Source organism: Panthera tigris, chromosome C1 (assembly GCF_018350195.1).
Source record: "Panthera tigris isolate Pti1 chromosome C1, P.tigris_Pti1_mat1.1, whole genome shotgun sequence".
NCBI classification, from domain to species: Eukaryota; Metazoa; Chordata; class Mammalia; order Carnivora; family Felidae; genus Panthera; species Panthera tigris.
In genome coordinates, this window is record NC_056667.1 from 166,371,429 (window position 1) to 166,515,607 (window position 144,179).

At 36.5% G+C, this 144,179-nt stretch overlaps 2 protein-coding genes and 1 pseudogene across 2 annotated transcripts in view; all 3 read right to left on the reverse strand.

Moving 5' to 3' along the window:
• Positions 1-6,883, reverse strand: part of ZNF385B (zinc finger protein 385B) — a 445,637-nt gene extending 438,754 nt beyond the window's left edge. Inside the window, exon 1 of the mRNA XM_042994813.1 lies at positions 6,865-6,883. The gene's annotated coding sequence lies outside the window, so the exon portion shown is untranslated. The remainder of the gene's footprint in view (positions 1-6,864) is intronic.
• A 24,454-nt stretch (positions 6,884-31,337) lies between these two features.
• Positions 31,338-89,067, reverse strand: CWC22 (CWC22 spliceosome associated protein homolog). Its single transcript, XM_007083885.3, has 20 exons — positions 88,825-89,067; positions 73,181-73,319; positions 68,536-68,603; positions 66,490-66,600; positions 63,569-63,814; positions 60,102-60,230; positions 58,411-58,579; positions 57,980-58,033; positions 55,815-55,950; positions 55,515-55,721; positions 55,359-55,421; positions 51,114-51,218; positions 49,649-49,730; positions 45,858-45,918; positions 42,020-42,097; positions 41,197-41,349; positions 39,394-39,521; positions 37,771-37,872; positions 37,455-37,675; positions 31,338-33,298 (listed from the first exon to the last, which is right to left on the reverse strand). Exons 2-20 carry the CDS (start codon positions 73,205-73,207, stop codon positions 32,712-32,714), a joined length of 2,727 nt encoding a protein of 908 aa, XP_007083947.2. The 5' UTR covers positions 73,208-73,319; positions 88,825-89,067; the 3' UTR covers positions 31,338-32,711.
• Positions 89,068-132,879: 43,812 nt separating this feature from the next.
• On the reverse strand, positions 132,880-133,325 carry LOC102954549 (annotated as a pseudogene).
• Positions 133,326-144,179: the final 10,854 nt, after the last annotated feature.

Genomic DNA, 144,179 nt, shown 5'->3' on the forward strand with positions numbered 1-144,179 from the left:
TAATGAATCTATAAACAACTATCAGGGTTTGTCAAAAATATTCTGAGGCCAAATCTAAGAGGCTCCTAGGGTGCACAAATGGGGGCGATTTGAGTATCAATAAGGATACTAACTATAATGTATTGAACACATTGAGTATATTTAAACCCATGAGTTCATATTATTTTTAAAAGCATTCATTTTTGAAGATACTGTAGAATTTACTTATTATTTTTGAAAACTGTTAAAGAGAAAGAATCAAACATTTATTCTGTCTTTCCTAAAAACCATAACAGTAACTAAAAATTGATGAGGAAGTATTCCAGCTGATAAATAAAGAAGCAAGGATAGAATTAGAATGTCACCATTTTGCAATCCCTAATGAATTAATGTAACTAGAGAAGGAGCATCAATGGCTACTAACAACTTGAAAAGAGAGACAACCAGACATCATGTTCTCCTTGATGGAGAAACATACCATCATGTCTGAATTAATCTCGCCAAAAAATTTAAACCTGATTCTAATCAAGCTTTTAGATCCAAATATCAGTTTGGGGGAAATACAAAAGAAGAAAACTGTGTTAAACAAAATCACAGAAGTTCAATCAGGAATACTCAGACTGCGGGAAACTCTACAAGACAAACTGGTTTCTTTGAAAATAAATTGCAAGGGGGACAAAAGATGGAGAGAGAATGTTTAGACTAGAAGGGATGTAAAAGACACAGCAAAACCAAACAAAACAAAAAAACAAGACAAAACACACACACACACACACACACACACACACACACACGCAGGAAAAAGACATAGCAATGTCAAACCAAAAGAAATTGCAATGTGTAGATCCTTTTTGGAAACTAATTCAAACTTACAACATTTATGAGATAATTAGAACTTTGAATACTATGGATATTAAGGGATTATTATCAGTTGTTTTTAGGTGTCATATGGGTCTTGTGATTATATTTCTTCACAAGGAGTCCTTGTCTTAGAGATATACTCTCAAATATTACAGATAAAACAGTATCCAGGATTTGCTTCAAAATAATACAGAACTTGGAGCGCCTGGGTGGCTCACTTGGTTGGTGAGTTCAAACTCCTCATTGGGCTCTGTGCTGACAGCTCAGAGCCTGGAGCCTGCTTCAGATTCTGTGTCTCCCTCTCTCTATGCCCTTCTCCCACTTGTTCGGTTTCTCTCTCTTAAAAATGAATAAACATTAAAAAAATAATACAGAACTAGGTAAGCATATAGCAGTACAGATGAACAAGATTGCTTAATTCTTGAAGCTATTGATGTATGCAAAGTCTATTTTACTATGGGATCTACTTTTTTATACATTTAAAATTTTCCATCACAAAAATATTTTTAAAAACCATCTCTTGATCTTGCATATTTTTTTATGTACAGACTCAGTCCTCTGCTTCCCATTGGAGCGCAATTCCACATGTGACTAGTTTCTACTTCACCTCCCATTATCACTGTCTTCAGTTAGGCTTTGGCTTTCCCTACTCTACTGAGATTCTGTCATCCAGATGCCCTACGATCTCTACTTGCCAAACCCAGCTTTCAATCTCTGCTTTCATCCCACTCAACCTTTTAGCAACACTTGACCATTCTTGGTTTCTGGTGCTCTCCCTGTGTTACAAGCTTCTTCTATTTTTACTGGTTTCTCTGTCTTCAATGCTCCTCAAACTGTTGGATGGCCACTAGGCTCCCTGTTGACACATCCTGGTAGGGTGACCCATCCAGTTCCAGAGCTCTAAATCCAATCTAAATGCTGATGACACTCCACTTGGCCCCAACTTACATGTCTGACTCCATGACAATGTCTAGCAGGTGGAGATCTTAAAATTAATGAGCGTACAATGAAACTCCTGATTTTGTCTCTTCCCCTTCAAGAACTCCCCCACCCACTCCATCTTCCCATCATATTTAATGAATCTCCATTCCTTTGGTCACTCAGGCAAAAAGCCTCAATTTTACCTTTGATCTTGTTTTCCCTCTCTGCACTTTCAATCTGTCAGGAAGTCTTATAAGCTCTAACTTAAATATACCCTAAACCTGATGTCTTAGTCATCTTGGGCTGCAATAGCAAAATGACAGAAATTTATTTTTTGATAGTTCTGGAGGCTGGGAAATCCCAGATCAAGGTGCTGGTCAATTTCACTTCTGGTGAGGGCTCTCTTCCTGGCTTACAGAAGACCACCTTCTCACTGTGTTCTCACATAGCTGGGAGAGAAAGCTTTTATAAGGACACTATTCTTAGTGTATTAGGGCCCTATGACTTAATTTCCTCCTTATGGGCTTGATCTCCAAATACAGTTACTGAAAGTAACTGAAAGTTAGGGGCTTAATATATGAGTTTGGAGGACCACACTGACCACAACATCTGAGCACAACCATTTCAGGACTTTTTTTTTTTTTTTTTTTTTTTTTTTTTTTCAGTTTTTCTTCTGCCAAGAATATCATTCTCTCCAATCTTCTCAAGGCTACCACCTTTTCAATGTTCAGATCTCAGGGCAAACATCCCTTCCTGGAAAGTCCTCTCTGATCATTCTTTCAAAAGTAGTCACATAAATCCAGTTAACCACAGTCACTCCTGTCATTATCCTTGCTTTATTTTCTTCGTAACTCTTATCGCTACCTGAAGTACCAAGTTTATTCACTCATCAGATACTCCCACCAACTTTCCCAGGAGCAGCAGCCTTACCCATTCTCACCAGCACGCACAAGGTCAAGAGTAGGAGGTGCTCAGAAGGAATGAAAGGAACCTATCTCTTCCACAGCTCTTAGCAGCCAGACTCTTCCAGCTCTGGTCATCACTACGCCCCAGGAGAACAGTTCTAAGAACACTAGATACTGAATTTAAAACTGCTTCCTGATTGAATCAGTGAATGCATCTTTGAATTGTAATGTATTATCAGCCCCTCCATCTCAGCCCTAATTTTCTCCACATTCTTCATAATCTGTACAGCTCCTCCTAAAACATTCAGTTTTCTTCCCTTTCTTAATGACTGCATAACTTCCATACGCTGAATCTCCTCAGTGATTTTATATATGATTTAAAGAATAAGTGACTAAAACCATATTAAAAGTATAAGAAAATATATGATTTACTAATAGTCACTCTATCTAATTAGCTGTGTGCTCTGAGTTATTTCTATTTCCCTAACATTGAAATTGAAAGGTGGGAAATACAGTATTTCTAATAAAACAAAGTTTGAAAGGAGTTATACTAGGCCAATCTTTCACTACTTTTCTTATTTATACCTATATACACACACTTACACATATATAAGCACTCACTTTTTTCCTAATGAAAAACAGAATTGTTCTCTCTCTCTCTCTCTCTCTCTCTCTCTCTCTCTCTCTCTCTCTTCTATATGGCCATAACGCATGTAACAAAATACCCTGGTCATTTTTCTGGGCCATGTATATCAACCTTGTTCTGTATAAAGGTTGTGTTACATTCTATTGTGTGAACCCGTTTCTTTATTCCTGCTTCAAGAGATGGCACTGATCTCGTTTCATATGATTTGTTTTCACAAAGTCCTTTGTATGTGTGTGTTTACAGACTTGTGCAATTCTTTCTGTAGGCTAGATTCCTAATACTGAGATGGCTGTCTTAAGTGAAATGAACATTTTCGTTCCTGAACTCATGCACCTATTCACTTCTCAGCAACAATATGTAGCATTGCTCCCATCAGCTCAAAATGATCAAAATGTTATCAAACTTTTACATTTGTGTCAAACTGATAGATGTTATCTTGCAGTTTTAGTTTGCATGTATTTAATTATTAATCAGATAGAACATATTTACATATATCAGTTGGCTACTTTCACACTACAACTTTTATATATGATGTTGTATACACTAATTTCTGTATATATTAATATTTGAGAAGGCTTGTCATAGAACACGTGTAGAACTATTAAACATGGATAAAATGACATGTTGGGGGAGATTAAGCTTCTGTGTTGTATATAAGGCACGTGCCCACTTCACATATATATGCATTTCAATAAACAGCTATGGGATGCTTACTATGAACCAAGCACTCCTCTAAGCCTTTGGAGACAAAGATTAATATGATCCTGTCCCTAAACTTGCAGTATTTCCACATAATTAATTAAGCATACTAATAGGAGAAATTAAAATATAAAAATAACCAGCTCAATATTTCCATATAAAAAGTTGTAAATTTACAAAAACATCAGGATACAGACCAACAAATTACATCACCAATGGATATGCTAAGGCAAAATTTTTCTTGAGCAAAAAACATAGGACTAAGTTTACACCATAATAGGTAAATTGACTGCAGGTTAGCATTAAACACTTATTATGTTTATATAATAAAAATGTGTTGAAGTTTCAGTAGGTGAAAACAAATTTAATGTCCTTGGCAGTCAGGAGAATATGCATGAAGAGTTGGTGAATTGCCTCTTTCACTTCTTAAAACCTCTGCCTATAGATTCTCTGAAGGTTTTACAAATGGCTAAATCCACTGGGACACTGCATTTGGTTTTCTCAGATGTATTCACTCCTTAAGGAGTCATAGTTTGTAATAAAATCATTCCAAATATTTTTTAAAAATGAGAGTGAGGACCACGTGCAATTCTCTGTAAAGCTGAGAAAAAAAAATGCTCTCACTTTAGATAACTTATCAAACATTCTAAAACTGAAAATAATTTAGTTCAGGATTTTACACCCAACATCCCAGATGCCTGCACAGTTGGAAAAGTGGGGCTGGTCTGATTCTGGCACACAGTGGAGTTATTTATGAGACAAAATGCAATTTCCTTTCCCCTAAACTGCCCACAGATTGTACAGGGTCTGGAGAGACTGCCCATTAGGGATGGGCCTTTGTCATCCAAACAGGACAGTAAAATTAGGTGAGGAGGGAGATAGTCTGGTCGGAGCCTTCCCATCTCTCCACAGGGCAGGCAGTCCTAGCCTTTTCCATGAGAAGGTTTATTTTGTTGTTGTTTCCTTTCCAAGAAGACTTGAAATCATTGGGAGGCCGAGTGGATACCAAAGACTTCACGGGATGAGTTTGAACAAGGAGACAGGGAAAGAGGACACTGTGGAAGTGGAAGCATGTTCAGATCGGGGCTCAACCAGAGAGTCATTAAATGCTATTAGTGGGGTTTCTTCCCATGATTGGAGCTTTTTTGTTGCAGATACTTCCACCTTGGAGCAGCCTCAACATCCAGTACTCTAGCAGATCCGTTTAAGATGGGAGAAAAAGCAGGGTACGTGCTTTAGTCTGGGTATTTCTGTGGCATTTTGAGTTAGGGTCTTGGCACCACCTCACTGGCTCCAAGGGAGTCTCAAACTGTCTTAGGGACAAGACTCTGCTCCAGAGCCCCTTAGAAGAGGGCGAGAAAGTCAGACAGCCTCCCTGTGATGAGGCAAAGATTTATGCATCCTGGTTGGTATTCTGATTCCAGTGCAAGTGCTTTTGAAGGCTTGCTTCTAACAAATCAAGCTTTGGTGAATGCTGAACTCTTGACTCATAATGGAACTGATTACAGGTTGGAAGACCAATGGAAAACTCCCTGCAGTGGGTTGTATGTGTTTCCTGCCAAGAACGTCCAAGTCGTAACCTTAGGTACTTGTGAATGTGATTTTATTTGGAAAAAAAAAAAGTTCTTTGAAGATACAATAAATTTAAGGATCTCGAGATGACGTCATCTTAGATTCAGGGTAGGCCCTAAATTGAATGACTAGTGTCCTTATAAGAAACAGACAATGACAAAACACAAAGACACAGGGGGAAAGGCCATGTGAAGATGGAGGCAGAGATTGGAATGGTGCATCTACAAGCCAAGGAACACCAAGGGTTGCTTGGCATCTGCCATCAGAAGCAAAGAGAGGCATGGAAGGGATTCTCAGAGCCTCCAGTTAGGGACCAACCCTGCAAATGCCTTGATTTCCGATATCTCAACTCTGGAAATGTGAAAGACTAAATTTCTATTGTTTGAAGCCATCCAGTGTATGGTGATTTGTTTTATCAGTCCTAGGAAAATAACTCACATCACAATACAGATCCAAGGTGTAAGCGTGCTGTGTTGGGAGACTGCATTGGAACCCTATGGAAAGAGCCCTTTAGGAGCAAATTTGGGGAACGGCAGAGAGAACACAGGTTGGAGTCAGACAGAACTTGTTAGTTACTGCTGTGTGGACTTGGCGAGTCCTTCTAGGCTTTTGCCTCTTTGTGTGAGACCAGGAAGGCAGCCTAGGAATACAGGATAGTCAGATAGCATAAGCCAGGAATATATTAGAGTTTACCAACACTGGCTGCATGTTAATATCACCTGGAAGGTTTTCAAAATATTGTTGACAAGGCCTCACCTACAAATAATTAAATCAGAGTCTCTGGGACTAAGCCATGGGCACTGATAATCTTTTAAACTCCCTAGGCACCACCTCCTACCCACTGGCATAGCTATCATCAAAAACCAGAAAGTAACAAGTGTTGGCAAGGATGTGGAAAAATTGGAACCCTTGTGAATTGCTGGTGCAAAATAGTATGCCACTTCTTAAAGCAACAAAACAACATAGAATTACCATATGATCCAATGATCCCACTTCTAAGTATATACCCAAAAGAACTGAAAGCAAGAACTCAAACAGGTATCTGTACTCATGCTCATAGAATCATTATTCACAATAGCCGAAAAGTGGAAACAACCTTAATGTCCATCGTTGGATGAGTGGATAAACAAAATATGGTATATACACAGAATAAAATATTATTCAGCTTCAAAGAGGAAGGACATTGTGACACATGCCACAGCACGGATGAACCTTGAAGACACAATACTAAGTAAAATAATACCAGCCATAAGAGGACAAATATTGTATGATTCTACTTACGTGAGGCACCTGCAATAATCAAATTTGTAGAAACAGTGGTGGTTTCCAAGGACTAAGGAAGAGAGGGAAGGAAAAAAGGGTTAGCTTCTAATGGGTATAAAATTTTAGTTTTAGAACATGAAAAAGTTCTGGAGATAGGTAGTGGTGATGGTTAAATACAACCATGTATTTAATGCCATTGAATTGTACACTTGGAAGTGGTTAAATGTTAAATTTTTTGTTATGTATATTTTGACACAAATAAAAAAACAAAAAATGGATGTTAACACCTGTTGTGGTAATTATTTCACAACATATATAAATCAACCCATCATGCTGTATACCTTAAACTTACACAGTGATGTATATCAATAATTTCTTAATAAAACTAGGAGAAACACGCACACACGCACACACACACATGCACACACACGCACAAACCCTTTTTGGGCAATGCTGATAGGCAACATAATTGAGAAATAGGGATTAAACAGTGCCCAAGGTCTGAAGCAAAGGCAGGTCAGGCAAATTATGGAAGAGACCACCTTGGCAATGACCAGAGAGGATACTCTGGGAGACCCAGGACAGGGACTCGTGCCTGGGGCTGGGATGCTCAGAGTCAGTGGCAGGAACATAGTCACTGCAAGGGTGGGTCACCAAAGTCAAAGAAGGACGTCGTGCTAAATCAGAGTTCCTTCTCAGCACTCTGTATAGGGTAAAACTGGTCCCAACCAGGGGGCAAAACTGAGCTTGCAGGAGGGTGAAGGGGAAGGCACCAGACAGGTGACTCAGGAAATGGAGAGCCCAAAACCTGTCACAGTCTCAAGTCTGCTTTGTTTTGTTACCATCTCAACTCCATAGATGTTCTTCGCATACAGAGAAACCCTGTGACATCTCAACTCTTAACCTCGTGGGTAGACTCTCACTCTGAACATCAGGCTGAGAGAGGTCTGGGAGCCTGTAAGCCTTGCATAAGTCTGACAGCTCAGTCTATCGATCTATTTCCAGCACAGAGTGGGTTGCAGGGAAGAGTTGAGCAAGGGTGCGTGGGTGCCGGGTGGGGGCGTACATGAATAGATGCTGATTCTGTTCACTTCAGTTTCAGAGGAAGCTGGTTCTGACCTTGTCCCCGGGTTTGGGCATGCACTCTCCTTGCAATATGTGTACTCCCGGCACTGTGTTTGGACTTTCTTCTTTTAAAAAGTGATAACAATACTGCCAAAAGCAAATGTCAGCCCTTTTGTGTGAAAAGATTTCATCAATTTTGTTAACAATGAAAGAAAATTTAGAATCTTCATTTTAGCTATTGTGCATATTTACTCTAACCTGGACCCATTTCTTCCCAGCATAACAGCTGCAGTCATGTTCGCTCTGGCCTTGCCTCTGCTCAGTTATGCTGTATCTGAGAAAGGATATAGCTCCTTAGCACACCTCATGAGGGAAACATGAGTGGGAAGCGGGGTGTCACCTGTCACATGCCATCCCTGTCACCTTCCCAATAGCATTTCATGCATAGAAGGAAAGTATTTCACCTCCCCTGTTTTAATGCAGTTATCAAGAACAACTCTTACCACTTTCTTCAAATAAATGAAAATGGAGGTGGGGCAGGGGGAAGGATGATACATAGCCTTCTTTGTTTCTGGGAACTTTACAGTTCCGTTTGTACATAGATGGGGTTTAATTTAGTTAGTTCTGTCCTCAGGGGTAGAACAAGAACAGACCAAGGCTGGTCCAGGTTTGAGGGCTGGGCAAGTGCTGACTCAGGTCCTGTGAGGGCTACCTTCTCCTTGTTTCAGTGTGGAACCAGACACCAGGATGTGCCAGATGAAGGGAACACAATGGTATAAGTAGATTTGGCTCCCAGGCCCCTTTGTTCTTCAGGAAGCATTCCCCAAATTTGGGGAATCTGTCCCCAGGTTTGGGCATGCACTCTCCTTGCAATATGTGCACTCCCAGCATTGCGTTTGGACTTTCTTCTTTTAAAAAGTGATAACAGGGGCGCCTGGGTGGCGCAGTCGGTTAAGCGTCCAACTTCAGCCAGGTCACGATCTCGCGGTCCGTGAGTTCGAGCCCCGCGTCAGGCTCTGGGCTGATGGCTCGGAGCCTGGAGCCTGTTTCCGATTCTGTGTCTCCCTCTCTCTCTGCCCCTCCCCCGTTCATGCTCTGTCTCTCTCTGTCCCAAAAATAAATAAAAAACGTTGAAAAAAAAAAAAAAAAAAAAAAAAGTGATAACAATACTGCCAAAAGCAAATGTCAGCCTTTGGTATGAAAAGATTTCATCAATTTTGTTAGCAATGAAAGACAATTTAGAGTCTTGCGGCCATGCAGAGAGAGGAATCCACCAGGTCAGAAGATCCCATATGTATGCGCACAGCCTTATACTTATACTTATAAAAGGGGATGGGTTGGGTGTGGGCTGCTGGGGTCTAGCAGCCTACATCACTCAGGCCTAATGTCCAGGTTCTAGATTTAGGATTTCTTGATGCATTGCAGCTATATTAAGGCCCGTGCTCCCCTTTGCTTCTTGTTGAGCCACAGGGTTTCCTTAGGACTTCAGTACTACTGGCTTGGCCATTGTCTATTGTGGTTGCAAAGAACAAATAATTCAACAAATAACTGACTCCAAATTCTTTGCCATTTCCACCAAAGGAATTTTTAGGTGAAGAGTAGCAATCTGTTACAGTAAACATCTCTGTGCAATGACCCCTGTGACAACATTTAGAGGCAAGGCTTGTTTGATGGTTAATTCAGAGTGATTCACATGTGATTCAGAGATCTGTCTTGATAAACCCTTGCTTCTTATGAGGACTATTTCACCCAGCAAGTCTGCCTATACCCCATAACACAGACTTTTTGAGTGACTGAAATAATCATGTCTGCCAGATGAAGCCTTGGCTTATGCTAGACAACACCTACAATTCTTTCTATCCACTTTGTCTTCTTTTCTAGATTCCATGCAGACCTTGGCCCATTTATGTAGCTTCTCACATTCTCCTGAATCAAGACTTCACCCTGTGGTTTTGATATTTTTTACCTCTTGGGTCATACTCATTCATATATTTATTAATTCACTTCTTCAAGAAACATGTATAAAGTATCTATTATTTATCAAGGAATGTTCTGGGCACTGAGAAAACAACAGAGATAAACGACACCATTTTTACTTCAAGGTGTTCACATTCTGGTTGGGAGAGTAGACAGAGAAACCTCTGACAGAGGTCTCCAGATATTTTCAAAACCAATTATGTCATATATCATTTTTAAATCACCTTCACTTTGAATGATGTTGTATCCAAGCTCTGAGATGACCTCCAATGTCCTCACCTCCTGATCTTTATCCTCTTATAAAGCCCCTCCCCATATTAAATCAGTGCAGGCTTGTGTGACCAGAATATAGCAGAAATGGCTTCTGAGGAGACTTAAAAGGTGTCATAGCTTCTACCTCAGTCTCTTGGATTGCTCATCAGCCAGCCACACACTGTGAGGACACTAACACGGCCCATGAAGAGCTTCCTTGAAGAGGAATTGAGATCTCTGGCCATAGCTAGCATCAACTTATCACTCGTATTAGATGGCCACTTTGGAAACCAATGCTCTAGCCCTAGTCAGATCTTTAGATGAGTGCAGTCCTGGCCAGCATGTGACTATGACCTCCTAATAGATCTCAAGCCAGAACCAGCCAGCCAAGCCTATCCCAAATTCTCACCCACAGACACCATGAGAGAGAACAAATTATTATTGTAATTTTAAGTAAGTAAGTTTAGGGACAATTTGTTACACAGCATTAGATGACTAATACAGATAGGCTATGCTTTGTCTTCTGCATTTCCTGTGTGGAATCTTTCTGTATATGTTCTCCCATTACAGCTTCTTCATATTTTAAGGCACAACATAAATACCACCTATTCTAACAATGCTTTTCTTTGTTATAACAATCCCATATTTGTACCAGTTAACTTGGCACATTGCACATATTATAATTACTTGTCTATTTGTCACACCTATTTCTAGATCATGAGTAATTTAAGGGCAGTTTATAACATCATAGCACTAACCTAAGGTATTACACATCATATGTATACAACAAATATTTGCTAAATGAATGCTGTGCATTATCAGTTATAGATTAGTACATACACAAAATGTGCTATGTTAGCTTTTACATGTTTATCTGTTATTTCAAGGGCTCTTCTGTCTTTATTTTTCCCATGTCAAAATTAGAATGGGGCATGAACCTCATCTATTATATCTTTTATGCCTGCCTACAGCATCTAATATAGTGCTGTATACTCAATGTGTGCTCAATAAAGGTTGACTGACTAAGCATTTAATACCTTAAAACAGAAATTCAATAAATGTAGTCCCAGTGACCTGAAAGAGTAATGTTTCTCCTTGTGTGTCTAATGGATTACCAAAGAGTGTCTTAGAGCCAGGATTTTAGAAAAAATTGTCAATGCCAAACTCAAGGACACAGCTTCACTGGATAGGGCCTGCCTCAGAGAAAGAGAATTCCTGAAGGATGATAATGAGCTGAAGAAATTCATTTGTACCTAGTCCATAGGAATCTAGGCTCCTTAGATGAAAAGGACTCCCTCTGACCCCTCCACCTACCCCAAAATCGAAGATTTCCTTTTAGGGGAGTGACTATCCCATCTTAAGTCAGAGAACAGTCAGAGCCTAAAAGTCAATATTAGTGACGAGGCTACCTGAGGAAAACTGCCACAGTGAACGGTACATTCCGCTGCTAATTCCTGTCAGAGCACTACCTACAATGTCCGGCTGCTTTCTGCTCAGTAGCCAGTGTGGACTCTGCCTGCGTAGAAAGTCGTGCATCCTGCTTGTGATGCTGGCCTCTGCACACGGTCCTGAAGAGTCACCTGTACCCTCAAGGATACAAAGCTCTTAGCTCCAGTCCTGTGCGTGACTGGCTTCTCTTCATTTTCCTTTATCCATGCTGGGTCTCAATCTCAACCCCTTGGTTTATGTCTCTTGGGTGAATTTCCTTTCATCTACTCAACTACCACTTAGGAACTTGTGATTAATTAATTCCTTCTCAGTTTTCAAACTACGAGATTAATTTGGGGAGTAATTGCTGACATTACCCAAACTTTTAAAACAGGAATTAACTGATTTTTTTAAAAGAAAGCAGCCCGGGTTCTGATGATGAAATTACTCTTAAAAATACTTCTTTATGATATTTGGTATACTTAGTGTTATGGAAATGATGATAATACTTTGTCAAAGGACAGAAATACACAAAAGTGGAAGGAACAGAATGAACATGAAGCTTTATAATATATTAACATTTACCATTCAGATTTTCAATAATTTAATAGAGTACCAAAGCAAGTTTTATTATTCAACATATTTGCCTCTGGATTATCCATCACAGATATAAATGCTTCTAATTCAATCATGTTTATCTTGAAGGTATATTAATAACTTCACTGTTGATTGCTTTTGTGTTTTGTTTTCAGCTGTATGTTTGTTATTATGAGAGCAATAAATATAACTTTATGAAAGAAAGAGACAAAATTATATAAAGTGAAATTATATCTAAAGGGAATGGAATAAAGTAAAAATTATTAATAGAAACAGAGCTTTAGGAAATAAATTGATTTTAAAATTAACACTATGGTATGGAAGGTTTTAAAAAATTTGTATACCCTACAAAGAATTAAAATGATTCATGGATGTGTTTTGACTCTGAAACTTACTTAAATTTAATAATTTAGCCTGAAAAATCCTTGGTATTTTATTAAAAAGTTCAATAAGGAATAGCAAATAAACCCTGATAATCACAACCTTCAAGTGGTATTAAGCCAGTAGGTTTATGTCTAATATGTGTCATACTACTATCAAAAAAATAAAAGATAGCAAGTATGGGTAAGGATGGGGAGAAAAGAGAGTTTTGTTCACTGTTGGTGGGAATGTAAATGGGGACAGCTATTAAGGAAAACAGTATGATGATTCCTCAAAAAGCTAAAAATAGAACTGCCATATGATCCAACAATCCCTCTGAGTATATACCCAAAGAACTGAAATGAATGCCTTAAAGTGATATCTGCACTCCCATGTTGATTGCAGCATAGTCAAGATATGGAAACATTAAGCGTCCATTGATGGATGAATGGATAAAGAAACTATGATATATATACATACACACTTCACATATACGTACACACATATCCATATATACATGACATGTCATATATTTCATATATAGGTATGACTCATTTCATATCTATATGATGGAATATCATTCAGCCTTAAAAAAAGGAAGAGATCTTGCCATTTGAAGTGAACTGGAAGACATCATACTAATTGAAATAAGCCAGACACTCACTAATATGTAGAATCTACAGGGTGCCTGTGTGACTCAGTTGGTTAAGCCTCTGACTCTTGATTTCCATTCAGGTCATGATCTCATGGTTAGACTGAACGCCCTGTTGGTCTGTGCTGGATGGATCCTGCTTGAGATTCCTGCTCATGCTCTCCTTCTGCCCCTTCCCCACCTGAAAAAAATATTTTAAAAAATTTAGAATCTAAAAACGTTGAATACTTAGAAGCAGAGAGTAAGATAATAGTTACCAGGGGCAGGGAGGTGGGGGAAATGGGGAAATGCTGGTCCAAGGGTATAAAGTTGCAGTTACATAGGATAAGTAAATCTAGAGATCTAATGTACAGCATGATGACTATAATTAAAAATATTGTATTAAATAATGGAAATTTTCTAAGTAGATTTCAGGGGCTCTCATCTCACACACACACAAAAGGTAGTTATATGAGGAGATATGTTAATTAGCTTAATTGTAGTAATCATTTCACTATGTTATATACATTAAATCCTCATGTTGTATACCTTAAATATATACTTTTATTAAAAATAAATACATACAAAAATATGTGCCATGTAATCTTCCAACTTTCTCACATATAAGTACTCAATAAATACTAGATGAATTGAGTGTGACCATGTAAAATAGATGTTGATGGTTAATCAGATATGTGTCACATTTGGGGCACCTGGGTGGCTCAGTTGGTTAAGCATCCGACTTCAGCTCAGGTCACGATCTCACTGTTATTGAGTTTGATCCTTACATCAGGCTCTGGGCTGACAGCTCAGAGCCTGGAGCCTGCTTCGGATTCTGTGTCTCCTTCTCTCTCTGCCCCTACCCCACTCGTGCTCTGTCTCTCTCTCTCTCTCTCTTAAAATAGTAAACATTAAAAAAAAAAAAAGATATGTAGCTCATTTAGTATAATCCTAATAGTGTACTAAGTAATTCACATGTATTATCCTTATTTAATCCTCATTTATTTCTTGTGAAGTAGGCTTCATCATGCCCATTTTACAGTGAAGAAATGGAAGAAATATCAAATAATTTGGCCAAGGTCACAAGGATAACTAGTGGCAGTCTGGGATTCAAATTTAAATCATCTAAAAAAATCTATATTCTTATCATCTACTACACTGTTATATTACGACTTGGCTAGAGCAAGTGATAGTAACAAAATTGTTTTTGCTTCTGGGTAAAGGGTGAATAAGAATTCACCAAATAGAAAATATGTATCACAGTTACATACTATATATCTGAGTACCTGGAACTGACTATCAAGGATATGACTGACTAGTAATTTAATATTTTGGGGTAGGGGAGAAGGAGGAGAGTAGAAGAGAGTCTTCTAGATACTCACCCGAAGAAGAGAAAATTGAATTCAGTCAAAAATATTATCTATAATCCTTTTAGAAAAAGCCTCATATTTAAAAAGCCTCTGATTTCATTGGAAATTGCCAATCATTTCTTTTAGAGAAGTGAAGTTACTTTCATTTTATTTCTGCAACTGGACTTTTTGATTTGAATTAGCTTTAACATCAGAGATATTCCATAGTCCATTGTTATTGCATTATTAAAAATAACAATCTCAAATGTTCTGTTTTTGATCACAAATCTCTAGGGAAACATCACCTATTCTTCCTACCTCAAGCTTGTATTATATTAAAGATTTTATTCTTTCCCCGGGGTCAACCTGGAATCATTCCGTCACCTTCTCTTGCTTTGTCCTTTCTTGATAGATGATTCACCCCAAAAGAGATTCAATCAAAACAAGTCACAGGGCAGCAGGACAGATGAGAAGTGTTCACTGAGCAAGGACTGACCTCCATTGTAATTTCTCATAAACTGATGACTCACTTCTGTTGCAAATACTGGCTTTACTGAGTGTTTCTGCTCTGCTGTCTCTATAGCTTTGCTAAAGATGGCCACAATGGACTGGCAATATCTTTATTTGCTGGGAAGCAATACTTTTGATTGTTTACAAATTGGTCATATCAATAGTTAATAGAGTCATCGATATCTAGGAGCAAAATTGATTTCAGTGAATACAGAACTGGAGAAAGGACTTAGCAGATGTTCCTTTGGCCTTTTAAAAAACTGCATTTAACTATATATCCCTAAAAAATGGTACCATTTTTTAAATGGTTAATATGTTTGGCTGACAAAGGAAAAATAGAGATCTATAAAGGATTATTAATGATGAGGAATTTAAGAAACAGTAGGAAAAAGTGAGTTGCTGCAGAATGAGATACAGCTGAGCAAGGCAGAAACAAGAGAAAAATGGTCTAACACCATGGAGGAAGATTGTTTCAATTCCAAACTGAAAGAAAAAAATTCATTGCCCCAGGGAACTGACCAGAAACACACCTTTTATGTTCATTTCAGCAGTATTTGTAATGGTTATGACTTAAAAACAATATAAACAATCAGTCATTATGGTTCACTCATGTGAGATAACATCATGCAGACATAAAAATAGTCTGTAGAGGAATATTTGATGACATGAGAAAAATTCATTCAATATTATAAATAAATTAAAAAGCAGATTACAAAATGGTAGATGCAACATGATGAAAATCAGGTAAAACACAGAGATACTCACATGCACATACCTAATATAAAGATGGGAAAAAAACCCACCAAAATGTTATTGGTAATTAGCTTCGGGTTATGAGCTTATGGATGACCTTTAAGATTCCTCTCTATATGTTTGAATATTTCTCAAATTTTCTATAATCAGCGTGTAATATCTTTATAATCACAAAATAAAAACAATCTGCTGCATTTTTAAAAAGGACGAAGAAAACAAAGAGAGCTTCTATTTTTGACCAAAAGGCTGACTAGGGAACCTCAAGAGCCCTTTCACTAAAAAGAAATTCTGGGCTAAAATATAAATAAAACAAACATATAAAACTCTCTCTTTTAAAAAATATTGCCAAGCTGGTAGAGGTAGAGCCTTGAACAAAATCAAAGAGGAAATCCAAGGAGATAAGGAATAACTCAACTGTCTTTCACTCGGAGGGATATGGCAAACTCGTGAATCAAGCTTTCATTTTCTGAGCCATGTGGAGTGTGAGCAGAGGAGTGTGGAGTTGCCTTCCACCGGTCTGGAGCACTGACCTTGCATATTTCATCCCAACTTCGTGTTCAACGTCTCAAACTAATAGTTTGAAACTGGCCACGTGAGTATTCACAACACAGAAACTGGCAAGTGGTACAGATCAGGACATTTTTTTCCCCAAGAGAGCCAGTCTTTAAGCATTTACCAACACACTTCTGAACACAAAGTTTAGGAAGCAAACCCTAGCATCTATGAAAGATAGAGGGTCTAATTGTAGACCATATGAAACTGAGACCCTAAAGAGCTCCATAGTTAGTAGAAGAGAGAAGTAAAAATAAGCCTATTCCATAGAAGGAATCATCAAAGAAACAAACTTGATGTTAGCTGGGGAGGGGGGGCAAAATATCTTTCCTGAAAATTTCAATGTCGTGAAAGTTTTAGGACCTGAAACTCACACTACTTATGTGGCCCACAATATTTTAAGCCAAAATTCAAACATGGTCCCAGTTGGTAGAATCCCCAGGCTTGTAGCTGATTCAAATGCAAATCCTTTCTGTGGAAACATGCTTATAACTCAGCCTCAGAAATTAGCACAAGTGAAAAATATTAGCTCACATTAAAAAATGAAAATAACACCCAAGAAAATAAGATGGTAAGAAACAAGACAGTAAAATCAGACCTCCAAAAGTTTAATACATTTAAGCTGCACACAAATTAGAAACAAGTTTAATATAAACAAACAAAAGAGAGAACTACAAATATGAGACCAGAGAGTTATTAAAATAGAAAAAAAAATAGACTCTAAGGAAACAAATAACACTTCCAGAAATAAAAAAAAATCAAGTAATGAAAATTAAAAACAGTGGACAATTTAAACAGAATGTTAGACACAGCCGAAGGCATCATTCATTAGGAGAATCAGAAGGCAGATCTAAAGAAAGTATCCAGGATGCAGCAAAAAGTGTCAAAGAAGCGGCAAATATGTAGAAGGGGTTAGGAGATGTGACAGAATGATTAGGGGGACACCTGTGGGGTAAATCCATAAACAAAAGCATGGGGGGTGTGTGATTAGTATTACACTTAGGACAATAGTTACCTGTGGGATCAAGTGAAGCATTGGATCGTTTGCATATAGGGCTTTAAACACTGGTAATATATTCTATGTTGTAAGATTGGCCACGGGGACAGTGGTGTGGGTACTGGGGAGGCAGTGGCCTGGCCTGCCAGTGTGTGGGCAGCAGTAGCAGAGGCAAACAACAATCAAATAAACAAACAAAAAAACCCCCAAACAACAAAAAAGATGGGCAGTGGGTATATAGGTGTTCTTCTTTATTTTTACTCTTAAAATGTATAATAAATACTTTTTTATGTTGTCAGTATTTAACATTTACAAAGTAGCCTGAGAGGAAATACTCCATAGTGTTAATTGTATCTGCATTTGAGTCATGAGACTATGGGTATTTTTATTTTTCCATATTTTCTGGGACTTGCAAATTTTTCTATGAAACTGTATTAAATTTACAATAAAGATATAATGATAAACACACTTTTTAAAAAAGAAACATGTGGTTTCCCAACATGATAAATGTCTTTGCATAAAATAGCAAACTCAGGTGATCCAATTACCTAGGACTTTGTCTTTTATTTACAGATAAATAAAATTTTAAATGCTGCGTACAGAAGAGGGAAAGCTCCTTTGGGCTGTTTTTTCTCTGGTGAGTAAAAACATAATATCAAGTTTTCCAGTGAATTAGGAACCCTTTGGAGTAAATTTCTCTTTGGAACTTATGCAGATCCTTAAACTGAATTACTTCAGTTTCTTAATTATATTTAGTGACAAATTAATTAGAGATCTGAGATCGGTAAAATTATAATAAGACTACTGAGATTTAAACTTGTTTCAAACAGAGTCGATGGCAAAGATAACATTGATTTAATTTTTGACATAATGTGTTTACAGAAAGAAAGAGTTAGAATGAGGTGCATTAGTAAGAGACACACTGACTCTGGTAGGTTTTTAGACAAAGAATTTGCTTAAGCTTCAAAGCATTTTTAATAACTAGCCAAATAATCAAATCCTAAAGAGAAAAGAAAAAAAAAGACTGTTTTGAAGCGCTGAATTCAACTTACTATAAAATTACAGTTTGGAAAATCATATAAGGGAAATAATGAGATAAAACATTTCTTAAAATGTCATTGGAAGTTGCTTCAGTTTTTCTAACGTAAAAAAAAATAAGCTATATTGTTATATGCTCAAGGGTGAATACTGTTCCCCGTTAGAAAAGTATAGCTTAGCTTGCAATTTTTATTTTAAGTGACCTAAATTAAGTTGTCTTAAATATTCTTTTGGTTTCCAGCCACATTTATTGAGGTATAATCATAGACAGTGAAATGTACATATAGTATACACAGAGTTCAATCGAATTTAACAAGTACATATACCTGTGTGTAACCCCAGCACCTATAAAGACCACTGCCATCACCTCAGAACTTGCCCTGGTACCCTGTCAACTCATAATCCCATGCAACCAGTGTCCTGATTTTTATTATCAGTGATTGCATTTGAGTTTTCAAGAACCATGGAGTAATTCACTCTTCTGTGTCTGGCTTCTTTCCTGCAGCATGTTTTAGAAATTGTTTCATGCTTTTTTTCCTACTGTATCCCCTGATTTGTTTATTCATTTTCCTGTTGATGGCCACCTGGGCTGATTCCAATCTTGAGCAATTACAAATAAAACTGCTATGAATGTTTTTGTACAAGGCATTAGTGAACACTATGTTTTAATTTGTTTTAAATACTTAGGTGTGGAATTGCTGAATTATAGAGTAAATAAATATGTTTTTTAAAACAAACTGCCAAAGTGTTCTCCAAAGTGGTTGTACCATTTTACACTCCCACCGTGAACGTATGAGAGGTTTGATTGATTCACTCCGTGACAACATTGTTATTGCTAGTTGTTTTCATTTTAGTCATTTTAGTGGGTGTATAGTGTGGTGTAATTATCTCTTCTTGAATATTCTTGTCTGGTCTTGATATCAGGGAAATCTGGCCTCATAAAACAGACTGGGCACTATTTCCTCTTCGTGTATTTTCTGAAACTGTGGGAAGTTTTATATTCGTGTTTCACATGAAGGGTTTTAGATCTTTGACAGATATAAACCTATCAAAGCTGTCTGTATATCCTCCTGTTAGTTTTTGTAATTTCTAATTGTTGTCTACCTTGAATTTGTTCTGTTTCATCCATATTGTTTAACTTACTGGCATAAAATTGTTCATAATATCCCTTTTTGCCCTATAACATCTGCAGAATTTATAATGATGTCCCCTGCCTTCTAAAATTCCTAATATTGGCTATTTGTGTTTTATCTTTTATTTATTTTTTTTGAGAGAGAGAGAGAGAGAGAGAGAGAACGTACATACAAGAGCACGAGCAGGGAGGGGTAGAGGGAGAGAGAATCTTAAGCAGGCTCCATGCCCAGCAATGAGGAGCCTGGCAGTGAGATCATGACCTAAGCCAAAATCAAGGGTCGGAGGCTTAAGCCACTGAGCCACCCAGGCTCCCTTTATCTCTTTTATTGATCAGTCCTGTTTTATACTTATCAATTTTATTAATCTTTTTTAAAAACGAATTTTTGTTATATTGTTCATTTTTCTGTTTTTGTCAATATTCTATTTCACTGATTTCAACTCCTATCTTATTAGATCGTTTCTTTTACTTATGTTGAGTTTAACTTACTCTAATTTTTCCAGCATCTTAAATTGGAAGCATAGGGTCATTTCATCTGCATCTTTCTAATATATTGAAGCTTATAAAAATAAAAACAAAAATATAGATAGCAAATAAATAATAAAAGCTCATAATATAACCTTCAACAATAATGAGTATATACATCCTAATACAGAAATTTATATTTGAAGTATAAGCCTACTTCTAAGCACAGCTTTTAACTGCATGCCAAAAATTTTGAAATGTTGTTTTTCAATTGTTATTCCATTCTAAATATTTTTAATTTCTCTTGTGATTTCTTCTTTGGTCCATGAGTTACTTATAACTATGTGTTTAGGGGCACCTGTGTGGCTTAGTCAGTTAAGCGTCCAACTTCTGCTCAGGTCATGATCTCACGGCTTGTGGGTTAGAGCCCTGCATTGAACTCTATGCTGACAGCTCATAGCCTGGAGCCTGCTTCAAATTCTGTGCCTCCTTCTCTCTATGCCACACCTCCCCCCGCCCCCCACCCCCATGCTCTGTCTCTCTCTCCCTCTCAAAAATAAACAAACTTAAAAAAAAAATAAAATAAAGACATATGTTGTTTATTTTCCAAATATTTGGAGATTTTTAAAGCTATCTTCATGTTATTCATTTCTAACTTAGTACTGTTGTGGTCAGAAAACATATTCCAAAGATTCCAACCTTATTGAGACTTGTTTTATGGTCCAATGCAAGGACTATCTTGATAAATTTTCTATGTGCAATTGAGAAGAACTTGTATATTCTTATTTTGGGCTATAGTGTTCTACAAATGACAATTAGATCAAGTTAGTTGATAGAATTTCTCCAGTCTTCTATATCTTTACTAGGTTTTTTTGTCTGCTCGCTCTATCACTTACTGAGGTGCTAAAATCTCTCACTAGCTTTGTCTCACTAGCTTTGTCTCACTAGCTTTGTCTATTTCATACTAATTACTTCAAGCATTTAGGAGCTTTGTTATTAGGTGTATACATATTGTCTTTTGTTGTATTATTATGAGATGTCTCTCTCTTATCTAGGAATACTCTTTGAAGCGTTTGATATATCTGTGTTTAATTCTATCATGTTTGTGGTTTTTTTTATTCTTTTTTCTATTTGTCCTGTTTGTTCTTTTTATCTGTTTCTCCCTTATCACCTTTTGGGTGAATCAAATATTTCTTTTTTAATATTATATTTTAGCTTCTCTGTTGACTTTTTAGCTGAGTCTTTGTGGTTTCTTAGTGGTTGCTCTGGGGGTTACAATATGCATCATTAACTTTCATAGTATGTATCCCCCAAATATCTATTATTTCATCAATAATGTAAGCACTTTACAACAGTGGACTTGCTTCTCTTCCCTCCCATTGTGCTATTCTTATATGCCTAACTTTACACATGCTGTAAATCACACAATATATTGTTTTTTTAATTTAAGGAATCAGTAGTTTCTAAAATAAAATTTGAATATATATATTCGAATATATAATTTTATATCTGGTAACTTTTCTATCTGGCATATTTTTCCTTCAGTCTTAAGAAATTGTCTTAGCATGCCTTTTATTGCAGATCTGATGAAGAAGAATCTTTTCCTCACTTTTCTTCATGTACGATGTCTTCACTACACCTTCATTTTGAAGACAGTTTTTGCTAGATATAGCATATTAGACGGCAGTTTTTTCTTTCAGCCCCTGAAATTGTTCTATACTCTTCCAGCCTCCATTTTTCTTTAATGAGGAGTTAGTCGACTTTCTTATTGCTGCTCACCTGTATGCCATGTTTTTTATTCTCTAGATGCTTTCAAGTCTTTTAGCAGTTTGCTTATGATGTGCCTTCCTGTAGTTTACTTTACATTTATCCTCCTTAGGGTTTGCTGAATTTCTCAGTATGCGGATTAATGATTTTCATCAGTTTAGGATTTTTTGGCCCCGTTTTCTCTCTGCCCTTTTTGTACAACTCCAATTACATGTATTATTGACCATTTTATACTGTCCCACTTATCTCAGATATGTGTTCCACTTTACTTTTTTCTTTCTCAGTTTTCTCTTTGTGTTTAAGTTTAGATAATTTCTATTGACTTACCCTTAAGTTCATTAGTTTGTTCCTATGGTATGTCCTCTGGGCATATAAGCCCATTAATAACTTTTCATCTTGGTCATCATAATTCTCATTTCTAGAACTACCGTGTGGCTCTTATTTATAGTTTGCATATAATATATGCCCCATTTTTTTCTGATATTCCCCATTTTTTCACATGTATTGTTCATTTTTTTCTCATGAGTTCTTTTAACACTTCCTATTGTGGCCACATAGTTGTGTTAATCATTCACCAGAGTCTCCCTCATCCTGCATCTCTGATTGGCAATATACTTCAGAAGGGCAGAGGTCAAGAGATAGGGGTATGACCTATAATGGTACAGCCAACAGAATTGGTTACATAGCATTCTCCTAAAACTTAAAGTATTCTCCTAAACTCACAATCCCAAGTCTCTTAGCGTTAAGAACATTATAAAAATTACTGGCAGCCCTACTACATTGCAAAGGTGCATGCCAATGCGAATTTATGTTGCATTTGAGGCAGAAGCTGAAATCATTGGATCGGTAGGGATCAAAATATTACCTTTAGATGTGTCCAAAGAGGAGAGAAATCTTTCTTCCAAAGTAGATTCCACAACCTTCCACAGTAAACTTGTTCAATTTCTCTGACAGGAATATGTTTCTTCAAAAAAAAAAATCATGAAGTGCTGAAGAACAGTTTTGACTATTGTTTTCCAAATAGTTAACTAATCAGCATGGCTTGTGGGAGTAAAGCTGTAACTAACATATCTGAAGGTTATTCCTGAAGATTTCAAAGAAGCCGGTTTAGGAAAACAAAACAAAACAAACTCAACAGTGATAAAAATAATGTAACAAACATTGAAAATATTTTAATAATTACGTTTATGTTGTGAAACTATTTAGGGGGAAAGGAAGAATGAGAAGAAATCTCCATCATTATTAAGAACATCTGTTAAGTGCATATTAGTTTTATGTGGTAGGTATTATATTAATTGCTGTGCAAAAAGTTCAGGGGTCATTACTGTGCATATCAGTTAGCTTTTGTTGTGTAGCAAACTACTCTAAATCCAATGACTTAAGGAGGAAACATTTATTAATTCTTAAAGCTCTGAGGGTTGCCTCCTGGTCTGTACCAGCCAGGTCAGGGCCCACTCCCATTTGGTGCTTGGCAACCAGTTTGGTCTGGAGGGGTGCGGGTGTTTTTTTTTTAATATGTGGCAATTGGCTCGGTGTCAGCTAATGGCATGGCCACAGCCACTCATGATCCAGCAAGCTTAGCATGGGCTCATGCACTTGGTAAAGGAAAGATTTCTAGCATCAGAGAGGACAAGCCCCAATGCATAAGACTATTCAAGCGTCCCTGTGCGTTATGTGTGCTAATGATCTGTTGGCCAAAGCAAGTCATACACCCACATGCAAACCTCTCACAGAGGTGTAAAAATAGATTCCTATTGTGAGTAGGCCAAAATTTGAACTAGGATTCAGATTAAAAACTCAGCTTCAGTGTTGGGTATCTCATTGGTTTCAACAGTGCAGTAATAAGAATATACCTCTTAATGATAAGTGGCACCAGGAAAGGGATTAGAGAAATGGCCATGGTGCAGTCTCCCACATCACACACCTTTGGTTACTGTTTACATGAGGCAATAACTCCAACTGCATTTGAATTGGAAAGAAGGTCAAAAGCACAGTTTACTATAGGAGATTTTACACATCTGTATCTTTTTTCTTTTAACTTGCTTTTGCTACTGAAAAGAAAATATGCAAATCCTAAGCATTTATCAGTCAATGCACTGGCACAAAATAAAGACATTGTGTAACTAACACCTATGTTTGGGATTAGAACAATACCAGAATCCCCATAGTCCCATTTATCCTTTCTCTCAACATATTCCACTCTCCTCCCCCAGAGTAACCACTATCCTCACTAGATTGTTTTGCCTGCTTTCCTACTTCATACTGTCCAGAACATACAACATGTGCTCCTTTGAATTGGACTTATTTTGTTCAACATATGTGCCTTTTTTTTTTTTTTTAAAGTAGGCTCTATGCTCAGCACAGAGCTTAACATGGGGCTTGAACTCATGACCCTGAGATCAAGACCTGAGCTGAGATCAAGAGTAGGTATTTAACCAACTGAGCCTCCCAGACATCCCAAAGTATATGCTCTCTTGTTTTCTCTATGATATTGGACATACCTATGGTTTTATTTTCATTTCTGTACAGTATCCCATTGCATGAATAAACTACTAATTTATTATCCATTCTACAGTTGTTGGACATTTGAGTTGTTTCCAATTTTTTGCATTAAGAATAATGCTATTCTGAACATTCTTTTGCACATCTTTTGGTGCACATATGTACATATTTCTGTTGGGAAGAAAAAAGATTTAAAAAGTTCACTGTTCTTACTGTTTGTGTAAGTAGGTACCCAACATGCAGTGTTTTTTTTTTTCCCAGCTTAATTGAAGTGTAATTGACAAATAAAATTGTAAGATATTTAAAGTACACAAAATGATGATTTGATGTATATACACATTGTGAGTTTTCTCCCATCTATCACTTCACTTCTCACTTTTTTGTGTGAGAACATTTATGTTCTGCTTTTTACAAATTTCAATGATAGAATAGTGTTATCAACTATAGTCACCATGTTATATATTAGATCTTCCCCTTATTCATCTTATAATGGAAAGGTTGTACCCTTTTACCAACCTCCCCTCATTTAATGTACCCTCATACCAACCTCCCTATGCACTATTGAATGCCTAGTAGTGGAATTGCCGGCTGATAGGAAGCATGTACGTTCAAGTTTAGCGGATGCTGTCAAACAGTTTTCTAAAGTAATTTTTACTCATTTATACTCCCTCTGCCTCTGTGCATTTTTCCTTTAATTTGATGTTATGCATAAATTTTACCTTCATTTTGGTGTCCTAGGTTTTAAGCTAATATGTTCTTGTCTCCTACTTTCTCTTGCTCTACTCTAAAATAGTTATATTTGGACTCCAATTGGGCTAATAGTAGTTGATTCTTCATTTAAAACTTCACAAAATCGCAGGAATCCTAAAGTTTATCAAATTACTCTGCCTAGCAAATAAACCAAAATATTCTGTTTCCCTGTTTGTTAATCATTGAGCATCTGCAAGAGATTTTTAGATTTGAACCTGGGGCTACAAAGGAACGTATAATTGAACTTCTGACCTCTGAGAAGTATGTACAGTAGAGGACTTTTTTATCGGCAACTCCCGGCTCCTCCCCGGTGCCTCTCACCTCTCTTACCACTTCTCCAATACTTGCCGCTAGCCTAGGTGAGCAATGCGGGATCTTTCATGAGCCACAAATACAATTTATCCTCTTCTCTTTTCTCTCTTCGGAAAACTACCCATAAGAATTTCATTTTCTCCCTTTTTAGACAAAAAATACTGTTAAGGACACAAACAAAATTATTCTCAAAACTTGAGGAATGGTGGCAATATTTACTTTCGCATTTTGTATTTGAAGGAAGAGTCTGCAGGTATTTGTATATAATGGGATTTTCAGACTGCCTTTATATTGTGTAAGAGGATTGCAAGTGTTTGCAGTGTCCTTACTGTTCAGTATTTCATACTGTAAATGATCAGGAGAATACATTAGTTGTTAAGGTAAAGTATCTTTGTGGCTTAAAGGAGGTATTATAGCTCTCAAAATAGATGCAGTTAGTCCTTTTCATTGGTAATATGAAACCAATTTTTGTTTGTGAATTGAATTGTTACATCTGTACAATACATTTCAGAGCCCACAAAGAGTGCTATGGGAAAAGTGAGGTTCTGTTATCGACAAAAATAGATCATCAGTAATAAAATTAACCTCATTTAAAATTAACCTCATTTAAAATCACTAGTAATAAAATTAACCTAATTTAAATCGCTCACTTAGATGTTTCTATAAAGTACTAAGAGCCACCCAAAGGCACTTTGTTGTATTTTTTCCACAGGACATCTTTATTGGGTATATATTTATTTCCTTCTATCTTTCTTCGAGTAAAAGTAGGTAAGCACAAATATGGTGAGGTGGGAATAGCTGCCTTTACCATCCAAATGATTCCATCCTGTTCATCAACAGGAATCACCCTGAATTAATACAGATGTTTTTAGTGCAAGTGGTATAAATCCAGATCAAGTAGCTTAAATAGAAAAAGGATTCATTCATTGGCTCATAAAACTGAGAGTTTAGCTTCAGCCACATTTCAATTAATTAGGGACTCAAACAGAATTGTCTCCTCCTCCATCTGGGGGCTGCTTGCTTTTGAGATGCACTGCTCCTTTCTACTGCAGATTGGCTGTTTCCCCAGGACCATGGATGCTCCAGCTTCAATCAACAGCCTTCTTGCTCTGTGTGCCTTTAGACATGGCCCTGTGTTTCACGCCCCAAACTGCAGAACTACTGGGGAAGGATTCTGGGTAGATCAGCTCAGGTCACATGCTCATTCCTGAAACCATTACACTGCTCAGGGGATTGGGTCCTCTGTATGGCCAGGCAAAGGAGTGCTTTTATTGGCAGGTTCTCAGAATTATCTGATCAGAGAGAAGGAATAATCCTCAGACAAAAATTGCAAATGCTGAGTACAGCCTTCAAAGGGACTTCACATGTATTCGTCATAAAAACTGTTGGGGAAGGGACAATCTCTGGTTAAACAAAACAAGGTGTTATATAAAGTATGGGACTCATAAGGACTCTTAATTCATACCAGATACTTGTTTCAGGATCTTTTCCCGGAGGGACTCTAACTCGTAGGAGATTAAATCCCATTTTCCCAATCTTTTAGGTCTTATGATGCATGAAATTACTGATTAAATGACTAGTTAATTCACTTTAGCAACCATTTGATGGTCACTGAAGTGTTTGATCAAAAATTGAGGTGTTTGGTTATTGGATAATCTAATTCTCTATTATAGGATTAAAAATAATACAATGGTCACAGCTGGTTATTTTCCATTCCTAAAATGTATTGGTTATAAAAAACAGCTACAGTGAGAAACCAGAACCTATAGGAGACAATCTTATTAACAGGCTATGAATCATGCATCCATTTGCAAAAAAACCATCCCTCTTAAAATGTCAACAAGAATGTCTTCCCTAAAATGATATGGTATTTTGCTCAAACAAAAACAATTGGAACATTGCTGTCCATTACTGTATTAAATGAGTATTAAATACTCATTTAAAACAAATCTTACCCTTACAAAAAGCAGAGGACAGAATAGTAAGACACAGCTTTATATGACTGGGCACAGTGATGTTCCCAGAACAAGCACTACTATTGTGATCCACTGAAGGGTAGTTCCTAAGTGCTAGGTCTATGGCTGTGGTGGTCAGCTAGGGACGACATTACCTTGGAGGGCATTTTGGCAGTGTCTGGAAACATTTTTGATTGTTATTGACTGGGAGATTGGTGTTACTGGCATCTAGCAGCTGAGGCCAGGGATACTGCTAAACATTGTACAATGTGCAGGACAGCCCCCACAATAATTAAGTGACCCCAAATGTCAATACTACTGAGGTTAAGAAGCTCTGGTCTATACAAGGTGCAGACAGAAAGGCAATATTTAACACAAAACTCATGGCTGATTAATGTATTATCTACCTAAGGGGGTAAGATAAAAAATAAAAGTGATCTCGCAGTACAATATACAGGTGCTAATCACACGCTCTTTACTGCATGTGCCTTGAGTTGCATCAAACGATATAGAAGGAAAAACCATTGTTGGGTTCTACATCAGAGCAACTTTCACGTCAATAGCAAGGTGGATGTGTGTTGAATCTTGGGTAGGTGAATAGAAGAAGGATAAATTTCAGGTGGAGGGTAGGAAGGAGGCAAAAATTCAGAAATGAGAGAAACAGCAGTGTCTTTTCAGGACAGTAAATAAGCAGCCCAGCTATTGCAGGGTTTGTGTGGTAGGGTAGCCTTAAGAAAAAAATCTTTCACCAGTCATGTGAGATAAAGTGATGGGTGGAGTCCTGGCCTTGCCACACCTTAGCTGGGTAGACACCAGTGTGCAAGCTGTAAAACTGGGATATCTTCTTACCTTACAGTTGTTGATGTGAAACTTAGGAATTCTAAACTGCCTGCCCCAAAGTAGTGCTCAAAGGATGGCAGCTTCTAGAACAAACATTAAGAAAGACAGGTTGAACTTGAACTTTAAGGAAACCAGACAGAGTAACAGGCTGGGAATTTACTTTTATCCTCTAGGCTAGAGGAGTCATTGAAATTCAAAGCACAAAGAAGTGACAGGATGGAAATAATACTTTAGATTATTGAATTCAGAATTGAGGTAGATAGCACATAGGTGGTCACTGCACTATTCTTTTGGCATTTCTGAATAGCTAACATTTTTCAAAGTGTGAGTTTTTACTTTTTAAACTTTATTTTGTTTTCCCCTGCAAGGACTTAGCCTCAATTGAAAACAGGTCCTGTTTGCTATCTCCTCGGAGCAGTACTTGGAGCACAGTAGGATGATGAATAAACTAAGTCAGGCCACAACATACAAAGGGCCAGAACTATGGTGGTGGTGGCATTCTGGGTGGGAAGACAGTGACATATGCCAAAGATTTCCAAAAGCAATACTGATAGAATTTGGTGATCTGGGGAGAGGGGACCAGCTTTGAAAATTCAAAAATGATGGGAAATCTGTGGAATTGACTTCAGCTAAGTGAGAAAAGATGTGGCTCTGAGGAAAAATGAATTGTATTTTGGATCCATGAAACATGAGGAGTAGGCCAATGAAGTGCAGAACTAAAACTCGGCTAAAGTTTTAGAGCAAGACGGGACTGCTGAGGTTAGCAAAGTAAATGAGTTTTCTCACGAAAGATGACAGAAGACTTCTCCCACTATTATGAGCAGAAAGTAAAAGAGTGATGAGGTTGGTGTAACAAATAGTGTCATTTCAAGATTAAATAATAGCTTTTGAGCGTCTAGAGTTACAAACTAGCTACTCAAAAGCTAATTCACCCAAAGGGATCATAATGTGTGGAGTTTTAATAAAATAACTTTGGGCTGTTTTAAACTTAAAAATAAATCATTTTCAACATTTAAAAATCAGAAGCTATGTAAAAATCTTAATTCTTTAATTCTCTTGAGAATCTGGCAGATTTGTCAGTCTTTGGACTTCTTAAACAAATTTTTTTTAATGTTTATTTTTGAGAGAGAGACAGAGACAGTGCAAGTGGGAGAGGGGCAGAGAGATAAGGAGACACAGAATCTAAAGCTGGCTCCAGGCTGAGCTATCAGCACAGAGCTCGACAGGGGGCTTGAACTCACCAACTGTGAGATCATGACCTGAGTCGAAGTCCAACGCTTAACCAACTGAGCCACCCAGGCGCCCTGGACTTCTTTTTAAAAGATTTTTTTTTTCTTTCTACATTTATTTATTTTTGAAAGACAGAGAGAGACAGAGCACTAGTCAGGGAGGGATAGAGAGAGAGGGAGACATAGAATTCGAAGCAGGCTCCAGGCTCTGAGCTGTTAGCATAGAGCCCGACATGGAGCTCGAACTCACAAACCATGAGATCACGACCTGAGCCGAAGTCAGACGCTTAACTGACTGAGCCACCCAGGTGTCCCTGGACTTCTTTTTTAAAGCACAACTGGAACAGAGTAACCGTTGCTGCCTTTAAGGGGCTCCACTCCCCAATCTGACTGGTCTTGTTTGTGTTGAGTTGGCAATTCCTGGTCTAGTGGTACTATGTCAGCATTAGTGACAAAAATAATAAAGATAGTAACACCGAGCACTTAGGTCTATGCCCTGTTCATGTCACAGAGATCTTCATTACTTAAGGGAGGCACTATTATACTGTTGTACAAATGAGAAAATGGAGACACAAAGGTCAAAGGACCTGCACAAAAGTCAACAGCCAGCAGGTGGCATAGGTCAGATAAAAGCCTAGTGAGACTGAAATGTGCAGTTAGCCAGTTTTCAAGTGAAATGGTAATAAGTTACTCGATATGAACCTGAATCTTTTCCTACAAGCAAGTGAAAAACTGGAAGGGCAATGAGAAATTTTCACAAAGTCAATACATCTGAAGTTTTGATGAAATGAAAAGATTCCTAGAAGAGCACTAGGAAAGCAGGTGAGCGGGATGGGCAGTGGTCAAAGTGTGATGCTTGAAGAAGAGATTGAGAGATGGTATGGATTCTGAAGTAACATAAAGGGGATGACCATGGGCGTAGGTCGTTAGGGACATACTAGCGACAGAGAAACCCTGGATGCAACAAGTTGAGAAACAGAAAAACAGTGAGTAATGCATGCAAAATATATAGGTCATAGCTGATCCTTAAAAAAAAAAAAAAGCTAATCCTAAGAAGTAAAAAGTCAGAAACGGCAAACATAGTCAACATGTTTCTTGTCCACATATTAAAAGGACAAGAGTGAATGGCAGAGTTTGCATGTAAGCATACCGTATTTGATGCTGTAGAAATGCACTGTGCAGACAACAGTACCGTTCTGTCCCCTTGACTCCCATTCACTGTGCCCTGATGGGACTCAGTTACACTCAAATACATCTGCTTAAAGATAGTTAGGTATTCTGTTCACTGCTTTTGTTAAAAGTAAATAAAATAGGGGTGCCTGGGTGGCTCAGTTAAGTGACCAACTTTGGCTCAGGTTATGATCTTGTGGTTCATGGGTTCAAGCCCTGCATTGGGCCCTGCCCTGAGATCCTGTCTCCCTCTCTCTCTGTCCCTCCCTTGCTTGCGCACTCTCCCCCTCAAAAATAAATATTGAAAAAAAAAAAAAAAGTAAATAAAATAGTGAGGAGGAAAAAAAAAAATCCAACTAGTTGAATAGGAAATGTTAACATAAATTTCCAGACAATATTTGTTATAAAGAAACATCTATACCCAAGCAGTTCTTTTTGCTTACGTTCCTCCCCATAGCAATCTACACATACCTTCTTCCTTTAACAATCTGGGCAAAGTCACCGTATCAGAGGTCTATGACTTTCCTATGGAAAATTACCAACTACCCGCTAGTATCATGACCTCTTCTCCCTACCAACTATAGTCCGAACCTCAGTGAGAACTGAGACTTTGTTTTCCTCATGGCTTTATTTCTAGTTCCTAGAACAGGGCTGGGCACATAATAGAAGCCCAATAAATATTCATTATGTTTAAAAAATTATCTACTTTAATAACTCTTTAAGGTCCTTACTACTCAATAAAAAGAATGGTTTCCTATTTTTACATTTAGAAATTTTAAACTGAAAGTGAAGAAAAAAAAGCTAAAATTTTTAGTCCATTTTTTTTTTCCCTTTTTACCATCCCCCAAGTTTAGCGTTCAGTTACAAAAATAAACCCTCATTTATTTCCTTTAGGGCTCACAGCGCTATGTGTTCCTTAAATCCAATTTGCTGAGCTTCATAGTTCTGTAAAATGCACGGTGTCCATGACAGTACCTTCTAATGACAACTCAGCATCTTCTAACCACCACAGGAGGAGAAAGTGCTAAAAAGAATTTTTCCAGGCTGCCATAGTCAATTAATACTTTTTTTGTTTTGTTTTGTTTTTGCGGGGCAGGAGGATAGGAGGAGGAGAGGATAATATTTATTTATTTACATGGACTTTATTGTTACTTATACTCCAGTTTTTGAACAAAATAGAAAACATTTTGAATCAGAAAATGCCTGAAAGTCAAACATTAAAGATGGTGGTCCCATTACTCTTGAAACCAAACATCAGCTAAAATGGATTTTATGTACTTTAAAAGTGAACAAGCACAAGTTGTCTATTTGGTAAGTAGGGTTAAATGCAGGTAAATCTAAAATTTCAGAGGCAGTATTTTATTCCAAAAGTAATAAATAATATGGCCACATATTAATTGGTGAGAGTTACAATGATGGAAACCTTTAAAATTCTTATAAAAAAGTGGAATTATTTCAGTTAAGCTGTTCACATTTCTCATGACTATGTTTTCCAACACCCTGTTAATCTAAATTAAAAGTTAAATACACGTTAACTCACCAACAACAATATAATGTCAAGGCTCAGAAAATGCACTAATCACAAAGAATTTCAATTAAATGTTAATCTAGCAGTCCAGAGAGAAGAAATGTTATTAAACAGAGAAGTCCTAATTATAAATAATATAACTGTGTATCTGTTTAAAAGACTAACATACCCATAGCTTCATGAAAACACCTGTAAAAAAAAATTACACATACCTATCTTGTTCAAGATGTAATATGAGACTTGAAATAATTCGTTTTTAAAAAAGGGTGACTCCTAAAAGAGGTTCATAGCATCTCATAACAAAGCAAAAATGTTACATGGAAATGGTTCACCTATTTTGGTCTCTAGTTATATCTATTAAAAAAAGCCACTACTAATTCATATAATAGTTCTGTAAACAATTGGAAACATCAGGAAAAAAAAATTTTGTCAATGAAAAAAAATCACTGATTCAATGAGCATTTGATCATTTTATTAACAAAATATAAGCAAGATTACATCCCTCTCTGGTGAAACTTTTCAAATAATTTTATGTGGAGGGCCTTGAGATGTATCAATTATAAAACATGTTTAAAATGAAAAAATTTTAAATGTACAAATACAAACCAGTACTTTATACAAGAATTCTCTATAAAGTTCGTTAATGTAAAAAATAATTTGTTTCAACTGAATATAAGGCGAGTTCAGTTTCTGTAATTTTGTAGCATTACTTTTTTTGCTTTGTTGGAGACTTTTCTCTTCGCCGGTCCGGATGTTTCCTGGATTCTCTGGAGGGTTCAGAGCGTCTGCTCGATTTTTCCCATCGCTTCTCAGCACCATTCTGACATCTATCCTCATCACTTCTAGAACCCGAATGTTTTCTGTTCTTTTCTCTTGACTTTGACCTATCTTTTCTTGTAAAATGTTCACTGTCCTTATTTCGGTGCCTGTGCTCATTTTCGGAAAAAGAATTTCTTCTCTCTCCTCTCTTCTTTTTGGGATCACCATGCTTATTTTCCAAATCTGTGTGCATTTCTTGGTCTCTGTCATTCATGATTCTACTGTAACTATTTCGTTCAGCAGGGACACCTCTGTCTGCACTGTATTTTGTTACGGGATTTCTCCAGTTTGGCTCTCTTGAATTTTTATCTTTATGTTTTTCTGACCTCCTTTCTCTTTCAGTCCTTATTTCCTGATGCCTTTGCTCCAGTCTTCTTTCTTCTTGTTTCCTATCATGTGTGTGTTGTTTCCTGATCAATTTATCTACTTCTTTACTTCTGGTGTTCCCTTGTCCCTTTTTTCTTTTATCTTTAGCTGCACATGTAAAATGAAATAGTTAGCTTTTATTTTAATCTTTAATTTCATAATTTAACAATGACATTTATTGGTCCATTGCAGGCTTACTAAATCAGATAAACTGGATGCAAAAGTAAATTGAACGGAAAGTCTAATGACAATATTTCACAAGATGCATAATTTTAAGAATATACGATATATCACCATTAGTTACCAAAGTACTGTTTTGATCCTTAGACTGAAAGCAGTAAACAGAAACTTTAAATGAACTACAGCAAATGTAAATTTTTTTTATAAAGTGACTAGCATGGTATATTTCCATTACAAATTTTATTCAAAAACAGAAATTTCAGCCCATGTGCATTATGTCATATAAAGTAAAGTACTGTGTCAGATCTGGTTATGTTAATAATCAAAATACATGCCAGCAATATCCCCCTTAAAGGGGAGAGGGATGACTAGTTTGCTTAACAGCATGAATATATATTTTTCAAATAAAAACCTCTTCCTACAAAAAACAACAGTTCTGCTATCAGAGAAGCACTACCTGCACCAGAAAGAGAAGTGATGTTATGACATAATCACAGGCTTTATGAGAGCCATGAAGGCTTGATTTCTGAGAAAACTCTTCTGAAAAGGCCTAGAACAATTTAATCTGATAGAATCATAAATATAAATGTTAAATAATCACAGTGAAATTTTAAGGTATAAAACAAATTTAATCACTTTATCTGTGTGATTTCTTTTGGGTACATAAATCAAAGGTGCTGAGATGACCAAAATTTCTGTCAAATTCATATACATACAGAAAGAAGAAAATATGGAAGAAAAGTGTCCACCTTCGTCCTATCTCCACCCAAATCTCACCGTACCAACCTGTATTTCTTCTGCCAAATGCCTACCCTTCGCACAGTCCATTGGTTTGCCACTAAGGATTTATTTCTCTGGCTCCTATCAAGCAGCTCAGCTGAGCAGCAGCTCGCCAAGCAGAAACCATCTGGCTGTGTGCTCCATCAGTGTCTTTCTGACCCTACTCTATGCTACTCTCAGGGCTTTGCTGACATGAGAACCCGAGCCCCACCACAACGTGCAATCTCCCGTCTTTGGCGTTTGCTTTACAATTTTCTAATTTGGGGATAGTTCATACCGCTTTTGTGCTGTTTAATATTTTACTAATAAAACTGAAAATTCTCTACTGAAATTGTATGATGAGGCAAATTAATTTTGAATCAGCAAGATCCCTTATTGCAGCAATTCATGCTGTGTTCTCATCTGTTCTCAAAACAGATAACCATGAAATAACAAATTCTTTAGAATTAAAAGAGGTGAATATTAAATGAACAATGTTAATATATTTTAATTCAAGAGTAAGACTTCCTGTGGACAAATGGAATCTTACTCTGATAATTTAAAACACCAAGAGTCCCACAATTCTGGCTGCCACACATTACGTGACACACTTTCAAGTGCAACAAGCCAGAGAACCAGAGTGTAAAGATCAACCTTCCAACCTACTAAGACTACGGGGAAAAGTGCTGCTTCTCTGAAATATGCATTAAGAAGTTAAGAAGAGATGACATGCATTTTGGACAATCAGACTACGTCTTATTCAGACTAAGATGCTACAATGGAAGAAAGCAGAGTTGACCCTGGGGAAAACAACAGAGACCTCCTCAGAAAATGGCACATTTGAAAATCCTTTACTACAGCATTTCCACTTCCAGGGAGAATGGAGAAAGCTGTGGAAGACCAGGGCTCCTGCTGAAAACAACTAGAAGTGCCAGATAAAAATGTAAAATCTTCTGTTTAGAGGCAATAAAGATCTTAAACAACTTGAGATGTTCTAAAGATGGGTGGTGCTCAAAAAAAAGGATGGGGGTATGTTGAAAGAACACAGGGGTTAACTTGAAGGAGCTCTTAACTGCCAAAGCTGAAATGATCTGAACAAAATAAATGATAGTACTGGATTTTAACTCATAGAATAAGATAAATATCCATGAGTCCAGACTGATGAAATATATACAGTTAATAGATAAATGGGGATTGAGGGACAACTCTTACTTACAGAAGAAATTCAATTACTAAGCGTAGAAGAAAAAAGACAAACATAAACATCACATTCGGCAAACACCACGGCAGTTAAGTATTGCAGACAAGGTCTAAAGATAGATGCTAAAATTGAACAAATTATCTCTCTACAACACATTAATTTACAGAGAAAAGGAGTTTCCAGAAAGAAATCCAGCAGATATCAACTTAACCAAGTGATCAGTTAATGTCATGCCAGTATTATGAATTCCAAGATAACATGCATAAGAACATAGCATTTCTATGACATTCTGTCCAAAAATGCATAACCTCAATCTAATCATGTAAAAACATCAGACAGATCTCCATATTGAAGGGCACTCTAAAAAATAAGTGACCAGAGGACTTCAAAAGTACCAAAGCCTTTAAAAACAAGGAAAGCCTGCGAAGAACTATCACAGGTTATAGAGGACTTAGGAGAAATACAGTTAAATGCATGTAGGATCCTGGAACAAGAAAAAGGACATTAATGGAAAAACTGGTGAAATTCAAATAAGATCTGTTGTTTGTTTAATGTGTTGTTTCAATGTTAATTACCTGGCTTTGATCATTGAACTATGATTATGTAAAATGCTAACACCAGGCGAAGTTGGGTGAAGGCTATATGGGAATTTTCTGTACTATTTTTTCAACTTTCTTTACTTGGTCGAATAAGGACCAAGATTCAAGAGAAGGCAGAACCATAGAGAGGTAAGCTGACATAATATAGCCACTTGCTCCCTGCAGGTTGTCTGCTGATTCAGGGCTGCTGCTGCGGGACAGAGAGACCAGCAGAGCTCTGGCAGCTGCACAGGGCTGGACATACAAGAATGGAACGGAACTAATTGCAATATATATGTGCAACCAAAGATACATGTCCAGAAAACCTAAAGAACTCCTACAAATCTATACAAAAAGATAACAATAAAACAAACAAAAAGAGTGGGTAGCAAAGGACTTGAATAGCCATTTAACAAAAGGAAACTACCCAAATGGCCAATAATAATATAAAATAGTGCTCAATTTCATTAGCGATCAAGAAAATGCAAATTAAAACCACAATGCAATACCATGACATATGTACCAGAATGGTTAAAATGAAAAAGATAGCCAAGTGAAGTGTTGCAAGGTTGGGGTCAACTAGAGCTCTCATACACGGCTGATAGGGGCATAAACTGAAATAACCACTTGCAAAACTGGCCGTATCTAATTAAGCTAAATGTACACACAACCTACAACCCAGGAATTCGCAGTGAATCTCTAAGTACACACCCAACTGAAATGCATATGTGTATATATACATATGTATATGTATATATACACATACCAAATGTAAATAAGAGTATTCACGGGAATATTTCTAAATCTAAATTGTTACTGAGTAAAAGAGATGTTAAACTGTAGCATACTCATATAGTGGAAAACTATACAGCAAAAAGAATGAACTATAATTAAATGCAATATTACAGATGAAGCTCACAAAAGTGATTGTGAAAGATAAGCCAGACAAAGGAGTTCACAAAACATAGTGATAAAGTTAAAAATAGGCACAACTAATTTATGGAATCACAAATGAGAGTAGTGGCTAACATGAGGCAGTGGACAGGGGAGTGGCAGTAGCTATTAACTCTTGTTATGGGTAGCTAGCCCATGGATATGTTCTTCTCATGAAAATTTCTAGAGCTGTACACTTGCGAAGTATGTATGCATTCGATGCATGGCACGTGCCAGTAACTAACACAAACCCTCTAATTAAAGTAAAAAACTATAATTTATTTAAAATATAAACACCAGGAAAGCTGTAAGCTGGACTGCAGGCATTATGAATGTATGGTATTTCAGTCATCATTCAAATAAACATTTACCAATGAAATATCTTCATTTCTATGAAAAAGATTCCAACAGCCAATCTTAGCATTATAAATGATGTAATTCACTACAGACTCCAGCAGTGACAGATGATCATTTATATTATTAATCGTGGCTTTTAAACAACTGAACTCTAAAATAATTAAGCAATCAACTTATTTTCTTCCCTCACTGTAAACATCACCAGCAATATACTTGTTAGAAAAGAGCCCAATCAATTATAAATGAGTTTCAGTACCTGAGGCAGAGCTCTGACTACTGCTGGATGAAGAATCGCTTTCCTCACTGGAAGACTCCGAACTGCTATCACTGCTGTCCGATTCAGAGGCAGAGGAGTCAGACTCTGAAGATGAGGATGCGGAAGAGGAAGAGGAAGGAGAGGATTTATTTGGCTCAACATCTGGTTTCTGTGCCACAATGACCTTTGGTGTATTTTTGAGATGCTCACGCAATTCATCCCTAATTAAAGATACAACCTCTGTTAGTTTTTGCTCCAAAGGCAACTGTGGGATAACTTTATAAGATGAAAAAAAAATCCTGAAAATTATCCTTACGTTAAACCTCCAAGTCCTATAGAAGTAAAGAAGTTGATGGCAAACCGAGTGTTTCTTGGATTATCTCGGGGTAATAACCCTTCAAAAAATGGCTGTAGGGTTCTAAAAGAAGAAAAAAATGAACAAAAGAGAACACATTGCTTGAAGATTAAAAGGCAAAGTTCATATACAGTCATTTTTCAGATTTTCTATGTATTAGGAAATTAATAAATGAAATACAATCAAGGAGGTGATTTATATCATTTATTAGGTTAGACTACATGCTATCTAAATGAAATGAATAGGGTCAAGTCATAATTTACTATACTTGATTTCTATAAATGTACAACAGAGGATTTAAAAACATTTTTATACACCACACACATATTGTGCAACATATACAAACACACGTGCACACACACACAGTATGTGAATGTATATAATGCAAAGTAAAAACAAATCTCTGTTGTATACATATATCCACATGGATGCATGCACAGCACTATGCATGGCATTGGGGGTTGGGGAAAAATCGTCAACAAAAGGAAGAAGTGATGGATGAAGACTGCATGTAATTACTATTTCTATGGAGGGGAACAAACAGAAAACATTAATAGTACAAGGTGGTTTGGATGTGTCCTTTGGAGTGCTACACCGAATGACTAACCAGCAGAGTCAGGACAAACTGTTTCATAGAAAAAACTGACAAATAAGAATGAGGAAGAGTCTGATGGATAGACCAAGAGTGTATATTTCTAGCTCTGGAGGTTAGGAAGTATGAACGAGTGGAGCAATGTTGGTGCAGGCTGTGGAGAGGGGGGAGATAAACCTGGTGAAATAGATGGAGAACAATAAGTAAGTCTCTGAAGCCAAGGGGAGTAGACAGAATAGCACAGAGAGGGCATGTTGAGCCCAGAATAGAAACTGTGGCGAAGAGGAGAGGGAGGCTGAAGAGCAGAGACCATGAAGAGTAAGGCAGAATGACAAGAAAGTGAGGAGCCACAGTGAGGAAGTGGTCAACTGTCCAAGGGAGGCTGGGAAGTGAGGGCTGTGAGGGCTGAGAAAAAGTACTTGATTTGGCAGATAGTCACTAAGAAATCTGAAAGGATGATTTCAGTAGTGTGAATGCAGTAGAAGCCGATGTGAGTGGCAGGAGGCAATGTGAATATACAGGAAATAAGAAAACTGGGATAGGGATTACACGATAGTCCTGGAATAAGGCCCTAATTCAGTGTAATAATGTGAACAATTACATGACTGAATCATCTGTATATATTCACAATTGTTCACTGATAACACAAAAATTAATATTCTAAGGTTCAAAATTAGCATTAAAAATGAAAATAAAACTGTAAGCACTCATTATTGGAAAACTCCAGGGGGCATGCAAAATAATCCTGTGTGTTATAACTAAATTCAAAGAGGCATTAATTCTGTGCTGTCTCTACTGGGACTAAAATCCATCACTAAAATTACATGTTGTCCTGTGCCACAGAACATGAGATTCAGAGTAGTAACTAACGGATGAAGAAAGTCCTAGGGGCTTACCTCTTGTTTTTACGACTAAGGGTGGACTTAGGTTGCTAAAATGGAGGAAAATTCCTGAGTACAGTAAGAATAAAAAGTGCATAACGATAAACTTACTCATCCTTTAATCTTGCATTAAGTTTAGGAAGACCCATATATTCACACAATTCTTGGAAAAATATTTTAACAAAAATTCTACTGGATGATGTAGTGGTTTCCTCACTCAGCTTTATACATTCAAGAACCTGAAAATTAAAATTAAAAAAGACAAGTTTATTTTGTTCAAAAGATAAAATGACCAACACTGATAACTTGAAGTGTCTCTGAAGAATTATCTGTGAATATCTTTCTTTGTCCTAGTAAGTATTACTTCTTGGCAAAGTTTAAGACTACCTCTCTATGCTAATTTTCATAATGCTAAGATGCTACAGAAATAGAGTTCTTTCTTTCTTGAGTAATGTGCTTTTTATAGCAGAGATATATTCTGCCATGAGTATATAATGCTGAAGCAAAGATTACTAGCTCCTAAAACCCACTCATCAAAACATGGATGTATAAGGGTTTGGGGCAAACTTCCACTTAGAGCATTAGGCTATAGTTTTGTATAGGACATATACGACAAGAGTAAAGACAGAAAGAGTGATGGCTTGTTCTGAATATTAAGATCGAGGCTTAAAAATGGAAGTTCATGGAGAGAGGTTTTAGGGCAAAAAAAAATAAAAGTAACCTCCAGTTTTTATGAGTTCTGTGTTCCAGAAACCCATTTGCTTCAATTGTTTAAAAACTTGATTTCATTTTCATTCCCAGAGGGAAAAGAAAGAAGTAAAAAAATTATTATGATCAGGCTCCTAGGTCTGCTCACAAAATGCCTATTAGTACAGCTAGAAATGTTTAGTACCTACAGTATTACAACAGTCCATCCAATGTTTATGAGCTCACTTTGTTGCTTCATTCTATCATCAGGTTGTGGTATTCCACAGTGTGATCCTTTTCTTTCTTTCCTCTTGGATGTAATTTCCTTCTTTCAATTTCACTTTTCTCATAACCTATCACTTTTTATTTTATATTAGCACTATGGGCATACCTTACCTTATATATTTCTTATGAAAGCAGAGACCATAAATAATTCACTCTGGATGCCCACTATCTCTCTCAAGTGACTAGGCTCTTATCTAGTAACTAAATGAATGGTTGTTGGATGAACAGAGGTTGTACAATAAATGCCAGTTTCATGAATGCATTTCAAATTCCAATCCAGTGTACATTTCTGCATCAAGAATATCTTATCTTGTTCTAAATAACTATGGCTACATGATACATGACCACCAAAGTAAGATGTATGTGGTATATGAGTGTGCATGCATTTGTACACACAGAGAGAAGACAAAAATCTATTGTTTTCCCTGAAAACACCACTAGCTATCACTTTTAAAAAGCACTGTGATGTTTGGACTGTTAATATCACCCCGGGTTGTATTTCTTAACACTCATGTTATTTACTTAGCTTCTCGATCTCATGTTATCTGAATATAGCCTCAAAGACTGCCATTACAGTAAAAGTTTGGTATATATTTCATTTTAAATCTTTTTTTTTTAATGTTTATTTACTCTTGAGAGAGAGACAGAGCATGAGCGGGGGGAGGGGCAGAAAGAGAGAGGGAGACACAGAATCCGAAGCAGGCTCCAGGCTCCGAGCTGTCAGCACAGAGCCCGACGCAGGGCTTGAACTCACTAACCGTGAGATCACGATCTGAGCTGAAGTCGGATGCCTATCCGACTAAGCCACCCAGGCACCCCAACTATACATTTCATTTTAAAGTACATTTCCTACATAGGAAAAGTACGGCTATACTATACTTAATACCTACTTGAGAATAACAGGATTAGGAAGGAAGTATAAATATCGATCCATCTACTTACACTCCATGGAAGTGAATCAGTGTATAAAAGGTGAGCAAACATCTTAGCAACATTTCTCAATTTGTTTGTTTCCAAGCGATGGATGGTATCATATTGTTCTTTGAATATACTTTCAAAGGATTCCATGTATTCTTTTTTTAGCATGCAAAATCGCTAATAAATAAAAAAAATTGAATGTCAGTACTACTAAAAGTTGACTGTCGATACCATTATGAGTATATCAGATCCTCCTAAATTTATTGAATCCAAAATTAGTAAATCTTTTATACATCACATTACTCAATCTTTTTGTGCTGTATGACAGAATGCTCAAAAAAAAAAAAAAGATAATATGTATCATCCCTATTTACTTGGGATTTATATGCTAAAACAAAATTATACAAGTATCTTATCACAGACACATACATTTGCATAGTACACAAATATATTTCTCTGTGGGTAGAGTTTAGATTTAAAAACTTATTTTAACTCATGATCTATTTGTGCTGCCTGAACATGCACTTGACTTCAAAAACAGCTTTGAGATTTTGAAAAGGCAACATTTAATTGTCCTCTTTGGGAAATTGTTACAAAGCATATAGAATCTCAAAAAGTTCTGGAAAAGACCCATGCAATGTTAAGGCACCACAAAATGAAGTAGGAAAGGAGGAAACTACACAGGGTAGGAAACCTGAGGAAGGGAAGAGCAACGAGCTTTTATCAGAGATATGCTATTGTATTAGACCAGACCACAAAGAAGACACAGTAATTCACAATATTCATGTTAAGGATTCCCTTAGTGATGCTATTAAATTCCAACAAGAAAAATGAGGCTGGAACTCACCCCAGCTAATAAGCCAAAAAATTTTTCATAGGTCCTTTGTTGGGCACAACAATCAAGTATCATGTTGCAGAGTTCTTTCTATTTGGAAAAAAAAATTCATTAATGATTCAAAATACAATGAATCCATGCTATAATTTATCAATATGATAGAGACAGCCTGAATTTTTAAATAAGATTTTAAACACACAAAATTTCCTAAGCTTTGTGAACTTAAGTTATTAAGACAAAATAAAAAACTCAATCTATGTCAGGCCTATAGTTTTTCAAAGCCTTCAGTCTGGCTGACAGTTTCCAAGGTCATCTATGCTAATTAGATTATAAAATTCTCAATTCAAATTAAGTATGAACCACCTCAATAAAATCTACTATATGAAAAAGATACACCAAGAAAAGATTGAATAGATTATATTCTAAAAAGATTCTACACAAAATTTTTTAAAATATAGATCATCAATATACCACCTGACAGTTTAGTTACATACCTTTAAACTCAATTCTTAAGAATATATTTAATTAGTATGGAAAAGGTAGAAGATGAGTCTTTATTTAGGCATAAATAAGTACAGCTACAACATTAACTTAAATGACATTCTGGTTAATAAAGAAAAAATGTATTTAATTTTTTTTTATGTTTATTTTTTTGAGAGAGAGGGAGAGACAGAGTGTGAGCAGAGGAGGGGCAACGAGAGAGGGAGACACAGAATCTGAAGCAGGCTCCAGGCTCTGAGCTGTCAGCACAGAGCCCGACGTGGGGCTCGAACTTGCAAGCTGTGAGATCATGACCTGAGCCGAAGTCGGACGCTTAACTGGCTGAGTCACCCAGGCGCCCCAACAAGAAATGTATTTAAAAGAATAAAGAAAAAAACACCTCTGTGGTTGGATTTGCTAGCCTCAAAATAAATGTTATACATATAGATCTATTGATAAATCTATACAAATAGATCAAATCATTCCATAACTGCTGGAATAATATATTGCCAATCAGCTATTTTTGTGCTTTGAAAATTCCTGTATACAAATTCTGTTGAACTATGGGTGCCTGGGTGGCTCAGACAGTTAAGCGTCCAACTTTGGCTCAGGTCATGATCTCTTGGTTCGTGGGTTCGGGATTTGCGTTGGGCTCTGTGCTGACAGCTCAGAGCCTGAAGCCTGCTTCAGATTCTGTGTCTCCCTCTCTCTCTGTCCCTCCCTCACTAGCACTCTTTCTCTCTCTAGCTCTCAAAAAATGAATAAACGTTAAAAAAAATTATTTGGGGGAAAAAAAAATTCTCTTGAACTAATAAATGCAAGAGTAAATCCAGGACAGGAAATACCATCATCACAAATGATTTATAATTTTAAAATACTCAAATGAAATATCTAAATATTCAAACTGTATCAATTTCACTGATGATGAAACTCAGACAACATGGACACATCACTGGAGACAAAATGAAAATAGGCATATATTCATTCTCTGACCACTGCTGTAGTAGTGATTATCTTTTTCTACAAGACATTTATCAAAAAGTTAAAAATTATTTTTTCCAAATATAGTAACCGTAACATATCTGCTTTCTATAAATGGAAAGCCAGCCTACAAAATATAACATATACCCATTCAGTTCATTTTTACTTCTATTTAATTTTACCTTTATATTTTCAACTAGCATGGTAGCCCCTAGCTATATGTAGCTAATTAGTTACATTACTTAACATTACATAAAATTTCCATTCTTCGGTCACACTAGTCACATTTTCAAGTACTCAAAATCCGTATGTGACTAGTGGCTACTGTACTAGACAGTGTAGAATATAAATATTTTCATCATTGCAGAAAGTTCTATTGGACCATGCTGCTCTAGAAGTTGATAGTCTATTTATAAAACACTCTACTCAAAGTCCTTAATTCACAATATGAGGATATTTTTAGATGTCATTACATTGCTAAATTATTATTTTTTATGATTACTCAGAAGTTACCTCAATTAAATAAAATGCTTCTCAATGTGTAAGTTCTGAAAAGATGTACTTTGTCAAAATTTTAATATAGTAGTAAAAAATTAAAATAAGGCTTTTCTGAGTTCTGCCATATTATGTTAATTTGATATTAAAATGCATTTTCAACTCTTTCTACCAACATTGTATTTTACAATAACATAACAGTTAATCAGGTTTTAAACAATATAACATAGTAATATACTGATAGCATTGCTAATAAAGCCAGTGCTACTTGCAAAACAAATTACTTTCTTCCCTAGACTAAATGCAATTATAAGAGTTATTCCCTGTGGCTTAGAATAATTAAATATTTTAACATTTTAATTAAATATTATAGCAATTTCAGGAGCGTCTTCAGAGTGCATGAAAATAGATGTACTAAGACATTCTTCCAAATGCTATCAAAATATGTTGAGGTTAGTTCTAGAACAACTATCCTCTGAATTAGTATTAATAAAACGTATAAAGACTTAATTATACTCCTCAAATAATGTGACAAGATCATATAGTAATTTCAGTTTCAATTATAATTTTAAAGGTTAATTCCCTAATTTATTTCCTTTCAATGGTGACACATCAGGTACACCCAGGGTACAAATAGGTATACTGTTATTAATATACCAAAAAATAAACTTTAAGAGGGAAAAAAGAACTTTTTAAATTTGAAAAAATTATTTCATCTCAAAATTACGTACCATGGCATTTCAAGAAGAAATCTATAATCTAGAACAAAGGTTGGTAAACTTTTTCTATCATAGGCCAAATAGTAAATATTTTAGGCTTTAGAGGCCATACGGTCTCTGTTGCAACTAGTGAATTCTGCTGCTATAGGGTGAAAACAACTATACACGATCCACCAACCAATGGGCATGGATGTATTCCACTAAAATTTTATTTACAAAAATGGGCAGTGGGCCTGGGCTACAGTCTGCCAATTCCCATAACAGATCATATTTAAAGCCTTAAGACAAAGCACTCACACCTAATGGTAACAGCTCAGATAGACAAGATCTTTTAGAACTAGAAACGAAACTGCCTACAGTTGATATATTCACTCTGGAATCTCTGCTGGGTCTACTACATGTAAAGCAAGATGTGAAGAACAAAACCCTAAAAGCCTTGGCTCAGGTTCCAAGGATTTAAAATGCAGATGGGCAGGGAGCAACATACACAAGAATGCAACTAGCAAAAAAAACCAAGATAATCTACTCAATCCAGTCTTTACTATCTTTGGCATTAGGGTTCCATGATACTTTGAACACTGAAGTATAGGGAGTTATAAGACTATGAGTCCCATGGATTAAGAGGGGGCTAATATGTACTTTATGGACCACTGAATCCCTGACACCTTGTAGAGTGTCTGACATGTAGTATATGGTAAACATAGACTGCTGAATTAATGAATGAAAAAAAATGACACAGATTCTTCCATATACAATTAAAGTAATGTAATAACATGTATGGTGACCTTTATAATTTCTACCACAAAAGAATGCTTGAGCACATTAAGTAGATGGGCTAAGCAATTCACTAAGGAACAAATTTCTTATTGTATTTAGGCCACCTATTTGATTTACAGGCAACCACTCAGAAACTCATGTAATGTGTAGTGGTTCTGACAGACTTCTTCCTTTTTCCCCCACATCCCATTTAAGGAGCCCATTTAATTCATTGCAATGAGTAACACTTATGAAACACCCTAGGACTAAGTTTCAAGTTACTTTAAAATTTTAGAATAACTACATTAAAAACAGAATATCCAATACTGAGTTATTTCAATTCATAAAACCTATGAACTCCTTTAAACATTTTTATAAACTATATTATTTCCTAATAGAAGAAAAAAACATCAACTTACTGTTTGGCTTTCAGGAAACTCCATTTTCAGCAATTTGTGAGCACATTCTTCAAAATCTAAGCTGTAGAGATAAAACAGACACAATAGGTTAAAAACTTGCAGCATAGTTGAACTATGTTTTATAAAAAAGGATCTTACTTTAATAATTGTTTTAAACAAGTTTTTTACAGTAACTTCACAGTACTCTATTGTGTATAAACAAAAGACATAGCTCTTAATTCTACAAAGAATGAAGTATTGAGACATACTACAACATGGATGAACTCTGAATTATGCTAAGTGGAAAAAGTCAGATATAAAAGACCACATACAGTATGATTCCATTTATATAAAATGCCCAGAACAGGCAAACATATAGATACAAAGTGGACAAATTTTATTACACTGCTAACTACTTGCACTTATCTCTGACCCAAGTCAGGAAGAGATAAAGATGCTCCAGAGCCCATCATGACATCTAGGGCTTAATCACCACATTTACAAGTTATCTTGATTCATATTCAAACACAGTGCTTTTGTGTTACATTTTCAAAAACTAAGTATAAAAATAGTAAATAACCAAAATCACTTACAAGGAAAAAAACTGCTTTTATGCCATATAAGTTGCAGTAAAAATAATTCTAATATGCTTAAGAGAATTATCAAATTCAGTGTGAATTCAATTTAGGAATAATGCTAATATATTTGTACTTTTTGCAGAATGTTCAACCTTTATTCTTTTGATAACATCAGGATAAAATAATCGGAATGATTATGAATTTAGTTTTATAGTTCCTTTGTATTCCTTAGTTTCTGATACTTATTGAGCTTCATAAGCACAACAGAGTAATAACTGTGGATGGTACAATGTAATGGGATTAAGAAAAAAACTATAAAGAAAAAAGAAATATATCAAAAAGAGCTTTTGCAATGGGAAATATTAAATATCTAGCACTAAGATTAAAATATTAAACTACAGTTGATAAACTTCAAGAATATAGCAGTATTACCAAAAAGTATTTTGAAAGACACAGTGTTTTCTTTTCTAGTTTTAATTTTCCTCAAGAAAGAGCATTAGTATGCAGGAATAAACCTATGAAATTTCTGAAAAATAAGTAGTCAAGGAAAATATTTTACAACTGTCCTTTTATCTAGTAAGTACCAGGGAGAAAATTAACTGTATGATAGTCTCTTTTCCTTCTTGCTTTATTTTAAAAGTATTTGGTGACTCCCCATATCAAGATTGTTTTGAAGTTACACTAAATGTGAATATTAAATGAACTAAGTTTGATATTTCAGTTATCTTAGGTTGCTAAGTCAAATGAATTTCAGGTTTAACACAAATAAGTATTGAGGGAAGGGTACAGAAAAAAAGATTTTACATGATACTAGTTTTCAAGCTGTGTTTACAAATGGTTTTGTTGATGTTTCCAACCTAAGAAACTCTGATGGGCAACGACAGTCCCACCTCCTTCTGATGCTACAGCTTCAAAAATGCAAAATCAGAGTGGAACATCATTTGAAAGCAAGAATAAACAGGAATGTCTACTTTTCAATAATAAAACCAACGGTGTTGTTTTATGTTTTGTGTCAATGAGAGAGGGTCATTTAGGAACCAGGATAGTAACAAGATGATAAAAAGAGTGCTGGTGAGATCAGTCAACAAGTCTAAAAGGAAAGAAATAAAAACAATAAAATCACCACACAGTTCAGCTGTCCGACCTTAGTTTTGTTTACAAGATTTCCGAAAGCAAACTGTATGATGCCCTCACTGCCATCTGACTTGATGAGTTATATTCCATTCTTGATTTATATTGTATTTCGTATAGATTGGTTTACTATCAATGTAAGACTAAAAAAAACTGGAAAAAGTAGACACAAAAAGTCTATAATCCAATTTCCTCTCAAGACAACCACCGTTGAGACGTTATATACTACTTCTAGAATCTGCCTACCTATTGAAACAGTGAAGAAAATACTACTGGTACAGTACTATACAGTCTATACAGTTTTTTCCCCACTGAACATTAAGTCAGACCACTTGCCCAAATCAGTAATAATTCCCCCCTAGCCTGATTTTCAATGGTGGCATAAACTGAACATTTTGTTATTTGTATTGGACAAGATGGTCTCTTTTTTTTCCATATTGAACAATTCTCTCTGTAATTCTCTGTCAGTATGTATTTCTTTAAGAAATATAATGAAAAAGGATTGTCTAACGGCATGGACACTAAGCCCTTGATTCATGTTACCAAAAGGCTTTCCGCAGACAGTGTATCCCTTTAAATTCCCACCGATGTTTATATGTATCTCACTAAAATCATTAGTACTGAGTACTGTTGCTTTGGGAAAAAAACCAAAGTAAATCACTTTGCTGTTTTACTGACCAACAATAGCATTTATTGTTCTAGAGTGGTATTTATTTGATAACTTTATGTTTCAGGATCCCATTACATGAATCCCTCAACCATGTCCTTTAAACACCTTTCTGCTGAAGTCTGTGGGGTTCTTTCCTAAAATTTGTATGAGCTTTTAATTAAGTACAGCAAATTTTGTTATAAATAAATTATTTTTACTTGGCATTTGGGGGCTCAAAACTCTTAAAAAATACTAACATATAATAGAGTATTGCTGTTACTAGAGTTCTTACCACTCTGTAATTGTGACTGTGACCTAATGCTTTCTTGTTCAAATACTTCATGTGATTCAAGGATTATCAAGGTTTGGTAAGCTAAAAAAAGTTTTATTTAAATACTTATTCAAAGAGCTCCACTGTAACTCTTTCAAAATTAATGTTAACAGCAATATTAAAGCAGTGAATCTACTGTTTACAAGTGATTACTGTTGAATTTGTAAAAAAGGATAAATGAAAGGTCAAACTCTAAGAATTTTTATCTGTAACAAAAACTCATTTTCCATTTTAAGTTTGTATGAAAAAATATTTAATAGTTTTTCTTTCATTTGAGAGGCAAAGAAATAGGTAAGGATAAACCAAAAATATTTCTAGCCAATGTTTTGCTTTTTAACATTTTTCTTTCTGAAGATGAATCTAAGCCAAAAAGTTTTCAGACAGAATAAAAACAGGATGACTCCTACGTATGAATCATTTTTGCTATTACATCATATGAAATGGAAATATACAAAACCTAGTAAGAAAACAAAACTGAGAAAACATTCATCCTCCAGTGTAAAATGTAAACACTGTGCCCATTAAATCAATAGGTTGCTTCGCATAAAAAACAACAGATGTACTAAGCATTTCATATTTCATTTATTTCTCTTCAAAACCAAACTCAGCCTTCAAAGGGAATAGGATATGCGTATGACATCATAGTAGTTCTTACTTAACATTACTTCAAAGGGTCCTCAAAACCTCCTAATTCCTATTTCCATTTATATTCATTTCTATCCGCACGGCAAATCAGTATCCAAAAGTTATCATAACAGTGTTTCTCTGCTTAGAATCAGAATTAGAAACCAAATTAAAAAAATGCTAAATTTCTACTACACAATTATATACTGTGCCAGCTCTATAATATAGAGTTGTTTTCAGGTTTTTATTAGTTATATTTAACTATGAGGAATGACAGTTAAAAGAACTCTGTTTAATTATGTAACATGAATAGACCTTCCAAATAAGAAAAGATAATTTTCTTTTGAATCAAAGAACCAACAGTAGGGATCTATGAAGTTGGGCAGGTAGTTTGAGAATCCCTGAAATGGTCTAGTTTTCTGTTATCAGATACTAAAAATTTCATTTTCTTTTCCATCTCCTGTGAAAAGCAAGGATCAACAGAGCTACAGTATCTTACCTTGACTGAATAGCAAGATAAATTGTACGACGAAATGAGACTAGATTGATTTCTGTTTTGTCATGAATAGTCACTTTTTGTCCTGAAAGAAATTAAACATAACCAATTACAAAACTACAAAAATAAATGTGAAGAAATGTACATGTATCTCTACATAATAATTTTTCATAAGTATTTAGAATCTAGTTTAATAATAATACTACTCTTTTCTGCGCAGTTCAAAGTAACCATTTCTAGTCTCTTGTCATATCTTAGAGTATTTTAATAACTGTGTCAGTTCAAAGAAGTCCAGAATCAAGCCAGAAATATTATTTTTGTTTCTGCGCCACTTGCTCACTTAGACACTATAAAAGGCAGCGCTCATGGTATTGTTTGCTAAGATATTATTTCTAGAGTTATAAACATGACAATTTGGAAGAACTGTAATTTACAGGTAGAAATTCAGTTTCAGAGAACACTGGATTATCATGACAGACTGGATGGGTCCATTTTAAATATGTGTATTTATCAAAATTTTCTCTTATCTAATTCATGGAAACTTCTCTTAGAAATATTTAATAGTTTTTATTTGAACAGTATTTCCACATGAAACAAAAATTCTGAAGTAAATGTAGTACACAGGTAGTTAGGAAACATTTTAAATAAGAAAGACACTGGAAAAACTGAATTTACTTTTATAAAATATGTTTCAGAAAACTAATTACACTTCAAGACAGAACTAAAATGCATTGTGTCTTAGAAGGAAAAGATATACTTTTAATATTTTCAAGTATGTAATATAAGTAAATAATGACCAGTGTAGGTACGTTCTGATGTTTTAACTGAGACTTAACCAAACTAAAGTTCTGAGCTTACTTTTCTGTGAAATAAAGCAATCAAAGCTAAAGAAGATCATGCCTGCTCTGTGCAAACACAGCTTCTGGCCTCCCCACTCTATTTTGCCAAAATGAATAGAAAATACCCCATCACTTTCATGTATCACATTCATGCCAGGGTTGCAGAAATCACATGCACTCAACATGAATGCATCTTTTTCACAGTTTATAGTCACATGCATAAAATGTCAAATTAAAATTATGCTGATATTAAAAAAATGATTTCCTTGTTTAATACTTTTAGAGCAGAGTTTTCAACCTTAGTAATACTGACTTTACTGGCTAGATAATAATCTGTCCTGGGGGGCAGTCTTGTGACTTGTAGTATGTTTAACAGCATCCCTAGCCTCCAGCTACCAGATGCCAGTAGCAATTCCCAGGCCTCCACAGATTTTATTTTAGAGGATTACATTAGAATTAATTTATTAATTAATTTTAGAGGATAATGTTAGTTTAATAAATTAAATAATATAATACATAAATAATAAATAAATTTAATGAACAATCCTAATTTATTTTAGAGGATTACATTAAAATTAATTTAATTTCAGAATATTTTACAGTATTATTTGAACGAGCTACACTTTTACCTTCTTCATCTTCTTCTCCCTCTTCCTCCTCTTCTTCCTCTTCCTCTTCACTACTTCCAGCATCTTGGTCTGTGTTTGAGTCACTATCTCCTTCATCAAGAATTTCTACCAGAACAAAGTATAGGAAAGTATCAGTGAGCAAGTGATACACATGAATCTCATTCTGAGAAGATAATTCTCAGTTGGCCGAAATCCATAGTGTTGTTCCAGTTTACCACCCAAAAAAGATGATCACCCCGGCCTATGTTATTGCCTAGGTGGTCAGAGAGCCGTATGTATCATTCTTCTGCCAGCTAGAAAATGGTCATACAATAAGGAAGGGATGAAAAGAACAAAGAAATAGTAGATGAAGGTTTTCCAAAAGAGCAAGACCACTGGAAAAATAAATTATGAATGGAAACAGGTACACTGGAGTCAAAATAATAGTTCAGCATCAAAAAAGAGATCGTCTACTATAAAACGCTAAGGCTAGATCTAGAAAAAAAGAATTTAGGGTAAGAATGTTTTGTGAAAGATTAAGAACGAAGAAAAAATAATTGCATAATTTAGTGTTTACTTTAAATAAACAGTGATGAGATTTTTATTCTTATGTATACTTAAATAGAACATTACAATTAATCTAAAGACTTTCCATATGTAAACAGAAACAGAAGTTTAAAAGCCTTAAAAAAAACTAGTAAGATAAGCGCTTCACTGCAAAATTGCTTCTTAAAATACAACTCACCTTCAGAAGGAGATGAAAACAGTGATGTAAATCAGACACTACGTGGGTCCAGTCACCATATTAACAGTTAACAAATGACAAAAACTAAAACTGTATTTTGCCCAATGGTGTCCTCTGTTAATCAGATAAAAGATTTTACAAACCTGGCTAATACTTCACTTCTGCATTTCTATTACAATCAGAGATTTTAATATAAAGTTTTGGGGTGAACTTATTTTTAGGAAAATTCTACTTTCTTATATTTAACTGAGCACTATAAATCAGGAGCTACATATAACATTTAATGTCAGCAGAAAACTTCCTATCTTAAAAAATAAATCATTTTATTAAAATGAAGAGGTGTCATTCAATCCTTAGCTGATACACAAATCCCAAGAATACTTCTAACAAATGTGACTTCAAGTAATAATCTAATGTGTCTAGTTTCCCATTATATAATGTGGCTTAGACAGACTTTTAAGAGAGGAAACTATTTAGCATTCAATAGTAGGAAGACAGGCACTCCTGCTGTTTTCCCAAATGCTGTAAGACCTAAAACACAAGTGCACCTGGGTCACTCTAAGGTGCTAATTACTAAAGCTGTGCCCACTTCCTGCTGTGGCCATTTTTTTTATGCCAGTTCTAGAACATTTTATGAAAGAATGAAGGTCAAATGAATTGTCTAGTCGTTTACATCATCCTCTCCTCATCTCTCCACTTTAGAATCTACTTACTGAAATCACTTAGGCAATGACAATTGGATTTCATTAACTGAATGAAGCAGTGGTTTCAAAGTATGCTCTGTGAGTCCCTCAGGGGTCAGTGAGGCCTGTCAGGTGGTCTGCGAGGTCAAAATTGTTTTCATAACAATACAAAGACATTATCTGCCTTTTCACTGTGCTGACATCTACAGTGGCCCAAAAGCAATGGGGGTTGAAACCACTGCAACCTGAGCACAAATCAAGGCACCAGACTGCACCAGTCACTGTGCTCTTTACTGCCATGCTCTTGCAGGAGGTTTTAAAAAGCCAGTCTGACTTAAGAATGCCCTTGAAGAGGAAGGGCATTTCATTTCATTAAATCTCAGTCCTTATGTGTAGGCATACATAGGCATGAACAACAAAACATGAAGTTCATGTATGGCCCTTCTGTTAAAGACAGATGCACAATGGTGATGGTTATCTTAGAGAAAAGCACATATGTGACTGCTTGACCTGCCACAGGAATTTGCTACATTTTTCATTTTTACTTGACAGAATGGCTGACGTTAGTTGTTAGGCATTTTGTCAGACATTTTCTCAAATATAAACAAAGTGAGACTGTCACTTCAAGGAAAACAATTAAAAATATTTACCCCCATGATAAAATCAGAATTCTCAAGAGAAAATTAGAGTTTTAGAAAACTCGTATCCATTCTTGTGAGCTTGACAGTTTCCCAATACTCAGACTTCTCTGGTAAGACAGGTGGCAATATTAATAAATGTGATTTCTTGATACTGTGCTAATTTAATTTTGATAATGTTAACATGTTAACACTTGGAAGATATGTATAACTGCGTGAACTGCTATTTCCCAAATGATCAGTGGAGCATGTTACGAAATCATGCATGGGTAAAAGATCCATTCAAAGTGATATGCCAGGGGATTTTAATGTAATAGAGTATGAAAATTCATGAATACTGTTTCAGGTTTCACATTTCAATTAATCTTTAAGAAACTATCAGCTTTTGGGGGCACCTGGGTAACTTAGTCAATTAAGTGTCCGATTCTTGATTTCGGGTCAGGTCATGATCTTATGGTTCATGTGACTGAGCCCCACTTTGGGTTCTGTGCCCACAGCATGGAGCCTGCTTGGAATTCTCTCCTTCTATTTCTCCTTCTCTCTCTGCTCCTCCCCATCTTGCATTCTCTCTCTCAAAATAAATAAACATTAAAAAAAAAAACAAAAAAACAAAACACCCAAAACTATTAGCTTTTAAATACAGGCATACTCTTAAGGAAGAATATACACATTATCTGAAAAGGCTATTAAAATGCTTCTCTCTTTTCCAACCACATATTATCTGTGAGGCGAAATTTTTTTCCTATACATCCAAACAACCTACTGCAATAGACTGAACACAAACAATATGAAAATCCATTTCCTATTAAGTCAGATATTAAATTGTACAAAATATATGAAACATGCCATTTTTCTTAAATTTCTTTTGTCTCATAAAGTAGTCATTAAGAGTAGAAAGGGATCTTGAGTTCAAAGAGTTTAAGAAAGTGCTACAATTAAAGAAAGTACCACTTTCCTGGCACTGCCCAACTGCTGATATCGTAAAGAAACGGATGGAGAGTTCCCAAGTTAAAAAAAACAAACAACAACAACAAAAACAACAGGTATGGTAAAAATTCCATAAATCCATTTAGCATCTTTGAGGGATACTGTAGAAAAGGAAGTTCATAAGAAAAGAAGGCAAAATGGGTCCAAGGAATTCTCCATGTTTAGAAATTAAATTATAATAGCAAAAGGAATCTGGCCGTTGCAGTGAAATGCCCCTAGGAACCTGGTACCTAAGAAGAGAAATCTATTTATTGAACCAGATTTGTAGAATAATGTATAGAAATGTGAAGCTGCTTACACTTTACTTGCTATTTCATTCTACTTCCAAATGACTAAAATAGGAAATGCAGGCAGTGACAGAGCTCTAGGCTGCCTGCTTGCTTCCTGAGAGATTTCAGAACAGTAAGTACTTCTCACACAAAATCACAGCTTGAGGGAAATGGAACTCATAAAATTGTAATTATAATATAATTATATAGGTAATTCTGAATATTAGCTTTAGAAGAAAAATGATACAAATGTGAAAAAAAAACATTGCCTAAATACTGGCTCTACACTTTATTTATCCTTAAACAAGTAACATTTACATCAAACAAGTTTTGTAACTTGTTCTAGGTCACTTAGCTTGTAAAGGCAGACAAAATACAAACCAAAGTCTGTCCAAAGTTAGTGTTTACAATACATTGGCAACATACAAATGATAATAATAACCAATTTATTGACCATTGATACCCTGTCTGGAATTGATTGATTTTATCAGGATATCAATCTGCTCTCAAGAAATAATAAAGTACAGCACTTTATAATAAAAGAATAGCATTCAGTTGATCATTAAATCAGGGGTAAACTTAAGTACTAATTCTTAGGTGGCAGTGAAGTTAAAATGAAAGCCACCAGTAATTCTTAAGTGGTAGTAAATAAAATAAAGGCCATTAGTAATATATGGATATTTCTTAAGAGGAATAAGACTTAAGGGCTGTATAATTTAAACACAGGGAAAGAGGAGAGGGACAAAGAGGTACATAATTTAGAATGAAGTAATACCACCAACAAGCACTAGGCAGAATACTAATGCATGGGGAAAAAAGTGAAGAAAATGGCTTCATAAGAGCAGAGATTTCATCAGGTCAGTGATCTAAACCTTTCTATTAGTATTATAGAGCTACATGAATTGCTTCTACTAATCCAAAATAGACTATAAAATTCTACCTACCTTTCTTAATAGCTTTGTACTTCTCTTCATTCTCCATGAAATTAGGATCCATCTTGAAAACATCTTTAAAAAAAGAAATTAAAAAATAGTGTTTATTTTCTATACTTACATTTGTTGGTGTCCCATGTCCCAAATCTCCCCCAACCCCTGACTCACTAAGAACATCTTCTGGATTATAGTCATCCTCCAGAGGAAGCATATGAGTGAACTGATCATCTTCTTCTACTAAATCAAGTCCTTCTAGGATAACAGGGTGGTCCTTAAATCCATCCTTCCGTACAGCAAACATCACTTCAATCATATACTGAACTCTTTTATCAATTTCAGACTCATGGAGAATATTTCGGAGGCGCTCAAATATAGCTAAAGTTAAAATCAAAGAAAAAAACAGGAAAATAAGCAAAAAATATAATACTCAAGCCAAAGCTCGATATCAAACTGAGAGCATATACTTGCCATTGATTCCTCTTGGTGACACCTGTGTTAATTTAAGGCCACATTCCTTGAGAAAACCAATAGCTACTTCAACACTATCGTCAGTTGGTCTTTCCAGGAGCAAAGTGAGCATCTCTAGGCATAAAACTTCATGTGCCTTAAACAGAATGAAGACATATGGAATAGAGAAAATATTTTTAAATACATTAACCTACTATTAATAGTAATTTAAAAAATTAGCAAATCTTGTTTTTGCAGTAATAATATTATACATTTGATGAGCAAAGTTTTATAATGCATATAGAAATACTCCAAATATGGGATACAATTTTTTTTACTTTCATTATGCATCTGTTAAAAATTTCCAGATGATTGTTCCAAAAATCTAAATTATACTGAATACAACTATTTGATTTATCTCCAGAAGAAATAATTCTTCTTACACACTACATGTATCAAACAATATGTTTATAGGAAATGCCATAATTAACTTCCAAATATAAGTTAAAAATTATGTACTAATTTTTTACAATCACTATGTGAAGAATAGTAATACTATATTTTTTCTAATACCCTTCTTCACAACCACAAGTCTTTACAGCCATTTCCCAGGTCATTCTATTAGCCACTCTGTTATTTAGCAAATAGTTCATAAATTATATGAATGATTTTATCCAAAAATATCTTAACTGTTTCTGGTACTCAAGGACACTTTTGAAATACTTCCCTCTATTTTTTTTTTTTTTTTTTTTAACTAAATCAAGTTATTTACACTGGTCACGTTTGAAACTTAGTACTTCTAAATAATGCCAGCAAGGGTGGGAATAAAATTCTCCTGAGAAGCTTTGCTGTGAAAAGAAAATGTACCGGGAGGCACTTTTAAGACACTCTCTATATGCCTTTCTAAGGTTGAATCCTTCTTTGAGATGGGGAGGGAAACAGTCTAACTCTTAGGAAAATATTCTTTCCATTGAGCACAATATCAAAAACACGTCTTAACAGTCTTATATCAGTGATTAGAAAATATTGCCTTGTACCAAAATTGAGAAGATCTAAAATATTTAACATTTTAACTGTTTTGTAGCAATGCCAAAAATATCTTCAAAATGAGTGTAGTTAATATACATTCAAAACTAAAACTTACTATCTGTTCTGTTATAGGCACGTGAAATTAAGTCTCCATGGTCTTTTTTTTCAACGTTTTTTTTTTTTTTTTATTTATTTTGGGGACAGAGAGAGACAGAGCATGAACAGGGGAGGGGCAGAGAGAGAGGGAGACACAGAATCAGAAACAGGCTCCAGGCTCCGAGCCATCAGCCCAGAGCCTGACGCGGGGCTCGAACTCACGGACCGCGAGATCGTGACCTGGCTGAAGTCAGACGCTTAACCGACTGCGCCACCCAGGCGCCCCAAGTCTCCATGGTCTTAAGAAGCAGGTTAGCATTGTAGTAATTTAACTTATTAGGTTAAAATCTAATAGATTTCTAAGAGTGAACACTGGAAAGAATTTCATGTAGGAAAGAATTAAAATATTAATGGTAGATAAATAAGATTAAGTGTGACTTCAAAATTCTTCATCTTATATGTAGAAAGAAACCTTTGAGTGCTAATAAGAGCAACTTTATTATTTTCAAGTTTAAACAGAAATTAAATTAAAAAAAAACCCTCTCAAATAGATCAATGGATGAATACAAAATAATCATAAAACCTGAACAATAAAAAGACAAAACTATTTACATTTAAAACAGATTAAAATTACTTAGAATTACTTAAAATTTGTATTTTATAAACTGATTCTAAGAATATATGACTTTGCAGAGAAAAGAATTTCTTATAGAATAGAATATCAGCACGAGGTTCTCAAAACAACAGGTACAGGAGAAAAGAGTAGAAGAAATATCAACTTTATTGTCTTATAAGTATGATTAAATTACATTCTTTGAAGGAATAATTTATAGTTGAATAACCACCTATAGTATTATCAATGTGATAAAATACTGTTCTGTGTTCCTCTTTTTATTTAAGAATGTTAAACACGTTTATTATAGTTTTAAAACTAAAATATCATCCAAGATACTTTTCTGAAAGACTACAAGGAGAAACAAAAATAGAGATGTATCAATGAAGTGGCATCAAGCATGTGGTCTAATGCCACTGAACGGGATCAAGTATTAAAAATTACTTACCACGTTTTGGTTAATAAGATGTGCCACAAATTTTGAAGCAGTAAGACAAAGTTGCTGAAAAGTGAACAGAGACAAAGTTAATCTATAAACTAAAACCAATTTTCAGTTAACTACTGAATCTCCAGCTCACTTACACACTACTTAAAATATGTAGCACACAAATGTAATTTTTATAGTACAGAAAGTTATAAGATAAAAACTATTACATGTGAAATAGTGCCGTTTCTGGCTAAATAATTACAATTCTGCAGTTACAGCCATTGTGTCTGTGGCTCATCATTAGTCGCCAGGGATATTTAATAAAACAAAAAAATGTTCTCATGAAAGGAATGCAAGGAATTCCTATGTAGCAATCAATATTGCTTACCACTGTTGATAATAGATTAGTCTGTCCCTATGTGGCAGGCAATTTACAAGCCCATAATATATACCTTATCATTTCTTCGATAGCCTTTTCGAAAATTAAGAATTAACCTCTTGAGGATTAATTCTCCGATTTGTGGAAATTTTGAGTTGATAATTGCCACTAATGCTGCATAAACATGGGTGAAGATCGGAGAAGCACTCTGTGCTTGCAAAACAGATCTGGACAGCAGGCCTCTGTTTAAAAAAGAAAAAAAAGAGTCAATAATCACCAAATTAATTAAAAGAAAAAAAAAACATTTAAAATCCAGCAATATGACTCATCTGTAAATAAACACAATAGCTAAAACTGGACTAAATCTTCCTCACCTTATCTAGTCTTACTGATAAACAAAAACTTTTGAAAAACAAAACTTCGAATCTGTGTTTTTAAAACAGCTTTGTCTACAATTATTTTCTTCAAAAATTTTTTTTCTCTAAATTCCTCTTTTCCTTACTTATGTCTCTTCGATCTAATCATGAATTTGAGTTTTTAAAGCATTTTATACTAATATGTTTTACATCTTCAAAAAAGTGAAGGAAAAAAAGATCTGCATCAAAAACTAAAATTAGAAGTTGAATTTCCACTGTGAGCCCATCATTTATATAAAATTAATTCTGTGATTAAAGACAAATTTGGATGGTTTCCATCTTTAAGCCTATGTTAGTAAAATGAAGATTTGGAATACTGCTATGAGACAGACATAGTTAAAGCATTGCAAGAATAATAATGCTAAAACAATGACAGGAAAATATAACGTTCCACTTCTAATTCATTCTGAAGTAAGCATGGTTGTATATGCATTTGATAAGGGGAGAAATGCAAAGTGAGCTAACTGAAGAGTTATTTTTAGCAATGTAATGACAAATAATTACCAGATTGCCAAAAGGCAGGAAAACAATATCTTAACAGTTATTAGGTTTAACTTTGACAACTGAATCACCAGAGTAGAAAATGAGAAAAGAACACCCAGCTTATAAACTGTGAGATCTTAAGCAACCCATAAAGCTTCTGCTGCTTTCTGACTAAAACGGGAGAGCTCTACCTACCTTTTAAGGACAGTGGGTGCCTCTTGGTCAACTTTTTATATCCCCACAACATGCTACACCTTACTTTATATGACCTCCCCATAATGTTTTTGAGATGATAAATCAAGGTCATGTGAAATGACATAGGAAAGCATCCCTCAGATTTTAAAATAAAAAATAGCATATGAAATATTTCTATTTCCTGACCCTTTTAAAATCATGACCATTTAAAACCACAGAGAAAATGACGGTCACTCCCTTCTGCTTTTCTAAAATTTACCACTGATTTTTCTCATTTCTTTCCCATTCTCACTTTGCTTTCATTAGAAATGAACGTTATATAATAACATTTTAATAATAAATAAATATAATATAAATATAATAAAAATATAATAAAATATTCATTATTCCTCATGAGTTTAAATTAGAAGTATTCAGTAAACAAATATCTGCCCCAAAATCAGTATGTGACATCAAACCTTTTCAAAAAGCAAAAACTCCATGCAATTTCTAACAGTGAAGCACAAGTTATTTGTTAGTAGTTTACATTTTTACAAGAACTGCATTTTAAATAATTATTCTCAACTACTATTAAAGCAGCACAATGAATCAGTGATTACTGTCCATGTGGATATTATGTTCCTTTGAAAAATTGCTATGAAATACTATAAATAAAATAGTTGATGCTTACCTTCCTCTAACTATATTTTCTTGAAGAAGTTCTTGAATAATAATACCTATATTAGAAATGTTGACTTTGTTGATAAGACCATTGATTGACTTCTTTAGGGCCTCCCAACTCATCCTCTGGTATGCTAAGCTAAAAAGAATTGATTTTAATAAAATGAAAACTTACACAATGATTACAATAACAAGAGGTTATAATAAGAACTTAAAAAATACTTAGTGTTCCTTTGTTTTTAACATTATATTCACAATGACCTTAAAGTGCAGTAAAATATATGACTATATGACTACAAATACATAGATTATATCCTAAACCATATTTGATGTTCTATACATATGATGCTCATCTATAGATCACTTCTCTTTAATAATATAATAAAATTATGTAAGGATAATGTTTTATTCTTATATCCATGTACATTACAAATCATAACATCCATTTATTAGATTCAATGCATATTTATTTTACATTATAACATTCACTTACTTTAAATTATCTTTAAAAAATATTTAAAAATGACAGTTTTAAAAAATTTAAATTATAATATGAAGTATCCAAATATAAGCCATAAAAAGGAGATTTTTATTATGACCTTTCTCATAAAAGCATGAAAAAGAAAACAAATATTTTAAACTATAAAGAAATGGTAAAATTTACAGGAAAAGGGAAGGTCACATGAAATCATAGGGCTGAAAGACTGTTGTATTTTAAAGAACATCTCTACATTTAGGCAGTAATCCCACAGCTATATTGGCTGTTTTTTAACTTAGATCTCAGGCAAATAATTTAGCCTAATTGGGTTTATTTTCTTTTAAAGTTCTAAAATTTTATGGTTTTTACATTTATTTCTCTGTGAAATATGATTTCACCTGCAGAAAGTCATATCTTTTTTTTCTTCCTTATACTTCTCTGGCAGTCTGGTGAAGCTGATGGACTTCTTGGAATAATATATATAAATATATAGGACTACAAAGGATAGCAATCATATTTAAATAGTTTTCAAAGCATGAAAAGAAAAAAAGTTTGATACAATATTCTATGTGTGTGTGTTTTTTAAAAATATTTATTTTTGGGAGAGGGAGAGAGACAGAGGGCGAGTAGGGGAGGGGCAGAGAGAAAGAATCTGAAGCAGGCACCAGGCTCTGAGGTGTCAGCACAGGGTCCGATGCCGGGCTCAAACTCATGAACTGCAAGACCATGACCTGAGCTGAAGTCGGAAGCTTAACCGACTGAGACATTCAGGAGCCCCTCTATGGGCTTAACACATTAAACAATACAAGGTGGTGGTGGGCCTAATCACTTCTTTAATTTCCAAATTAGCATGGCCATAAACAATATTTTGAGATATTTGCAACAAATAGTCTGTTAATACTATGATCTATTGCCTACATTCCTAATATAAAGAAATGCCAAATTTTAGTGAGAGATTAGTAATAATAAAGATGCAATTTTTTTCTTTCCACTTACATTCACAGATTGCCTAAATTCTACCCATGGGTAGAAGGTCTGTAGGTTACGAGTCCCTGTTCTGCAGTGGCTTACCAAGGCAGAGGTGGTGAGAGCAGTCTGCCCTGGTGCAGAAGAGTTATTTCATCACTGGTATTGTCCTCAGAAGATACTGAGGACAAAAAGCGGACTCACCTGCAGCTAATTATATTGTTTTAAATTCCGTATAGATCATGTATCCCCTAAATGCCTGCATCTGAGGTGGGCAGAACACTCCCAATGGCCCCCAACCTCATCCCTTTAGTATGCTATTATTTGAGAAAGAAGATCAATGGCTTAAAAACTAGCCTAATTAATAAGATTGTTGATACACAACCAATCTCTCTATATAAAGCTTGGAAAAAAACTAATCAAGTACAATTGTACTTCCTAATTAAGAAGCCTAATTAAGAATACAATTCACCTGACTTAATATCTACTAAAAGCAAAGTCTGTAGGCTTCTTTTAGAGACTTCTACTTCTCTTTGTTCCTTGTCCCCTATGAACAGACTTAAAATGTATATAAAATTATCTTCCAGGAATCTGTGTAAAATTACATACACTGTGGACTCTTCTCCACTCACTTTATTTACAAGGAAGTAAGACTTGGCTTAATAACAATGTCTCTGGTCTTTTACAATTAGGATTGCTTTGGACAGAATTGGGGACCATGACTCTTTCTCACCAATGCTGCTACTACTGCCTCGGAGAGCAGAGAGCAAAATGCTTACATGTTCATGAAGCTCCTACTGACCACAGAAGCCCTTTCCAAATCCCTTCCCAACATAACACTGCAGGCATTGCCAGCAAGTACTGGAATATGACACATACAGAGAAACTTACTAATTAGTTTTAAATTTAATGTCATCTAATGTCCCTTTCTAGATCATAAATTTTACAAATTTTATCTCAAATATTTATACTTGATATAAATGGCATTTCTACTTCCAGCCAATTCATGAAGTAACTTTAGATTTCATTTATAAAAAGGTTCTCAAGTACTTTCAAGTTGCCATTAAAATACCTATGAAAGATGTGGGAACACTACTGGCTCACCTGGAAATCTGTTTTTCTTAAAGTGTAGCTACCCTCTATCCCATCTTTTTATTACCTAACTGGCAACTGAGTGATCATTTCAATCTTGGATTGTATTACCTCATTCTGCTAGAGAATAACATCTTGAAAACTTAGCTGTATTTTCATACATAGTTCTTCTTGTCTCAATTATTTTGAAAAGGGAAGTGAAGATATGTATTTTCAGGGTGTATGTTCACATATGAATTTCGACTGTTTGCCTTAGCAAAAAATTATAGTCTAACATGGTATGGTCTAAGAAAAGTATGGGTAGAGAAAACTGTCAACTTGATGTCATAGATTAGTATAGGAGTTGGCAAACTACATCCATGACCCAAATGCATCCTATAGTCCATTTTTATAAATAAAGCTTAACTAGAACAAAGCCATATTCATTTGTTTACATATCACCTATGGCTGTATTCACAGCATTCAAGAGCAGAGTCGAGCAGCGGCAACAGACAGAACAACGCATAAAACCTAAAATATTTACTACCTGGCCTTTCACAGAAAAAGTTTGCCACTCTTGGTTTGGTATAACTGGAAAGATCCATTTTAGCTCTAAAATATCAATAATGCTCTTGACCATCTATGAAAAATGGATACTACTAATAGGCATGCATACAACTATAAAAGGAATAGTTTGAAAATAGTAAAAATAAAAGATCTTTCCTTAAACTCTTTGATTTACTCATGCAAAAAAAAAAAAAAAATGTTGAGCTAATGTCAGGGCAAATAGTAAGCAGAGCTCCAAGGGAGCTTACGGAATAAAGAAGAGAAGTCTAATTTGAGGTCTCTACCATTTTGGACTGGTAAAAGTAAACTCTCAATAGCCAAGGTTAATTAGACCACAGTTGATTTTTTTTCAGAAAGGGTATCTTCGCTTTGTACACTTAGTGATATTAACATGCCTGTTTTTATCTGTAATCTGCTCTTGCATCATCCTGAGCTTCGCAGGAGGAATATATGCTCCACCAGTACGAGTAAGAAGAGGATCCAGTTCATCTTTCTTCTTCTTTGCAGTAGGTTCATCCTGAGCAGGGGAATTCTGGGTTACTGACGGTTCTGGGCTTCTTCTCCCAGGAGACGGGGATTTCCGAGACCTTTTACGATCAGCATCTCTTTCTCTTTCTCTGCGTTTTTCTCGGTCCCTACTTCTGTAATATTTAAAAAAAAAATTTTTTTTTTTTTGGAGAAAAGACCATATAAATTACATTCTTAAATGAGCTACATACCAAATGAGCAATACCATTTGCAGGTCACAAATTCAGATAAGGAAAAGTGGTTTGGAATGGTGAGGAAGTGCTTCACAGAGAAGATAGAACTTAAAAGAGGTCTTCAAAGCTTGACAGAATTTACACTGGGGCAAGTAGAGGAAAGTGGAGGAGGAAGGAGGGCATTCTGCAACTAGTGGAAGACAGAGTAACTAGTAGAAAAGTGAGCAGGGATGTTCAAGCTAATTAGCAGAATAGTCAGGAAACAATAAGGAATCATGTACAATCGCAGTTGGAAAGATGAATTTGAGTCAGACTATGAAATCTTTAAAGACAAGGAACAGACTTCAAGTGTTTTATACTGGAGTTGATGGGGAATCATTAGTAGCTTTTGAGTGTGATAATGACGTGAAAATTGTGTTTTAAGAAGACAATTTAGCCTCTGACATACATGATAAACTGTATAAAAAAGAAACCAGAATTTATCTCCAAATGGCAATTTAGAAGTAAAATTATCTTAAAAAACTGTAACATTTGAAATTATTCCTCCACAGAAGTGGCATTTAAAACCTCAGAATATCAGAAACATCTGGTTATTTGAGACAGTGTAAAAAAAATCAACTATTTTCTACCTATAATAAGTGCCCATTCTTAAGCTATCATTTTTGTAGCTGAGTATCCATTCTGAAGCTAACATTTTAAAACAGTCAAGGTATTATTCTCTGAAATGATCAAGAACTAATGGGAAACAGTGAGTGAGTATCCATTCTTAGGCTAACATCTTTAAAACAATCAAGGTATTATTCTCTGAAATTATCAAGAACTAATGGGAAATAGTATATACCTGCTTTTTGCTATTTTTTCTGAGAAGAATTTGTCCACTTAGTTATTTTTTACCTATACTACCTGGGAAACTCAGATCATTCTGCTCACACTTTGGGCACCATGAGTTAAATGAATACAGTAAATAAAAACAAGTTTCATTTATCACTATTACCAGGAAACTGCTGGCTAGATTTTAGCTAGATCTAGGAAGGGTGTATTTGAGATGGTCTGTCTTAACAAACAGTAATACAACTTACACAAAGAGAAAGCAGTCACCTAGCCAGGTAGATGCAGAGAAGCTGCTTTGAAACTTAAGTATATACCACTATCCACGGAGACACAGTGAACAGAAGGGAAGAAAAGTGGTTCCAAATAGACATGTTAATTAGTCACAAAGCCAGGTGCACTGAAATCTAGGCAGTGATTTGCAACTGAGTTGCTTCTTATTGTGAGTGTGATATGTTCCAAGAGAGCAGCTACAGCAGGAATTTACTGGCATCGGTTATGATTCTTCTGAGAAACACTAGGTAACACTGCTAGCTGGCTGATCAACTTGCATCTTTATAATTTTAATATTTGGACCTTCGGAGTGCAGAGGTAATAGAGTCAGTCTTCTTTGAGACTAAATAGCATCTCTTCCAATGCTTTCATACTGTTAGCTTTTATTTCTACATAATACACAGTCTGCTTACTTCATAGTATTGTTGTACGGGTCAAATGAGACTTATGTACATACAATGGACCAAAAACAGTTACAATGAGGCAACAGTCAGAGATTTTGGAAAAAAACACGGGCATTGGAGTCAAAATTGAATTCAAATCCCAGTTTCATTGTCAACCAGATAGGCAACTGCAACCTCAGGTAAATCACTTAATCCCTTCAAACTCACTTTTTAAAATTTGTAAATTGTGAAAAATAGTATCTAGTTTTAAGTGTTTTAACCATATTTGACAAAGTATGCAGAATGCCCAGCTCACCAATTATGATTGCAGTCGTTGTTCTTAATGGGTGTCATTAAGGTGATAGCAGATGAGCCTGGCTTTTGGAGGTTAATTTAATCTGACATTTTGGTTTTAGATATAGTATATTAGAAAGTAAGTAGTGAGAAGGAAATTTTGGCTGCAGATATCACATAACGTGATTAGCTCCAAACTGCAGAGGAATTTAATCAAAATTTTAATGGGGGTATAGTCTTGGTAGTCATGGAGTGGGTAATATGAGGGAGATATCAAAAGGATACAGACCTCAGTGAACAATAAAATATGGTAGACAAGTTTTTGAACACGGATGACCAATAATAAGGTGGGTATTCAAATTCTCCAAAGGCTCAGGAAAGAATATATTTAGATAAAAACTAGACGGGCAGCTTCACTCTCACTGTCCTAGTGCCATCATGCAGCAAAGTAAACTGAGATCACTCTATCCATATGGTATCAATGACTTTCACTCAGTAAGGGACCTCAAAAACTCATCCTCATGCACTACAGTATCATATCATGAATAAGAGCTTAGGCTCAGGGTCAGACAGACCTGGCCTTGCCACAGACTTGCTTCTAAAACAAAAACAAATGACTTAATTCTCTATGCCTCAGTTTCTTCATCTATAAAATACACAATAGTATCTACCTCATATATTTACTGCAGTAAGGAGTTAATCCACATGAAGTCTTTATTAGAAACCTGGCACCTAAGAACATCCGTTTAAAATTAGCTATTATTGTTTTCATTATGAAGCGTAAAAAAAAATTTAAACGAGTGTGATTTTTCTATAGTTAAAATTTCCAGTACTAACCGCGACTCCATGCTACCATCATGAGATCGTCCTCTTCTTGAACGCTCATAGTCCGACCTGCTGTAATCAATGCAATCTCTATCCCGAGGGGATCTGTCTTGTTCTGCATATCTAACACATAAAATAAGAAAACCAAAGTTATAAGATGAAAACAACTATGTTATAAATACTTAGCAAAGTCATATACTGGTAATGCTAAAGTAACTCTACGACTGAATAATGTATTATCAAACTATTTTTAACAAACAGCTTATTTGGTTTGACATTCATTTAGTCTCGACTATAGAAGCTTTCAGCTTGTGTACAAAATAACTACTAGAGTTCACGTAACCAAACCTGTCATCCTGATTCACACTGTCTCAAGTAAAGGATTATATATCTGGATATCATATGTAGTTAGCATGAAAAAGGCCACCCTGCAAATGACTCGTTTGCCTAGTTGACTCATTTTATCAAAGCAATAACCACAAATGAGACCAAAGTCATGGGTTGCCCTCCATAAAGAACAGTTTAACTCATTCCAACAGACATCCAAAAAACATCAGCTGTTATTCTTGAATCTGCTTTACTGAATAGCAGTGCAAACAGATTTAAATTATTAGCAAACAAGGATGACAGTATAAGATCTGCCTTAAACCTAAAACAATAAAATCAGAGAACCTTAAGAGAAGTTAAACATGTACACACATAATAAACATACATAGTAACATACACAGTAATTATAGTGATTCATATTTCATGTATAGTTAACCCTTGAACAACTGCAGGTTTGAATTGTGAGGGTTCACCTATACATGATTTTTTTCCAATAAATACAACATAGTACTATAAATATGTTTCTCTTCCTTATGATTTTATTAATAACATTTTTTCTCCAGCTTACTTTATTGTAAAAATACAGTATGTAACACAGATAACACATGCAAAATATTAGTTGACTGTTTATGTTGCTGGTAAGGCTTCTGGTCAACAGTAAAGTATCAGTAGTCACTTTTTGGGGAGTTAAAAGTTATAAGCAGATTTTTGACTGCAGAGGGCACCACTGCCTCTAACTCCCAGGCTGTTTAGGGGTCAACTGTATACATCTACAAGTAATTTATATACATACAGATATAGGTGTGCATCAGTACATGCAGAGAGTTTTTTTTTTCTTTTAGACAGAGTAGATGATTGATGAAAAGTACTAAGTAGTTGCAAACCATCACAATTAACTTGATGTCAATGAAACAAAAGTTTTTAGAGACAGCAGAGTGGCATAAGAAGAAAGAAAGTACATACGGGGTAAGGCAGAGATCAGACAACTGAAAGAAGGTTTAGAGGATGCTTTTCCCTTCATAAATTATTTTCAATGGTCATAGTTCACTAAGTAAAATAATCAAAGTACTACTATGAATGCCTGATGAACATTAATAGTAATATTTGTCGGGGTGCCTAGGTGGTTCAGTTAAGCATGTGACTCCTGATTTCAGCTCAGGTCATGCTCTCACGTTTCGTGGATTCCAGCCCCCCATGGGGCTCTTCACTGACAGGGCGGAACCTGCATGGGGTTCTCTATCTCTCCCTCTCTCTCTGTGTCTCTCCCACTCATGTGCTTTCTCTCAAAATAAATACTTAACTTAAAACAATAGTAATATTTCTAGATCTTTGATCTTAACACAATTATAAGATATGATACACATAAAAGCACTCTGAAATCTATTAAGAGCCATGTATAGGACAGTGGTAACAAAAGCAACACTTCAAAATAATTTCAACTCCGTTTTCCATTTTATAAACTTTCATTTAGTATTCATTTCAATTTATAACTTTAATTTTTTGATATGCTGAAATTATTCTTTCTCACCTCCAAAATTAGATAAAATCTAGAATTTACTAGAAACTACCAGAACAGTCATTCAAAAATGATTTGTCCTCAAGCTTATTCAAATAATACTGAAAACCATCAAAAATAAATTGTTCACCCTAAAATTAGGAACCTAACAGCTAAATAATTTCTTAAACTTATTACAAAAAATTTAAATTGCAGAAGCACATAAAATTATTTACCTGTCTTCTGGAGAGGAGGTCCTCTGATATGAATTATAGTTTTCCCTTCTGTCATGACCAGAAGAATGCTTTCAAAGGGAAAAAAAAGGGGGGGGGAGACATTTAAAAAATTATGATAAAAACACACAGAAAATGAAATATGTCTTTCAGAAAAACAGAAGTGCCGTACAAATTATTTCAAAACATTTTTTTAAATCATAAGAATAATACATGTTATCTAAATAGTACATAAGATAAAAGAAAATTTTCAGGGCCTCCAAGGTAAGTATCTGTGGCAGATCTCTGGTTTCACTATGGACCAACCACTTTTTTGAAACAAGAAAAATTCAAGGTAGAAGAAAATAATTCTCAAATTTGTGATGCTAAGTTACTTAGTTGATATTTTATTCCTATATAATAAATTATAAATGTATAGAGTATCATTTTTATAAAGACCTTCTCTTGGTGAAAAACAAGACCAAAGTTTTTTCTTGGTGAAAAATATGACTAAGGGCCAGAGGTCTTCTGGCACAAAGAGCTCACTTCTGTGGTTATATCGAAGTCTTATAATACTGCACTTACCTCCTTGGATCTACTTTGGCTTATAAAACCACTTTAATCCAGGTTAGTAAATCTGAATAAACAGCTAGAAGAAACCAACTCTAGTATATTTATGAAAATTCTTTTTTATTTTCAGAAAACATTTGAAAGTCTGATATGTATAGCACTATGTTAAAGATTTGAAAAACACGATTTGTGAGAGATAGCTCCTATGCCAAATCCTTTGGAAAAAAAAAAAGACATACAAATAAGTAACTGCACTGTAACATGAAACTGAAGAGACAGGTCACAGGAGTGAGAGATATGAACTATCCAGTGAGAACACATCCTAATTTAAAAATCCAAATATAGTTAAAAAGCCAAAATATTTATCTCTGTAAATAGGTAAGTTTTTTACATTACTGGTGAAAATTCATGTTGACCAGTTTTTTGTTTTTTTTTTTAGAATTAAAATAATTTTAACTACCTAATTATAAGAAAAGAAAAATTGTATGTTTTTTTAAAGTACCTTCACCTAGAAATCTAAGAAAATGTAAATCAAATAATGAGCAACTTGTTCTGCATATTTATATGCTTGTCTCCTTAATAAGAAAAAGAAACATTTCAAAATAGAAAGTTATGGGGTGCCTGGGTGGCTCAGTTGGTTGTGCATCTGACTTTGGCTCAGGTCATGATCTCGCGGTTTGTGAGTTCGAGCCCCATGTCGGGCGCTGTGCTGATAGCTGGGAGCCTGGAGCCTGATTCAGATTCTGTGTCTCCCTCTCTCTGCCCCTCCCCTGCTTGTGCTCTGTCTCTGTCTGTCTCTCAAAAATGAATAAATGTAAAAAAAAAAATTAAAAATAAATAGAAAGTTATACTGCACAGAAATACAAACTTCAACTTCTTGTTTTATGAACATCTAATTAACAGCAGTTTGAGTCTAACATTCTCATAAATATATTGCCAAACAATCTCATTAACTATTGAATTTTTCTCCCCCCACAACTATTGAATTTTTCTAATAGTATATACAAACTATTGTATGTAGGTGAATTAGCATGTGATCAAAATTTATAATTTACAGTAGCCATAGTTTGGCTACTATTTTATACTGAATACAACTATCTTAAAATCCTGTTTCTATGTTTCTAATGCATATAAGAAAGTTTTAAAAATTATTTCCCTTAGGAACACAATGAAGTAGGACATTTGTTCAGTATGTAGGACATAGATTTCTACAAAACCTGACACCAAGATCCTAAACCTAAAATGGAGCACAAGATTCATTAGATTCATGGCAACATCAAACATAGTATTCACTGATCATTTATTACAGGACACAGCTCTTCCTGTGTAGATACTCTGGAGGATACACAAGATAGGAAAAACCCTCAGTGAACTTAGGATCTTATGGGAGAGAGACGATTGTAAAGATTTCCATAATTAAACATATCAGATTGTATGTTCCTGAGAGAACAACAGAGATAAAAAGGAGAAGAAAAAGAGGAGGATGAAGAGGAGGAAGAAGAGGAGGAAGAGGAGGACAGGAGGAGGAGAGAGAGAACTCAACAAAACTGCATGGTCTACTTTTTCTTTTATAAGGCACAGCAATTATTTTGATTACATTAGGGAAAAGGCCTCAGTTCTTTGCTAATGATTTTTAACACATCTCCGCAACATCTGTTGTAGGCATGGGGGGAAACCAAAAATATTGAAGTCGTGAATCAGAATTTCGTAAATATGATCAAGTTAACGTGACTGGCACACACAGAAGTGCTAACAGGACATCTTGAGTAGGGAACAGTACTGAATACTGAGGGATGACAGTGGGTAGAGGAGGATTTGAACTCGGATTTGGTAGATAAACAAGATTTCACTCATTTTTGACATGTGATCCAAATAATAACCTGAATTTTCCTATTTCCTTTATCATAAAGTTCAGATTGTAAGTCAGAGTAGCAGTTGAAAATAATATATTGTCAAAATTACCTTAAAAAATTCTCTAAATTGTTCATTAAGCAAAACAAATGTTTATATCATGCAGTTACCTACAGTCTCTAACAATATAAACAGAGCAGTATATGAAGGTGAGTGGAGCAGAAACCCTGAATCCAGACCTCTGAGCATCCATTAGCCGCAGGGAACAAGTCTTTAAGAGCAAGGAGAGGAAGGGCTGGCAATAGGTGGGTAACTTCCTTCTAGATAGCTAAGGAGGCTGCAGTAAGACTCAATGGAAAAACAAGGAATCCTCAGCTAAAGCCTCCTGAACCTAGCAGGTAAGTCCTCAGAACATTAAAGGAAGATGTGAGCTTCACCGGAGGTAAAAACGGGCCCCACCCAGCTTTTGGACCTGCCTGTAGCTAAAAGGATGGAAAAAGGGAGGCAGACTAGATTGAGTACTAGCAGAGAGAGCTGAGCCATCAAGCCTGAAGGGCATGTGACTGAAGATAGCCACTCTCAGCCTAGGGGGATGCCACAGAGGACTCAGCAGGACCACAGGAGGCAAAGGTGGAGAAGCACAGTATAAGAGGAGCAGGAAGAGGATCCTGAGAAAGACTAAACACGTCTCCCTCTGTGAAAAAAGTATCTGACTAAACCTGAGTGCTCTTGTCAGTCAAGAGCCAGTTACACAGCAGGTCTCCTTTTTCTTTATGTCCCCGGCTCCTAGTACAGTCTGCAACCTACTAGGCTCACAATTAATCAACTGCTTAAGTGCCACTGGACCAACGAGTACAAGTCCCAAGGAAGCAGATTCCAGAACAATATATGAAGGTATCTACTGACAGATGGGTCTGCTTGAGACAGTGAGTTCCCACCAAAATAGATGCAAGGATGGGCTGGGTGTCTACCTAGCCTTCTGCTCGACAGTACAACAGTCAACAGGATTTAGAAAAGATTGCAGCAGAGCCTGCCTCAGTGCCTGGTGTCCACTGTTAAGCTCGGTCTACTGGTTCTCTTTAAAGAAGAAAGTTTAGGGGTGCAGGGGTGGTGGGGGAGAGAGGAAGGGAGCAGTGCCTAGATCTATAATTAAAAATATACCCTCCCCTTTACTGACTCTATGCCCCAAGAAATGACGCGCCTGTTTATAGATCTGTGAAACTGAAAAAAAGTGGAATGGTTTGTTCTCCTCCTGCTAAGTCCAGTAACAGGCAGAGGAGCAGCTCTGAAAGTAGATGGAGTTACTGGTTCTGTTACTGCTCTGACTGTATCTACCACTCTACCTTTCTTACAGCCTGCTTCAGCCACACTAGACTCCGTCTTCATACTTGTTGTTTACTCTGCCTGGCACATGATTCTCCTGGTCATCTGCATGGCTGACTTCCTCATATCCTTCAAGTTTCTGCTCAGATAGCTACTTTTTCAGTGGGTCCCTATTAAAAATTGCAACTTCCAATGCTACCGATCAACCTTATCCTATTTCTTTTGTCTACAGCCCGAATCTAGCACTTAACACTGTACCATACCATAGAAATGACTTATGTATTAATTTTATAACTTATTTTGTCTTCCCCTACTAGAATGCAAACTCCACAAAACCAAGGATTTCTGTTTTGTTTACCATTTTACCTAAAGTACTTAGAACAGTCACTGGGACATAATTAAGAATTCAGTGACTATCTGTTAAATAAATAAATTTATAATGTCTAAGTAAAGGATGACACAGAATAAAGAACTCATTTATGCATATGAAATATTCAATAAAAGGCTCACTTGTAGACAGACATGCAGGAACTATGATCAACTGAGGAAGCAGACACCGGTCCTCCATTTCATGCTCATTCAGGAAAGTATGCTCTTTAAGAATGGTGGATTCTCTTGCCCTTTATTTACTTTTCTTCTGCATGTGCTCACTCACATGCACTTTCTTGATTTGTGCAGGCATTGATATACACACACATGTACATGGACACATACATGCACACACGTCCCGCATGTTCTCTTCTCACTTGTCCTCTTGCACACTATTGCTTCTATCTGACCAAGGATCTACATTTGAAATTGTTCTAAGTTAGATATGCGTACAATGTCTGTTTCTAATGTCCTATTTATGTAAATGCATGTTTGATTAAAGGACAGATAATGGACTACAAGCTTATGTTCTTCATTATAAATTTCAAACACTTACTTTTATCTGTGCCACACTACTTTTCATTTTTTGTTGACAGTGGTCTGATAAATCAAAGACTCCTTAAGTTGGTCCAAATAACTGGTACCAAACAGTATGAATTCCTTGACAGTTTACTTTTTCTGTCTGCAAACGTTACCTGTGAAATAGACCAAAGAAAGTTTTGTTAACATCGATAAAATGTATGTGAAATAACAACATATTATTTCCACACAATGAACACTTGACCATCTTATTTTTCTTAATCACTAGGCACAGATATATAATCAATAATTATATAAAAATTAAAAAAGTCTTTAAATGGTTCCACATAACAATGTATAAAGAACACATATGTAGAACAGACCCTGAATAAGAGAGCAAATAATAACATTATTAAACACCATAAGGTATTTTAGTGACGGAAAGGAACAAAAATTAATTTAATAACTGATGTCAGATAACTTTATTCAAATCATTTTCATTGAGGGAAACCTATACCTACATCATAAAACAGTGCTGTGGTATTACACTAAACAAGTAAACAAAGGAAATGATATAAGATAAAGCCTATATAAACCGAGTACAAAATATCCCATGTTTCTATATAGACTAAGAATGAAATACCCAATTATCATTATCTTGTAATAATGATCACTCAGAAATAAATATGCTCTGCATAAAAATATAAGTAATTAAGTTTTAATGTAATCTATCAAAGGTACATGACTTCAGATATATTCAGGCATGAGAACTAAGTATTTGGCTCAGAATAAACCTAGTCACCAATGTTAAATGCTAAAATAAAAGTTTTCCAGTATCTATCTGTTAATTACATTTTAGGAATTTTTGAAAAATGCTGAATTGCTAGTTATGTTAACACAGAACTGTCATTTAAGTATTTTATTTTAATTATGTATCTAGGGGCGCCTGGGTGGCTCAGTCGGTTAAGCGTCCGACTTCAGCTCAGGTCATGATCTCACGGTCCGTGGGTTCGAGCCCCGCGTCAGGCTCTGTGCTGACAGCTCAGAGCCTGGAGCCTGTTTCAGATTCTGTGTCTCCTTCTCTCTGTGACCCTCCCCCATTCATGCTCTGTCTCTGTCTCAAAAATAAATAAACGTTAAAAAAAAATTATGTATCTAAATGGTTTATGGTTTGGTGTAAGGTAATGAAATCAACAAAAATCAAATGAAAGAGTAGAAAATAAGAGATTTAAAAGAGGTAGAAAATACAGAGAAAGAACTGTGCCAGTACCAAAATAATTGAATACAACTAGGAAAATTTTTAAGCTTGAATGCCAGAAAGGTTTATAGATTATCTAGTCCAATTCCTTCTTTTTATAGATAAAAATAATGAAGGTCAGATAAGTTATTTCAATGTCTTAAGCAATACTACCAGTTAATGGCAGACCTATAACTGGAAACTTAGCCTAAGGACACCCAATTAAATTTTCTTTCCACTAGACCACATACACAAAAATAACACTAACACTATAAAGTGACACAGAGCTGCTATCATTTAATGCAGATAGGGATATACACAGATCACTAAATCAAGAAAAGTTTCTATTACAGTGGTTAGCATGGTATCAAGGTTATTAAGAGCAATATATATGAGATTCTTTACAAACTTAACGTATAAAGTATAATTGCAGCCTAAAGCACACCACCAATTAAGTATTTGTAGCTGCAGTTAGATTAGCATGCTGCTAGGGGACTCTCAGAAGGGAGAGAGCCCGAGAAGAGGAGCCGCATGTGCCCAAATCTCTGACCACCTCTGAACCAACACATGAACAAAACAGTACTCAGGATCAAAGAACCGAACTGTGATATGAATAGCTGCCTAAGAGACAGAATTTGCAATTTAAGTCTAATCAAGTTAATTGTCTAAAAAGTCACCACTCCTCAGAGGAAAGTAACAGAATGTACAGTCCTAACATAACAGTTATAATGACCAGAATACAATTAAAAAAGTTATCAGAAAACTGTGGTCCAATCTTTTAAAAAAAAGATAATCAAAGACCAACATTAAGATGGCCCAGATGTTGGAATTGGCATACAAGGTTTTTAAAGCATATTCCAAAGCACAAAGGAAAACACACTTGCAAGGAATAGACAGGAAATTTCAGCAAAAATGAAACAAACAAAAGCAAACAAAAACAACAATGAAAAGAATAGAACCAAAATGAAATTCTAGAACTGAAAAATATATGAAGTGAAAAACTCACTGGTTAGCCAAACCTAAGGCAAAATGGAGATAATAGAAAGTCAATGAAATTATATAATCTAAAAGATAAAAAGTATCCAATCTAGAAACAGACAAAAAAATTAATGAACAGGGACATGTAGGACAATTATCAAAAGGCCTAACCTACATGTAATCAAAGTTCATGAAGGAAAAAAATGGAATAGGAAAAAAATATTTTAAGAAATAGCCAAATTTCCCCCCAAATTTGGCAAAAGGCATAAATTTACAGATTCATGAAGCACAGATAATCCTAGATAGGATAAATATAAAGAAAACCATGCCTATACACACAGTCATACAGGGATATAACTGTTCAAATTATTTCTGACTTCTCATCAGAAACTAAGGAGACTAGAAGACAATCTTTAAAGTGCTGAAAGATTAAAAAAAATCTGCTACCCTAAGATTACAACAAAAATAATATTAAGAATGAAGATAAAGACATTTACTAATTAAAACAAACAAAAGAAAACTAAGAGAAACAGAATGCAGCACCAGCAGACCCATTCTCCAAGAAATGCTGCAGTTCTCAGGCTTTAGGGAAATGACACCAATGGAGACTTCAGAAAGTAATGAAGAACACTGGAAATGGTGACTTTTTCAGGAAGTATAAAAGACTACTTTTTCCTTCACTTAAAATACATAGGTCTGTTTAAAGTAAAAATAACATCTTGAGGGTCACCTGGGTGGCTCAGTCAGTTAAGCATCTGACTGTTGGTTTTGGGTCAGGTCATGATTTCACGGTTCATGAGTTTGAGCCCCATGTCAGGCTCCATGCTGCTGGTGCAGAGCCTGCTTGGGATTCTCTCCCTCTCTCAAAATAAATAAATGCACTTATTAAAAAAAACATCTTGAGGGGTTATAGTGTATGTAGATGAAATAGACACATTAGGTAGCATATATAGGAGGAGGTAAGATAGACCTACATGATCCAAGATTTCTAAGTTTTTTGTGAAGTGGTATTAATTAATATCAAATCTAAGAAACTTATGGAAAGTTAAGGATACATATTGTTTCCCCTAGAACAATGACTGTAAAAGTAATGTTAAAAAAATATAGCTAAAAAGCCTGTAGATAACTTAAAATAGAATTTAAAAATATTTAAATTTAAAATTTAAAATTAAAATTAATTTAAAAGGGCAAGATAGAGCAAAGGAACAAAAAAACAGAAGGAGGAAAAAAAACCAAGATGGCAGACCTAAATCTAACTCTGTTATTATATTAAATATTAATGAACAAACAAACAAAACAATGAACAAACAAATCTAACTCTGTTATTATATTAAATATTAATGAACAAACAAAGAAGCTACTTCTCTCTCACCTCAGGTGGATCTGACCCTGAAGGCATGATCTTGTCTCCACTGGGTTTTAGGTCCCATGTGCCTTCTCAGACAAGATGACTGTGCCGTATTACACAAATTTCATGACTTTTTTTGACATGACTCATTCCTGTATTTATGGCTATAAACGTATAGAGCCATGAAACTCAAAATTTCACTCAATTAACTTTTGCTTACAGGTGATGGTTTTTACCCCCACTAGCCCAATCATTATATCATTTCTAACAAATACTTATCACCTTTATCACCCAGCATCATTTATCTATACACTCATTCAACAACAAATAATATTTACTACTTCTGTTATTTTGCCAGGCACCTTTCTAGGCACTGGCTAGACAGCAATGAACAACCATATCAAAATCCCCTGCCCACATTGAGCTTATATTCTAGTTCTAAAAAGTAAATCTATAATGATGAGCACAGCACTAAGCTGCTCAAGCAAAGTGGCTGGTTAAGTTTTTTTTTTTTTTTTTTTTTTTTTTTGCAAATGCGTTTCATTCAAATCATTACTTATTGTAAAACTGGTTCCCGAGTTCATTATGTTAAAAGTAATTAAATTATGAACACTTGTGTATAGAATTACTAGTACATATATTGGGGCCTACCTGACTTACTACATCAGATGTGTAGGGGAAAAGGGATGCCTAGGCATGCTGGTTTCATGAAAGTATCCCCGATGTATTTCCAATATACAACTCATCACCAGGTTGGCTCAGCTTTCCAATTTTGGATGAGAAATCTTGGTTCTCAATTTGCCATAAATTGAGAGTAAAATTGTACTTTACTTTAGGTAAAATACAGAGACTTCATAGCCTACCTCCTTTATAGTGTTTAGTCAAAAATCATTTGGAAAGGAACACATACATTCCAAATGTATTAATCCTTACTAACTCAATGGTAAGAAGCATATATATGCGTGCAAAAGAATATCAATAGCAGTGATTTTTAAATGAGAAATTTTGGGGGCGCCTGGGTGGCGCAGTCGGTTAAACGTCCGACTTCAGCCAGGTCACGATCTCGCGGTCTGTGAGTTCGAGCCCCGCGTCAGGCTCTGGGCTGATGGCTCAGAGCCTGGAGCCTGTTTCCGATTCTGTGTCTCCCTCTCTCTCTGTCCCTCCCCCGTTCATGCTCTGTCTCTCTCTGTCCCAAAAATAAATAAACGTTGAAAAAAAAAAAATAAAAAAAAAAAAAAAAAAAAAAAATAAATGAGAAATTTTGGGCACAATTCATAGGGAGAAAATTCTCAGTGGTAATGCACTGATTGCCGTAGCACAGGTTCTGTGGGAGTTTAAGATATATGCCATGATAATTAAAGTAACATTACCTACTGCAACATGGCCACAAACAAACATAAGCACTAAAATGGAGTCATCCAGATGATAAAATATGTTTATAAAATGCTTTTATTATTCTTAAAATTAATATAAGACATGAAAAATTGAGATAGGAATAGAAAAAACCTACATCAACAGAGAAGTTCAGCCTTCCTAGGTAAACTAGACACAAATTTCATATACATTCATATATAAAGACTAAAATAACTTCTGTAAAAATATTTGCCTGTAAGTTTAAATAAGCTTATTAATTAGTGAGATCTGGAATATATTTTATGGAAAAATTAAAAGCCTAGAAAACTATGAATGTCCTTAATTTGTTCTTATTTCCAGGATAACCAGTGACTAAGTCCCTATAAAATTGAGACTATAGTATACTTCAGTGGAGGATTCCATTCTCTTTGGGTTCTATTATTATTATATAAATTAATCAGAGTTACTTATTGTACACAGGAGTTTTTGCTTCCCTACATTCATCTAAACACTCCTTCTATAAACTAACATTAGGAAGTGAATTGTCCAGAAGGAACATCAAAAGAATCTGTGAAAGACTCCACCTAGTTCTGTTTACTATTTACAGGAAATAACCTGATGGATGCTGCTGCCATCATCACCACCACACATCACCTGCGACTGATTTCAAGGACTTTTTTGGTCCAGAAGCAGAAAACACTGAAAACTACTTCTGACCAAGGCTACAGAATAAGGCCCTCCTTCCCCTGATGATAGAAACCACTGATGATAATGCACTTCTTTGTGTATTTTTGTTTTTTATCCTCTTGGTTATTTATTTTTTCTCTCCTTGCTGGTTGATGCTTCTAAATCTGTATAATGGAACTTTCTACATTAATGGAAAGGTTCATATTCTGCACTGTCAGTAGCCACTTCATTAACACAATGGCCACTGGCCACATGTGGCTATTGAGCACTTCAAATGTGCCCAATGGATTTGAGAAAATTAATATTATAATTTTATAATTTTATTAATTTTATAATTAAGTTTACTTTTAATTTGAATAGCCATATGTGGCTGGCTAGTGATTACCATATTGGGCAACATAATTCCAAATGATTAGTAGACACTTAGGTCTTTTAATCATGGTACTTCAAAATCCTTGTCCTTGACAATCTCCAGATATGGTATTAATTCTTTAGATACTGACAAAGTAAAATAACTCATATCCAACTTGTGAGAAAAGTCACTTGGTTATTTCCTACGAAAGGTTCAGATTATGGGAAATAAGGGATAATATAATAATCCTGGTCCTAGAGTCTGTCTATGTTTCAATCACCAAGGTGTGATCTCTACAGTCTTAAATGCAGTGCATCCACCATGATGCCAAACAATCGTTTAACATAAACATCAAGAAAACATGGCACTAGACATACTAGGACAATCACAAACTTGATACATGATCATGACCCACTGAAAGACAGTGTAGCTATTGATTGATCGTATCTCCAGAAGATAATGGCCTGTTCTGCAGCTGAGGCTGAGTAAGCAGAGGTACTAATAAAGTTAAAAAATAACCCTGATGGCAGCTATGAAGGGAGAATTGACAACTGAAACAGAAACTACTACTTATAAAATGGATTCTGCTAACTTGAAAAACATAAATATTATGCCAGTTTAAGTCACAATATACTTATCATGGATTAGCTAAGGTCATACTCTTGTTTCTAGTTACTTTAGACCCATCTGTTCCAAAGTAAGACCACAAAATGATGTCTGCAAGAACCCATAAGTTTTAAAGATATGACCGTTTACTGTCCCAGCAACTCGCTAGTTTACAAATTCAAATTCTGCCCAATCACTGCCAAGATGATCTGAGAACTAACCTCTAGTCTCACAAAGATAGTGTGTAAGTACCCGTTCTTAAACCACCTTTTTGAGATGCTCCATGGTCCTCCAAAGTATACTGTCTCCTTTGCTGCATATTAATACTAAACTTTGACAGCTAATGAGGTATGTCATGGTGATTATTCACTAGTGAGCTTTCACATACAAGCCTAATGATCCAGTTTCTCAAATAATTCAATGCCGTGGGGGACAAAAAAAGAAAAAAGAAAAAAGAAAAAAAGGAGGATAGCTATTATAGAACAAAAGAGACAACAGATTTAGTGTGTGGCCCTTGTTTAGATCCTGAGTTGAACACTTTCCCTTCTCTAAAATGGGATGTATTTATATAGTAGAACCCACTTTACCAACTTGAATTCAGTACTAACTCAACTGACTAATAAACTCTACCCAACTTTCCTTCTAAAATGGAGGTAGGCTGAAGTTCTTATTTCTGAATAAGGGATGAAATAATGGAAGAGAACTTTTCTAATCCAGTTCAATTATCAACTTGCTAAAATTATTAGCATGTTTACATCATGGTTTTTGGACGGGGAGGGGGAGAAGAATGAAAATACGGTGGGACACAGACTCTCAGAATTACTTAAATCCTTATTACATATTTTCCATCCAAGAGAACTTATCTTAGTATGTACCTGAAATAAGACTCATTTCAAAATCACCTGTTACCTAAATACTGTGCCCAAGTTGATAATGGAGATACTTTAAGCTCTAATGCTAGTAATATATGAACTTTAATATTTTCCTCAACTTATAAACATGTATTCCATTGATACAAAAGTCATTTTAGAATAATATAATGATGAATGTCCTGAAGCTGATGTGCAGTGGTGAATGTAGACTAACCATCACCGTTCAAAACCAGCCAATGGGAGAACTGCCAATGTACACAGTAGCTCTTCAACAAACAAATCTACCCTTGACACTAATAGAGTCTATATAGTACATTACAATGATATTCCTGAGATATCCCAGAGATTAACAATTAACTACATATACTTTAGAAGTCTGAAATGTGTAATTTAGATTAAGATAACAATAGCAATAAATAATGATAAATTACTGCAGCCGCAAAAATACAACACTAGGCATTTCATTTATATATTCTTATTCAATCCTCACAATTACCTTGCTTTGTTAATTTTTTAGCCATATTTTCAATGGAAGAACTGAGGTTCAAAGAGTTGAAACAATGTGTCCAAGTAAATTATAGCTAGTAAATGGCAGAGCTAAAATCTAGATGGTTTATCTGATGCCAAAACCATCTGATATTGCATCCCAATGAAAATGACAACATTAATATATGGATACAATATTGGTAAACTATAAACTGTAAACAGATATAGTCTCTACTATACAGAAAATCTTCCTATCCTAAACTGACCCATTTTTCCGAAGTTTCAGATAGCAAAGGTTTTGATATTAATATAAAGCCCTACCCACTTCTTTTTAAAGATGCAAAATAATACTTTAAAGGTTCCCTTTGTTTAGTTAGCATAGCCGGAATTCACTCTGACCAGGTACAGTATAAGCAAATAAGTCACTTGACTCCACTGCGCAAGATTCACCATTTTCCTTGGCTATCCTTGGTTCTGAAACCTGGTTTCTCTTTTCAACTTACCTACACATACATATACACAGCAATTTTCTGTGTATTTTATTTCAAATTACCTTACTTATCTAAATGTAATGAGTTTTCTTTCTCATCGGTGTGTGTCATCTTTTCCTTTCTACCCTCAACCATCATCACCAAATAATTTTCTGGCAATCAAGCACACTCTGTTAGATTTCCATGTCCCAAAATGTAACTGTGAAATTGACAATATTACAAAGTAGACTGCTACTACAATTCTAACAAAAAATGCATAAAGTCCTATCATCGTCCAGATTTATACAGAATACGCCCATAAGGAAATTCTGGGAGTTTAACATGTGCATGCTTGATACTTAGACTAATTGGAAATTCCTGCAATGAGAGCGATTTATCTAGAGTTTATAGCTCTCGCTGCTCTTCTTAGTATCACTATGTGGATTTTATGATGAATTATTAAATTTCTCTCTCCTTGTCACAAGTAAGCAACTCAGCAAAACCACACCTGCTCTCCTGAACAACGAGGGCATTTTATGATAAGAAGATGGTAGTTTAAAAATTATTTTCCCATCAGTGTCAGCAAGCATCAGAAGGCAAAATATTTAATAACATTTGTAGGATGCACTTTAGATTGTTAACTGGAAACTATGAAATTGTAAATTCTGTAATTATCTTAAAAGTTCAGATGATGAAAACGTCAACTAATGGCTGTAATGCACTGCTTTCTCAATGATTTCTGTTGAGCACTCCTACCGTTGTCCCCAAGGCATCCTCAACCAACGTGACTTGCTGTAACTGTCATAAATTAAAAGGAAGTCAACAAAGGCCATTCCCTTTCCTTCAGGTTGCTCTACTGCATTCTACACAGTAACAGCACACTTGACAAATGTCAAACATGATAACAGAGTTAAAAAAAAAAAAACAATCTTAGTTGCTCAATAAGGGAAAATGGTAATATTACACAGTATTCAAAAGAAAAACTAGTTTAAATATGTTTTAAATACAAAACTGAAATGGGAAGGAGATAGTAGTAGGATCCTCAAGAAAATCCCCAAAGAGGACCCAAGCCCCTGGCCCTTCCACAAGGCAATTTTCCTTCCCAGGGAAAAGATACGAAAAACAGATTGGCCACATTTCTTAATATATGATAAGATGTCTATGGCCTTTACATATCTGTATTGAAGGAAAAATCCTTTTAAGAGAATTGCTTTCCTACTATTGTTTCTTGTTATTTTTAAAAATGCATACATATTGGTGAGAAATATGCTGCATTATATACCACACAAGGACAAATGATGTTGTAATCTGATTTCAGCATAGGTCCACAATTTCAAGAAAATAAAAGCATCTGAACACTACTATCACTATAAGGAAAAGTCACCAGGTACAGGTGATGATCCCTTGTCTGCAATTATGGAATCTGAAAAGCTTTGAAAATACAATATTTCTTTTCCTTCCTTCCTTTTTTTTTTTTTTTTTTTTTATAGAAGGATAGTTGACACACAATGTTATATTAGTTTCAGGTATACAACATAGGAATTTGACAACTCTATACGTTATGCTATGCTCAGCACAACTTACAAAGATTTTTTTTCAGTTTATTTATTTTGAGAGAGAGTGAGCACAAACAGGGGAGGGACAGAGAGAGAAGGAGAGAGAATCCCAAGCAGGCTCCACCCTATCAGCGCAGCACCTGACACAGGGCTTGAACTTACGAACCATGAGATCATGACCTGAGGTAAAATCAAGAGTCAGAGGCTCAAACAACGAAGCCACCAAGGTGCCCCACAAAGATTTTTCTTAAGCTTGTGGGAAACTCATCTGGCAGCAAAACTTGACCTGCACCAACCTGAGACTTAAATGTGACTCTTCATTTGTTGAACTGTAGAAATATTAATGTGTTTGATTGGAAGATATTGCCTGGGATTCCAAAAGTGCTATTACTTCATAAATATATGTGCACTGTGTTTCTTTAAAATCTTAAAAATTCTGAATGTCGAAACAGTTCTGGCTCTAAGATTACAAATAAAGAACTGTGGACCTGTACTCTCTTATTGTTTGTTTCCTAGTCAATACATATACCAGGTATGCTCTTTGACTTCTAACCATTTGAATGACTGAAGATTCCCATGTTCAATTATAGGGCTGGGAGGTGTGCAAATAGTACCTGGATACTATTTGACTTTTTATGAGGAATAAACAAAATATAAAGGCCTTTGATTAGTCTCTGACTCTGTGTAGGGGAGACAGCCCCAATTTGGGGACATCCTAGGACGACGGTAAAAAGACACAGATTAGTAAAAAAAAAAAAAAAAAGACAAAATCTAAAAGCTCTTAACATTTTAATAAAAATTACTCATTATAAACTGAGAGGAGGTATTATCCTTCATTCATTTCCTATATCATGAAGCCAGTCCATACTGGTCTGTATTTAACCAAAGAAATTAAGAAAGTGATATAATCGTTTCAATATGCTACTTAACTTTTTTTAAGTTTATTTATTTATTTTGAGAGAGAGGGCACATGCAAGCTGGGGAGGGCAAATTGAGAAAGAGAGAGAAAGAGGGAGAGAAGGAGGGAGAGAATCCTAAGCAGGCTCTGGACTGCTGGTATGGAGCCCAACATAGGGCTGGAACCCATGAACCATGAGATCATGACCTGACCTAAAATCAAGAGTCAGATAGCTAAATGAATGAGCCACCCAGGTGCCCTCCTTCTAAGCTTTTAGGATGGAAATTTCTGTCTCAATGCTTCATGCATCAACAATCTGTTTCCATATAAAAATCTTTAAGAGAAGAGTTCTTCAGTAGTACTTCCTGTAATTACTGAATAAAAACAAATCCTAAGGGAGGAGTCTGCTGCTACTACTTGTATCACTCAGTCACTTGTATTTACAGCCTAAGCCCACCTCGTCTTGCCTTAGTTTCTCCACACACCCTTTGGTTCACAATTCAACTGCACAGCAACAGGACTGAACTTTCCTCACTAACTCCAGCATCTTCATTCACTGAACAAACATTATGGGTTTTCTTGGTCTAGTGATTAAGCTAAGTTTTATATCCATTTTCACAATAACAAATAGATAAAACCTTAAATTTCAAATCTATACCATAACCCTCACCACTTTACTTGATAGTAAAAGAACAGTCTTGTAGTAAAGAAATAGCTTTAGTGCTTCTTTATCACCCACTGAATGCTTTCTTTTTCATTTAATGTTAAAGTTTGAATTTCTGCAGAAGAGTCTCTTTTGTAAGGTCATAAAAATTAAGACACTTGGTATAGGACTGACACAGGTAAATGGAACTAAAACAAAAATGATGAGGATAAGCCAAAACTGACACTTCTATTAAGAAGTTATAAAGTAGTATAGAAAAAATAAGAAAGTATAAGGTTAAGAGAAAGAACAGTATGGTTGTGGTCTTTTTCTGTTTTTTTACTCTACCTCCTATTTTTTGGAAACAAATTAAGAATAGGGGGTCAAAGGCAGTGTCTGTTAATAGTGAGGCGATACATTAAGCTGCGCACAAGGAACTGGGATCTGAGAAATGAAAAGTTGCTAATGTCAGGAGAGAAGAAAAGTCTTAAGTGCTGTAGCAATGTTATAGACACAGTATTCCTGGAAGAGAGGAAGTGCAACTAAGTGGGTCTGGGGCATACAGAAGAAAGTGGGTCCAGAAGCTGAATGCTGAAGTACAAGTAGGAAAGGGGGAAAAATCACTTCTCGCATGAAAGGGGAAAGAGGTCATTCAGGCAATGAGATCAGCATGTGTAAAGACTGAGATATAAAAAAAGAGTTTAGGGGATTCTCAGTTGTTTGAGTACAGGGTGTGAATGTAAGATTGAGCAGAAATGAGATGGAACATGAGACTCATGAAGCTAAAGCATGAAACACCTTGAATGAGAACAAGATTTTTGAGATTATTGGTCACTGCTATACATTGAGAACCCAGGACAGTACTTACCACTTCACAGGTTCCAATTCTAAAGTTAAACATAAAAGGGGGCGTGTGGACTTCTAATGATTATTCCCATTCCTTGTTTTTTTTAATGTGTTTATTTTGAGAGAGTGTGTGTACATGCGTGCGAGTGGGGTAGGGACAGAGAATCCCAAGCAGGCTCTGTGCTGTCAGCGCAGAGTCGGAAGCAGGGCTCGATCCCATTAACTGTTAAATCATGACCTGAGCCAAAATCAAGTCACACGCTTAACTGACTGAGCCACCTAGGTGTCCTGATTATTCCTATTTCTTCCCACAAAGAACTCTCTATAATGATACTTAGACAGCTTTTACCAAGGAATATCACAGCAGACTTGTCTTAACTATCAATGCTGACTTCTAGGAAGCCCCGAGCTGTTTGTCATCAACTGCATCAAGACAGTACTATCAGGGGTCATCCCTTGTTTTCACCCCATGTTAACCTGGAGGGCTGAATAAATTTCCAATTTATGGAAGATGAAAAAAATACCAGTTCCTTTAAAGGCACTGCAAGAGGAAACCTGATCCTGAAGGTGCAGTTACTTCAACTTACAAAACCATGTTTAATCACTGAGTCTGTTTCATGTCTTTGAATACTCATACCACTTTATTCCCCCTCCCCCAAAATGTGTTCCTCAGCTTGCTTAAATAAGTATATGGGCTGAATACATTCTGTCAACACTCAGCACAGCTTTGAAAGTGGCCTTTCTGATTATTAATTAAAGAGCTATTTAGTAAACCACGTTTTAAGATTTTTAAAGAAAGTTTATTTATTTTGAGAAAGAAAGAGCACATGCACGCAGGAGGGGCAGAAAGACAGAGGGAGAGAGAGAATTCCAAGCAGGCTTTGTGCTGACAGCACAGAGCCCGACATGGGGCTCCATCCGACAAACCCTATCATGACCTGAGCTGAGATGAGGAGCCAGATGCTTAAAAGACTAAGCCACCTCGGCACTCCAACCATGTTCTAAGTGTTAAAGAAAACTTGGAAGTGGTGGTCTCCATGGAGAAATTTATGAAGTAATCCCTAGACACAAAGCACTTTATTTCATTACGGAGGCACCTGTCACCAAGTCTAGAATTAAACCGTCTTGATAAAATAATTGAGGGAAGAACTCACAGGACCTTTCAGGTGGAAGTGCTGAACTCTGTCTATCCTGATCCATTTCAATTAGGCCTAAAGTCAAGTTAAACGTGACTCTCCACTTAGTCTCTTCCTCCGATTAGCTTCTATAATCACAGCAGTCTTAATGTCTCCAGGCCAAGGTAATTTATACCATTTTTGTTGTTGCTGTTGTTGTTACCTATTCTCTGGGAAAACACTTACTAGCTTGGCTACAAATAGCAAAGGCTTGCTTTAGTCCACTGCTTCCTCTCCTGATGTATTATTTTGGAAGAAAATGCTTCGAAAATTCGCACTTTATTGTAGGCACTGCAATGAAATGTATACACTGAGATAAAATATTTAGGTGACAGGTTCAGTCCAGAAGTATGATGAAACTAATGTGCCAGAGGCCTTTTTGTTTCATCACCCTCCCATGCTAAAATTTTCAAACATTACAGAAGAGAAATGCAACAAGGAAGCCCACAGAGTCATCAGTATGGTCAGCTATATTACCAATAACCACCTCTTTCTTAGGCCAGCTAGAACTTATGTTACGGAGATACCAGGTAATACAAAATTCAGTCTAGATACAAGTGGGTAGTAAACAGAAAATAATTTTGTTAAGGCACTGGTGCTGTAAAAGTGTGCTCTCTTAGATGGTCTCAGGTACAACTTACTGTCAATCAATCACCTGGCAATGTACAATCATCAGGGAGAACACAAACCAGAACCCCAGTCAAACGGGGTGGGAAATGCTCCACGAAAGTGGAATGGGCACGCAAACATGGAAGAGCAATATTCAAAACCAAAGAACAAGAACTGAGGCATAGAGGATTCATCAACTATATGACAACAGTAACAATAATAGTTAACACTGTAGGCCGGGCACTGTACACAGGCCTTATATATAAGCATTGTTATTTATTTTTATCCTCAAAACAACCCACTAAGTTAGATATTATTATCATCCACATTTCTCAGATGAGGAAGCTGAGACTAGAGATGTTAAGTAACCTGCCTAAGTGACAGAGTTTCTAAGGCCTGAATCAAGACTGGAATCTTTGGCTTAGGAGTCCATCACCCAGCACCCACCCTAGCAGGTCTCCTCCTCCTACAGATGCTGTTTGTCACAATGCTTCTAAGAAGAAAGTCACACTTTTAATGCCAATTCTAAATCCGCTTTTCTAGAGAAGGATAATTGAGGCTAACTCCCAGATTCACAGGCAATCCTAAAACAAGTTTAAACATGATGAGGAGGCAGGCTAACTAGTTTTCTGAAAGCCAAGTTTGTTTTTCTATCTGCTATTGCTAGTCTGTGGACATATCAAAACGTAAAAGGAACTGTTAGTATGCTTTCAATCACCTCTATCTTGCATCTAGAACATCCTTTCTTCATTTTTTTTTTCCTTATTTATCTCAAAGAGGTGTTGTGAGGGTGAAGTGAAAATAGGTAAAGCGGTTATTGCAGTGAAGACTCAATAAAATTAACTATTACGGTAGCGATATGCACAAGTGTATTGTAGGATCCGGAGCTCTACAGAGAGGTGGACATACTGGAGATCCAAGTTGGAGTTAGTACCTCATTGGAGGTAGATCAACTTATGGAAGGATAAAGGACGACAGAGAAGAGCCCCCAGGACTAAACACTAGAAAGCATCTAGTATTTACAGGGCAAATGAATGAAAAAGAAACGATTAATGAAAATGTAAAGAAGCTATCACAGGGATATACGCTGGATGGAGGCGTAACAGTGGAACTTCCACTATTTTCTAACTAACCACAGTTCCTTAATCCCACTCCCACGGCCTGGGGCCCGGCCGGTAAAAAAGGAGCCTCGGGAAACCTAAAGGATTTGAGAAGTTCTAAGTGGTCCCCGCCGACAAGACAGAGGCCCAGGCGCTGGTGCTAGACTTGAGCAACAAAAACACCACGGCCAGACAGCTGCAGCAACCTCACCAGGAAGCGAGGTCCGTCCGCGCAGGCGGGAACGGAGTTCACGGCCCCTTCCCTACCCGCTCAGACTCCTCCGCACTACCGGCACTCACACCTCAGTCTCGGGGGCCGGCGCGCACACCTCCGAGCTGCCCGCGGAGGTACCAGCAAATCCTCACTCACCCCCTAGTTCCCTTTCTATTCCCACCCGGTCCGGCAACCCGCCACCCCCAATCTGGTTCGCTGCCTGAGGCGAGTCTACGGAGTTCGGTAATTACCTGGAGCTCCACCGCGCCGCCATTACACCGGACGCACGTCACTTCCCCTTCTCCGGCCCCGGCAGTACGAGGAAGGCGGAACGTGAAATACAAACCTGACGCTAAATTCACTTTAAAACGTTATCCTGTTAATTTACTTTAAATACCATAACTTAATACCACGTTGAGAGCAGTTGGTCTGGCCACAATTTCCTCTTTCCAAGACGGCGACAAAAGAGAAGTTAACGCAAACTACAAAGTCCAGCATCCGCCGCCAGTAAGGACGGAAATGACGCGTCAATTGTAATTTTTAGAAGGTCGCAATGTACGACGGGAATTGTAGTTCTTCTGAGTAGGCTCCCGAGAGCACATCCAGGCGGCTCATCTGAAAGCTGATAGTGATGAGGATTTCTCAAAATTTACTTTAAAGCTCTTTCTCTGCAGTTGGCAAGAAGTAGACCTCAGTAGTCATTTTTTCTGTGGAAATCTTTAAGAGGAGCAGACAGACTTTTGGCAGTAGTTAGATCAAGAGCCTATATAAGGAAAAATGTTAGGAAACGTTAAGTGCCTACTAAGTCCCAAGATTTCAAGCTGCGAGAACGGGAGGATTTTGGACCACAAAGTGAAGTAATGAGGAAAAGCTAATTTTGTAGAGAAGATGATGCTTCTAATTGAGTTTAAGGTACCAGCTGGCACGGCATCGTGAGGATAAGGAGATTGGCTGGCCAACTTGGAAATAGCGAACTGTGCAGAGATCAGAGGTAATTCATGAAATTGTTTTCTTATGCTTTACTTTTCAAGAGTAACAAAACCTAAAAAAATTCAACTGCTTGTTACTGTTTTGGAAACTGTCTTTTCCTAAAGCAACTGTATCTTTATTCTCCCCACCCTTGTGTACACCAGGCCTGGTTTATCCAAACATTTCTCTATTAGGATTTTAGAGTACTCATGCGAGTAACCCTTTCTTTGAGGCAGAAGAGTACAGTGATTACAGATAAAGATACTGGAGAAGTCCTATTTATCTTTAACTCTTAAATCTATTGATATACTCATGGATAATTTTTCTGGGGCAGTTTACTTAACACTGTGTGCCCATTTTCTGATGTTGGGGGGGGGTAGTGCCCATCCCATAGAATACTCTTAAGAATTGAATTCGTTGATACACTTGATGTATGTGAGATAATTCTTACTACATAACAGTATTATCCATCCTTTTTTTCCCTATCTAACATGTTTGACCATAAAGGCACATTTTGGTGTCTTTAAATATTTAAGTGAATAGATTTCAGTTGTACCAATACAGGGCATAGGAGATGAATCTGGTAAACATTTGTATCCATACTGAAAAGAAGCACAATACCACCTCTACAATTATCAGTAGCAATAGGAAAGTTAGAGTTGAAGCTAGGGTAGTTAGATGGAGCTGGAAAAGACGAGGTTTGTCGTTTTGAAATCCAGGAAGCAAACTGTGACATAGGGTTAAGAGTGTAAAACAGGGGTGCTTTGGTGGCTCAGTCAGTTGAGCCTCTGACTCCTGATTTTGGGTCAGGTCATGATTTCACAGTTTGTGTGTTCACGGTGTGGAGCTTGCTTGGAATTCTCTCCCTCTCTTTCTGCCCTTGCCCTATGTGCACTCACGCGTGCGCTCTCTCTCTCTCTCTCTCTCTCTCAAAAATAAATAAATAAATAAACTTTTTAAAAAAGAATGTAAAACAGTAAAAGTAAAAGGGAGGAAACTGGCTTGGGTATGGTAATTCCAGAGCAAAGATGAAGAGTCTCACGCTGGGATGAAGAGTCCCACACTGGGATAAAAATGGCTAGGCCCTTGTAACACAGTTTTGCTCGGTCATTGGCTGGAGCCACCCCAAGAAAAATGTGGCCACCATTCAAAACCTGATATACAGTTGGAAGTATTAACATTTGAATGGTGTTACCTAACTACTCCTAGCAGCTAGGCAAAGAGCCTTTTCTTGAAAGGGTATCTGAACAGAATTTCTCTGTCACAGTCAACCCCTTGTACCATTTAGATCCACTTTGTATACACATTCAGAGAACAATTCCTGTAGGGTTCCAGTGGCTTCTTTTCCTGAAAAGAAACTTAGTAGAGAGAAGTTAGTGGGACAAACTATAGTCCCCATCTTTGCAGTTGGTTTTGAACCACAGCTGAACCATTGCCTTTGTCCTCCACTATTCATTCTAAATTCCCCACACTCTCAGCTACTAATTCTGCTGGTCTTAGTAGTTACACTAGTTGTGTGAAAACCCTAGTTCCTGAGAAATTTGAACCCTTAGTAATAATCACCTTCTCATGCAGGTGCTGCTGCAGTTGGCTATTAACACTCACTATTCGGCAAGGTAGCACTAAGAGTTGCCCAAATAGATCACCTGAGTGTCACGCATTGTCTTGCTTGTTCCTGTTATGTAACATCAAGCCTACATTCTCCTTATGATAAGAGTTAGCTTTTCCTCCCAAGGTGTTAACTCTTCTTTTTTCCTTCTTTTCCCTGAACTCAAGAAGTCCAAAGTGCCTATGCAGCAGATGAAGCTCAGTTCAATGGGACTCTTGCTGTGTCCTCTAGCAAGAATATAACACCTTTGGGGACTAGGACCTCTGATTCCAAAAAGGTCAGAGTTGCAGGTTTGGGGACCACTATGTCTCCCTATGGGTCAGTGGGAATGATTGTAAATGGGGCTAATCCTGTTTTAATCCCTTGTTTTGTGGACCCATATATTGTTCCTACTGGAGATTCTAAGCCATCTCAAAGTCTACTGTACGCTGGGGAACAGCACCTCTTCCTTGTAGAGTATTCTCTTAGCAGGTGCTTGAACTTTACCCTTCACAGATCATTCCAGTGCTCTATTAGGCCACCAGCTTCTGGGAAATGCAACATGTGATACACCCAGTGGAACTCATGGTCACAGGCACTTTCTACACTACTTTTACTGTGAAGTGATTTCTCTGGTTGGATGCTGTGTTGTATTGTGTTCCATGTCTGTGAATTAGGCATTGTATAAGTTCCTATATGGTGGTGCTGGATAAAGATTTGTGGGTATGAAGTGCAAATATATACCCAATATGTATGTATAATCTATTCCCATGGGATTGAACTATTGCCCCTTTCAGGATGAAAGGTCCCAATGTAGTCAACTTGGCATGGAATGGCTGCTTGATCTCCCAAAGGAGTGATGACATATTAGAAGCTCAACATTGCTCTCTTTTGCTGGCAGGTTGAACTTGCAAATAAGGCAGTATCATAGGTAGGTGAACTATGGTAAATGGGCCTCATGCTGATGGACCCCATGCAAAGACTACATTTTTGCCACCATAACCATTTCACTCAAGTGTTCATTGTGCCAGCACTATAGTGACTGCTAACAAAGACAAGCTAACATCAACTAGCTGAGTAATTTTGTTTATTTGATTATTTAATACTTCTTCTGTAATGTATGCTTTCTTGTGGACATTGATGTATGATAAAAAGATCCTCACACTTTTTACTCACAATGCTATGCATATCCACATGCCTCTAACTCTTTAAGTCCTCCTTGTCTGCAATTCTTTTTTTTTTTTTAACATTTATTCATTTTTGAGAGACAGAGTGTGAGTGGGGGAGGGGCAGAGAGAGAGAGACACACAGAATCTGAAGCAGGATCCAGGCTCTGAGCTGTCAGCACAGAGCCCGATGTGGGGCTTGAACTCACAGACCGTGAGATCATGACCTGAGCTGAAGTCAGACGTTTAACTGACTGAGACACCAAGGGGCCCTTCCTTGTCTGCAATTCTTAAAATCTTTTTCTTTTCAGACTTCTGACCAGTCAGCCAGGCTGACTGGCATTTCCTATTAGTCTATTTATGCCCTGACATCAGGCCACTTCTCCTTACCATACAAAGCGGAAGACCAGGTGCATCACCTGAAGCTCTGCCCATTAGGAAGCTCTCCTGTCTTCAAACTATTTGCGAGTGAGCCTGTACTGCTGTCCAATTTCAGGTTTCATCCACATACTTAGCCAATTCATCTGTAAACTAAACTCAGCCATTTTTTTCTTTCTTCAGCTGGTGATCAAGACACCACCCCTACCCGAATATGGCCATCAGTACAAGCTGAGAGAGGGTGTTGATGCAACTGAAGGGTGATATCAAGGCCTAGACTTATCTGTTCATGTGGATTTTTTGTGCCTCTGCTATTCTTTGTGCGCCATCCCAAATATAATACTTTCATCTTATGATGAATTATGACTGGGTCCTCCAGAATTTATGACATGATGGGTTCAACAAGACACATTGCATTTTGTGTCACTTAGTGTCCCATGGTCAAGCATTCCCTCTTTTTTTTTTTTCCAGTAGCATGCCAAGACTTAACTTTTAAAAAATGTGCAACCTTGCTCCAGAACCCTGAGGGCTTGAACTGTGTAAGATTTCTATAAACTCCATATGCATCTTTTCCCAAAACTGACAACTTTTAACACCATAGAAAGTGCCAGATCCTATGGCACAAGTACCAAGGCTTTTTGCATCACTACTCAGACCTGCTGCAGAGCTCTTTTGCCAGGTTGTAAAGCTGGCAGCTTTTAATGTCATCTGGCATGTGGGCCAGAAAAATATTTCTAGGTGTGAATTATGTTGCTTACAGAACCCAAAGCAGCCTCCTAGGCACTGTGCTTTCTCCTTTCTTGTAGAGGATGCAAGAGGTAGCAGTTTGTCTTTTACTTTGAAGGGAATGTTCTAGCACTCCCCAGAACACTGGACATTTAAACCCTTTAATGAAGGGACAGATCCCTAATTATTCACAGGGTTGATCCCCTACTTTCTAGAACACAAACCTCTAGCATACTAGCCAACACTTGCTCAACATGTTTAATCCGCATGGTATCATTGATATAATGGATCAATATGATACTCTACAGGATTTCCAGATGATCTGCATCTCTTTGGACTGTATTATGAGAAAGAAAGGAGAGTTAACATAGCCATGGGGTTAAAGTGTCAATGCATATTGTTGCTTGTTTATTTCCTTTGGATATTAATATTTCTAATTGTGTTCATTGATGGGGTAAAAAAGAATCCATTCTCCAAATCAGTGGCCTGTGCTTGAGGCCATATTATCCTGCTTTAACAATGGCACTTTGCTTGGCATGACAGCTGCACTTGGGGGTGCTAGTTGGTTGAGCTTCCAGTAGTCTACAATCATTCTGCTAATTTGTCTGGTTTCTACATTGGCCAAACTGTCAAATTAAATGGAGGTGTGATGGGAACTACTATTCCTGCATGCTTTATGTCCTAACGGTATTGTTAATCACCACCCTTTGGCATTGTGATATTGTTTTAGATTTACTTTCTTGGCCAGGAGAGGCAGTTTCAAAGATGTCTACTTGGCCTTCCCCACTGTGATAACTCTTACTCCACAGGCCAAGGAGAATCAATAGTATTGCCATGGTGTTGCTTCAGTTCTTCAGGTATTAATGTTGACTCTAACCAGGTATCTAATAGTCCTCAAAATATGTGGGTACTCCCCTTACCCCAGGACATGGTAATTCAGATAAGTGCAAATGGGTCTCCTTGGGGAAGGTCCAGGGGAATCACCATGATATATACTTGACATGGTGTCAAGTCAGGGTGATCAAGACATGGTCAAGTCAGGGTGATTCTTTCTGAGACCCAGAAAAATCTTCAGTCAATGGTTTGAAAACTGATACAGAACCAGGAACTGGGCAAGAGATTGTGACTTTTTATTGGGGTGACCAGTCTCTTATTTATTCTTTCATTTAATTATGTATATGAGGCATTACTCTCATTGGCAACCCATATATTTTGCCCATAGTGACACCCTATTCTGTTAACCATCTGTACAATTCACTCTTGGCCACTATTCCAACAACTGGTACCATGATTCTTGTGACTCTCTAGCTTCTGAGGGTTAAGTATTGCCTTAGCCTCTATTGCTTCAAGGACCCATCATCCTCACTGCTACAAATGAACCAAGTTCCATGGCAGCCTCCTCTTTTTTTTTTAATTTTTAAATTTTAATTCCAGTATAGTTAACATACAACATTACAGTAGTTTCAAATGTACAATGCAGTGATTCAACAATACTATACATTACTCAGTGCTTATCATGTTAAGTGTATTCTTAATCCCTTTCACCTATTTCACCAATCTCCCCATCCACCTCCCTTCTGGCAACCATGAGTTTGTACTCTGTAGTTAAGAGTCTGTTATTTAGTTTGTCTCTTTTTTTCACTGTTCATTTGTTTTTGTTTCTTAAATTACACATATGAGTGAAATCAAATGGTGTTTGTCTTTCTCTGACTGACTTAATTTCACTTAGCATTCTACTCTATGGTTCCATCCATGTTGTTGCAAATGGCAAGATTTCATTCTTTTTTATGGCTGAATAATATTCCATTATTCATTCCATATGATGGCTGAATAATATTCCATTATACATTTTGGATACTAACCCTTTATCAGATAGGTCATTTGCAAATATCTTTCCCATTCAGTAAGTTTTCTTTTTAGATTTGTTGATTGTTTCCTTTTGCTGTGCAGAAGCTTTTTATTTTGATGTATCCCAATAGTCTATTTTTGCTTTGTTTCTGTTGCCTCAGGAGACATAGATAGAAAAATGTTGCTATGGCTAATGTCAGAGACATTACTGCCTGTGCTCTCTTCTAGGAATTTTATGGTTTCAGGTTTCACATTTAGATCCTTAATCCATTTTGAGTTAATTTTTGTGTATGGTGTAAGAAAGTGGTCAAGTTTCATTCTTTTGCATGTTACTGTCCTGTTTTCCCAACACCATTTGTTGAAGAGGCTTTTTCCCATTGCATGTTCTTGCCTCCTTTGTCAAAGATTAATTGACCTTATAATTGTGGGTTTATTTATTGGATCTCTATTCTGTTCTATTGCTCTGTGTGTCTATTTTTGTAATAGTACCATACTTTTGTGATTACTACAGCTTTGTAGAACAGTTTGAAATGTAGGATTGTGATACCTTTGGTTTTGCTGTGCTTTTTCAAGTTTGCTTTGGCTATTCAGGGTCTTTCGTGATGCCAAACAAATTTAAGATTATTTATTCTAGTTCTGTAAAGACGTTGTTGCTCTTTTGATAGGTATTGCATTGAATCTGTAGATTTCTTTGAGTAGTATGAACATTTTAACACTATTTGTTCTTCTAGTCCTTGAGCATAGAATACCGTTCCAATTATGTTTTTTTTTTTTTTTCAGTTTCTTTCATCAATGTTTTATAGTTTTCAGAGTATAGGTCCTTTACCCCCTTGGTTTAGTTTATTTATTTATTATTTATTTATTTATTTATTTATTTCAAGAAATCAAGTTTCTGTTCTTGGCATTTTATTGACAAGGCTGTTGATCCTTTTTCTGGGCTGCTGTGGTTTTTTTATTTTTATTTTTTTTGGTTGTTTGCTTGTTTTTGTTTTTTAATTTACATCCAGATTAGTTAGCATATAGTGCGACAGTGATTTCAGGAGTAGAATCCAGCGGCTCATCCCTACCTTTAACAGCCAGGGCTCATCCCAACAAGTGTCCTCTTTAATGCCCCTTGCCCATTTAGCCCATTTCCCACCCAAAACTCCTCCAGCAACTCTCATTTGTTCTCTGTATTTCAGAGTCTCTTATGTTTTGTCCCCCTCCTTGTTTTTATATTATTTTTGCTTCCCTTCCCTTATGTTAATTTGTTTTGTATCTTAAATTTCACATAAAGTCATATGATATTTATCTTACTCTAATTTTGCTTAGCATAATACACCTAGTTCCATCCATGCTGTTGAAAATGGCAAGATTTCATTCTTTTTGATTACCAAGCAATATTCTGTTGTACACACACACACACACACACACACACACACACACACGTATATATACACCATATCTTCTTTATCCATTCATCACTTGATGGACATTTCGGCTCTTTCCATACTTTGGCTCTTGTCTATATTGCTACTATAAACGTCAGGGTGCATGTGCCCTTCAAAACAGCACACCTGTATCCGTTGGATTAACACCTAGTAGTACAATTGCTGGGTCATAGGGTAGTTTTATTTTTAATTTTTTGAGGAACTCCATACTCTTTTCCAGGGTGGCTGCATCAGTTTGCATTCCCACTAACAGCACAAAGGGTTCCTCTTTCTCTGCATCCTCACCAACATCTGTTGTTGCTTGAGTTGTTAATTTTAGCCATTCTGACTGGTGTGAGGTGGTCTCTCCTTGTGGTTTTGATTTGTATTTCCCTGATGATAAGTGTTGTTGGGCATTTTTTTCATGTGCCTGTTAGCTATCTGATGTCTTCTTGGAAAAGTGTCTATGCATATCTTTTGTCCATTTCTTCACTAGATTCTTTGTTTTTTGGGTGTTGAGTTTGGTAAGTTCTTTATAGATTTTAGATACTAACTCCTTATCTGATACATCATTTGCAAATATCTTCTCCCATTCTGTCAGTTACCGTTTAGTTTTGCTGATTGTTTTCTTTGCTGTGAAGAAGGTTTTTATCCTGATGAGGTCCCAATAGTTCTTTTTGCTTTTGTTTCCCTTGTCTCTGGAGACATGTTTAGTAAGAAGTTGCTGCAGCCAAGGTCAAAGAGGTTTTTGCTTGCTTTCTCCTCTAGGATCTTGATGCTTCCTGTTTTATGTTTAGGTCTTTCATCCATTTTGAGTTTAGTTTTTGTGTGGTGTAAGAAAGTGGTCCAGGGTTTTCTTGAGGGTTTTTATCAAGAAAGGCTGCTGTGTTGTCAAATGCTTTCTATGCATCTATTAAGAGAATCATGGGGTTCTTATTCATTTTTTTGCATGTAGCTGCCCAGTTTTCCCAACCCCATTGACTGAAGAGACTGTCTTTATTCCATTGGGTATTCTTTTCTGCATTGTCAAAGATGAGCTGGCCATACGTGTGTGAGCCCATTTCTGAGTTCTCTATTCTGTTGCATTGATCTAAGTGTCTGTTTTTGTGCCAGTACCATACTGTCTTGGGGATTATAGCTTTGTAATACAGCTTAAAGTCTGGAATTGTGATGCTCCAGCCTTGGTTTTCTTTATTAGGATTGCTTTGGCTATTCGGGATCTTTTCTGGTTCCATACAAATTGTAGATTGTTTGTTCTAGCTCTGTGGAGAATGCTGATGTGATTTTGATAGGGATTGCATTGAATGTGTACATTCCTTTGGGTAGTAATGACATTTTAACAATATTTGTTCTTCAAATCCATGATCATGGAATGTTTTTCCATTTTTTTTTTTTTTTTTGTATTTTCTTCAATTTCTTTCGTAAGCTTTCTATAGTTTTCAGCTCTTTGGTTAGGTTTATTCCTAGGTATTTTATGGGTTTCGGTGCAATTGAAAATGGGTTTCTCTTTTTGGTGCTTCATTATTGGTGTATAGAAATGCAACTGATTTCTGTGCATTGATTTTATATACTGCGACTTTGCTGAATTCTTGGATCAGTTCTACCAGGTTTTTTTGTAGAATCTTTTGGGTTATCCATATAGGGTATCATGTTGTGAGAGTGAGAGTTTGAGTTCCTCCTTGCTGATTTGGATGCCTTTTAGTTCTTTGGGTCACCTGATTGCTGAGGCTAGGACATCCAATACTATGTTGAATAACAGTGGTGAGAATGCACATCCTTGTCATGTTCCCGACCTTAGCGGGAAAGCTCTGTTTTTCCCTGTTGAGGATGATATTAGTGGTGGGTCTTGAGTATATGGCTTTTATGATCTTGAGGTACGATTGTTCCATCCCTACTTTCTTGAAGGTTTTTATCAAGACAGGTTGCTGTGTTGTCAAATGCTTTCTCTGCATCTATTAAGAGAATCATGGGGTTCTTATTCTTTTTAAAAAAATTTTTAACTTTATTTTGAGAGAGAGAGAGAGAGAGAGAGCACGCATGAGTGGGGGAGGGGCAGAGAGAGAGAGAGAGAGAGAGAGAATCTCAAGTAGCTTCCCGGCTGCCAGCACAGAGCCCTACCCATGTGGGGCTCGAACTCATGAAACCGTGAGGTCATGACCTGAGCTGAAAGCAAGAGTTGGACGCTTAACCATCTGAGCCACCCATGTGCTCCTTATTCTTTCTTTTTTAATGTGGTGTATCACATTGCCTGATTTGTGGATATTGAATCAGCCTTGCATCCCAGGTATAAATCCCACTTGATCACAGTGAATAATTCTTTTAATGTATTGTCAGATCCAGTTGGCTGGTATCTTGTTGAGAATTTTTTAATCCATGTTCATCAGGGAAATTGGTTTGTGGTGCTCCTTTTTAGTGGGGTCTTTGTTTTTAGAATCAAGGTAGTGCTGGCCTCATAGAATGAGTTTGGAAGTTTTCCTTCCATTTCTATTTTTTGGAACACCTTCTACAGGATAAGTGTTAACTCTTCTTTAAATTAAATGTTTAGTAGAATTCCCCTGGAAAGCCATCCGGCCCTGGACTCTTATTTTTTGGGGAGATTTTTGATTACTAATTAAATTTCTTTACTGGTTATGGGTCTGTTCAAATTTTCTATTTTTTCCTGTTTCAGTTTTGGTAGTTTATATGTTTCTAGGGTTTTGCCCATTTCTTCCAGATTGCCCAATTTATTGGCATATAATTGCTCATAATATTCTCTTATTATTGTTTGTATTTCTGCAGTGTTGGTTGTGATCTGTCCTCTTTCATTCATGATTTTATTTATTTGGGTCCTTTACTTTTCTTTCTGATCAATCTGGCTAGGCGTTTACCAATTTTGTTAATGCTTTCAAAGAACCAGCTCCTGGTTTCATTGATCTGTTCTTTTTTTTTGATTTTGATATCATTGACTTCTGCTCTGATCTTTATGATTTCCCGTCTTCTGCTGGTTTGGGGCTTTATTTACTGTTCTTTTTCCAGCTCTTTAAGGTGTAAGGTTAGGCTGTGTATCTGAGACCTTTCTTTGGGGTCAAAGGGACAGCCTTTGGGCTGTCATGTTATCATTTTCATTGGCTTCCATGTCCTTTTTAATTTACTCTTTAATTTCTCCTTAACCCATTCATTATTTAGTAGGATGTTCTTTAATCTTTTAAAGTATTCGTGGTCTTTCCAAATTTGTTCTTGTGTTGATTTTGAGTTTCTTAGTGTTGTGGTCTGAAAATATGCATGGTATGATCTCAGTCTTTTTGTACTTGTTGTGGTCTGATTTGTGTCCCAGTATGTGAACTATTCTGGAGAATGTTCCATGTGCACTCCAGAATGTGTATTTCTGCTGCTTTAGGATGAAATGTTCTGAATATATCTGTGAAGTCCATCGGTCCAGTGTATCATTCAAAGCCATTGTTTCCTTGTTGATTTTTCTGCTTAGATAATCTATCCATTGTTGTAAATGGGGTGTTGAAGTCCCCTACTATTATGGTATTATTATCAGTGAGTTTCTTTATGTTTGTGATTACTTGATTTGTATATTTGGGAGATCACGTTGGGGGCATAAATGTTTACAATCATTAGCTCTGCTTGGTGGCTTGACCCCTTAATTAAGATATAATGTCCTTCATCTCTTGTTACAGTCTTATTTTAAATTCTAGTTTGTCTGGTATAAGTATGGCTACTCCAACTTTCTTTTGGTGACCATTAGCATGATAGATGGTCCTCCATCCCCCTATTTTCAATCTGAAAGTGTCTTTAGGTCTAAAATCGGTCTCTTGTAGACAACATATAGATGGATCTTATTTTCTTATCCATTCTGATACCCTATGCCTTTTGACTGGAGTGTTTAGTGCATTGACATTTAGAGTGAGTACCGAAAGATACGAAGTTTTTGCCATTGTGTTGCCTGTAGAGTTGGAGTTTCTGGTGGTGTTCTCTGGTTCTTTCTAGTCTTTGTTGCTTTTGGTCTTTTTTTTGTTTTGTTTTGTCTCTTCTCCCCTCTGAGTGTCTCCTGTATAATTTCTTGCAGGGCTGGTTTAGTGGTCACAACTTCTTTAGAGTTTGTTTGTTTGGGCAACTCTTTATCTCTCCTTCTATTTTGAATGACAGCCTTGCTGGATAAAGAATTCTTATCTACATATTTTTCTGATTCAGTACAATGAATACATGCTGCCACTCCTTTCTGGCCTCCAAGTTTCTGTGGATAGGTCTGCTATGAGTCTGATCTGTCTTCCTTTATAGGCTAAGGACTTTTTTTTTTTCCCCTTGCTGCTTTCGTAATTCTTTCCTTGTCTGTGTATTTTGTGAATCTGACTATGATATGTTTTTTTGACAGTTTGTATTTGTTGAATATGATGGGAGTTCTCTGTTCTTCTTGGATTTTGATGTCTGTGTTTTTCCCCAGACTAGGAAAAGTCTCCCCTATAATTTGTTCACCTAAACCTTCTACCCCTTTTTCTGTCTCTTCATCTTCTGGTACCTATGATTTGGATGTTGCTGCTTTTTAATGAGTCACTGAGTTCTCTAATTCTATATTGTGTTCTTGTGCTTTAGTTTCCCTTTTTTTCTTTCTGCATCATTATTCTCCATCATTTTGGAGGAAAAAAAATTAATAAAATAAAATTTAAAAATTAAATTAAAAAATTAAATACAACACAAAAAATCAAGTAAAGGAAGCTAGATTCTTGGTGAGTTGTCATCTGGTTGTTGAAAGAAGCTTGGTAGAATAGAGAAAAAAGGGAATGAAAAGAAAAGAGGAAAAAAATTAAAATGTTTAAAAATTAAAAATATATACAATAAAATAGAATATAATGCAATGAAGAAAGTGAAATAGAATTTAAAACTTTACAAAAAACTAAAAAAACATAGTAAAAAGAATTTTAAAAAATATTTTTATTTTTTTAAAAAGGAAAATAAAACTAAATTTTTCTCTCTGTGTCCAAGGAAAAGCAAAGAAAGGAGAAAAATAACAAAAATAATTTAAGCAAAAGCAAAACAAATAAAGAAGTAAAAAAATGAATAAATGACCCAGCAAACAGACTAAAACCCAAATGAATTTGCATCCAGTTTCCCCTAGAACTCATACTATGCAGCACTCTATAGTTTTATATTTAGTGGGTTGAGAGACTTGTGGTGGTCCTCTAGGGCATGTGTTTGGAGGGCACAGTTGGGCAGGGCTTGGTGTAAAGCCCCTATTCTCCACTAGGTGGCGCTGCTTAGTTTATTGGAGTCGATCCATGTGGCGCATGCTCAGGATAGGTGAAAATGGAGTCACCCACCTTCCCAGTCTCTGGCATAGGAGCTCTGCACTCTCACCTAGTAGCAATTAAGCATCTCTCTTTTGTCTCTGGCTTCTATCCACTTTTTGCTTCTACAGTGTCTGTGTCCAAGCCGTCAGCCTGCCAGGCGGCACCTCTCTCCCAATTTTATCCCAGATGGGGCTGTGTTTCCAAATCTCTCAACCCTGTGGCTTTGATCTGCTCTGACCCTCTGGGGGAGGGTCTTACTGAGCAATGGCCAGTTGCCAGCTTGCCGAGAGAACATTGATGGGATTGCACCATGGAGGTTCAGAGATTGTGGCCCTGTGCCAGACTGCCTGAGAAAAAGTTCATGTGATTATGCAGTGGCTAATGTTCAGAAATTATGGCAAATCACAACACACAGTCATTGACAGGTTTCACCTCAATCTGGTGTCTTTGTTCTGATACCAGCAAACATGGCTGTTCTCCAGGGTCCTTTTGGACCTTTGCCTGTGGGGAGGCTGTATCACCTCTAACAAATGCCCTCCAAGCAGGGGAACTGCTTCTCCCTGTGTGGCCCTCAGTCCCCTCAGACCTCGCTGCCCTGCTTCTGGGGATTTGCCCTTCTTCTCCACCAGAGCACCACCAGGTAATGAGTGCTGGAATTTCCAACCCTGTGTTCCCCTGTTTATAGAGTCCTAATGGTACTGAAACCTGCTCTTTTCTCCCCATCTGTGGTTCTGGGGAACAGAATTCTTGTTTGGCCCCTTGTGAGTGTTTCCATTCTTTCTCTTTCCCTCCGGCTACTTTTGTGGCGAGTGCTTCTCCTGTACTCTCCCAGTGTGCCGCACTTCTTCCCCCTTTCTCTACCCCCCTCTGCAAAAACAGCTCCCTACCCTTGCAGCTTCTCTCTGTCCCAGTTCACCTCTCTGCAGCACATACCTGCCGGGTTCTGTGGCTCAAGGTATGCAGATTGTTGTGTTAATCCTCAGGTCAACTTCCTAGGTGTGCAAAATGATTTGGTGCTGATCTACCGGCATTTCAGGGATGAAAGAAGCCGAGAACTTCCATGCTGCTCCACCATCTTGGCCCCACCCAGTTCAGTTTATTTTTTAGGTATGTTATTATTTTTAGTGCAATTGTGAATGGGATGGTTTTTCTAAATTTCTATTTTTGCTACATCAGTATTAGTGTATAGAAATGCAATAGATATCTGTATATGGATTTTGTATCCTGTGACCTTACTGAATTTATTTATCAGTTGCAGTAGTTTTTGGTGGAGTGTTTAGGGTTTTCCATATATAATCATCTGCAAACAGTGAAATTCTTACTTCTTTCTTACCAATTTGGAAGCCTTTTATTTCCTTTGTTGTGTGATTGCTGTGTCTAGGACTTCCAGTATTATGTTGAATAAAATTGATGAGAGTGGACATCCTTGTCTTGTTCCTGATATTAGGGGAAAAGCTCTCAGTTTTTCACATTGAGGATGATGTTAGGTGTGGGTTTTTCATATATGGTATGACACCCTTTTCTATCGTCAGCTCTTACCTGTAAAGAAGACCAGCACTGGACATCCTCATGATGCTAGTGCCCCTCTTACTAGCACATTCCTATTAACCTTGTGGAATATGTTCTCCAAGCCGTCAAGGAAAATGCTTTTCTGGTAGGTTTTCTGGCCTTATATATTCACTGTAGCATATCTACTTTCCTGGGCTTTTTGTTTCCTTTCTGCAGGGTTAGCTATGGCAGTTCAGGTATTTCATTTTACTCAGCATGAGTCATTACTTTCTCCAGGTGTCTGGGAGTCACCCTACCTGAGATTTGCTCTACACCGTTGGATCCTTTCCAGTGTGTTCAATCCTATATTCCAAGAGAATACCCCCAAATCAGTAAACTTTTCATATCTAGTATTGTTGAGCAATTATACTACCATATTGTGCCAAAGACTAATTGTACCCCACACACCACCTGGGATGGGCTCTTCTTTGCCCGTCAGGCAGTTAGGGATACAGTCTCAAAATCCCAACTTACCACTTGCTTTTTTTTGGGTCATTCCTGGTACCACTGTGTCAGTTGGGACTTCTGAGAAGTGGACACTGAGGTGGGGACAGGCATATAAAAGGTTTATGGGGGTGTAACACCTGAGAAAGGAAAAAGCAGGAAGTAGGATTGAGTAGGAAGAGTCAACAGACCATGATTCAGGTCTAACAAAGTCTCGGAAAGCTCTACAGAGAGGTCCAGAGTGAAGATTAACTATTAAAAGGGTCTTGCATTGGGTCAAAGTCTAGGCCCTGTGACACATGTTGCTTGGTCATTAGCTGGGACCACTCCAGGAGGACCATGACCTGAGCTCCAAAGCAGAGGCCAACTGGAAGGAGTTAATAGTTAGAGGCCATAAGTCCTTTCTTGAAGAGGGATATGAACATCTGAATGCTGCATTTCTATATGTTGCACAACAAGTAGTAGCACTGGAGAGATTCTATAAATAACTAGGTTGGTTTGGTATGTTCTGTATTACTATTGGCCCTGTGGAAAAGACTGCACTAGGTACTCTGAACTATGGATATTTCAAAGAAGAGGGTACAATATTCCAAGGTAACATTGCTTGAGAAACTGTCAGTCTGTACCAGTAGACCAAGTCAGAATTTGCAAGACACTTTTCTGTCTAAAAGCAGACACAATATTAATTACGGTGGCCTTAATAAACTAATGAGGAAAATTTCATGTAATTTATTCAGAATATTTTTGGTGTTATTTTAATTTTGTAGTTCTCATAGACAGAAGAGAGTACCTCTTCTTCTTCATCTTCTTTTTGAAGCTATTTCAAATTTTCAATTCAATTGACTCTGCCTTTGGGATCTGATTCTCACTGACTTCTAAGAATTGAGAAACAACTATTTTTCCTGAGCCTCCTTATTTTCACAGCAATGTAATTTTTTACCTAGGATTGATAAGAATATTTCCTTAATACATTGGACAAAACATTTATGCAACATTTATGTAAAGTGTCACATTTGAGAATAATTCTCCTTTAATCATGTATCAACAGGGGTTGACTATATATGGAGACCAGCTCATGAATGACATTAGCTGTTGACTTTAGCTGTGGAGGCCAGCCAGCTGAGTAATAACCATTGCCTTGGAGACCAGAGGACCTGGGAATACTGCACAGATTTAGGGGTCCTTGCTAATTCCGTTTTGTATAAAACCTAGGGGCATCTTGGAGAGGAGGTGGGGGAAAGATGGATCTAGAGCACTAAAAGTTTAACCTAAATACCTGAGCATTACTTAGATTTCTTTCTTTCTTTCTTTCTTTCTTTCTTTTTTTTTTAAGAGGGAGGGCAGTACTGACCCACAAGGGGGTGGTTTGGAAATGTGTAAGGATGGTTAAGGTTGTCAGCATGCCAGGAAAGACTGCTACTGGCATTTGTAGAGGAGGTGATGAGAGGGAGGGAGTGCTAAATGTCTGCCAAGCTCTAAGAAGAACTGTCCCACCCAGTGTGCCACTTGAGTTATCATGAGAAATATGAAAGGGGTTGTTTAAATCACAAGGTTCATTTGAGTTTAGAAGAATGGCTTAACAGTTTGGGCATTTTTGTTTGTTTGTTTTTTTGTTTTTTTTCTGTCCACACAAACTAGTGGGTAAGGCTCTTGAGAAATATAAAATTAGTTTAAATCAAATAAAGAATTACTATTGCTTCCCATATCCAATTTGTAATGTGACAGGTCCTGTTACAGCTATGCTTAAAAGCATACTTAATCCAAATACAGAGTAATTATAGCCATACTTTTAACGTTAGGAATATAGATTCCTGGAAGGAACCAAAGATATTCTTTAATTGATTTTCTTTAAGATGTGTTTTTGTTGAGGGTGCCTAAATCACAGATGATGGAGTTAGTCACACCGAAAAGCTAAAGCTTTGACCCACTGTTGTGTGACTTAATTCATATCATATTTTGAATGTTTTAACAAGCTTCCAGTGCTTATGTAACCCACACGTAATAAGTTAAAAGTGCTCTTGGAACTATTTCTGACAGTTTCTTTGAAAACACTTTAATTGGGGTGGCCAACAGCTTTTAACTGCCATAGGGGATGTTTTGATATGGGAGACGGGTGGCAGCAAAACCAAAAACCCACTAAAGAGGGTTCTCTTGCACCACCCCCCAAGCCCACTCTCCACCTGTGTTTTTCTTTCTGTTGATGTTTCCAGAAAACTGTTCTTTTCAGACCAACATTAAATTTTTCCAGGAGGCAAATAGTGCATTTTTCTGTAAGTAAAAATAGCAAGAGAAAACAGTTTACAGGAGAAAGTGGAGATGAAGTGGAGAATAGGGTCTATGAGTGAAGAAGAGCAAAAAAGGAGCAGAAACACAGTGAAGAAAGAGAAGGTTGGGAAATGGAAAGAAATAAATGAAATGGTAACAAGAATGGACATTTCTGAGTCATAATCCAACAGGCATTACCAGTGACTTTGTAGTGCAAACAAGAGGCCAAGAATCCTTTCTTTAGTACAAGAGAAGGAGTTGATTTTGGTATGTGCTATGTGCTGGAATCTCAGCACGACTCAGGCCTTTCGCAAACAGGAGGGAACATGCTGGGCCTGGCTGCAAATGGTGGCCTGTGTGAGAGAAGCTGACAGAACCAGTCCTAGGGAGAAGAGTGTGCTGGCTCAACATGATATCCAGAGCCAGATTACCGGAGTTGAAATTTACCAGCTGTATTAGTTACTTATTGTCACAGAATAAATTAACTCTAAGGCTTAGTGCACAAAACAACATTTATTATGTCACATTTTCTGCAAGACTGGATTCAGGTATAGCTTAGCCAGGTCCTCTCACAAGACTGTAGTCAAGGTATTGGCCAGGGCTTCAGGCATCTTAAGGCCCGACTGGGAGAGGATCCCTTCCAGGCTCACCCATGTGGTTGTTGGCCAGCTTCCCACTGGCCTTTGGCTGGAATCATCAGTTCCCTACCACTGATGTGGATTTCTCCCTAGGGCAGCTCACAATAAGGTGGCTGGCTTCCATCAGAGCAAACAAGTGAGAAAGGGTGACACAGGGCACACTGTAATCTAAAAGTGACATCTCATTTGGATCTTCTTCCTTTCATGAGAATCAAGTGACTAGGATCATCCCATGCTCAGGGGGAGGAGATGACACAAGGGGTCATCTCAGAGGCTGCTTTATCCCACCAGATAGGAGCCCAAACTGTCAAGTCTCAGTTTCCCTCACTCTAAAGTGAGGATAAATAAGGCCATTGGTAGCATTAAAGAACACAATAAACAACATTAGAGTTATTTAAGGATGAACTAAGATGATATATGTAAGATGCGGAACATAGTGCCTTATGTAGAATAATAATTTTGAAATATTGACTGCTTTTCCTCCTAGGGATTTCCTTTTTCTTTCTCCTATGCAAGCAGTTGGTTTTCTTGGCTCATTCCTGAGGACTAAGATATGGCAAAATGGGACCAGGCTTGCTGGTTTTCCTGGTTTGGTTTCCAAAAGCCCAGATCCTTATAGAAACAGAAAGTTTGGGATGGAGAACAAATATATAGGAAAAATTGTAGGGATAGAGCAGGTTTTAGGAAAGAAGAGTAGAGTGAAGGCTGAGCTTTCTCCTGCTTAAATCATGTATAGCATATTTAAAAGGTCTTTTTTCCCCTAATTCTTTTGAATAAGTTTGGTAAAAGTTATGGACATTTAAATAAGCAATTCAGTGAAGGAAAATTGCTAGACTATAATTATGAAGAGGGAAGGTCTCTACAATCTCATTGAATCATGCAGCGTGTGTTTGATAATCCTCAGATTAAGTAGAATGAAAGTACCCTAAAAAAGCAATAATGGGGATTTCACTACCTGAAGTTGAGGTTTATATTGAGTTAAAATTTAATATTACTTGGTAGTATTTTTAAAGTCCTATATCTGTAGTTAGCAAATTAGTTAAGACTATATTAGAATACTTCAGATATTCTATTGACACTCAAAGCTGTGCTAGGAAAAATGCTATTTGGGCAGCTTAAAAGTCAGTGTTTAATGTATCAGGACATTTAGGTATAAAAGGAAAAAAGGCTATTTCTCACATTTGTGTGTTTAATCAGTAGGAATTATTATTAAGCACAGATCACAGAGGCACAATGAAGAATGTGAAGTTTAGGAAATTGTTCTCTACTTTCAAATTTTCTGTCTCATTGAGAGTTTTTTTGTGAAGGATGATTTTTTTTTTCCCATCTAGTTGAGAACTTCTATGAAAGGCCTTATTTGTCATATAATTCTCTTATCAGATGTCCTTCCTGATTTCTCGAACTCCAGAGGGAGTAGGCTTGTTTTGCAAACCTGTCTCAAGAGACAGACTATTACAAGTGGTTAAGGTGACTGACTCCAAGACAATCATGACTGCCAGCATCTGTACCTTGACCCTGCCTTTGTACCTGATTTGCTAGCTGTTTGATCTTGATCAAGTTAATTAGCATCTTTGTACCTCAGTTTTCCTATCTATAAAGCAGGAATAATAATAATATTACTTAAAGGGTTATTGTGAGAATGAAATGAGATAATCTGTGAATATACTTAGAACCTAGTAGTTCAAATGTGTCTGGCTCAAAAAACATGAGTGTGTTATTATTAGCTAGAAAAGTGTTGCTCATTTTTCTCCGCAAAATCACTGTGAGGCTTTTCTGCTCATCCCCATTATATTTATTAATATAATTTATTGTCAATTTGGCTTACATACAAACACCCAGTGCTCATCCCGACAAGTGCCCTCCTCAATGCCCATCACCCATTTTCCCCCCTCTTCTACCTCCCACCAACCCTCAGTTTGTTCTCTGTATTTAAGAGTCTCTTATGTTTCACCTCCCTCCCTGTTTGTAACTATTTTTCTCCCTCCCTTCCCCCATGGCCTTCTGTTAAGTTTCTCAAGATCCACATATGTGTGAAAACGTATGATACCTGTCTTTCTCTGATTAACTTACTTCACTCAGCATAATACCCTCCAGTTCCATCCATGTTGCTGCCAATGGCATGATTTCATTCTTTCTCATTGCCAGGTAGTATTCCATTGTATATATAAACCACATCTTCTTTATCTATTTGTCAGTTGATGGACATTTAGGCTCTTTCCATCATTTGGCTATTGTTGAGAGTGCTGCTATAAATATTGGGGTACAAGTGCCCCTATGCATCAGCACTCCTGTATCCCTTGGGTAAATTCCTAGCAGTGCTATTGCTGGGTCATAGGGTAGGTCTATTTTTAATTTTTTGAGGAACCTCCATACTGTTTTCCAGAGCGGCCGCACCAGTTTGCATTCCCACCAACAGTGCAAGAGGGTTCCCGTTTCTCCACATCCTCTCCAGCGTCTATAGTTTCTTGATTTGTTCATTTTAGCCACTCTGACCAGTGTGAGGTGGTATCTGAGTGTGGCTTTGATTTGTATTTCCCTGATGAGGCGTGATGTTGAGCATCGTTTTATGTGTCTGTTGGCCATCTGGATGTCTTCTTTAGAGAAGTGTCTATTCATGTCTTCTGCCCATTTCTTCGCTGGATTATTTGTTTTTCGGGTTCATCATCATCTTGTAAGTACTTTATCTAGTTTTCTTCCCATACTAGTTATGCCCCAATGACAAACAGGACTTCTAACCCTTAATTGCTCAAATCACAGCTTTGACATTTTAAAGAACTTCACTGAAGTCATTTAAGAGATGATAGTGCAATTCAGGAAAAGAAGCCTAAGATGAAGGTGTGTGCCACTTCTCTCAGAGTTCATTATTCATGCCTTCCAAAGAGCCTCTTTGGCAGGCTACCTCCTTCCTCTCTCCTGCTTTGCTGCCATCGTCCAGGGCTTGACTCATTTTCCCCTGATGGATGTCTCTTCACTCCTGCTTTCTCTCTCAGGGCCCAGGTCCGCCATTTGCTCTGTGTCCAGCTTTTTCAAGGAAAAGCGAAAACCAGGTGACATCATCATAATCTCTGCAGAGATAACACATGGCCTTAAGTAAAATAGAGCAGATTCCCTTCTCATTGTCTCATGTATTCCATCCCCACTTTCTCCTTTGCTTTGCTTAACTTAAAGGCCCATAAACGTCTATAATGTGTTTTACCAAGGAGCTGTCTTTCCCCAAATGCAAATTTTCTGCTAAGCCTAAACAACAGGCACAGATTTGAGTCTGATTTCATCTAAACCAGACTCCAACCAAACCAAACCAAAAACAAAACAAAAAATAAAAAAAAAACCCACAAAAAACATGTCTTTATAATTTGTCACAGTTCCTAAATTAATGTTTTTAGTACAGATGAAGGTGGGGAAGATATAAAATCAAAATGGTTAAGCTGTTAGTGTGGGCAATTGCAGCACATTTCTGTGAAAGATCCTGTAATAAACTATATGGTGTTGTCCAACAGAAATGTAATGTAAGCCACATATGTAATTTAAAATTTTCTAGCAAATTACATGGAAAAAAAGGTACAATTAATTTTGATGTTGTATTTTATTTGTAAAATATGTCCAAAATTTTGTAATTTTAGCATATAACCAATAAAAATATTAATGATGTAGTTTACCTTTTTTTCATGCTACATCTTAGAAGTCCAGTGTATATTTTACATTTAAAGTGGCTATCTGGACTAGGTACATTTTGAGGGCTTAAGAGGTACATTTGTTAGTAGCTACCATATTGGACAGCTTAGATAACTTACTTCATAATTGTCCCTAGTGGGACAGTGTGATCCTTCATTGACTAAGAGCTGCTCCTGAGGGAGTTAATTTCTTCTGGCAGGCTGGCATTCCAGCTAAGCTTGCTTCTGTAGCCAGAAAGGCCTCAGGCAGAGAGATGCCAGTGCTTGTGCTAAAAAGCCATTAGAAGAACAGTCCACCACGGTGTAGGTGACCTCTGCAGAGGACAAGGGATATTGGTCACAGTATCAACAGTGTTTGCTCTAACCATTTGAAGCAGTAGCTACCACTGTTCTTTTCCAGAGCTAGTTAAAAATGGCTAAACCCCATATCAGGAAAATTACTGAACAAATGTTCTTTCTTCTCCTTGACAAAAAAGGGTCTCTGCTCATAGATATGAAATGATAATGTACTGAGTTTGTTTTCCCTTTATATTTCCCCATTTCAAGCCTGCAAGTGGATAGAGACCACCTTCCTCAAGGAAGGTTAGTGATAGGTCTAGAAATAGAAACCACTTGCCCTAAGATTTTGCTGGCTTTTGTTTTCTGAAGGTAGGCACATCTGCAGGGAAGACTGCTGTTGTGGCAGGGAAGAGAGGCTCACATAGTGAGAGAGGGAGAAGGCTGGAGGCACAGAGGTGGGTAAGTCTGCAAGTATGAGGAAATTAGGCCCCATTCAATGATAGTGCCCTGTTTTGGGAGGATGGCAGGATTGCAAGAAGGACCGGATGGAGGACCGAAGGTGGCAAGACCTCAGGTTTGCCAAGATTTCATCGCCTTTAAGTCTAGCACAGAAGTCAAGTACCCGTAGGCATCTCTGCAGTGATGGACCAAAGATTGGATGGGGCCTTTCTGGAGATTGCTCTGGGTGAGGCTTCTGGACATTTGCAGGGCTCTGGACCCTAGTAAATTTGCATTCTTTTTTCTTTTCTTCTGGATTTGATATTTAAAGTTGTCAACATTATCTCTAAAAAGGTTTCATGAGGTTTACTGGAAGTACAGGCAAGATTTTTTTAAAATCCCAGATTTCATGAAACCAGTACAAACTTTTCACTTTTCACACTCTAAGACTGCTCCTATGTATCTGTTTTTCTGGCTTCCTGTAAAAAGAAGAGCATTTTTATTTCAGATAGTTGATATTCTTCACACATGCACACATGTATATTGAATTATACACTCCAAAAATAAAAATAAGACCTTGAGGCAGTAGCTAAAAAATTACACATGCATTTTAAGCAAGTTGAGTGAATATTTAAATAGAAGCTTCCTTATTATTGCTGTTGTTTATGAATTCTAAAATTTTATTTTCATTTAATTTTAAATAAACATACTTTCAGGCTTACAGAATATTTATAAGAATAGTGCAAAAAATTCGTATATACCTTTAAGCAAGATTTCTCACATTTATCATTTTGCCATATCTGCTTTATCATTCTCTTTCTTTTTCTCCACATACACAAACACATGTATACACACCTCCTCTCCTTTCTCTGTCTTTCCACCTCCCTTGCGCGTGCGTGCGCGTGTGTGTGTGTGTATGTGTGTGTGAATCTTTTGAGAGGAAGCTATAAAAATGATGTATTTACCCTTAAATACTTTGGCTTTTATTTTCTAAACACAAAGACATTCTCTTATGTAACCATAACATGGTTAGAATCCGGAAATTAACATTCACAAAATATTACCATCTAATTTATAGATCTTAGGCAAATTTTGCAAATTTACCAGTCCTTCATGGCAAAAGGAAGTCCTAGATCACATGTTGCTTTCAGTTGTCTTGCCTCTTTTGTCTGTTTGGGTCTGGAACAGTTTTTTTGCATTTTGTAACATCGACATTTTTGAAGAGCTTGGGCCAGTTATTTTGAAGAATACCCTTCAATTTGGGTTTGTCTGATGTTTTCTCACGATTAGATTTAGTCTATGTGTTCATTTGATAGGAAAGCCCCAAAAGCAATGATGTATTTTTTTTCTCAGTGTATGATGTCAGGAGGCACATGATGTCAATTTTGCTGAGAAAGTCTTATTATGAAATAAGTATTAACTAAACTGTGTTTTTCCAGTGACATAGTGATTTACATGAAGTTACAACATTTGTTACATTGTCCTTAATTGGTAACAAACAATGCATACACTGATATTTTGAACTCTTAGAGTTCATTTGTTGATTATAGTCCCAGTGTCCATTTCTCAACTTGTCCCTTTCACAGAAGACTTTAATTTTCTCTTTGGGGTTGCTTTTCAACCTGGGGAAACCAACTGTATCTCTTCACTCAACCAGAGGACATGTGATCAAGGTCAGTGAAAGTATTGCATTGCCCTGGAGTCAGTATTGTTTCAAGGATGGGATTTTACCAAGGCAGTCTAATTACAGTGAGCCTTGAGATTTTTGATAGGAGTGCTGGAGTAAAGATGCTATTTCCTTCTGGACAATGTGATAGGAATGTGAAGTCTGAAATTGTTGCAGCCATTGTTATGTTGGGGGCTAACCTGGGATCAATGCTGGCCTGTGAAAAACAGATAACTACTAACTTTACAAATGTCAAGATTAAGCCTGACCTGAAGCCTACTTATGAACTGTTTGGCAGCAATTCTAAACCAAGGTTTATACTATCCCCTATTTTTGATTGTGAGAGGTGCTATTGTCAGAACTCATTACTACAGACATTTAGTTTCTGAAGTCAGGAATGGTAAACATTTTGTGATGTAAAGAATAGTTCTGAATAATAAAGAATTGTCCTAGCTAAAATGCTAATAGTGGTTCCCAACTGAGAAACACAATGTTTTACATTTGGATTGGAATTTGTACTTATTTTCACCTGAAGGTATTCTAGTTTGCTGGAATACTGTTCAGATCAAGGAGTATGTATGGGTACCTATAGACAGTGTGTTTGTCACTAGCATGTGTTTTGATGGTCAGGGCTCATGTCATCTTAGTTTTTAAATGTTTTGCATATTATCCCTGCTACTAGACCCAGAATTCTCTGCTCTAGGTATGCTATGTCTAGGATGAGCCTTAGTTCTCGGCTTCAGTATTTTATATTTATTTTTTGAGAGAGAGAGAGAGAGAGAGAGAGAGAGAGAGAGAGAGAGAGAGAGATGGAGAGATGGAGAGAGGAGCAGAGGGAGAGAGAGAGAATCCCAAGCAGGCTCCACACTCAGTGCGGAGCCCAGTGTAGGGCTCAATCCCACAACCCTGGGATCATGACCTGAGCCAAAATCAAGAGTTGGGTGCTCAACTGACTGAGGTATCCAGGCACCCTTGAGCTTCAGTATTTTTAGTGAACCCTTTCCTAAATCCTAATTGTATCTGCAAAGTCCAAATGAGGAACTGCTATCTTGGTTTTCTGATTTTATACTCCAACCTGTCTTCTTATTGGCTTAACCTCCATCCTCTTAGCTTGGACTCCTAGACACTTGGCACTTTCCTTTCCCCAGAAATTAGAGCCACGTCACCAACATCATGATTGGACGACTCTTTTGATCAGGCATCCTAAGAGTACTATATTTTGCCTGTCTCTCAAAAATACTCATAGAAGATATTGTTGTAGCTACACTAAACCACCTCTGGTTTGCCATTGCCATGGTAATAATGCCATTCTTAATTGACTCTGAGCTTGTTAAACTCTTCTGGGTATTGAGATTTGGTGTGTGGACAGCCTCCCACCAGGAGGCCAAGTCTTGGAGCACATTTAGTACATCCAGTCCTTCTCCAGTCTTATGCTGCTTCTTCAGTTTCTGTTCCACCATGCGTCATGCCTGAACCTCACAGGTTAAAACAGTCTCCTCAGGAAATTACTATGACTCTCCACCCTTCTGAGCCATCTAATTCTTCTTCAGAGATAAAAGCAGAGAGATTGTTGGGTATTAACTGGTAGTGGTAATGTATTAAACTATAGAATGGAGATTTAAGACAATTATCTAGGTAGAGAAATTTACATTAAAAAACAGAGGAAAAAGGTGAGGTTTACTTTATTTATAGTTACTAAGATTAGCTTTTTATATTGATATTGTCATTGAGGATTCCTAAATATTTGGTGAGGAGGGATTGCTTTTAGTCTGAAGCATTTTTCATCTTTATTGAGGTATACTTGATAAATAAAATTATAAGATATTTAAAGTATACAACCTGATGTTTTGATTTATGAACACATTGTCAGAGGATTTCCCCTCATTGAGTTTATTAACATATCTATCATCTCACATATTTACTTTTTATTCTTATAGCAAATTTCAATTATACAGTACAGGGTTATTTAATTTTTTAATGTAATCTCTACATCTAATGTGGTTTGAACTCACAACCTTGAGATCAAGAGTCACATGCTCTACTGACTGAGCCAGCCAGGTGCCCCACAATACAGTGTTATTAGCTGCAGTCACCATGTTTTACATTAGATACTGATACCTCATTTTACTTTATAATAGAAGGTTTATACCCTTGGCCATCCTCTCCTTATCTCCAACCCTCAGTTCTTGGCAATCACTTTTCCACTCTGTATCTATGAGTGAGACTCTTTTTTTTTTTTTTTTTAATTCCACATATAAACGATACATGTAGTGTTTATCTTTGTCTGGCTTGTATTACTTAACTAATGCCCTCCCGGTTCATCTGTATTGTTCCAAATGTCAGGATGTCCTTCTTTTTTTAAGGATGAATCATATGTCATTGTATACATATGCCACATTTTCTTTATCCATTCATGAGTCAATGGATACTTAGGTTGTTTCTGTACCTTGCCTATTGTAAATAATGCTCCAGTGAAGCATTGTAGAGTGTAAAGATATCTCTTTGAGATAATGATTTTGTTCCTTTGGTATATACCTAGAAGTGCAAGATAATATGGTAATTCTGTTTTTAATTCTTTGAAGAATCTCCATCTGTTTTCTATAGTGGCTGTAGCAGTGTGCATTCCCAACAATAGTGTATCAAGCATTCCCTTTTCACCACATCTTTGTGAGCATTTGTTATGTCTTCTCTTTTTGATAATAGCCACCCTAATAGATATGAGGTTTTAGCTTATTATGGTTTAGTTTGCATTTCTCTGATATTTAGTGATATTCACCCTTTCATGTACCTGCAGGCCATTGCTTTTTGTTTGTTTTTTGTTTTTTGTTTTGATATTGAGTTGTAGGAGTTCCTTGTATATTTTGGATATTAACTGCTTGTTGGCTATATGATTTGCAAATATTTTCTCCTATCCTATTCTTTAGATTGCCTTTTTATTTATTGATAATTTCTTTGCTATGCAGTAGCTTTTTAGTGTGATATAGTCCCACTTGCTTATTTTTGCTTTCTGTACCTTTGCTTTTGGTGTGAAATCCAAGAAACCTTCACCACATCGAAAGTCAAGGGGCTTACATGCCTATATTTTTTTCTAGGAGTTTTATGATTTCAAGTATTATGTTCAAGTCTTTAACCATTTGGATTTGATTTTTGTGTATGGCATAAGTTAGGGATCCAGTTTCTTTCATTTACATGTGGCTATCCAGTTTTCCCAACACTTTCAATTGAAGAGACTGTCCTTTCCCAGTTGTATATTCTTGGTTCCTTTGTCAGAAATTAATTGACCATCTATGTAATTGTTTATTTCTGGACTCTCTATTCTGTTCCATTGATCTGTCTAGTTTTATGCCAGTACCATACTGTTTTGATTACCATGGCTTTGTAATATGGCTTGAAATCAAGTGTGATGTTTCCAACAGTATACTTTGTTCTTATTCCTCAAGGTGCACTGGCTCTTCAGGGTCTTTTGTGGTTTTGTACAAATTGTAATATTGTTTTTTTCCATTTCTGTAGACAATGTCATTGGAATTTTGATATGGATTTCATTGAAAGTGTAGATTGCTTTGAGTAGTACTGACATTTTAACTATCAATTCTTAGAATCAATGAATGTGGAATATCTTTCCATTTATTTATGACTTCAATTTCTTTTATCAGTGTCCTATGATTTTTGAGGTACAAATCTTTTGCTTCCATGGTTAAATTTATTCCTAAGTATTTTATTCTTTTTGATGCTATTGTAAATGTATTAATTTCTCTTTCTGATAGTTGATATATAGAAATGAAAGTTATTTTGCATATTGATTTTGTGGCCTACAACTTTACTAAATTTGTTTATTAATTCTAATAGACTTTTGGTGGATTCTTTAGGATTTTTTTTATATATGATATCATGTTTTCTGCAAATAGAAATGATTTTACTTTTTTCTTTCCAATTTGGGTATTTTTTTGTTTCTTTTTCTTGCCTAATTTTCTCTGACTCATTACTTTTAGTACTATATTGAATAAAATTGGCATTCTTGTCTTATTTCTGATCCAGGATAAAAAGTTTTTAGTATTTCACTATTGAATATGATGTTAGCTGTGGGCTTGTTAAATAGGCCTTTATTAAGTGATGTATGTTTCTTTTATACCCAGTTTATTGAGCATTTTTATCATGTAAGGATGTTGAGTTTTGTCAGATGCTTTTTCTGCATTTATTGAGACAGTCATATCTTTCATTTTGTTAATGTGATGTCACATTGACTTGTGGGTGTTGAACCATCCTTGCATCCCTGGAATAAATCCCACTTGGTTATGGTGTATGATCCTTTATATTATTGAACTCTGGTAATATTTTGTTGAAGATTTTTGCATCTTTGCTCCCTCAGGGATAATAACTGGCAATTTTTTTTCTTGTGTTCTTTTCTGATTTTGGTATTGCAGTAATAATGGCCTTGTAACATGAATTTGGAAATGTTCCATACTTTTCTATTTTTTTGGAAGAGTTTGAGAAGGATGGGTATTAGTTACTCTTTAAATATTTGGTAGAATTCACTAGTGAGACCATCTGGTGCTGGACTTTTCTTTGTTGGAAGGTTTTGGCTTACAAATTCAGTCTCCTGATAATTGGTCTTTTCAAATTTTCTATTTCTTCATTATTCAGTCTTGGTAGGTGGTATGTTTCTATGAATTTATCCATTTCTTCTACATTGTCAAATTAGTTGGTGTATAATTGTTTATAGTAGTGTCTTCTGATACTTTATATTTCTTTGGTATCAGTTATAATGTCATCTCTTTTATTTCCAATTTTATATAGTTCAGACAGCTCTGTTTTTTTACTTGGTAAGTCTAGTAAAAGTTTGTCTATTTTGCTTATCTTTTCAAAAAACGTGTCTTAGTATTACTGACCTTTTCTATTGTCTTTTTAGTCTCTATTTCATTTATTTCGACTTTAATCTTTATTTGCTTTCGTCTGTAAGCTTTGGCTTCGTCTGTTCTTTTTCAAGTACCATGAGATGTAGAGTTAGGTTGTTTGAGAACTTTCTTTTTTCTTCACGTAGGCATTTATTACTATAAGATTTCCTCTTAGAACTGCTTTTGCTGCATTTCATAAGTTTTGGTATGTTCTCTTTCCATTTTCATTTGTCTCAAGATTATGTTGATTTATTTTTTGGTTTCTTGACTCATTTGTTGTTATGAACATGTTGTTCAATCATGTATTTGTGAATTTTCCAGTTTTCTTACTGATTTCTAGTTTCATATCATGTGGCTAGAAAAAAATGTTTGATCTGATTTCAATTTATTAAGACTTGTTTTGTGGCTTACCATATGGTCCATTCTGGAGGTGGTTCCATGTGTGCTTGAGAAAAATGTGTATTCTACTGTTGTTGGTTGGAATATTCTGTATATGTCTGATAGTTTCATCTGATCCAATCAATGCACCTTTAGCTCCAATGTTTGCTTATTGATTTTCTGTCTGGGTGACCTATCCATTGTTGAAAGTGGATTATTGAAGACCCCTGCTATTACTGTATTACTGCCTATTTATTTTTATCTGTTAATATAAGCTTTATATATTAAGTTGCTTCTATATTGGTTGCTTAAATATTTACAAATGTTATAACCTCTTTTTTTTAATTTAATTTACCTCCAAATTAGTTAGCATATAGTGCAATAATGATTTCAGAAGTAGAATCCAGTGATTCACCCCTTACATATAACACCTAGGGCTCATCCCAACAAGTGTCCTCCTTAATGCCCCTTGCCCATTTAGCCCATCCCCCCACCCAATCCCCCTCTAGCAACCCTCAGTTTGTTCTCTGTATTTAAAGTCTCTTATGTTTTGTCCCCCTTTTTGTTTTTTTTAAATACTTTTGCTTCCTTTTGCTTATGTTCATCTGTTTTGTATCTTTGAGTCCACATATGAATGAAGTCATATGATATTTGTCTTTCTCTGATGACTTATTTCACTTAGCACAATACACTTTAGTTTCATCCATGCTGTTGCAAATGGCAAGATTTCATTCCTTTTGATTGCCAAGTAATCGTTGTATTTATATATACCACATCTTCTTTATCCATTTATCTGTTGAGGACATTTGGGCTCTTTCCATACATTGGTTATTGTCAATGGTGCTGCTACAGACATTGAGGTGCATGTGCCCTTTCAAAACAGTACTCCTGTATCCTTTGGATAAATACCTAATAGTGCAAGTGCTGGGCCGTAGGGTAGTTTTAGTTTTAATTTTTTGAGGAACCTTCATACTCTTTTCCAGAGTGGCTGCACCAGTTTGCATTCGCACCAGCAGAGCAAAAGAGTTCCTCTTTTTCCACATTCTTGCCAATATCTGTTGTTGCCTGAGGTGTTAATTTTAGCCATTCTGACTGGTGTGCGGTGGTATCTCCTTGTGGTTTTGACTTTTATTTCCCTGATGATGAGTGATGTTGAGCATCTTTTCATGTGTCTGTTAGTCATCTGGATGTCTTCTTTGGAAAAGTGTCTGTGCATGTCTTTTGCCCATTTCTTCACTGGATTATTTGTTTTTGGGTATTGAGTTTGATGAGTTCTTTATAGATTTTAGATACTAACCCTTTATCTGATATGTCATTTGCAAGTATCTTCTCCCATTCTGTCAGTTACTGTTTAGTTTTGCTGATTGTTTCCTTTGCTGTGAAGAAGGTTTTTATCTTAATGAGGTCCCAATAGTTCTTTTTGCTTTTGTTTCCCTTGTCTCTGAAGACATGTTTAGTAAGAAGTTGCTGCAGCCAAGGTCAAAGAGGTTTTTGCCTGCTTTCTCCTCTAGGATCTTGATGCTTCCTGTCTTAACGTTTAGGTCTTTCATCCATTTTGAGTTAATTTTTTGTGTGTGGTGTAAGAAAGTGGTCCAGGTTCATTTTTTTGCATGTAGCTGTCCAGTTTTCCCAACCCCATTGACTGAAGAGACTTTATTCCATTGGGTGTTCTTTTCTGCATTGTTAAAGATGAGCTGGCCATACGTTAGTGAGCCCATTTCTGAGTTCTCTATTCTGTTCCATTGATCTAAGTGTCTGTTTTTGTGCCAGTACTATACTGTCTTGAGGATTATAGCTTTGTAATACAGCTTAAAGTCTGGAATTGTGATGTCTCCAGCCTTGGTTTTCTTTATCAGGATTGCTTTGGCTATTCAGGGTCTTTTCTGGCTCCGTACAAATTTTAGGATTGTTTGTTCTAGCTCTGTGGAGAATGCTGATGTTATTTTGATAGGGATTTCAGCGAATATGTAGGTTGCTTTGGGTGGTATCGACATTTTAACAATATTTGTTTTTCCAATCCATGAGTATGGAATGATTTTCCATTTTTTGTGTGTGTTTTCTTCAATTTCTTTCACAAGCTTTCTATAGTTTCCAGTGTGTAGATTATTCACCTCTTTGGTTAGGTTTATTCCTAGGTGTTTTATGGTTTTGGTGCAATTGAAAATGGGATCAATTCCTTGATTTCTCTTTCCGCTGCTTCATTATTGGTGTACAGAAGTACAGCTGATTTCTGTGCATTGATTTTATATACTGTGACTTTGCTGAATTAATGGATCAGTTCTAGCAGTTTTTTGGTGGAATCTTTTGGATTATCCATATACAGTGTCATGTTGTCTGTGAAGAATGAAAGTTTCACTTCCTCCTTGCCAATTTGGATGCTTTTTATTTCTTTTTTAAAAATTTTTAAAAATGTTTTTAAATTTATTTTTGAGACAGAGACAGCATGAGCAGGGGAGGGGCAGAGAGAGGGAGACACAGAATCCGAGCTGTCAGCACAGAGCCTGACATGGGGCTCGAACTCATGGACTGTGAGATCATGACCTGAGTTGAAGTTGAATGCTTAACTGACTGAGCCACCCAGGCGCCCCAAGGATGCCTTTTATTTCTTTGGGTTATCTGATTGCTGAGGCTAGGACGTCCAACACTTTGTTGAATAACAGTGGTGATAGTGGACATCCTTGCCCTGTTCCTGACCTTAGCAGGAAAGCTCTCAGTTTTTCCCCATTGAGGATGATATTAGCGTCTCTATATGATGATATACCATCATCATAAGACGGATGATATACTATCTTTAGTATATGGCTTTAATAATTTTGAGGTATGATCCTTCCATACCTAATTTCTTGGGTGTTTTTATTAAGAAAGGATGCTGTGTTTTGTCAAATGCTTTCTCTGCATCTATTGAGAGGATCATGTGTTTCTTATTCTTTTTTTCTTAAGTTTATTTATTTATTTTGAGAGAGGCAGAGACAGCATGAATGGGGGAGGGGCAGAAAGAGAGAGGGAGGGAGAGAACCTCAAGCAGGCTCATTGCTGCCAACACAGAGCCCCATGTGGGGCCTGAACTCATGAAACCGTGAGATCATGACCTGAGCTGAAAGCAAGAGTCAGACGCTTAACCAGCTGAGCCACCCAGGTGCCCCTTATTCTTTTTTTTATTAATGTGATATATCACAGTGATTGATTTGCTGATATTGAATCAGCCCTGCATCCCAGGTAAATCCACTTGATCGCACTGAATAATTCTTTTAACGTATTGATGGATCTGGTTGGCTAGTATCTTGTTGAGAATTTTTGCATCCGTGTTCATCAGGGAAATTGGTCTGTAGTGCTCCTTTTTACTGGTGTCTTTGTTTTTGGAATCAAGGTAATGCTGGCCTCATAGAATGAGTTTGGAAGTTTTCCTTCCATTTCCATTTTTTGGAACACCTTCAACAGAGTACGTGTTTACTCGTCTTTAAATGTTTTGTAGAATTCCCTTAGGAAGCCATCCAGCCCTGGACTCTGGTTTTTTTGAAAGATTTTTGATTACTAATTCAATTTTTTTTGGATAGCATTGATTTCTGCTCTAAGCTTTATAATTTCGTGTCTTCTTCTGGTATTAGGATTCATTTGCTGTTCTTTTTCTCCAGCTGTTTAAGGTGTAAGATTAGGTTGTGTATCAGAGACCTTTCTTCCTTCTTTAGGAAGGCCTGAATTGCTATATACGTCCCTCTTATGAGTGCCTTTGCTGCATCACAGAGGTTTGGGCTGTCGTGTTATCATTTTCATTGGCTTCCATGTCCTTTTTATTTTCCTCTTTAATTTCTTGGTTAAACCATTCATTCTTTAGTAGGATGTTCTTAATCTCCAGGTATTCTTGGTCTTTCCATATTTGCTCTTGTGTTGATTTGGAGTTTCATAACGTTGTGTCTGAAAATATACACGGTATGATGTTGATCTTTTTGTACTTGTTGAGGGCTAACTTGTGTCCCGGTATGTGATCTATTCTGGAGAATGTGTCATGTGCACTAAAGAAGAATGTGTATTCTGCTGATTTAGGATGAAATGTTCTGAATATATCTGTGAAGTTCATCGGTCCAGTGTGTCATTCAAAACCATTGTTTCCTTGTTGACTTTCTGCTTAGATGATCTGTCCATTGGTGTAAGTGGTGGTGTTGAAGTCCCCTACTATTATGGTATTATTATCAATGAGTTTCTTTATGTTCATGATTAATTGATTTGTATATTTGGGTGTTTCATGTTGGGGGCATAAATGTTTACAATCGTTAGCTCTTCTTGGTGGCTTGACCTTTATTTAAGATATAATGTCCTTCTTCATCTCTTGTTGCAGTCTTTATTTTAAAAAATTGGGGTCACTTGAGTTGCTTGGTCGGTTAAGTATCTGACTTTGGCTCAGGTCATGATCACGGTTCGTGAGTTTGGACCCCATGTCGTTTTCTGTGTTGATAGCTCAGAGCCTGGAGCCTGCTTCACATTCTGTGTCTCCCTCTGTCTCTACCCCTTCCTCTCTCATCCTCTGTCTCTCTCTCTCTCTCTCACTCGAAAATAAATATAAAAAATTAAAAATAAATAAAATGTAGTGTCTGATATAAGTATGGCTGCTCTAGCTGCCTTTTGGTGATCATTAGCATGATAGATGGTTCTCCATCCTCCTACTTTTAATCTGAAGGTATCTTTAGGTCTAAAATGGGTCTCTTGTAAACAGCATATAGATGGATCTTGTTTTCTTATCCATTTTGATACCCTGTGTCTTTTGGTTGGAGCGTTTAGTCTGTTGACATTTAGAGTGAGTGCTGAAAGTTATGAATTTGCCATTGTGTTGCCTGTAGAGTTGGAATTTCTGGTGCTGTTCTCTGATCCCTTCCAGACTTTGTTGTTTTTGGTTTTCGTTTTGTTTTGTTTCATCTTTTCTCCCCTTTGAGAGTCCCTCTTATAATTACTTGCTGGATTGGTTTAGTGGTCATTGAACTCCTTTGTTTTTGTTTGTCTGGGAAACTCTTTATCTCTCCTATTTTTAATGACAGCCTTGCTGGATAAAGAATTTTTGGCTGCATATTTTTCCAATTCAGCACGTTGAATATATCCTGCCACTCCTTTTTCACCTGCCAAGTTTCTGTGGATAGATCTGCTATGAACTTGATCTGTCTTCCCTTTTAGGTTTAGTACTTTTTTTCCTTTACTGCGTTTATAATTCTTTCCTTGTCTGTGTATTTTGTGAATTTGACTATGATATGTTTTGTTGATGGTCGGTTTTTGTTGAATATGATGGGAGTTCTCTGTACTTCTTGGATTTTGGTGTCTGTGTCTTTCCCCAGATTAGGAAAGTTTTCTGCTATAATTTGCTCACCTAAACCTTCTACTCCTTTTTCTCTTTTCATCTTCCAGGACCCCTATCATTCAAATGTCATTCCTTTTTAATAAGTTGCTGAGTTCTCTAATTCTTATATCATACTCTTTAATTCTCTCTCTCTCTCTCTCTTTTTTTTTTTTTTTTTTTGGATTCATTATTCTCCATAATTTTGTCTTCTGTATTGCTGGTTCACTTCTCTGCTTCATCCATCCTTTCTGCTGTGGCATCCATTTGAGATTGCATCTCAGAGCATTTTAAGTTTTGTCCTGACAAGCTTTTACTCCTTTTATCTCCACAGAATGGGATTCTATGCTTTTTTCCCCCACCCCTGCTAGTATTCTTATTACTGTGATTATAAATTCTAGTTCAGAGATCTTGCTTATATCTGTGTTGATTAGGCCCCTGGCTATCATTTCTTCCTGTTCTTTATTTTGGGGTAAATTCTTTCATTTTATCATTTTGGAGGAAGAAAAAAATAATAAAATTTAAAAAATTAAATAAAGGAAGCTAGAGTCTAGGTGTGTTTTGGTCTGGTTGTTGAAAGAAGCATGGTAGCATAGAGAAAAAAGGTAAAGAAAAAGGAGAAAAAGAAAGTAGGAAAAAGTTTAAAAATTAAAAAAAAAGCATAACAAAATAGAATGAAATGAAGAAAGTGAAATAGAATAAAAAATATACAAAAAATGAAAAAATATAGCAGAAAGATAAAAAAATTTAAAAAGGACATAAAAATAATTTTTTATCTTTTAGTATCCATGAAAATGGAAAGAAAGTAAAGAAATAACAATTTAAGCAAAAGCAAAAAAAAAAAAGAAAAGAAAAATGATTAGGTGGACCAGCAAACAGAATGAAACCCAAATGAAAGTACATCCAGTTTCCCCTAGAAGTCAAACTGTGAAGTACTTTATAGCCTGTACACTAAGCAGGTGGAGAGACTTGTGGTGGTCCTCTAGGGTATGAACTTTCTGTGTGCAGTTGGACGGGGCTTGGTGTACAGGCTCTGTTATCTACTAGCTGTTGCTGATTGGCTTACTGGGGTGGATTGGTGAGGCGTGTGTACACATGTATGTGAAAGCGTGGGTGAGGTGAAAATGCCATCACCTAGCTTCCTAGTCTCTGGCACAGGAACTCTGCACTCTCACCTACTGGCAGTTAAGCACTCCTCTTTTGTCTCTGGCTTTTGTCCACTCCCTGCTTGTACACTGTCTGCGTCCAAGCTGTCAGCCTGCCAGGCGACTCCTCCCTCCCAAATTTTATTTCATTCGGGGCTGTTTCCAAACTTTTCACTTCTGAAAGCCCTGTGGCTTGGAGCTGTGCCAACTCTCTGGGGGAGGGTCTTCCTGAGCAATGGCAGGGTGCTGGCTTGTCCCAGAGATGTTCCTGCAATCTCTCTGTGGCAGAGATTCAGAGATTGTGGCTATGTGCTGGCACCTCAGAAAAAGTGTGTGCGATTGCTCAGAGGCAGTGGTTCATGGGTTATGGAAAATCACAACACACAACTGGCACCAGGTGTCATCACACCCTGGTGTCTTTGTTCCAATACCAGCAAACATGGCTGCTCCCTGGGGTCCCCTGGGACCTTTGTTTGTGGGGTGGCCAAATGGACTCTACCAAATGCCCTCCTAGCGGGGGAACTGCTTCTTCGCATGTGACCTACAGACCCCTCAGACCTCGCTGCCTGCTCCCGTGGATTCACCCTTCCTCCCCACCAGAGCACTGCCAGGTATTAAGTTCCAGAATTTTAGACTCTGTTTTCTCCTGTTTATAGAGTCCTAATGGTATTGAAACCCTCTCCTTCCTCCTTATCAATGGTTTTGGGGAATAGATTTCTTGTGTAGTCCCTTGTGTTTCTACTCTTTCTCTCCAGCTCCTTTGGGCAGAGTGCTTTTCCTGCACTCTCCGGTGTGCTGCACTCTTCCCCCCCCCCCCGCCCCCCCCATCTGTCTTCTCTCCAAAAAACAGCTCCCTACCCTCTGTAGCTTTTCTCTCATCCATTTCACCTCTCTGCACTGAGTACCTCCTGAGTTCTATGGCTCAAGTTATGCAGATTGTTGTGTTAATCCTCAGGTCAATTTTCTAGGTGTGCAAGATGGTTTGGTGCTGTTCTAGCTGCATTTCAGGGATGAGAGAAGTTCAGAACTTCCATGGTGTTCTGCCACCTTGGCCAGAAATGTTATATTTTCTTGATGAATTGACTTCTTTTATCATTATATGATGACTTTGTTTATTTCTTGTTATAGTCTTTGGCTTAAGTCTGTTTTGTTTGCCATAAGTACAGCTCCCTCTTCTTTATTTTGGTGTCCATTTGCATGGAATATTTTTTTGTGTTCTTTAAGTTTCAGTCTGTGTGTGTCCTTAAAGTTGATGTGTCTCTTTGTAGGCAACATAGGTGGGTCTTATTTTTATACATTCAGCAACTGTATATATTTTGATTAGAGAATTTTAGTTTGTTTATATTTAAAGTAATTATTGATAGGTATGGACTTACTCTTGCAATGTTGTTGTTTTCTGGTTCTTTTGTAAATCCTTTGTTCTTTTTTGTCTCTCTTGCTTTCTTTTTTCTGTCATGGTATGCTTTGATTTCTTTCTATTTATTATTTGTGTATGCACTATAGCTTTTGCTTTGTGGTTATCATAAGGCTTACGTAAATTATAACAGTCTGTTTTTAGCTTGGAGCAATTTAACTTTGAATGAATAAAAAAGCTCTACATTTTTTGCTTCCCCCAACATTAAAAAATTGTTTAATATTTATTTATTTTTGAGAGAGAGACAGAGAGAGAGAGAGAGACAGAGCACAAGCAGAGTAGGGGGCAGAGAGAGAGGGAGACACATAATATGAAGCAGGCTCCAGGTTCTGAGCTGTCAACCCAGAGCCTGATGGGGGGCTTAAACTTGTGAATCAGGAGATCATGACCTGAGCTGAAGTTGGACACTCACCTGACTGAGCCATCCAGGTGCTTCTTGTGTTTTTGATATCATAATTTACATCTTTTAAATATGGTTTTTAAAAATGTTTATTCATTTTTGAGAGAGAGAGAGAGAAAGAGCAAGGGAGGGGTAGAGAGAGAGGGAGAAAGAATCCCAAGCAGGCTTCATGCTGATAGCACAGAGCCCAACATGGGGCTTAATCTCACGAACCATGAAATTATGACCTGAGCCGAAATCAAGAGTCAGATGCTTAACCGTCTGAGCTACCCAGGCATCCTGATGACTTATATCTCTTTATTTATGTTGCGTATCCATTAATAAATTATTGTAGTTATATTTATTTTTAGTACTTTTATCCTTTAACTTTTATACTAGTGGTAATAGTGGTTTACCTACCACCATTACAATATTATTTTTCATTCAACTATATATTTACCTATATGACTGAATTTAACCTTTCATATGTTTTTATGTAACTAATTAGCACCCTTTTGTTTTAGCTTGAGAACAAAACAACTCTCCCAACTTCTGTCTGCCTTCTTCTGTCTTGATAAACTCTCCCAACTTCCGTCTGCCTGGGAAACTCTTTATCTCTCTTTTAATTCTGCAGGACTACTTTGCCAGGTAAGGTATTCTTGGTTGGCAGTCTTCTTCCCCCCATTACTTTGGCTATGTCATCCAACTCTCTTTTGGCCTGCAAAGTTTCTACTGAAAAATCTGCTGATACTTTTATGAGGGTTCTCTCTTCATAGCAATTTGCTTTTCTCTTGATGCTTTTAAGATTCTAACAGTTTAATTGTAATGCATCTTGGAGTGAGTCTCTTTGGATTTGTCTTTTTTTTTTACTCTCTGAGATTCTTTGATCTGGATGTCTGTTTCTTTCCTTAGGTTAGGGAAGTTTTTAAGCTATTATTTCTTTGAATATGCTCTCTTTTTCTCTCTCTTCTTCTGTGATCCCTGTAGTATGAATACTGGCCCATTTGATGGTGTCCCATGAATTTCTTAAGCTATTTTCATTCTTTTTCATTTATTTTTCTGTTAACTTCTCTAATTGGCTGAATTCCACTACCCTGTCTTTTGAATTTTGTTGATCTTCTTTTTTTCCTTCTTCATCTAGTCTGCTTTTGAGTCCATCTATTGAAAATTTCAGGTCAGTTATTGTTTTCTTCAGCTCTATGATTTCTGATTGATATTTTCTTATATTTTCTATCTATTTGTCAAAATTTTCACTGAATTGTTCTTCTGACCTCAGGAAACATCTTTATGACCAGTATTTTGAACTCTTTATTAGATTAATTACTTACTTTCATTTTATTTAAGGTCCCTTTCTGGAGTTTTATCTTATTCTACTGTTTGGTAAGTATTTCTCTGTTTCTTCATTTTCCTAACTTTGTTGGTTTCTGTATATTGTATAAAATAGCCACCTCTTTCCCTCTTAACATAATATCTCATGTAGGAGATCAAACTTGTTAATCAACCTGGCCAAGCTCTTGACTTTCTCTCGGACTTCTGTGATTGACCAAGATGCCTGTTTTGTTTTAGTGGCTCCTGGTAGTTAAGTCTTGTCAGTGTTCCAAAAGGGAGGATTACAGTTGGCACCTAGATGTAGATTGATTAGAAGCTGGAACGTCAGGCAGAAGCTGGGAAAGTATGTACTTATGTCATAGTCAGGCCCTAGATATGTATTAAAGTTAGAAGCTTGAGTTGTGGGGCAACTGGGTGGCTCAGTAGGTTAAGCATCAGACTTTGGCTCAGGTCATAATCTCACAGTTCTTGGGTTCGAGCCCTGCATCAGGCTCTGTGCTGACAGCTCAGAGTCTGGAGCCTGCTTCAGATTCTGTGTCTCCCTCTCTCTCTGTTCCTCCCCCACTTGCACTCTGTCTCTGTCTCTGTCAACAATAAATAAACATTAAAAACAAAAACCAATCCCCCCTTCCCCTGCCCCCCCCCTCCCCCCCGCTCATTCATTAGTTTTTAAGAAGCTAGATCCTTTTCAAGGAAAGACTTGGAGAGGAGCATTTTCACCTGCTTCTTCTGTATTGAGCCCTGGAGGGATAGCCGAATAAGAACTCTTCTTTGTTCCCTATAATCCTGTGGGACTGGCTGCTATGAGAGCCAGGTGATTTGCAAATCTGTCCCTTGAGTGGCAGCTGTAAAAGTTGGAGTGCAGACATGTGTACAAGCTTCTTCCAGGGAAATACTGGTGACTTGGAGCAGGCTGGAGGGAGAAAACAGGGGAGGTATCTGTTGGTCTTCCCGGTGTCTGGAGATGATGGCTGCCAGCCACTAGATGCATGCTAAATTAGAAACCTGGCCCTCAGGCAGCAGCTTTTAAAGTATGCAAATAAATCCCTCTCATAGACTGGAAGAAGGGTATTTTTGCCTGCTCTCTCTGTGTTGAGCTCTGGGGTGATAGCCCATTAAGAATTGCTTCTTTGAGGGTGCCTTGAAGCTCATTCAGTTAAGCGTTCAACTCTTGATCTTGGCCCAGGTCATGATCTCATGGGTTCCTGAGTTCTAGCCCCGTGTCAGGATCTGTGCTGACAGTGTGGAGCCTGCTTGAGATTGTCTGTCTCCCGCTCTCTCTGCCCCTCCCCTGCATGCATGTGCTCTTTCTCTCTCTCTCAAAAATAACATTAAAAAAAATTACTTCTTTGTTTGCTGTATCCCTGTGGGGCTCATGAATGGAAACTCCATTGGCTGTCAGAGCCAGACAGTCCAGAGACCCATCCCTTGGTCAGCGGCTGCAAAAAAATGGGGTATATATGTATGTACAAGCTTCTTTCAGGGAAATACTAGTGACTTGGAGTGAGTGGAGGGAGAAGATGGGGGAAATGTTTGCCAACTTTCCTAGTCTCTGAGGGAGGATCAGAGCCCCTGGATGCCTGCTAAATTAGAAGCCTGACCTTTAGGCAGCAGCTTTTGATATGTGTAGATAAACTCTTTTCAGGGAATGAATGGGAGATGGGTATTTTTTGTCTGTTCTCACTGTGCTGAGCCTTGGTGGGGATAGCCAGTTAAGAACTGTTTTTCTGTTTGATACAGTCTTGTGAATCTCATGGATGAAAGTCCTATTGGCTTTCAGAACAAGGTGTTTGGGAGCCTGTCTCACAGGTGGGAGTCTTAAAAGTTGGAGTGTTAGAGGTAGGATCCCAACCCCCTTTGCTCCAGAGGGAGAAGTTGGCTGTTGGGTGTTCCATTCTTATTGCATAGTGCTGTACTAGGTGTGGGTTTTATGGCAAAAGTGTGTCTCAGCCTTTCCTACCCATTTCAATATATTTCCTTTTTTTCCTTTTTTTAATGTTTATTTATTATTATGAGAGAGAGAGAGAGTGAGCATGAGTGTGGGAGGGACAGACAGACATACACACACACACACACACACACACACATACACACACACACGTACAGAATCTGAAGTAGGCTCCAGGCTCTGAGCTGTCAGCATAGAACCTGATGCAGGGCTCAAATCCACAGACCACGAAATCATGACCTGAGCCGAAGCCGGACACACTTAACTGATTGAGCCATCCAGGCTCCTTTCAATGTTATTTTCTCATTTGCCCAGTGTGTAGGAGTAACTCGACTAGTTTCTGTATTTTTTCACAGGAAATTGCTCCATGTATAGTTGCATATTTGGTATATCTGTGGGGAGGAGGGAAGCTCAGGAGCCTCCTCTGTCACCCATCTCATTGACTCTCCATTTTGATTCTGGTCTCCTAAAGTATTGAAGGTACCATGGTTGGAAGCAGGGAAGAGGCTGACAATGAAATGGGTGTACATCAGAGGAACACAGACCCTGACATCCATTCTGCCTCATGACTATATGCACCTACCATAGAAAAGAATCTTAACAAAGAGGGGGGAAGCTAATGGCAAATTATTTATAAAAACCTATCAGATGAAACAATATACTATCCACAAGAGTAACATAAGAAAACGATATTTACAGTAGTATCAAATGTAATAAAATACTTAGGAATAAATTTAACCAAGGAGGTGGAAGACTTATTCAGTAAAAACCACAAAACATTGCTAAAAGAAATTTAAGAGAAGACAAATAAATGGAAATACACCTCAAGTTTTTGGAGAGTGGAAGACTTAATGTTGTTAACATGTCCATACTACCAAAAGTAATCTACAGGTTCAATGCAGTCTCTATCAAAATTCCAACAGAATTTTTTAAAGTCTTTTTTTTTAAAGTTTATTCATTTATTTTGAAATAGAGAGAGAGTGAGCATGAGCAGGGGAGGATCAGAGAGAGAGAGAATCCCAAGCAGGTTCTGCGCTATCAGTGCAGAGCTAGATGAAGGGCTTGAACTCACAAACCGTGAGATCTACCTGAGCCAAAATGCAGAGTCAGATGCTTAACCAACTGAGCCATCCAGGTGCCCCTCCAACAGCACTTTTTGAAGAAATAGCAAAATTCATCCTAAAATTTTTATGGATTCTTAAGGGACTTTGAATAGTCAAAACAATTTTGTAATAAAAAAAACAAAGTTGGAGGACTCACACTTCTTGACTTTAAAACATACCACAAAGTCACAGTAATCAAAACAGTGTGGCATTAGTATAAAGACAGACAAATAGATTAGTGGAATAAAGTAGAGAGCCCCCAAATAAACCATCACATATATAGCCAAATGTTCTTTGACAAGGGTGCCAAGACTATTCAATATGAAAAGATAATCTCTTCCACAAATATTTTTGGTAAAAGTGGGCATATATATGCAAAGGAATTAAATTGGACCTTATCTTTTACTGTATTCAAAAATTAAACTGGATTAATGACATAAAGACAAGACCTAAAACTATAAAACTCCTAGGAGAAAACAAAGAGCAAAAACTTCATCACGTTGAACTTGGCAATGATTTCTTGGAATACGACATCAAAAGCACAGAAAAGCTACAGAATAGGAGAAGATATTTGTAAGCTATATCTGATAAGTGATTAATACCAGAATAAATAAAGAACTGCTGCAACTCAACAACAAAAAATCAAATAATCTGATTAAAAATTAAAAGTTAAAAATTAAAAAAAGGCTTTGAATAGACATTTATCCAAGGAAGATATACAAATGGCCCACAAGCATACGAAAAGATGCTCAACATTAGTAATCATCTGAAAAATGCAAATCAGAACCACAATGAGATATTACCTCACAACCATTAGCATGTCTACTATTAAAAATAAAAACACAGATAGGGTGCTTGGGTGGCTCGGTTAAGCGTCCAACTCTTGATTTTGGCTCAGGTCAGAATATCACAGTTTGTGGGATCAGGCCCTGCATTGGACTCTGCGCTGTGTGGAGCCTACTTGGGATTCTCTTTCTCCCCCCACCCTCAACGTAAATAAATAAACATTTAAAAACAAGACAGAGAATAATAAGTGTTGGTGAGTATGTGGAGAAATTGGAACCTTGTACACTGTTGGTGGGATTGTAAAATGATGCAATTGCTATGGAAAACAGTATGGTAGTTCCTCAAAAGTTTAAAAATAGAAGTACCATATGGTCCAATAATCCTACTTTGGGGGATATATCCAAAAGAATTGAAAACAGGGACTCAGAGATATTTGCATATCCGTGTTCATGGTAGCACTATTCACAATACCTAAGAGTGGAAGCAACCCAAATGTTTATCAGCAGGTGAGTGGATCAACAAGAGGTGATATATACATACAATGGAATATTATTCACCCTTAAAAAGGAGGGGGATCCTTTTTACATTTTTTCACATGCTACAGCATGATTGGACCTTAAAGACATTATGTCAAGTGAAATGAGCCAGTCACAAAAAGACAGATACCATATGGTTCCTTTTATATGAGGTATCTAAAATAATAAAATTTATAGAAAGCACACTGGTGGTTATCAGGGGTTGGGGTGGGGGAAATAGAAGTTGTTTAATGATTATAGAGTTTCAGATTTGCAAGGTGAAAAGGTTCCAAATATCTGTTTCACAATAATATGAATATACTTAACACTGTTGAACTGTAAATTTTAAAATGGTTAAGATGGTAATTTTTTTTTCAATAGCACTATGCAGTTTTATTAGCCAGTTAAGTACAGGAGCATCTGGTAAGATCAGGACAGAATTGGGATTTAAATGTGAACAGATGTAACATCTAACAGTTTGAAAGAAGCCACTATATACTCTTTTCACAAACATGTTTTTTTACAGAGCCAGTACTGTACTAGCCATTAACCCAGCCAAGTGTACTGAAATAGAAAAGATACAACAAGAAAAATAGCTACATGAGAAACACTTTAGGAGAAGAGTCTTTACCCGTTAGCCTCTAAAACAACAACATACAATCTAGATCTACCTATATAGTCCTACATTAGCTTCTAGAATATTTGTCAGGACGGCAAAAATGAAATGACACTGGCCAGTACAGTCTTTGGATATTTGGGAAAGGGAAGAGGAGAAAGTCAGTTCTCAGAACAAATTAGTCAGCTTCAGTTTCATCAGCAGGATCTTTGGAGTCTTTGTTCTTGCACACTTCACATTTCTTCATGTGCTTGCCCTTCTCTCGCAAATGCTCCAGTTTGGCAGCCATTTGTGCCTCTTGATCTGTTTATTGGCATCCATTTTGTGGGTCAGCTTTTCTTCTGACATTTTACCAAAGTTGTTCTCTGCTGTTGCTTTCTGAAGCACTTTTTCATGTTCTCGTTCCTTGGTAAGCTGCTTCAAGACTTCGGCTTCTTGGGACTTGTGTTTTTCTTCTGCAGCTTCTAATTTCTTCTGAATTTCCTCCAGGAAAAGATCCTTATTTGAAGGGGAAAGGGGGAATTCTGGGACAGATTCATTTGACTGAGGGCTGAGAATCAGCTTAAAAGCCTGGCCTGAGGCATACTTCTCCAGTTCTTTCACGGGGATATCAGAAGAAGCCATGGTGAATGGACTACAAGACTGGCAGTGCGTTCTACTCAATCTGCTGGTAAGGAAAACCCTGCTTGGTCTGAGCCACCTGGCCACACTCTCCAAGATGGTAAATTTTATGTTATGTAGTTTTAATCACAATTTTAAAAACTTTAAAAATACTATGTGGTTTTTCAACTCTGTGTAGATTTTGTGATATTAATTGAAGATACACCACCGTTTGTTTCGTAAATCATTTTGACCATAAAGACACTTTCAAAACGATCTCTTTCCTTCCTCCACTAGTAGGAAATATATGGTCTTATTTTTCCAAAGAGAAAATGTAAACACAAACAAGTAAATCCCGTTCTCATCCATATGGTTCATTTCCAGACCGCTTTAGAAATTGACTTAACTAAATCAATCCCCAACTCTTCCTGACTCCAGTTCTTTTAAGCTTAACTTTGAAAGGATCCAGGGAAGGTGTATGAAAAGGTCAGAATCTATCTTCTGAGCCATAGTTCATTAGAAAATTTCTATCACTATGTGTGTGCCCTTCCATTATAGGTACAGGACAGTTTCACAAGAATTGATTTGTGAAGGAAAGTGAAGAATAGAAAGAAATGCAAGTTGAAAGAAAGAAAATCACGTCAGATATTTAGAAACATTTAGAAGGCTTCTCTCAAGTATTCTATTTAACATGTTTTCTTGACCTTACTCAAGTTGCTTTTTCTTTATTCTACAGTTGAGGATAACTTTGTCTTTCCTTCGTTCCTTCCCTTCCTTTACTTCTTTTGTGCTTTATTTATCTTTCATTAATTCAGTAGGCATTTGGTGCCTATAATCATCTCATGAGTTTCTATTAGGTCTTTGGTTCTTCATGACATCCCTATGATGTAAGGTAGTCTGTAGATGCAGTGCTACACCAAAGAGGGAGGGATGACCAATTATTTTACTGTCGGTAAACTTGAGTGCCTGTTGCCTATTAATTATCACATGTGCTCCAGTGATTGCCCTGTTCTGGAGTCTATACTCCTCAGTTTTCACAGGAAGCTCTTTGGGAACTATTTTATTAGATATTATAAAAGGTTAAGGAGTATGAAGCAGTAGGGAGAAGATGTATTTGTCGTCTACCGATAGTGTCTGATCTACCTGTGTGTATTTAGAACAAACAGAATCAATCTTTTTAGCTGTTAGGAATCAAGCATTCCTGTTAGGAATCAACATTTCTTGAATGGCCAGTGGTGCCATTATGGATATCACTATTTTATAGAATATTAAGATAGGAAAAATTTTTGAATACCTACTTTTGCTAGGCATAGTCCTTTTTTTTCCTTATAATGTTATGATGTATGCATAATTTATTACTCTCTTTTATAAAAATAAGAGAACTGAATTTGGGCAACTGGCTCAAGATCATCCAACCAGTTAATGAAAGACAAGAGATCCAAACCTAGGATAATCTATCTCCAAAGTGTCTCTAAGCTTTCTATCTTGATGATTGGCCACATTTAAAATACTTAATAGCTATAATTTTATTTCAAGAGGAATAATTTTATGTACTGTACGAATTTCACTTCAGGTATTTATAGAGTAGCACTTTTAACCCTTCTTTCTTGACACAAAGACATTTTCTCTTAATAAAGACATTTGCATGAAAATGAGCTAATCCATACTGTAGTGCTTTATCTGTTCAGTCCATGTTATAGGTTTATCAGTTCACATTTTCCATATTTCTTACTTGAAAGCATAAGCCTTGGTGTGCTGAAAGATGACAAAAAAGAATTAATGATCAAAACCTGAGGAGAAAGCTGGGGCCAAGAGTCCCTGGAAAAGAAAGTGTGTTGAGTCAAGAGGAATGACATTGCAATAGTAAGGCTTTTTTACTGACAAACACAATGTCTGGGCATGTGCCTGTGGGGAAAGACATGTAAAAGCAGGGACATTTTAAGAGTTTGTTAGTGTGCAACACTTAGCTCTTGAAAATTGTGTTTTATATCTTACGAAGAACTCATAAGTGTACTCACGTCTCATTAAGTATAATTTCTGCACAGTGAACAAGATGTAAATGCTTTTTGTAGTTTTGTTGTTTAAATTATTTGTGTTTGGTTCTGATTTCTAAAGAATAATAATGCTTACTAGAGAATTATTTTGAAATGAGACAATCTAATCTACAAATTGTACTGGGTAACTTAAATTGTTATTAATATTAAATTTAATGATCAATGAAATAAACATCACATTTATTTTGTAGACTTTTAATTATTTTATGTTGGGAGTCAATAACTTTAGTTTTCAAACTAGAATACTGTTTTTTTTTAAGGTTTATTTTTGAGAGGGACAGAGAGAGAGAGAGAGAGCAAGCATGCATGAGAGTGGGGTAGGGGCAGAGAGAGAGGGAAACAGAGGATCTGTCTGCTGCACTGACAGCAGAGAGCCTGATGCAGGGCTCAAACTCACAAACTGGAGCATCATGACCTGAGCCAAAGTTCGACCCTTAACAGATGGAGCCACCCAGGCGCCCTCAGAACAATGCTTTTTAAAAAGGATCTTAACTGAGAGATCATTCACATACCGTACAATTGTGCCATTACAATGTGCAGTTCAAAGGGTTTAGTACATTCACAAATGACTCCTACCATTACAACAGTAGATTTTAGAACATTTTCATGACCTCAAAAAGAAACCCTATTCACTTTAGTATTACCATCCCTACTTGTTTCTCTTTACTCCCTGCCCATCCCTAGGCACCCACTAATCTGCTTTTTAGCTCTATTGATTTGTTAATTCTGGATATTTTATATAAATGGAATAATTAACATTTAGTCTTCTGTTACTGGCTTCTTTTACTTAGCATAATGTGTTCAAGGTTTATTCATGCTGGAGCATGTATCTATAATCTATTAATTATTATGGTTGAATAATATTTCCATTGTATGGATATACCATATTTTATTTATCCATTCATCAGTTGGACATGTGGGTTATTTCCACCTCTTGCCTGTTGTAAACAGTGTTGCTTAATTATTTGTGTACAACTATTTATTTGAATGCCTACTTTCAGTTCTTTTGGGTATATATAAGAAGTGGAATTAGTAGATTATATGGTAACTTATTTAAACTCTACGTTTAAATGTTTGAGAAATTGCTATTGAAAAGTGGCTGCACCATTTTACATTCTTACCAGCAGTGTAGGAAAGTTCAGATTTTTTTCACGTTCTTGTCAACATTTGTTATTATCTGGCTTTTGATTCTAATGTCCTAGTAGGTACAAAGTAGTATGCCTAATGGTGTTGAATATCTTTTTATGTGGTTGGTGCCCACTTTGATATCTTCCTTGGAAAAACGTTCATTTAAATATTTCACCTCTTTTTAAAAAAATGGCTTATGTGTCTCTCTAGTACTGAGTTGTAAAAGTTCTTTGTATACTTTGGATACAAGTCTCTTATCAGGTATGTGATTTATTTTGTCTCCATTTTGTGGGTTGGCTTTTCACTTTCTCAGTGGTATCCTTGGAAGCACAAACATTTCTGATTTTGCTGAAATTCAGGTATCTATTTTTCTTTTGTCGCTTGTGCTTGTGATGTCATATCTGAGAATCTTTTTCAAATCCAAGGGAACATATCCTTTGCTTTTTTTTGAGTTTTATAGTTTTACAATTATGCCTTTGATCTATTTTGAGTTAATTTTTGTGTATCGTGGGGCAAAGGTCCAGCTTCAATCTTTTACACATAGCTCTTCAGTAATTCCACCTCCATCTGTTGAAATACTCCCTATTAAATGGTTTTGGCACCCTTGTCAAAAACTAAGTTGGCCATAGACATATGATTTTATTTCTTGACTCAGTTCTATTCCATTCATTTATATGTTTATACTTTTGTGAGTACCACACAGTTTTGATTACCAATGACTTGTAGCAAGTTTAAAATCAGGAAATATAAGTACTCCTACTTTGTTACTCTTTTTCAAGATTGTTTTGTCTATTCTGGGTCCTATGTAATTACATATAAATTTTACAATCAGCCTGTGAATTTCTACAAATAAGTCAGATGGAATTTCTCATAGGCATTCTGTTGAATCTGTAGATCAGTTTGAGGAGTATTGCCATATTAAGTCTTCCAACCCACGCTCATGGATGTTTTTCCATTTGCTTAGATTTTCCTTAATTTCCTTCAACAGTGTTTTGTAAATTTCAAAGTATGAGTTTTGCACTTTTTTTTTAAATTAATGTTTATTTTTGAGAGAGACAGAGCATGAGTGGGGGAAGGGCATAGAAAGAGGGAGATACAGGATCTAAAGCAGGCTCCAGACTCTGAGCTGTCAGCAGAGAGCCCTACATGGGGCTCGAACTCACTAATGGTGAGATCATGACCTGAGCTGAAGTTAGATGCTTAAATGACTGAGCCACCCAGGTGCCCTATGAGTTTTGCACTTCTTTTGTTGAGTTTGTTCCTAAGTGTTTTATTCATTTTGATGCTATTGTAAAAATTATGTTTTTCTAGGGGCGCCTGGGTGGCTCGGTTGGTTGAACATCCGACTTCGGCTCAGGTCATGATCTCGCGGTCTGTGAGTTCGAGCCCCGCGTCGGGCTCTGTGCTGACAGCTCAGAGCCTGGAGCCTGTTTCGGATTCTGTGTCTCCCTCTCTCTCTGACCTTCCCCCGTTCATGCTCTGTCTCTCTCTGTCTCAAAAATGAATAAATGTTAAAAAAAAAATTTTTTTTAAAAATTATGTTTTTCTTATTTTTGTATTGAGATTATTCATTGCTGGTTCATAGAAATACTATTGATTTTTGTATATTGTCCTTATATTCTGAAAACTTGCTGAATTAATTTTTTTTTTTTAGTTTTAATAATTTTTTAGTGTATTCCCTAGGATTTCTTTTATACAGTATCATGGCACCTGTGTTTGGACATAGTTTTTATTTATTTATTATTTTTAAATTTATTTTTAATGTTTATTTTTGAGATAGAGAAACAGAGTGTGAGTTGGGAAGGGGAAGAGAGAGAGGGAGACACAGAATCTGAAGTAAGCTCCAGGCTCTGAGCTGTCAGCACAGAGCCCGATGCCGGGCTCAAACTCACGAACTGCAAGATCATGACCTGAGCTGAAGTCCAATGCTTAATGGACTGAGCCCCCCGGGCGCCCTTCTTTGGATATAGTTTTACTTCTTCTTTTCCAATCTGGATGTATTCTGTTTCTTGCCTATATTGTCCTAATTTGAACCTCCAGTAGAATGTTGAACAAAAGTGCTGAAAAAAGCATTTTTGTCTTGTTCCTGATCTTAGGGGTAGGGCATCTAGTCTTTCACCATTATGTATGGTGTTAGCTATAATGTTTTTTGACGGTGGCCTTTACCAGGTTGAGGAAGTTTGCTCGTATTCCTTCATTGTCATGTGGCTTTATTATGAAAAGTTACTGGATTTTGTCAAATGTTTTTCTGGTGTTTATCGAGATAATTGTGTGATTTTAATTTTTCATTCTATTGATATGATGCATTAAATTAATTGATTTTCAGATGTTAAACTAACCTGGCATTCCTGGAGTAAATCCCACTTGGTCATAGAGTATCATTTTTTCAAAAATATGTTACTGGATTCAATTTGCTAGTATTTTGTTGAGGATATTTGCATCTGTATTTTTAAGAAATATTGGTCCATAGTTTTTTTGTTTTTTGTTTTTTTCCTTGTGATGTCTTTGTTTGGTTTTGGCATCAGGATAATACAAGGTAATGAGTTGGGAAGTGTTTAATCCTCTTATATTTTTTGGAAAAGTTTGTGTAGAGCTGTTATTAATTCTTTGGTATAATTCACTAGTGAAGCCATCTGGGCTTGGATTTCCTTTTTGGGTAGGTTTTGGTTAATAATTCATTCCCTTCACTTGTTGTAGATATTTTGAGATTGTTTTTTCTTGAGTCAATTCAATAGTTTGTGTCTTCCAAAGAGTTTATTTCATCAAAATTATCTAATTTATTAGTGTACAGTTGTTCATAGTATTCCTTTGTAATACTTTTTTTCCCCCTCTAAGTTCGGTAGTAATATCCTCTCTTTTATTTCTGATTCTAGTATTTTAAGTTTCTCTATTTTTTCTTGGTTAATCTATCCATAGGTTTGTCAAACTTGTTGACCTTTATAAAGAACCAGGTTTTTTTAAATTGATTTTTCACTATTGTTTTTGCATTCTCTATTTCATTAATTCCTGTTATACTTTTTATTAATAAAATAATTCTTATTATTTTCTTCCTTTAGATTTAATTTGCTCTTCTTTTTCTAGTGTTTTAAGGTGGAAGCTTAGCTTTACTATTTGAGATCTTTCTTTCTACATATAAGCGTTTGCAGATATAAGTTTCCCATTAAGTACTGCTTTAGATACATCTATCATTTGTATGTTGTGTCTTTATTTTCATTCATCTCAAAATATTTTCTGGTTCCTTATTTGACTTCTTCATTGAACCATTGATTATTCAGGAGTGTGTTGTTCAATTTTCACATGTTTGAGGATTTTTCTAATCTTTTTCTATTATTCTACTTTCATCCCATTTTGATTGGAAAATCTACTTTGTATTATTTCTGTCCTTTTAAGTTTTTGAGGTGTGTTTTATGGGCTAGCATGTGATCTATCTTAAAGAATCTTCCTTATGCACTTGAGAAGAATGTATATTCTGTCATTGTTGGGTGAAATATTACATAGGTATCTGTTAAGTCTGGTTGATTTATAGTGTTGTTCTAGTCTTCTATTTCCTTGTTAATCTTCTGCATAGCTGTTCTATCCATTATTAAAAGTTGAGTATTGAAGTCTCCACCTATTATTGAATTGTCTCTTTTTCCTTTCATATCCATCTAATAGCTCTTTTATAATCTCACTTTTTAAAGGCACTCAAATACCACAGGCCAAGATCATTGTGCCTCTGGTGCTCAATGGGAAAATGGTGCAAGGTGAAAGGTCTCCACTGACAAGGTCTGAAGGTTTCAACAGATATGAACTTATTTTGTCAAGATTATTTACTCTGAAACCTCTGGATTTCTAGTGATCTAATTTCCAATGATTGAGGATGGAGGGTAAATTCTCACTGCAAGAAGAGGAGAAAGAGATTTTTTAGCTTATCAAATTCTAAAAACAAAGAGAAATTCAACTTATGAAGTGGGGATAAAGAGGGACTGATTTCTTCCTTTGGTATTATGTGTGGAAGCAACAAAACAAGAAAGGAATAAGAAATAATGATAGAAAAATGTAGTTTACTCTTGGGGGAGGAGACTGACTTATTCTCTCAGAAACCGTATTTGCTACCATTAAACCCACTTACCTTCTAGTCACTATTGTGGAACTTAGATTCTCAAGAGGTATGAGGATGAAAACATCCCTAGTCAAAAGACACTATTTCTAAACAGGGCTTTTATCCTGAGTCTTTTTCCACTTTTCTTCCCACGAGTTAAATATTGATACCTCTTTTATGACCATCCCTTAAAATTACCATAAGACCCAGGTCTGGACATTCAGATGAGGTCCTTTCTTTCCCTGGGGTAGTAACCTTGTTCCCTTGGCTAGGTATAGTCAGAGGTGTCCCAAAACAAAAGGCTGGATCCCCAGATGTTTGCCAAAGAGAAGAAAAAATGCAGGATGTAATGTCATATTTCTATGATCCTTTAATTTCATCCATAAAATGTTCCATTTGTTTATACTGGGGAAGAGAGAGTTCAAGGCATCATTTCATAATGGCCTTGTACCTGGATACATAACACACCCTTAACCTTTGCTGGAGGCATCTGAAGTGAGAGTGTTGCCGATGATTGCTTTTTCACTAATGCTGACAAAGGGTCTTGTGGAAATATACTGCAGATCTTATGAATTTCTTTTTAATATATTGGTGTTTAATAATATAACTATAACCAATGAGTAATAATGCTTAACAGACTTTCACTTCTTAGTCATAAACAATTTTTAAGCTAAAATAAAAGAGTCTAATAAGAGTAGAATATATGACAAGTTAAGTTTTGATTAGAAGTTACTGTGAAGTAAAGACCTAACTAATGAAGCCCTACTTAGGGTGAGCCAGTCAGAGAAGGACACTACATGGGAGTATCTGGCTTACCAGAAGGCATTAAGAGGGATTTCAGTGCTGAGGATTCTTCACAGAGTAACAGAATATAGAGTAGATGATGTTTGGAGGGGGCCAAAGAAAACTTTTCTATTTCATAAATTTGCCTACAGCTAACTCTGCCCTGTTGACATTAAACTGGGCTTCACCAATTTCTGGATCTTAAAAACATATAAAAGTAAAAATGTTATGTATTACCTAATTAATTTTTAAATAACACCATTTGTTATTTTGGGACACTGTCTCAGATTGCATCAACCCATGACAGCAAGTAATGGTGGACATTTATCACTTTTAATGATTCAAATGAGTACTCCATGTACTTCCTATACTGTTCCCCAGAGTTACTGAAAATAAATCTTTGGGAATGCAGCAATTCTATAGAACGCTTATTTTGAGTTTTTTGTAGGGCTTCCTGGTTTACAACATACACCTTTAGAAACTTAGCAATCTTGATAGACAGTTTTAACGCCCCAAATGAAGCAATAATTCTAAGAGGAAGTGTTCTTTTGGGGACTCTGACTACACTCAGAGTTACCAGAGAGGCGCTATTGATCTGGGAGGTGAAAAAAATAACAAAAGCTGTGTTCCCAAAGCTCCAAACTCTTGTTAGAACAGATTGTCCTGGGGCACCTGGGTGGCTCAGTCGGTTAAGTGTCTGACTTCAGCTCAGGTCATGGTCTCACGGTTCATGAGTTTGAGTCCTGCATTGGGTTCTGCTTCAAATCCTGTATTCCTCTCTCTGCCCCTCTACTGCTCTCTCTTTCTCTCAAACACAAATAAAACATAAAAAAAAATTAACCTTCTTGTTAAAAAATAACAGGTTGTCCATATCTAGAGTCCCCATGGAATGAAAGACCAGGCCTCTGGGCATTGTCTCCAGAGTCCTAACCTACGTTAAGACTGAAAGAGTTAAAGATTATCACAGGGAGGTACCTGGGTGGCTCAGTATGTTAAGCATCTAACTTCAGCTAAGGTTATGATTTCAAGGTTTGTGGGTTTGGGCCTGCATTAGGCTCTGCACTGACAGTAAGTGGAGGCCCTGCTTGAGATTCTCTCTCTCTCTCTCTCTCTCTCTCCCCCTCTCCCTCTCCCTCTCTCTCTGCCCCTCACCTCTTACAATTTTCTCTCTCTCTGTCTCTCAAAATAAATAAGTGAACTTAAAAAAAATTCTTAAAAGATTATCACAGGAAGTATATATGGATATGTAATATTGTGTGTGTGTGTGTGTTGGAAGGAAGAGGCAGGGAGGAAAGAAAGATGGGAGCCAATTCCAGATCTTGCATGACCTTAAAGCTTGAAACTTCATTTAGCAAGTTAAAACCAAATCCTCAATCTCAAAATCTCAAATGCCCTTTGAGTCACTTAGGACTTTGCTTAGAGCATTAAGAATTAGACAAAGGAAATTCTCAACCACTGCACCTGCTCATACTTCATTCTTGTTTCATCATATCCAAGATCTGAAGGATTATTTTTATGCGAGGTTAAGGTCTAGGATAGGTTTAGACCTGAGCTTCCTTCCATCTTCCATTCCCAGACTTCTTTCACCCCATTTTCCCTTCTTGGGTCTCTCTTGATGTTATTCTTCCAGGGGTAGTAAAGACAGAACTGATTGCTCTGGTTTGATTTATAATCCTTTTGTTTTTCTCTGTCCTTGAGAATCAAATCAAGAGAATGAACTTTGATTCCCTTTAAAAATCATTACGTCTCTCCTCTCTCAACTCTCTCTTCCCTCCTAACCTTTCCCCACAATGATGGTAATGTTAATACTGGAGAATCCCATTTCAGCACTGATCTAGAGAAGGTCTTGTTCTTCTTGAACTTGGATGAAATCAAGGGAGGCCTCTGCAAGATCATATCTCTATTGCCATAGAGACTGAGAGGAGACAGTTGTTTCAAATATTAACAAAACGTCAGTTTGGGGATGGTATATTTTTCCCATTATGATTTTAGGAAATCATAACATTCTTATGATTTACAGATGAGAAAATTGAGTCTCAGCCAGGTTAAGAAACCTGCCTGAGGTGTCAGAATGGCACAACTCAGCCTTCTTGACTAGACTAGTTTTCTTTCTACCATGCCATGGCTACTACTTAATAGTTTATTATTTTATGTTTTATTTATTTTTATAAAAGGTTGTGGCCAAGGGAATTTCCCCACCATAATGTATGAAGTTAGTCTGATTCAGATTAGAAGAATGAAGTCTTGAAAACATTTCCCAATAGAAAAAGAAGAGAGAGGCAGAAAGAAAAAAAAATAGATTATGTATTATATAGCAAGGACTATTTACAATAAAGAGTCTATAGATACCACATGGTTGTTTTATTAAATATAGAGTCAATTTAAAGATTTACAGGGGCTCACTGAAAGAAAATGTTGTGTCATTGGATTAGAAAAGAGCATTCACATGAATACAGGATTGTGTGTGTGTGTGCGTGTGTGTGTGTTCAGTTTCTTTTGATCTTATTTTGGTTTGTCAAATACAGCAAATGAACAACTTCTGATAAATGACTTGCATGGAGTAGGGTGTAACAAATGATGATGATGATGAAAAATGTCCTTAGTAAGATGTACTTAGGAACACTGCATGTATATATTTGCCTCTCTTCTCTCCCATAGCCCACTTCCCTCCTTTACCCTGAATTGCTATCAAGAGGGGCAGAACCAATATATATTTCTACTTATTGTATATATGTGTACCACTTTCTTTACTGTCTTGGCAACACTGGGTACTATCAATTCCTTTATAAAATTTTGCTACTTTAAAATGGTAAAATTAAATCTTATTTTAAT

Coding starts and splice junctions, on each gene's coding strand:
- CWC22 (XM_007083885.3), bottom strand. CDS start 73,207: ATGAAAAGTAGTGTGGCACAGATAAAA. Junction 66,601..68,535: donor ACCTCCTCTCCAGAAGACAG/GTAAATAATTTT, acceptor TTTATGTGTTAG/ATATGCAGAACAAGACAGAT. Junction 51,219..55,358: donor GTACAAAGCTATTAAGAAAG/GTAGGTAGAATT, acceptor TTGTTCTGGTAG/AAATTCTTGATGAAGGAGAT.